This window comes from Medicago sativa, chromosome 5, assembly GCF_051527215.1.
Source record: "Medicago sativa cultivar Bolivia chromosome 5, Bolivia_mono, whole genome shotgun sequence".
NCBI classification, from domain to species: Eukaryota; Viridiplantae; Streptophyta; class Magnoliopsida; order Fabales; family Fabaceae; genus Medicago; species Medicago sativa.
The window spans coordinates 43,726,818-43,848,713 of record NC_140753.1 but is presented as its reverse complement, the minus strand read 5'-3'; the positions used below and the strand labels follow the sequence as shown (position 1 = coordinate 43,848,713).

General features: G+C 34.4%; 7 protein-coding genes and 4 long non-coding RNA genes across 16 annotated transcripts; 5 read left to right on the top strand and 6 right to left on the bottom strand.

Moving 5' to 3' along the window:
* Positions 1–535: 535 nt before the first annotated feature.
* LOC146922308 (protein PIN-LIKES 2-like) lies at positions 536–2,418 on the top strand. Its single transcript, XM_085715300.1, has 2 exons — positions 536–672; positions 863–2,418. The coding sequence occupies exon 2, from the start codon at positions 888–890 to the stop codon at positions 2,247–2,249; it is 1,362 nt and encodes a 453-aa protein (XP_085571426.1). The 5' UTR covers positions 536–672; positions 863–887; the 3' UTR covers positions 2,250–2,418.
* Positions 2,419–5,190: 2,772 nt separating this feature from the next.
* Positions 5,191–7,464, bottom strand: LOC146922307 (uncharacterized). Its single transcript, XR_015012413.1, has 2 exons — positions 6,511–7,464; positions 5,191–6,386 (listed from the first exon to the last, which is right to left on the bottom strand). It is a non-coding gene; the product is annotated as an uncharacterized LOC146922307 (long non-coding RNA).
* Positions 7,465–9,039: 1,575 nt separating this feature from the next.
* LOC146922306 (uncharacterized) lies at positions 9,040–9,757 on the top strand. Its single transcript, XR_015012412.1, has 2 exons — positions 9,040–9,195; positions 9,302–9,757. It is a non-coding gene; the product is annotated as an uncharacterized LOC146922306 (long non-coding RNA).
* A 1,770-nt stretch (positions 9,758–11,527) lies between these two features.
* Positions 11,528–12,895, top strand: LOC146922305 (uncharacterized). The gene is made up of 4 exons (XR_015010843.1): positions 11,528–11,656; positions 11,768–11,876; positions 12,010–12,108; positions 12,439–12,895. It is a non-coding gene; the product is annotated as an uncharacterized LOC146922305 (long non-coding RNA).
* A 5,449-nt stretch (positions 12,896–18,344) lies between these two features.
* Positions 18,345–22,487, top strand: LOC146922304 (uncharacterized). Its single transcript, XM_085715307.1, has 5 exons — positions 18,345–18,677; positions 19,890–19,983; positions 20,916–20,953; positions 21,051–21,186; positions 21,901–22,487. The coding sequence occupies exons 1-5, from the start codon at positions 18,363–18,365 to the stop codon at positions 22,311–22,313; spliced, it is 996 nt and encodes a 331-aa protein (XP_085571433.1). The 5' UTR covers positions 18,345–18,362; the 3' UTR covers positions 22,314–22,487.
* A 1,920-nt stretch (positions 22,488–24,407) lies between these two features.
* LOC146922303 (transcription factor TGA2.3-like) lies at positions 24,408–29,014 on the bottom strand. 2 transcript variants are annotated; one of them, XM_085715305.1, is made up of 11 exons: positions 28,770–29,014; positions 28,582–28,685; positions 28,409–28,488; positions 27,524–27,745; positions 26,486–26,545; positions 26,343–26,402; positions 26,134–26,211; positions 25,999–26,050; positions 25,607–25,878; positions 25,089–25,337; positions 24,408–24,836 (listed from the first exon to the last, which is right to left on the bottom strand). In XM_085715305.1, the coding sequence occupies exons 1-11, from the start codon at positions 28,832–28,834 to the stop codon at positions 24,690–24,692; spliced, it is 1,389 nt and encodes a 462-aa protein (XP_085571431.1). In that variant the 5' UTR covers positions 28,835–29,014; the 3' UTR covers positions 24,408–24,689. The 2 variants fall into 2 exon arrangements, with proteins under 2 accessions (XP_085571431.1, XP_085571432.1); XM_085715306.1 differs by having other exon boundaries at positions 26,146–26,211.
* A 20,710-nt stretch (positions 29,015–49,724) lies between these two features.
* Positions 49,725–54,163, bottom strand: LOC146922302 (uncharacterized). Its single transcript, XM_085715298.1, has 7 exons — positions 53,921–54,163; positions 53,371–53,831; positions 51,573–51,756; positions 51,225–51,449; positions 51,008–51,124; positions 50,632–50,865; positions 49,725–50,207 (listed from the first exon to the last, which is right to left on the bottom strand). Exons 1-7 carry the CDS (start codon positions 53,963–53,965, stop codon positions 49,998–50,000), a joined length of 1,476 nt encoding a protein of 491 aa, XP_085571424.1. The 5' UTR covers positions 53,966–54,163; the 3' UTR covers positions 49,725–49,997.
* Positions 54,164–55,748: 1,585 nt separating this feature from the next.
* Positions 55,749–59,722, bottom strand: LOC146922301 (ATP-dependent Clp protease adapter protein CLPS1, chloroplastic-like). Its single transcript, XM_085715299.1, has 3 exons — positions 59,619–59,722; positions 56,724–56,874; positions 55,749–56,200 (listed from the first exon to the last, which is right to left on the bottom strand). The coding sequence occupies exons 1-3, from the start codon at positions 59,674–59,676 to the stop codon at positions 55,939–55,941; spliced, it is 471 nt and encodes a 156-aa protein (XP_085571425.1). The 5' UTR covers positions 59,677–59,722; the 3' UTR covers positions 55,749–55,938.
* A 5,950-nt stretch (positions 59,723–65,672) lies between these two features.
* Positions 65,673–67,210, top strand: LOC146922300 (uncharacterized). Its single transcript, XR_015010842.1, has 2 exons — positions 65,673–65,794; positions 67,013–67,210. It is a non-coding gene; the product is annotated as an uncharacterized LOC146922300 (long non-coding RNA).
* A 9,547-nt stretch (positions 67,211–76,757) lies between these two features.
* On the bottom strand, positions 76,758–87,005 carry LOC146922299 (uncharacterized). 5 transcript variants are annotated; one of them, XM_085715297.1, is made up of 7 exons: positions 86,506–87,005; positions 84,507–85,852; positions 78,437–78,552; positions 77,866–78,141; positions 77,707–77,780; positions 77,393–77,580; positions 76,758–77,294 (listed from the first exon to the last, which is right to left on the bottom strand). In XM_085715297.1, the coding sequence occupies exons 2-5, from the start codon at positions 84,785–84,787 to the stop codon at positions 77,770–77,772; spliced, it is 684 nt and encodes a 227-aa protein (XP_085571423.1). In that variant the 5' UTR covers positions 84,788–85,852; positions 86,506–87,005; the 3' UTR covers positions 76,758–77,294; positions 77,393–77,580; positions 77,707–77,769. The 5 variants fall into 5 exon arrangements, with proteins under 5 accessions (XP_085571423.1, XP_085571422.1, XP_085571421.1 ...); XM_085715296.1 differs by lacking the exon at positions 86,506–87,005 and adding an exon at positions 86,062–86,412; XM_085715295.1 differs by lacking the exon at positions 86,506–87,005 and adding an exon at positions 85,975–86,411.
* Positions 87,006–90,596: 3,591 nt separating this feature from the next.
* On the bottom strand, positions 90,597–95,127 carry LOC146922298 (lysine histidine transporter-like 6). Its single transcript, XM_085715291.1, has 7 exons — positions 94,880–95,127; positions 94,573–94,712; positions 93,894–94,277; positions 91,424–91,923; positions 91,046–91,137; positions 90,865–90,933; positions 90,597–90,780 (listed from the first exon to the last, which is right to left on the bottom strand). The coding sequence occupies exons 1-7, from the start codon at positions 94,913–94,915 to the stop codon at positions 90,682–90,684; spliced, it is 1,320 nt and encodes a 439-aa protein (XP_085571417.1). The 5' UTR covers positions 94,916–95,127; the 3' UTR covers positions 90,597–90,681.
* Positions 95,128–121,896: the final 26,769 nt, after the last annotated feature.

The following is a 121,896-nucleotide window of genomic DNA, read 5'->3' as shown; positions in this document are numbered from 1 at the left end:
TTGATTTTTTTTTAGGGAAATAAAAAAAAATCAAGTTACTACTCCCTCCGTCCCATAATACTTGATACGGTTGACCTTATTACGCATGTCAATGCATAACTTTGAGCTTAAATATCTTGAATAATATATTAGAAAAAATTATGAAAATTTGATATTTTGAAAATACTCATCGAGACGAATCTAACGACATCTTATATGATATTATTTATCTTTGTATATTAAAAGAAAAATACGGTCAAAGTAAGTTAGGTCAAAATTGCATATTTTCAAATGGGTCGTCCGTTGCGGGACGGAGGGAGTATTTTATAGGTGAGAAATGATATTCTAACAACCATTTTGTGACAATCTATGTGACAACTTTATCTCTCATACTCACATTATCTTTTTACTTTCTCTTTCTATTGCTTTGGTTTCCGTGTCACTATCTACTTTTCCTTTGAAAATTGATGGTTGTCACAAAAGTTGTTGATTTTTGGTTGTTAGAATATCATTGCTCTTTATAGGTTGATATATTTCATTTCATTATCAAAATCCTGACGTCATTGTTAATTAATCAAAATTGTAATGATTTGAGCATCTTGGCTGACACTGATTAGTTTTTTCTTCCCAACTTGTCCAAACCAATTTAATTTCAATCTTATCATTTCATCCTCAATAATCCTCAAATCATTCGTAAGTTCCTCCTTCCTCTCCTCTTCACTGTTTCTTCTCATTCATAATTGGCTTCTGTTATATTTTATTTTCTCATATGGTGTTCCTTTACGCAATTGAAATTGGAATCTAAGTTTTGTCATTAGAATATTCTTTATATTATATATATTGGTGTTGAATTGAATTGAATTGAATCTGTGATTTATTACAGGAGAATTAAATCAAATCAACAAAACATGTCATCTAGTTTGTATGATATGAATTTGAGATCAGGTGGTGCAGATCTGGCCACTGCTATTGTACCTTTACTTAAACTCCTCTGCTTAACTGTCATTGGATTACTTCTTGCAAACCCTACAATGCAATTCATCCCAAAAGCTACCTTTAAACTCCTTAGTAAACTTGTCTTTGCTCTGTTTTTACCATGTCTTATTTTTACCGAACTCGGCGAAAGTATTACACTTGAAAATTTTGTGGATTGGTGGTTTATCCCGGTTAATGTGCTTGTCAGTACATCTCTTGGTTGTTTGCTCGGGTTCGTTGTGGTTGTCATATGCCGGCCGCCACCTCAGTTAACTCGATTTACTATTATTATGACAGGATTTGGTAATACTGGCAATCTTCCCCTTGCTGTTGTTGGATCTGTTTGTCATACGAAAGATAATCCGTTTGGGAAGCATTGTAACACGAGAGGTGTTGCTTATGTTTCGTTTGCTCAATGGGTTGCTGTTATTCTTGTTTATACTCTTGTTTATCATATGATGGAGCCTCCTATGGAGTATTATGAGATTGTTGAGGAAGGTGCTGTGACTGAGATTGAGGAACAACGACGCGCGCTTAATGATATTAGCAGGCCGCTTCTTGTTGAAGCTGAATGGCCTGGGATGGAGGATAAAGAGACTGAACATTCTAAGACACCTTTTATTGCTAGGGTTTTTAAGAGTATTTCTGGAATTTCATCGTCCGCGATTCCTGATCTTGAAATCACGGCTGAACGCGATGACGGTAATAACAGTCCAAGGTCTATTAGGTGTTTAGCGGAGCCTAAAGTTGTTAGGAGGATTAGAATTGTTGCTGAACAAACTCCGCTACAGCATATACTTCAACCACCAACAATTGCGTCTTTGTTGGCTATCATAATTGGCACAGTACCTCAATTGAAAGCTTTGTTCTTTGGATATGATGCTCCATTTTCGTTCATTACAGATAGTTTGGAGATTTTAGGTGGAGCAATGGTGCCTTCTGTGATGCTTATATTAGGGGGTATGCTTGCTGAAGGACCAAATGAGTCTAGACTTGGACTTAGAACTACAATTGGTATTGTTGTGGCAAGACTCTTGGTGCTACCTGTTCTTGGTATTGGGATTGTTGCTTTGTCGAATAAGCTAAATTTCTTGGTCGAAAATGATGCTATGTTTAGATTTGTGCTTTTGTTACAGTACACATCACCTAGTGCTATATTACTTGGAGCTATTGCAAGCTTGAGGGGTTATGCAGTTAGTGAAGCTTCAGCACTTCTCTTTTGGCAACATGTGTTTGCCCTTTTCTCTCTTTCATTCTACATTGTAATCTACTTCAGAATAATTGAATATATCTGAAGTTGCTTTCTACATATGCTTTACTACCTTGACATTGATTATGAGGTAGTATGTTAGAATATTGTTGTAGCCATTGTTTCATCGCCTTAGTTTTGTGTTGGAGGTAAGATTATAAAATTGTGAAATTTATTGGTTTGGTGTTGATAAAGGTTGCAAATAACGTTGTTCATGGTGTATGTGCTCAAACATATTTATCTTTTAAAATTTTCAGTCTTCAGATGGAACCTGGTGTAGTTTCTCCTAGGACTGGCAAAAACAGAAAATGTGAACTGAACCGCCGAATGGTACCAAACCAAAAATAACCAAACCATTGCATGAGTTTGCGAACCGAACAGTTAAGAACCAAACCACAAACAGTTATCTTATATGTGTTATATAATGTTGTACATGCACTCTAGTTTACAGATTTTTGTTATACTCCATTATTTTTAAGGTCCATACTGTACTGTACCAATACGAATGTGTATACTCGAATCCGAGCAACTTTCCATTAAATCATGTTCCCCCTGCTGTTGTAATTTGTAAGAGGCTGGCTAATATGACCATAGTAATTTATTGTCAATTTCTCATTAAGTTAATCTCTGCATCTTTTAATTTGGATCTCGATCTGAACAGTTTTCTCCTCCTTTTTTAGTACATTATAACATGAAATACAGTTCGGTTTGCAACAAATGAGAAACTACAATTTGCTTAAAGAAATTGTTTTAAATTCAGTTTGGTTCAGTTCAAAGACAACGAATTGATTCACCCAAAACCATAATTCACTGCGGTTCAACCTGAACTACAAACAGTTCGGTTTGGTTTTCCCAGACTATAAGCATGGTTCAGTTTGGTTTGGTTTAGTTTTCTTCATAAACCTAGCTACAAACAAGCCTAATCTCCACCTTTAGTGTAAGGGTAGGGAACCTCATGGTTCAGATAGTTGTATCAACTAGACTCTCATTTGATGATCAAGAAGCAGCACATTAAAAATTTATATAAAAAATATAATGAAATATCTTCATGTTATAATATACAAATTTATCATTTAGTGACTGATTTAGAGATCGCAAATAATTGTTCACCATAAAGATCAATTTAGAGACAAGAACCTTGTACTTTTTAACCGAATATAAATTTATATTTGGTGATATAACCCGATCCTTCTGGACCTAAGATGGTTGACTTGAGGGATGAGATATGTTGTGTAGAGGGATGAGATCTTTGTTCATCTACCGCGGTCCTCTGTGAGTCCTTTTGCACATGCTTCGAAGCTCAAGTCGGTGAGGATTTAAGGAGAGTGAGACAAATAATAGGGTAAATAATGAGGTATGTGACTCAATGTTGTGCATTAGTATTTATAGGGAATAAGTAGAGTTTTTGACTATGAAACCTTCACTTGGGCAGGTGTCCCTGAGGGACACTTGTAATGCACAAAGGAAAAAGGCATGGGGACATGCAGGGAATAAGTAGGGTTTTTTACTACAACACTCTCTTCACCATGGCCTTTCACATGGTGGGGAATTGACCTACTAGGACCCTTCCCCAAAGTAGTAGGATGTGTAAAATACCTGGTAGTAACCTTCGACTACTCGACTAAATGGATTGAGACAGAAGCCCTCACTGAAATCATCGTTAATAACGTTCTCTATTTCTTCAAGAGAAACATCCTTGCAAGATTTGGAGTACCAAAAATTATAGTCATTGATAATGGGACTCAACTCATTGATAAAAAAAATTCAGAGAATACCTAAGGAATTGGAATATCAAGCCCCACTTCACTTCTATCGAACATCCCCCATACAAATGGGTAAGCTGAATATGTTAATCACGTCATTCTCTGTATATTACGACGACGATTAAACAACACAAGGGAAACAAGGTCGAGGAGCTACACACAGTGTTATGGACTTATCACATCACTCCTCATTCGACCGCCAGAGAATCCTCATTCCGTCTTACTTATGGAACAAAATATGTCATCCCCATCGAACGTGACGAACTCAGTAAGCAAGTGACGACATCAACTGATTTCCAAATAAACAATGAAAATATAAGGGAGGAACTAGAAACCGTCGAGGAAATCAAAGGTGAAGCAGCCCTAAAGGAAGCGTCCATCAAACAAAAATCGTTGCTCGTCACAGCAAAAAAGTGGTAAAATGAGAATTCAAAGTAGGTGACCTCGTCCTCAGATGGAACCATAAGGACTCATAGAAAGGCAAGTTTGTTGCCAACTGGGAACAACCATATCATGTCTTTCATAAAACAGGGACATGAGCCTGCGACCTCGAAGATCTTACAAATGGACCAATCCCTCAAACATGGAACACCGAGAAACTCAAGAGGTAATATAGTTGAATAACTAATTCCATGTAAGTTCTCATTGTCACTCCTCGAGCATTTCCAAATTCTAAATCACATTTCTATATTTATAAGTATCACCATGCCTTATACATACATTATCGATCATTCTAGTCATATATTGAAATGCACTAATTCCAATACCAAACACTTGTTGAACAAAATTAATAAGGCTAGTCCAACACTAATCAACTTTTATTTAAACGAGCAACTACAACGAAAATAGATTTTTATGCTAGTCTATACATCCAAAACCTAAACTTTAAAGGACAAGGAAAATCTACTCGACATAATTACTTGACCCTCGGTATGTCTGCTGCCAACTGCTACATCACCTCCAACTGCTACATCACCTCCAAGCAAGCAAGGAAGAATCCCAACTCACAGGCAAGGAAGAAGAACTAAACTATGTTTTGTTCCTCCACTGTTACTGTTCGGATACACAACTTCAAACACATGCTAGGAATACTTTATTGTTAGACATGAAGGCTTCTAACATATGCTCAATGTAAGTTTAGAATGATCACACATCCATGCGTTAAATAAAACACAAAGTCTTCACTTCACTACCTAAAAAAATGACTTCATGGGAGGAATGACATCATAGAAATCTTATCTAATTAAGATTCAAAATACTTAAATCTTCGACCAAGTCGATGATCTTGTTCAATGCAACAAACGAAATATTTGTTGAAAATTACGAACATTTAAACAAACATAGGCATTATAAACATGCAAGACACAACGAGGATGATGCATATAAAAAGAAAAGAAAATTACAAGGTTATTTATTAAACTTGGCCTTCTTCTTGTTCAACTTCATCATCAACAAAACCATAAAGAGTAAAGACCTCGCCATCTTTCTCAAAAAAATGCATCCCCTTAGTATTCAGCTCGACTCCTGGATTCAGTACCTGCAAATGAGCCACAACATTGTTGAAACCATGAGGGGTGGCAGCCAACAAGCTACACGATCAGCTATGCATGCTTTAAACCAACAACCTCTTCGGGCACTTTCTCTCCCCAAGGATCCTTGTACTCAATGGCTTACTTTAGCGTAGAGGAAACATCTTCCATCTCCAGCTCGAGTTTAGCTATCTTATTCGTCAAATCCTCCACAGACCTGCGTGCAACAACTAAGTCTTCCACCTGCTTGGATGAGGCCTCATTATGCTCGATTAGAGTCTTGATTTCTTTATCTTTATTGACAAAGTTCTTGATCCAGACTCCCTGAATCTGGTACCTACCTTAGTCAGCTTGGCCTTCAAAGCTCACTTCTCATCAAAGAATCCCTCCGCCTTGGACTTATATTCAATTTCCTCACCACTAATGCCACAAAAGTACTAAGAGCCTTCATGGCCCCAATCAACCCTTACGTCACTGCTCGGCTCCTCCCAACTCGACGAGGTTGACTGACGATATAACCATCATAACTACTCAACATCAAAGTGAGGTTATTATTGAACACTTCAGGGCTCGACCAGATGTTTGGAATTGTTAACTTTTGACCATCGATGGTTTTGAGGACTTCTTCTTCGAAGAAAGTCATTTTCCCTCGAACCACCTATTCCACTCGGGCCCATTGCAGAGGCTCCTCCACATCAAAGGGTTGGCGACGGGAGGAAGCAACTTGGGTCAAAGAAATGGCCTCCATTACTAGGGAAATCCCCCCAAAAGTCGAGCCTGTAATCATGTCGGTGAGACTATGGGGATTCTTCTTGTTAGAAGTTGGGGGTTTGTTATCTCCCTTCGTTGCACGCTTCGTAAATTTCTCCTGCATGTTCGGCATAACATCTGCTAGAAAAGAAAGAACAAAGCAAAGTTAGTGACGAAGTAACAAACAATAATATAACAAGCAAAGGTAAAATATAATAAAAAAAGTATAACTAAGAGGTTCCCTGCCTCTAAGGAGGTCACATACCTAACTAATCTAAAGGTGTTGATGAGACGTGGCTCCCTATACAAGGATTTCCATTGGAGTCAAAAAGCATCTCTTTCTTACTGTCACCAAACGTATATGGAGACAGTCCACACACATAAGCCCAGAGCTTATCTTTTGGTCATGTTACAAAAATGGTCATTTGAACAGTAAAATGGGAACTGAGGGACCTCCTCCTCAAAAATCATCTCGTTGAATTGAACGCGACTCCTCGTTCGCAAAATATTGTTATGATCCCTCCTGTTCTTCGGCTTTATAACAAAGTACTTTTCCTTATACCCCCAAACAAAGTTGCTGAAGATGTTGAAAAACTTGTTTTTTTTTCAAAGACACCCAATTCTAAGTCATAAACCACCATCTAACACCAACAAAGGAGCATAACATAGAAAAAACCTAACAAGATTCGCTAACTTACACTTATTACTCATGAAAAACAACAACCTATGGGTGGAAACTACAATCAACAAAGGTGGTCACGACACCACCACCACCCACAATCCTAAAGCAAGCCTAAATGGCTTTAAACTCAAGGCACAAAGTAGCAAAAAAGCAACACAGTTAGAAAATCTACCAACCTGTTGAGAACCAAGGAGTCTAGATCAATCAATAATGACAGTGGAGATAAAATGGGGTAGATTCAATCTACAAACACAAAATAGAGTTATGTTGTCTTGATTTCTATCATACGTAAGGTATGGAGGCATACATAGGAGCATAAGAATACTCTGTCAGGTTATTATCCCTATTAAAATACAACAAGACAACCATACATTTTAACACAAATAGTCGGTACCAAAACTCTTAGTGCGAATTCGATCTATCGGTCTCGACACTCAGTGGAATTGTACGATACATGAAGGTTGGTACCTCCCATTTTTTTTAGAGGATTCAATTGGCGAGGACTCATAACCATTATAATACAGTATCCTTATCATCATTGATGCTCAGGGGTGGTGTACAATACTTATACCTCGGTACCCCATCGAAGGACACGTAGGACATGTACACATACTAGCTAAGCTTATGGGGAGAGGAGATCGTCTCCCGTGACTGCATCGTCCAGCGGAATCTAGTCCACTCATCTTTGTTTACTAATTGCATATTTAATAATTGAAAAGAAAAGAAACGACAGAGATTAACACTGGACACCCTCCATTGAAAACCTCACGGGTGCGAATCCCGCTCCGCTTATGGGACCTACATACTCCCTCCGTCCCGCAATAAATGACTCATTTGAAAATGTGTGATTTTGACCTAACTTAGTTTGATCATATTTTTCTACTAATATACAAAGATAAATAATATATGTCGTTAGATTTATCTTGATGAGTATTTTCAAAGTATCAAATTTTCATAATTTTTTTTAATATATTATTCAATATATTTAAGCTCAAAATTATACATTGGCATGCGTAATAGGATCGACTGTGTCAAGTATTATGGGACGGAGGGAGTACCAATTAGATAGGTCATCCAGTCTCCCTCCCTAGGTGACTTCCTGTCTAGAAAAGTCAAGTCACTCCCAATCATTGTCCTACATGGCAGAATATACCTTAGGACTTTCACCTCTTATGAATTTTGGCCAAGGAAATGAATAGGAAGGTCCTAATAAGAAGAACAAAACCCCTATAGCATATTCTATAAAAAAAAAAAGTGGTTTGAATCTTGATGTAGATGATCAAATTTCTACACACACACCCTAAACTACGCAGCAACCCATTTTCAAGGGCCAAACCCTAGGCTCGGGTTCTGGACACCAAAACATAATATTAATTAGGAAATTGCTAGTTATCACGAAATAACATCACGCGAGCATTTCACGACCGGTATATTTGCCAAATACTCCCTCCGTTTCAAAATATAAGCAAAATTCACTTTTTTAGGTTCATTCATTTAATGATGTATGTGGTTCATATGAACCACATACATCATTAAATTAATAAACCTAAAAAGTGAATTTTGCTTATATTTTGAAACGGAAGGAGTATAATTCTTTGATGATGTCATGACTTTCCTAGTTTTACGGCTTGAGTGAAATTTAATTGGTTAACAACCTTTTCGGGAACAGTTGAGGATAAAACCTATCGGGACAAATAGCAATGCTCTATTAATTATATATTTATTTGTAATGATCTTGTAGAATAATTAATAAAATTACAACATTTTATACACGTCATTTTTTATTCAATGATTTTATTAACAAAAAAATAATTCTACATTTTACTTTACTTGTGCATAAACATGTTCTCACTCTAGTGGCTCATTGCTTCATTATTCTAACAAAAAATTTCATTTAATATGATGAAAGGTTAAAAAAAGTAATGAAAAATGAATTAAAAAATAATTAATCGTATGATTAGTAAGTTTATTATGTGACCTCCTTACTCGGTGTGCTAAAAAGACATACACAACACAATTATATACTTAAAAGATATGTATGTCATAATTATTTATAATTTTATGAAGGGGTTTTACAACTTTATAAGTGCTGAAAACTATTCAACTCATTTTAGGATAGCATGAATTTTATAAACTATATAAAGATCAAATCATTTTTTTTATTTTGTACTTGCAAAAAGTAAACAAATATGATTAAAATTTTCGAACATATCTTTGCAATGATTCGATTTCTTTTCATATTTCTTGCTGCAACGGAAGTTGGTGGTGGTAAGCTTTTGTATTCTTCTATAAATTTCCTTATTTCATTTGTAGTTCATACCAAATCTTTTATCAGGTTTTAGTAACATTTTTTTATTATCGTTTTTCATTACAGCATATATTAAATGTGAAACTGATGCTGATTGTCCAGAACATTGGTCCAAGTTTTATGTTTACAAGTGCTTTCTAAACATATGTAAAAGCTTTGAAAAGAGTCTATAATAGTATGAGTACCACACCCAGCAGAACACAAAAACTCCCTACAGAGGATAATGAATTATTGTGCTGGCAAATAAATGTGTTATATATCTTATGGTAGAATATTTCATGAGATGTCATTTAGTAATTGTGTTGGCACCCAATAAATTCCTATTTCTCTTACTTTTTATTAATTTTTAACAAGGTCAGATACCTTTTGCGGAGCTAGAAGATATCAAAAACTTGAACTTCACTAAAAAAATTATAATTGGGAACTACAATAGTTGTAAAGAAATTAATTGTATATTTTGTATGGTCTAAAAAAAAATTACATTGATGTATGACTCACTCAACAAAGATTATTATTTTGTTATATCTAGTGTAGTAGTGTGTGTGTTTGATATATTTTTTTCATACTAATGAAATGACATGTGATTTAAAATGAACATAAATTAGTATGTGTTAAATAATTGTAATAAAGACTAAAAACCAAAATCTCAAGTACCAAACACAATTAAAAAAATGCCTCGTCGGAATTCTCTCTCCTTAACTGTACTTTTCTAGTGATCTAACTAATTTTTCTGGTACTTTTCTTCATTTCTTATCATATGAGATAAAATATTTATTCTTGGAATATTGATTATGGAATCAAGTTGTTAAAACAAACTTTTGTTGCTTTTATCACTGATTCAAGCTCTCTCGATCACTGTAATCATAAAATCCCAGAAAACGAAAAAAATTATTTTATTTTGGAATTAATTATGGAATCAATAATATTTGTTGCTTTTATCATTGGTTCATACTATTTGGGTTATTGAGATTTGTCCATTTTTTCGAAAGTTTGATGATGTGAATTTCGTATATGGATCCTTTTTCCAGATTTTTTTTTTCATATATGTTGTTTTTCTACAATTTGATGATGAGTAACCAAAACATTCTACTTTTGTCTAAAAAAAAAACCTCACATTCATGCATTGATAAAAAAAAATTTAAAAAAATTAAAACTCATGCATTCTTTAGTTAAAAAATATTAAAGATAAAAATTAAAAAAACTCATAGGATTCAATTTTTTTAACCGAAGAAAATGAATGAATTTTAATGGTGTTGTGAAACATAGTCCAAGAATATGGCATGTGTAATGGGACACGGTTATTATTTTGTGGATTGTTTATGAATATGTTGATGTGGAAATCATATCAGGAAACAACTCTGGAAAAAGAGCATTCTTGTGCATACTTAAATTAAAAACAAAAGTATCTACCAAAAAAAAAATTTAAAACAAAAGTGAGTTCAGGACTTCCTATTATCTTAAATAAGTCATACGGGTAGTAAGAGTTTATTTGTCCAAAGAAAAAGTATATCCATAATCCAAAAATATATATATTCTGTAAAAAAAAGAAAAAAGTAAACAAAAAAATTAATTGTGAAAAAAAGTAAAAAAAAAAATATAGTTTTTGTGTTTGCCAATAAATAATTTGAAGCTAGGAAATGGTGATACGGTCCAAGACACAAAAGACATTCCGAATTGAAGAACACTGGCAACCATAAAACTAGATAAAGATTTTTTTTGTTGATAAAATTAGATAGGTTCAAACTTGCATCGAGTAAGAGTGATTATTCTTAAAATGAATTATTTCGCTTTGTTACCTTTTTCCATTTTGCAAAATTAAAAGAAAAATTAAAAAAAAAATGATAAAACCATAAATTAAGGAAAGGGATAAAACCATAATCAAAAAATTCCCAAGGTCGGTCCTAGGGTTAAGCCACTCTCAAGCAAGAGTTTTAAGTCTCAAGATTTTGGGTTAAAATTGGCCTCAACATAAATCAATTTAGCTATAAATATATAATATGACATACTAATAATCAATATTTATCTAGCTTAGCTGACCAATTTCAAGGCCTCAAATCATTTTGGTCCTAAATTCAAATTTTAGATTCAACAAAACTTGATTTATTATGCTTTTAATAAGCATTGCATTTTTTTTTAATTTCAAAATGTCTCATTATAAAATTTGTTTTAGGCCTTTTAACATGTTGGGCCGGCCCTGATGATTCCGCGTCACTTCGTACAACTTTTCTATATATATCATCATCGCAAGGACCAATTTTGAAACCCTAGAACCCCAATTCAACCATCTATGTTGTTTAGACAACAAGATCTGCTCCTTTACCTTCCACAAAAATTTACATTCCTTCAGATCTCAACCATACTTGATCTGGTTCTGCAAATTCAACATAGAAAACGGCATCCGTGACCTTGGTTTAACTTCATGTATATCCCTGCAACCCACTTCCTTTATCATTCATTTGTTAAATATATCAACGTTATTTGTTTGTATTCTTTTAATTTCTTCTAATCTTGATTTGCAATTTCCATTGTTAGGGAACAACGTAAACCATGCAGCTTCAACACTGTAACTGTTGATGATTTGATCCTATGGTCGAGATGGAATATTTTTATTTCAACGAGTGTAATTTCCTTGATTAATCAGGTTCTAAAGTTTCTACCATAAATTTATTTTAATTTTATTTCATGTAATCAAACAAACGCACACCATGTGTGTATAGGACTGTGTTGTATTATGATTGTGTGTTTTATCTTTTTGCATGGTTATTTGTTTACAGGTGATAATGTTCATGGTAACAAAAATCCCTGAAGTGGTTCGGTCGATTGTTAGAATCCTTGTTTTTCAGATCTAAATAGATCTATTGGAGCAATTAAAGGTAAATTAGACCCAATATCATATTTAATTATTATGTAATAAAATGTCATTGATTTTGCTAAATTATTTGAACTTCAGTTTTCTATGGGTTAAAATGAAATATTATATGTTGTACAAAAAAAAAGTGAAATTTTAGATGCTTTTCTTTTGGTTAAAAATTGGAGGAAGATGATTTCTAGTAACAAACAATACTTTAGATGGTTCACAAATTCTCAAAACTAATCTTTGATTTATCATCAGAATTTTCTAATGTAAATGTTTGAAGACATACATGTTGCAGCTTCTAGTAATGCAAGTTGTCTTGATTTTTGAAGTTAGAATTTTTTTACAGCTCTTTCTTAATCATGATGGTGTTCGTGGTGTTGAAGTAAATCAGTTTCCCCCAAAAGCGGCCAAACTTGCATTCCAATTCTGATGCTCTTGGTAACAATGCTTGTTCTCTCCATCCTCAGACTCTGGCGGCGTCTCCCAAGACTTCTATGGTAACTACTTCGGTAGTCGTTCCATCTGTTGTCTCCTCCGCCCACTACTCTATCATTGGTGTCACCTTCCCGGCCCCTCATCCGTTGATCTCTTTCCCTCATGCTCAACCTCCCGTGCCGCACAAAAGAGTCGCTGCCTCCAATGGATTCTCCTTGGCCGGAACCTTTGATGTTGCCCTTGTCACGACCGCTATGACCTCTAAGTTGCTTACATAAATTTTTCAAAAAAAAAAAAAAAAGTTGCTTACATAAAATATTTGTAACGAAAAGAAACCATGTTTCTAATTAATTAAGACCTCCCATAAGATAGTTTAAAGTCATGTTTCTATTAATTTTAATAATCACAACTATAGTTGTTTTATCTTCGATTTTGAGTGATGTCCCAACTCTAAGGATAGTTTTAGATCATGTGTATTTTGTCCCTCTAAAATTAGAACACCTCACCTTCCACTAAGACTCTTTGGATGCATAAAATACTCATTGATTAATTTGTAGGTGTCTTGTGGTTTTCAACTCTTTTAAAAACCGTTTTACACATTTGAATCGACTCAAATATTCATAAGGAGTTCTAGTTCTATTTTTAATCGATTAAAAGTCATAATTGATGGTATGAATCGATTTGCAGAAAACAGGGGGTTCTTGTTCTATTTTGAATTGATTAGTTAGTCCTTGCACTAAAGGATTACTGAATCGATTCAATCTTCATGTAGTTCATCCAAATCGATTCAATCTTCATTTGAATTAATCAATTCAATATTCATACGTTGTTTAGATTCAAATCTAAATATCATCAAATTTTTATGCAGTACTCACACCTATATATAAATATAACATAACCTCATTTGTTTTACTTTGCACTTACACCTATAAATATAAATAACATCACGCAAAGTAAAATATTAAGGGAGTTGAACCTCCCTTAACATAGCTTACATAATATAATACATCGAACATTGCTTATAACTTAATTAATTCCATTATAACTTATCATAAATTTATAGTCTCTAATTCTCACGTAAAGTAAATATTAAGCTTATTAGCCATGTCATAAATTAATAGTCTCTAAAATTAAGATGTGCTTTAATCTCTTTATATAAAACGGGAACTATAACTGGGGTTTGCCGTCTGTATTGCTGTTTACAAATTCCAGTCTTCAGGTTCTTTAAAACAATCTACTTTATAATAGGTCAAGGCTCAATCTATCAACGGGTGGGCATGGTTACCTCAAGTCACTAGATCTTGAACGTACTACATAATGGCCATGCCTCAGTGATACACTCGAGCAGCGACGTTGATCCTATCGGATAGTTTGATATGAATCATATCATGATTTGTATACAACTATTCAGGGAGACAGTTATCCAAGTTGGGGTTTTGGGTTCCTAAAACCCTACTTCTTCCACTATAATGCTTGCATGTTGTGTTTCTATATGTATGTTGTTTTTAAATCTTGGTCATATGTTTTACCTTGTGAAAAGCTGTGTGTGGGTGCACCAGACATTCGTAGAGCCTTAGATGTGGAATTCGCAATGACAATGAACACGTGGTGTGGAGGTGACCTTGCTAGCGTATCGGAGGTAGTAAAGATCGATGTCATCGGTGGCTCTCGTACCTTGTCATCTCAATTTAGGGTTCAAGAACAGCTTAGATTTGGTTGTAGTGTCTTATATGCTTATTTTATGTACTTTATAATTTGTATTGTTGTAGATGATATTGCAATGAGGAATGAATATACTCATACATTATTTTTTGTTTTATGAAGTGTGTGATTTGATTGAAAAACTCATTGTATAAAAACGATTTATAAAATGTTGTATTTGATTCGATTTGATGTTTTCGAAAACGCTTTCGAAATAAAATTATTTACTTTGATATTATATTAAAGATGGTTGTAAATCCTTTAGTGCAAAACCCATGAGTTGTTTTAAAAAAATGCACATTCTTTATTAAAAATTGGGGTAATACAATTATGCAAGGTTCTTATGAATGGGGGTGTAACAGTTCTGTTTGGATCGATTTTTAGTTAAAAAAATGTCTGAACCAATGAGATCTTCATCGGTTTGGTTTGATTCGGTTTTTACTGTTTTAAAAAAGGAACCGAACCAAACTAGCCGATTTGTTTTGGTTTGGATCAGTTCGGTTGATCGGTTTGTTTGAAAATACAATTAAAAAAAACGTATATTCTCACAAATTTGTATTTCTTGCATACAGCATACTCAAATATTTCATGGAATTTTGTATTCTATATTTTGTTTTCCATGTTCTCTATTTTCAAACAACAACATATAACTAACATAAAAAATTAACCAAGTAAAGAACGATCTCAGCGGCAATGAGGAACGATGGGTTAGGTATTATTGGCGGCTAAAGTTTCTTTTTTAGTAAAAATGAAATAAAGTTTGGGTGATGAGATGAGATAATGATGGGAGAAAATGAATGGATTAAGGAGTATTTTATGTTGCACTTTAATTTTGGGCGTTGTGTGTGTGTGTGTGTGTGTGAGAGAGAGAGAGAGAGAGAGAGAGAGAGAGAGAGAGAGAGAGAGAGAGAGAGAGAGAGAGAGAGAGAGAGAGAGAGAACATGGATAATTTTAGTAAAGGAGTGGGGTCAGCACGACTTAGTTTATTGGTACTTTGGATCTCAAAATTAATAACCGAGAACCAAATCGAACTAGATCAGTTTAGGTTGGTTTGATTCAGTTTTAATTCGAGCTAAATAAGATCGAATACCTTTTCGGTTTGGTTCAGTTTGGATTTTCGGTTTCATTAGTTTTGTCTGAACCGCTTACACCACTACTCATGAACATCCTCACAAAACACATAAAGTAGTTTTTCCTTATATGGAACGTGACAACTAGTCATCCCATCGAAACACATTGGAGGATAAGATCATGCTCCTCGATAGAGATTTTACGCTCACACATGTTTTCACAAACTCTAACAAAGCTCACATCTATTTTATTTGTTCGATCTATTTAATTTAAGTCTTTTTATTCTGTTATTTTACGAGTCCTGTTTAATTTTATTATGCAGATTCTTAATGATTTCACCCGAAGTGAGGCGACCCTAAGATAACAGTAATTAAGGAAGTGATGTACCTAATGTTTAGTGAAAATCTACCTGAATCATGAAGTAACTAAGTTAACGATGTTAACCACCCGAATTAGGGAAAGTGTAATAACAACAGTAAATGAATCGAGGAACTAATATAATAATTTTACTCTTCTCACATCATTCGTAAGGTAGACGGGATATGGATTGCCCGTTTGTAGAACTACCGAGAGGGATATTATGTTGATGTACTTCTAAGATTCATAGATGAGGGGACCTTTAGGACCATTAAGAATTTAGGACCTCTAATTTAAATACATGCTTCAATTACTTATGAGAGAGTAAGAACCCCACATAAAATCTACGTAGGAAGGTGCATCCCCTATAGGATTGACGACCCTAAGCATTGACGCGCGTAGAAACTATGGTGTAATGGTTGTAATTCGACAGCTGGAGGGGAATAAAACGACATGAACTCATCACTTAAATGGGAATCATTTAACCAATCCTTGAATGACTTGACTGATACGTAATTTTAACAAATAAAATAGAGGGGATTCGAAGAATCCTCACCGCCGCTAACATTCTGCAATCAAAAACAAGTTACTTCTAAACTCTCGCTCTGAGCATACAAATTAAATTGCACAAACTCCCCCCATTTACTTTTATTTTATTGTTTTATTTATTTATTTTTTGTTCTAAATAAGTAACGTGAATTGCCAAGTTAAAACGACAATCTTCTTGGATACGATACTCAACTTACACTTTAGTACTTAATGATTTGTCCCTAATTGTGTGATACACTCCATGTTGTTTGTAATTGTCGCCCCTCTGTTTATTGTAACCATCATTCCTTACCATGTCGATTTTGTCCTGGTTCTTGTCGACCTATTCGAATCATATCTATCTTATCTTCATAGAATTGGTTGTCGTGCATTCTGACATCTCGATCTCACCACAATTTATGAATTCATTTCCCTGTGTATTTCGCTCACCTTGAAAACCCATATCATCGCGCTGCCTTAAAGCCGATGAAAAGGACTGACAATGCAGGCTCCCTTAATCATGCCTAGGGTTGCTACTCGCTATCGTTATTGTTATAACGACTATTTTCAAAATATCGTACTTCAAACTTTTTCTGGATTTTTTTCGCACTCAATGTTAAAAAGAACCGGTGGTTAATTTAATATTGTACTTGAGATTATGCTAAAAAGAACTTGTGGTTAATTCAATATAATCAATTGGCTTAAATGCACTTTTGGCCCCCTATGTTTCAAATAGTTGCGATTTTGGCCCCCTAAGAAAAAAAATGGATATTTTGGCCCCCTATGTTTTGTTTCTCTTTTGGTTTGCTGAAAAGTCAATAAAAAAATCGAAAAAATCAATTTTTAAATAAAATAAATGAAAAAAATAATAAAAAAATATTAAAAAATTCTGGAAAAATGAAAAATAATAAAAAAATATTAAAATTTTCTGGAAAAATGAAAAATAATAAAAAAATAAAAATTTTCCAGATTTTAAATTTAATAAATGAAAAAATTCCAGAAAATCAATTTTTAAATTAAATAAATGAAAAAAAGAATAATAAAAAAATACAAAATAATGAAAAAATTCGAAAAAAATAATGTCAAATTTTTCAGATTTTTTAAAAAATTCGAAAAAAATACGGAATTTTTTTTAAAAAATCTGGAAAATTTGACATTATTTTTTTCAGAATTTTTTTCAAATTTTTTCCAGAATTTTCTAATGTTGAAAATTTGACATTCTAAAGGTGCAAGGAAACGAAAAAAGTATACACAAAAACACCAACGAGAATACAACTTGGCCACAAATTTGGTACATATTTCTTCTTTAGGGAAATGAATGTTGTCCATGAATTTTTGTCAAAAATTTTTTCGTTTTTTTAATCATTTTTATTAATATTTTTATTTTTCAAGAATTTATTTCATTTTTTTGTAATATTTTTTCGTTTTTTAAATTTTTTTTATTTTTTCATTTTTCCAGAATTTATTTCATTTTTTTGTAATATTTTTTCGTTTTTTAAATTTTTTTTATTTTTTCATTTTTCCAGAATTTATTTCATTTTTTTGTAATATTTTTTCATTATTTTTTTCGTTTTTTAAAAAATCTGGAAAATTTGACATTATTTTTTTCGAATTTTTTCATTATTTTTTAATTTTTTATTATTCTTTTTTTCATTTATTTAATTTAAAAATTGATTTTCTGGATTTTTTTTCATTTATTTAATTTAAAATCTGGAAAATTTTTATTTTTTTATTATTTTTCATTTTTCCAGAATTTTTTAATATTTTTTTATTATTTTTTTCATTTATTTTATTTAAAAATTGATTTTTTCGATTTTTTTATTGACTTTTCAGCAAACCAAAAGAGAAACAAAACATAGGGGGCCAAAATATCCATTTTTTTTCTTAGGGGGCCAAAATCGCAACTATTTGAAACATAGGGGGCCAAAAGTGCATTTAAGCCTAATCAATTTTAGCTTTTTTTTTAAAAAAAAAATTTGTTATTTTATATGCAAAAACAATTTAAATATTTTCACCATGTCTATGGCAGATTTTATATGTTTTTAACAAAATTAATCTTTTTGCCGAATTTAGCCGTAATTAAAGTTAGAATTACAAAAATGGCATTGGACGTTGATCTACATTCTGTGGTTACATTACACTGAAGTAACTTTGAATCGCAATGACCAAACAATAACGATGACAACAACAGCGATGTCTCCAACATTGCTGTGTTCCTTCCATTCACCTTTGGCCTCAAAATCATCACTCTATCATCTCCAATGGCACATACCAAAACCTTTCAGCTCCATCAATTCACTCTCTTCTGCAAAACCACTCATTTTTTCCAATTCCAGAAGAACCCACTTGTGCTCAGCAGGTCGACGCAAATCCACAGAGTTAGCCACATCCGAGAAAGAGGGAGATGAGAATCTAAGGAGAGTTCTCCAAATTGGGTTGTGGGGTGCTGAGGTTGTATATATTTTGTGGCTCTTCTTGCTTCCTTATGCTCCTGTAGGTCCTCTTTCTTTTTTTGTTCTGTTTCATACTTTCATGTTGCTATTGTTATTTTTAGTTAGTGTTGAAATTGGTTGTGCTTTCTTGAATTAATTATATAGCTCATGTGGTTTCTTGTGTCTTGATATGTTGAAAATTCATATGCAAATGAACCAAAAGGACAAAAATGAAATGAAAAAAGATAAAGGACTAAACTGTTACATGAAATTAAGTTTAGGGGCTAAAACTGTAATTTTGCCAAAAAAATGTTTGGTCTGGCTTCTCCATTTAAGGAGAAGAGGAGGGAAAAAATGTCGGGTCAAACGCACCGTTATACTGCTTCAGAAAAACCATGACATAGTACCCTCTCTCTTCAACTCACTTCGGCGCCTTTTAACTAAAGATAAAAGTGTGAGGGTTCAACTTGACAATAACTCAAAAAGTGGTGCATACTTGAGGTCGAACATTGTTGCTAGAGGGAATGCCTCGGACATGCACGAGTGCTGACATACTCTTTAGGTCATAACCTAGACCATCGCTACTGTTGGGATATGCCAAAAAAGTACATTGCTTGAGAATTGAGGCTGATGATAGTTTATAAACACTCACTCTGCTCACCCCACTAAGGCACCTTTTAGTTAATGAAGAAATTGCAATGACTCGCATAAAACTCAACGTGGAAAATACCTCTTAAAAACATTACTACGTACGGACTGGAGGTTGGAACCGTTTCCATGAACTATGAGGTTAGAGTAATGCCTCTGATGCATTTGTGATAATGGTCTAGATAGCTGCTGAATCAATAGCAACACTGTCACGATCAATAATATGAAAAGGAGAAACCTAAGATCTCAGCAGGGGGATAGCAAGCACACCTAAACATCCTAAAAAAGGAGTAATAAGGTTTCTGATTTAATAAAGTATTTAGAGGAATGAAATTGTTGTAAGAGATAAAGGGTAATCTGTTAATGAGATAAATGGCTGTTTCGAAAGCTTGCATGCTCCTGAAACTGGGGTGGAAGATAAACTTGTGACAGTATAGAGAGGTTAACTTCAACCATATGATAATTGTTGCATTCAGCCATACCATTATGTAATTGGCCAGGGAACAAATTAATCTATGAGCAATGCCTTGATGAACTTGATGTTTTGAAAAAGGTTGAAATTCACCCCCGATAAATTTGCATAGCTTTGATTTTGATATATGATTTTTTTCTTGAATTTTGACAGGGAGATCCATTATGGGCTATCAGTTCAGAGACAGTCAACTCTCTTGTGGGTCTTTCTCTTAATTTCTTTTTCATCTTGCCATTCGTGAATCTTGGTATGTTGTCCTATTTCTCTTTACACCTAATCAATAATGTTTAAGTTGATTTCATTTGTTTCCAGCACAGAGCATTCAACTGTCAGCTAGGAATAACTGACATGCTCGTGATTTAACCTTTTCTTCCATTATTTTCATATTTGTCAATAGACTGTTTTTTTTTACCATGTTTCTATTTTTTATCCTCTTTCTTTTGGCAAAAATACCGAGAGCGGAATCGTATTTTAGAAATGTACCTCCGGTTTGTTTGATAGGATTCTTTTTCTTTGATTTCGTTAAGTGTTATGATAGAAGAGTAGGATAAAGGGGAACCTGTAAAGGTACGATTAAAGCAATTATACTGATTTGTAGTTCTGGAGACTCAATTTAGTAAACAGAGGGACATAGTATACCTGAATTACCCAAATAAAAGACTGAACTTGGTCCTTAATTGCTTGAGAAATTGGCTCTCAACCTTGTGAATTTATAATAATACGTGTACAATTTGAATTCATAGATGATTTGAATACCTTAATTTCTTGAGAAAGCAGACACAGAAAAAATTAAAAAAGAAGAAATGGAATTTAGATAGAGGGAATAAGAATAGTCTATACAAACAGAAATAAGGTAAGAAAAGTTTCCACACTCTTCGTTACATGTGTGCATATATATCAGACAAATGAGCGCACGCTGGTAAGAATCAGTGCTTGATATTCTACCTCTACATTGATCTAGGGACCATGTTCTGCGTCTTGCTCTCTATCATTTGGTCATCCAGCTAAATCCCTATTTGTATATGTGATAACCCAATTGATATAATCCTTTAACGTACTTATCAAACTTGTTATGATTTTTTTGAGAATTATGAGGAATATATACACTGTTCTGGTTTTTGAAGAAAATTTTTGCTTTGCAATTCAATGATTTCTGTTTTGACGGTTTTGGCAGAGTAGTTGGCATTCGTCTGATTGATGCCCCAGTTCTTCATCCTGTAAGTGTCACTGTACAAGTAACATATGATTTGGTACAACATACACTCCATTTGATGAAACAATTTCCCTGATGTTGGACAATTTTTCTTGCTTCAGATGTCAGAAGGACTATTCAACTTTGTGATTGGATGGACATTCATGTTTGCCCCTTTACTGTTCACAGATCGTAAGAGAGATAGATACAAGGGGTCTCTTGACGTACTATGGGGACTGCAAATGTTCCTCACAAATAGTATGTTTCGTATAACTCTTTTGATTGACTAGTCTTTTGATTACCTACATAGAAGAGTATATTTCTAGCATCAAAAAGGTCTATCGTCTATTAGTGCTTTAATCTCAGCTTACTTTTCCTTTATATTTTCTGTGTTGCCAAACAGCGATGCTATAGTATAACGGAATTTTAACGAATTGCTATTGTTCTGCAATACACAATTTAATGCAAAGTATTGTCAAATAGAAGCTATAGCCTATAGCAGTTCTATAGCATTGTATCCTCTGAAGCATTGGTACGCGTACAGTGCTTGTAGTACTCCTTTTCTTCATAATCCTATTTCAAATGAAATCTGTTGTTTTCTCATATATTAATATAATAAATATAATACTATTTACGTATTTAAGTTTCTTTGTTGTTGTAACTTAACAAAATTTCAATTTTTTAAACTTTTATAGTAATGTTTTGTTGTGAATTGAACAATTTGTCTCTCATGTTACATTATAGAATTTTTTTTTTTTTTTTTGAAAGAATGTTACATTATAGAATAAAACTCTAACTTTTCTAAAAATACCATATCTCGTGCCCGGTATTGTACCTGCATCATAGATTGTAGTATAGCGGAATTTGAGTAAAAGCTATTTTCTGTGATTCTCAATTGACAACATGATATATTTAATATTTATGATGCAATGTAATTATATCACATGTCATAACTTCCCTTTGTGATGACAGCATTTTTGATCCCATACATGGCTATCCGAATGAATAATGCCGACGATGACAATGCTCCAATCAAAAATTCAAAATTGGGTTCTGTTATGACAAACGGTGCTCCTCTTGTTGGACTTATTGGTGGGGGCATATGTCTTATATCTCTATTGTGGGCTCTTTTTGGTCGAATGGATGCAAATTTTGGTGGCATAGTAGACAGATGGGAGTACTTGGTTGGTTATCTTGGTTCAGAAAGGCTGGCTTACGCCTTCATATGGGATATATGTCTTTATACGATTTTTCAGCCTTGGTTGATTGGTGACAACCTACAGAATGTTCAGCAAAATAAGGTTGCAGTAGTGAAGTATCTTAGATATGTGCCGGTTGTTGGCTTAATGGCTTATCTTCTTTGCTTGGAGCCTAAAGAGGTATAACTTTGGGGTCAATTGATTACTTTACTTTGTAGTAATAACTGATCTCTCTGAACATATTTGAGAAACCAAACAGTTTCGTGTATCGATTTCTCGGTAGGGATAGTCGTGTTAAAGATTCGTCAAGAATCCCCGGATGAGGGATTTGTTTGGATAATTCATTTATTTTGTCTTAAATATTTGTCATTTATTATCTTAATAATAACTAAAAGATTTACCAGATTAAATGTATCATTCAAAGAGAAAGATTGTAGTTAAGTGCGTAGAGAATGTTGCTTAAAGCAACACAACCATGTTGTTTCTGCTGCCTTGAAGAACTCTGTTTTTATAAGTATGAAAGATGGCACTTAAGTCAAATACTAGTAAAACATCATGGTAGTCTTTACCAACATACGAGGATCATGTTTACTCAATGGACATTGTTTATTATTCAGTTCAAGTCAATCAAAGATTTCTGTCTATTGACACTCAAGTACTCATGAAACATTATGTTCTCTAAGCAGAATCACATCTTTACAAAAATGCTGTGACCTACCTACAATCCAAGTACTCTGGAACTGTAGAAGACAAGCCAAATGTAACACCCTTGTCCTGGATTTGCTGGTATTTAGGCCTTATTTGCGTCTGTGAATAGTGTGGCTGAGAGTTTCATTGTTTAGATAGAGTTTTAGATGCTTAAACTTTGGTCTAGAGATGCTTTCTCCTGACCTAATTGATTAGGTTATTAGTCCTAATCAGAAGTGAATGGGAAAAACATGTACAACCCATACCAAAACAACTGCTCCATCTAAAGAAATGAGCTGAAGAAACAGACAAAGTACACGCTAAAAACAACTTCCACACCATACCAGTTTATCTAACCTCTAGGACATATGGGATAGCTTCATATTTTAATCCTTTAGAAAACCTAGCCTAAAAATGAGTATGATTGTTCAATAAACCCCTCAAATTGCTCACAATTTCAGAAGAATAATCATTCAGAGGCTACAACCTGATTGGGTTTTACACACAAAAATGATCATCGGTAGTTACAACCTGGCCAATTGAGCAATTTAACAGGCTTATTGAACAAACTTCATAAATGATTTCAAAACAGTGGAAGTTCGTTCTCGTTTATAATCCTTGTCTTCCGCTATTTGGTGATTATTCCTTTCAAAATTAAGTAATCGGAGCAGCAGCAATGCACCTTCCTCTACTATTGTGATTCCAATTTTTTTTGGTGGGGCGCATCATACCAATGTAATAGTGCAACGCATAGACGACACACAAGAAGAAGAAGACATGTAGTAAGCTATTATAGTGAATTTAGATTAAGGATTAAGCTACTTACTAAATTATTTTATTGATGATTAATTGTTTAGCTGGAAATGTTTAATCAATTACACGTTTTTTTGTTTTGTTTTGCTGTTGAATCAATTACATGTTTGTTAGTTGTTTATGTTATATCTACAAGTTTTTTTTTGTTTTGCCGTTGAATCAGTACATATTTGTTAATTGTTTATGTTAATTTTAATTGATTAAATGCAACGCAGTATATGACTATGTTAATTAAATGACGAAAACGTAGCAATCTTAAATTCAGGTGACCGAATGTGTTTCACACTACTATGGAATCAAACCAAACATATTACATGCCAACTATAAGGCATGGATATGGACACAAATAGCAGACATGACACAGACACGCCGACACTCCTAATAATTTGAAAAAATCACATAATTCAATGGTTATGTATCCGTATCGTGTCGCTGTCAGATACAACACGTGTCCGACACTGGAACACACCTAATCTGAGTGTCTATGCTTTATAGCATACCAATAATAATATGTCATAACAGTTGAATTTTCTAGATCAAACAGAACTAGCAGTACATGAAGTCAAGGAGTAAACATTCATTCATGAAATTTCCAGAACACATTGTGAAATTGCGATATTATGGAAGTAATTAGTAAATTACTAGGAAGTATTGAAGCTGTGCAGATATGTAGTTGAAAAAAGAGTCATGTCTATTTTGCAAATTTACCTAATTGTTGTTGGTGAAGGAGTAAAATTGATGTTCATTTATGCTATGAACTTTGACAGAAAACACAAGAAGTAATTGGAACCCTAAACTTTCAATATAGCAGCTTGAATGTGCATTAATATACAAAATATCTCAACGGTTAAAAATATGTGCCACTAACCTATCTTCTAAGGAAAATTAGATCAGTAGCTACCAGTTATAAGGTTTCTTCTCAGTATAAGAGATTATAACAGATTATTAATGACTGAGTTTCTATTACAAAGTTAACATAAACAGCCAATTAATATGGAGGAAACATAGGAAATGCACCATAGCCTAGATCTTGATGATTATATTAATAATGCAAGTCCACCCCTACTCCCTTGGGCGTGCTAACCATAACGAACTAAGTGCTCGTAGTCTTGAAATGTAATCATTTCTGACAAGGAGAGCCCTTGCAGTCTGACGTGTCGTCAAAATTCTTTGCAGCTGTTGCAGAGTTTCTTGCTTCAAGAGGTCAGCCTAAAAACAAGCATGACAACAATACTTATAAACTTTTGAAAACGATAAAACCATGTATTTGAACTACTTGGCGGAGAAGGGAAGGGCATACTGGAGTAGGAATACGGTTAAACAAAAAATTCACATGAAGACGGTAACTTAGGGTTTGAACATCATATGTCTATTTTTCACATTCATCAAGGTTTAAGAGATTACGAGATAATAAAATTTAGATCCCTTAGCATAGAAAGATTAACTGCATATCTATTTTACCTTGTGAAGGAAATCCTCCAGGAGTGCAAGCTTGTTCATTGCAAATGCCATCTGGCCCATGTAATCAGATACATTTCCGGAACCTGTACCGGATACTGAGGGTGTGGAGGAAAGTATCTCTAAAAGAGATTGTTTCAATACTTCCATGCCGTGAGATAAAGCATCCTCAGCCTGCTGAGTAGACTGCTGAAGACTACAAATTCCCATCAACTGATTTTCAGTTAACGGCTCGAGGTGGTTCTTTACTATCTGAATTATAAACGAAACAAATATGAGAATCAACAAATTAAGAATAATTAATTATATGGTTCTACGCAAGTGATCAAGTTACTTGCAAATGAAGTACTGTTGAATTGACTATGAGGTGACAGCTCATCAATAAGAGCTTGACTTTATAACACAAGGGAAAAGGTCCAAAATTTCTCGAAACAGTTGTAAAATAATCGTTAATGTCAATTTAATTAATAATAATTTCCTCATTCTCCAATTAAAAAACGCACTATAAATTGTTCAGTCACCTTGAGAATTTCAGATGAACGGAATGCACCATGCCAAATAAAAAATCTTTCTACTGGTGTCTTCCATAACCCATAGAGCATGTGAAATACATCAGTCTTTGCCCCTATGCTCTTTAATCTAAATAACTCATTATGATGTGCCATAACACCATCGACAAGCAGATGCAATTCATTATCTCCCATTTGAGAATTTAACGCCGATCTTAGATCATTGAGCATACGTTGATGCTCGTCAACCCAATGGGCGTATTCCACGTCAAATGCTAGAGCACCTGAATGATCAATAAACATTATCACAACACGGTGGGCGTAATACAAGAATCATTTAGATGTACATTGATGTATATGTAAAAAATATATGCATCATGCTTTATTCACCCACAATTCATTACCGTTTCCAACAGAAGAATGACCTTGATCTCCAGGATTTGCAATACACATGCCCTGCATTAAAATTCACAACCATGAGGAAAAAAAAAATTGTACATAAACATCAACTGGAAATAGAAATCAACAACTTGATGCACCTGTTGACGTACTCGTTGAAGCTCTTGCTCTAATTGCATAAGCTTGACTCGACTGCTCTCGAGCTGTTGTACATATGCCTATTAAAACCAACATCCATATATATCATTAAAGCTTAACTATCCTTTGAATTCAGTAACCCCTTGGTCTACAACAAAAATATAGATACATATGCAAAAGGTAATCCCATATTTCCATCGAGACCATTTACCTTCTTCCGTAACCGGCTCTTCCTTGCCGCCTCGCGATTCTGAGCAAGTCTGCGAAGGGTCTAGAAAAAAGAGCATCCAAATCAGGAACTAGATCAAAAATGTTAATACATGTTATAGCAAAGAAATAATCAAGAACAAAAACCTTGTGATCTTCAGCTCTGAACTTGGTCTGATTATTAGAGTGACCGTTTCCTCTATTGGACTAACATAAAGTTAAAAAACCGCTATCAGATGTCAGCAAAACAGACACAACTCATCTAAAAGAAACATCTTCACAAAATATCAAAAAGATACTCGTGTATACACGAGTATTTAAAAATGAGGCAAATTTCTAACACAACAAAAGCATGAATAAAACAAAACTAAAATGTAAATTGAGTTATTGTATTGTTTGTATCGGTAATGTAATCTGTTAAAAGCAAAACATGTATGAGAAATGGAGAGGTAACTCCAGGGGCGCAGGGGCGCGGATCTGGACATAAAATATCAGTGGGACTAAATTTTTTTGTTCATAACTAAATAATACTAAATATATTAAAAATAGTTGTAACAATCAAAATTACAAAAAAAAAAAAAAAAAAAAAAAAACTATTATCCATTTGTTTAAACTAAAATTCATCATTACTAACTCCCTCAAAAAAAAATATATATATCGTTGCTAACTGTTCTAAGAGCAAATTTTTCTATAAATGTTACAAGACAGACATTTAATCATTGAATCACCTTTTTTTTAAGGAAGTCACCCATTTTCTTACTTATTGACTCTTGACATATTTTATAGCTGAGAAAACATGTGTGCAGTTGCCACCGTCAAAATCTGAACTAACTTCAAAGGTTTGTACACCACATCAAAGATCAAAGATAGTGTACTTGTTTGTTTCCGCAAGCTTTGCACAATGAAAGTTGATATTTCTTAGTGTCTTGACTATTCAATTTTTATTTTTAAGCCTTGACATTAAGCGTGCCTGTGACCTCGGGATAAATTTCAAATTATAAATTGACTACTATTTTGGGTGTTTAAATTAGAAAGGGGGATAAAGGGAAAACGTGAGTGTTTGGACTGGACCGGCTGTTTAGATCAATTTTTTTATAAAAAAATAAATAAAAAAAAACACTGGGCTGGGCTGGTGTGGCTATTGCCACACCCTGTCTCAAACAAGTCCGCCCCTGGGTAACTCACTTGGTGTTTATCATCGGTATCGATATCAATATCAGTGGAAGTATCATCAGTCTGTTGGCTATTATTATCAGCCACGCCAGAATCAGCCCAATTCTCAACATGACAATTTCCCAAAGGCAAGGAAGCTATTCCCTTGTTGTACATCAGCTGCTGCTGCTGCTGCTGCAGCCCTGCATCCGAACACCCTGCACCATTTGAAGCAATCTCTGCAGACCCAACATTCTATGAAAACACAAATAAAGCTTAATCAGACGCAAAACATAAGGATACACTATTACTCGCTAGGGTGACTAAAAATTGCGAAACCCAGTTTATTAAGTCTTTTTTTTTAATAAAATTAGGGAAGGATAAATTATTATTATTATTAATTAATAAAGTGGTATTGTATGATCATTTTACAACTATCTCCGAGAGGGATTTGAACATCGCTCCTTCAGCTTACAAGGCCAAGCTCTAATAACCGAGCTAACACCTCATGAAAATTACAGGGCAACCCGGTACACTAAAGCTCCTGCATACGCAGGGTCCAGGAAAGGGTCCCATCATTTAGTGTATTGTAAGCAGCTTACCCTATTTTTACACAAGTGGCTGTTTTTACACCTCATGAAAATTACAGAATCAAGATAAATTCTTCCTAGTGTTACACTAATAATCATTTTACAACCGTCTCAGAGGGAATTTGAATTTTGAACACTATACTTTGAGGTTACAATGTTAAACTCGTTTCACCGAGGTAGCACCTAAAGTGTAAGAGTTAATGATTCTAAAGGACAATTTGTGGACAATCCTTTCTCAGAAATTTAATTATGTTACATTTTTTCAAAGGGACTAAAATAAAATTATGTTAAGAACTAAAAAGCTAAGAGAGAAAAGAGGATGATGAACCATGTTAATTGTTGTCCCATACTGCATGTTACTACCACCAATAACAACATTGTTCGACTTTACACTACTAAACATGCAACCTGCAAAAAAAAAAAACAGTTTAAATTAGAAATAAATAAAATTATACTATATAGTTTTTCTATACAAACACATGTAAAAGAAGAGAAAGTTACTTGAAGTTAAATCAACAGCATCTTGTTGTGGAAAGAAAGGAGATGAATTATGAAAGTCTCCAATATCAGAAAAACGCATTGTGTTTCTGTTTATGTCTTCTCCTCTGTTTGTTTCATCAAAAACCAAAACAGCATGAACCATTTTTATCACAAGAGAATGCAAAAACAAAAACACAAGACAAACATACCTAAGCAAGAAGGGTTGGTGGCAATAGAGTTGAGAGTTTGATTGAGCTGTTTTGAAGCTTTGCATAACTATTGTATTGATAATGTGTGTTAAGAATGTTTTCTATACTAAAACATAACACACATAACGTAGAGAGAGAGAGAGGTTCTTGTTTCTGTCTTTACCAAAGAAACAGAAGCAGCAGCATAACCAAGAGAGAAGAATCAGAAGATTTATGAGAAGTGAAGGAAAATCTTAATGTATCTTTAAGAAGAGGATTGCGTATTGATTTGTATTAGTACTTTTCTTTTTTTAATAATATATTTTGAACCTAGATTTTTTTGTAACAGTTGCTAATACAAGGAATCAAGGATATATACGCCTAGGAAAAAGTGAGAAATATACCGGGAATAAAATAAGAATAAGAAGTGAAGTGATAGAATGATGTGATAATAATTGTTTAAAAATGACATGAATGAAAATATATACTACTACCTCCGTCCCGGTATAATTGACCTACTTTGGTTTTTCACACAGATTAAGAAAAGGGTATAAATAAAGGGGAAAGTGGAATATATTGTATTGGGAATGATAAAAGTAGTATTATTTAGTATTATATTGTATTGGAAATGATGAAAGTTGTATTGAAAATTGAAATGAGTCAGTTATTTTGGGACACTTTTTTTTTAGAAAATGGGTCAACTATTCCGGGACGGAGGGAGTACTATTAAACTTAACTTTTTAACAGGGTAATAATTATTTTGGTATGTGAATATGTAACGAGTAGTAACAATAGTTTTTCAATCAATCAAAATTTTAAAATAATCATTGATTATACATTTTGGTAGTCAAAATAATTCTTGATATTACAATGTTTTATTAATATTGTCATATCAGTCCTTCAATATACTTCTTTATTATTATTTCAATTTATATATGAAGAGTTATTATGAGTATTGGTAGATTATTTTAACATCATAAATTATTTTGACTAACAGGGTGCACAATCAAATATTATTTTAAAATTTTGATACATTAAATAATTATTGCGATTACTCATTACACTTCCCAAAATCAAAGTGATTATTACCCTTTTAATATTGTAATAAGCAAAGACATCCAAATATTCATTTATACCTTGAGATATAAAGAAAGAGTAGTGTGATAAGAGGTAGTCTTTGGGGCAGACCATTTAAACACACATATAAAAATGTGTTTTTTATTTAAATATGTTAATTATGTGATAAAAGAAAAGAGATGGAAGGAAAATATAGTATTAAATGAGTGTATGAAAAGTAGAAGTGTCTAAATATAATCATCTAACTTCTTTTAAAAAAAATTATCTAATAATAAGACTTGTACTATTCATTTTCTATTTTTGTCAACCATAATTTTGATTCTAAATTATAGATTATACTAACTAGTGACTTTGGAGTATTTATTAAGGAAGCTAAAAAGCTAGGTTTTGTATTAAAAAGAATACTTTTTACATTTTTAATAGGTTGATTATATAAGTTTTTTTTGACAAATGGTTGATTATATAAGTTGTAGGATACTTCTTAACAAATGTTTATGGTCCTCTCAAAAAATAAAAAATAAATATCCCATGAATACTTGTCAGCATTTTCATTTGTTAAAGTCTGAAATTTCAATATCTATTTTTTAAATTAAGCAATTCTAGTTAATTTGTCAAGGTATCATTTAACTTTTAGAGATTGTACTAACAAGTATCATAAGAGTGTCTTCAATAGAAGTATCTAAGTTTGATAAACCATTCTTTATTTTTATTTTTATCTTATGGGAGGAACCATGGTGTGACAATGTGGGTAGTAGAAAAATGATCAAAATAGCTTAAATAAATAATTGTCTCGTCAAATTAAAAGTTGAGTGCAAATAAAAAAAAACATTAAAAAGTGAGTTTCATAAAAGTTACTTAATTTTTCAATTATTTAAGCAAAATATGTTTGAATTGGATAAATTTTAGGTTTGAGGGAGTCAATTAATAGTGGTTTTTAAACTAAATTTAAACTTCTTATGATTGTAAATGATATATGACCATTAGTTAAATAAAATTAAAAATAGTAATTTTGGATTAAAAGAGACCATTTTTTTTAATACAATTCCTCAACACGATTTTTTTAACTTCTGTTTTATAAGCTCTTGTTAACATTTTTTTAATTTATAACTGTTCTGGATCAGTTAGAGTGTCAATCCCCTGAAGATATGTGGACTCAAAACCCTCGAAACAAGACACTGTGACTCGAGTGAGCACGCTAGTTCCGGTGCATACCATCGCACTGAAGCACGCCCCTGCGCTTCCTGCACTATACATGTGGCCTCAAACGGCTTCCTGATGAGGCGCCACATTTCACAGAAGTCGTTAGCGCCTCCTTCTCCTATATAAGGTTGTCTCCGCGTCATCCTAAGTTATAATTCATTTCCCACACTTTTTTACACATTAAACCTCATTTTCTACACTGACTTGAGTGTTGGAGTGCTAACGTGCCTCCAAACACCTTTTACTCCACCATAAATACTACATCGCCACCGTACCGGAACACCTCACGCCACTGATGCTTTCATTCGTTATTTACAAGACACATCAATAACAATGATCGATATCCATATCAGCACCATCCGTGCAAAATATGTTTGAATTGCGTAAGTCCGACTAACACACCTATTCACATAAGACGTCGGATTTTTTGTGTGTTCAAATAACATATTTACAATAATATATTAGAGGTAATGGGATTGGGAGGTGTTAAAATATAAGCATAATAATAACCATTATTGCTATCTGACTCGGGATTTTATTTTCCCAACATCATACAGATACAGTCACACACTGTTCAATAACCATCTCAATCTCTTCCCCAGAAGACGTCTCCTTCATCTTCTTTTTTCTGTTTTCTCCTCTTTATTCATATTCCTACTCCTAAACCCTAACCTACCTACACCATTTTGCTTTTATTTTCCATTTTCCATGTAATCAAAAGCATAAAGGTGCTGAATTTCCACTCAACAAAGTCGCATAACAATTTTGATATGTTATTTTATTAATTAAAAAAAAAAACTATCTAAAAAGAACCCATTCAGATTCATTGCTTCGTATCACTTGGTTTGATAAAACGGCCACATTCGAAAAACAAAAACATATACTTTGCTAAGCAAACACGTGAATTTCATTTACTTGATGATAAATTTTTGGGTTAAGACCCTTTTAGTCCCTGCAATATTGAGCAAATTCCGGTTTTAGCCCCTGTAAAAAAAAAAGTTTAGATTCTGTCCCTGTCATTTGAGATTCTTCCACTTTTGGTCCCTCACTTGAACCAGTCAGCAGAATCTGCTGACGTGGCAGGGTGACTGTGTAAATTTTTTTATTTTTTATTTTTTTATTGGGGTACACGTGGCATTTTCGATTTTTTTTTTAAAAAAATTAAAAAAAATTAAAAAAATCTGGAAAAATGAAAAAAAAATCCGAAAATTAATAAAAAAATTCTGGAAAAATGAAAAAATTGAAAAAAAATATTAAAAAAATCTGGAAAAATGGAAAATAATAAAAAAATCTGAAAATTAATAAAAAAATTCAGGAAAATTGAAAAATTAATAAAAATGAAAAAAATCTAGAAAAATAAATTTAAAAATTTTAAAACGAAAAAAATCTTAAAAAATAAAACAAAATCTAGAAAATTTATAAAAAAATCTTAAAAATTTATAAAAATCTTAAAAAATAAGGAAAAATAAAAAAATTCTGGAAAAATTTAAAAAATCTAGTAAAATTTCGATACAGATTTTTCAGAATTTCGATACATATTTTTCAGAAATTTCAGATTTTTGATACATATTTTTCGAGAATTTTTCAGAATTTCGATACATAATTTTCGAAAAATTTTCAGAATTTCAATCCATATTTTTCAGAATTTCGATACATATTTTTCAGAAATTTCAGAATTTCGATACATATTTTTCAAAAATTTTCAGAATTTCGATACATAATTTTCGAAAATTTCGATACATATTAACTTTTCCAGATTTTTTTTTTATTTTTTCATTATTTTTCATTTTACGAGATTTTTTAAATTTTTCCAGAATTTTTTTATTTTTCCTTAATTTTTTAGATTTTTCCAGATTTTTATAAATTTTTAAGAATTTTTAAATTTTTTCATTATTTTTTAAGATTTTTAAGATTTTTTATAAATTTTTTAAGATTTTTTTCGTTTTAAATTTTTTCATTATTTTTTAATTATTTTTTACGATTTTTTCAGAATTTTTTAAGATTTTTATAAATTTTTAAGATTTTCTATAAAAAATTTTAGATTTTTTTTCGTTTTAAATTTTTTAAGATTTTTTTCATAATTTTTTAATATTTTTCAGATTTTTTTCATAATTTTAAAAAAAAAAAATTCGTTTTTTTATTTTTTAAAAAAATCGAAAATGCCACGTGTACCCCATTAAAAAAATAAAAAATAAAAAAAATTACACAGTCACCCTGCCACGTCAGCAGATTCTGCTGACTGGTTCAAGTGAGGGACCAAAAGTGGAAGAATCTCAAATGACAGGGACAGAATCTAAACTTTTTTTTTTACAGGGACTAAAACCGGATTTCGCTCATATTGCAGGGACTAAAAGGGGTCTTTACCCTAAATTTTTTTAGGGGATTTACTTGGATCTCTCATTTTGCTCTATAGGATTTTTGTCTCATTATTTCTAATTTCAAAAATTTAAGGACTCATTTGGAATTGGAGTGGATTTGGTAGTCTTTTGAAATATATATATATATATATATATATATATATATATATATATATATATATATATATGTGTGTGTGTGTGTGTGTGTGTTTAGTTTCTGTTATGTATGAAGCACGAATACTTGATACGACACCGATATGTTGATACGAGAAAAGTTTTAAATTCAAGATACGATACGCCGGGATACTTTAATAAAAAATTAAATTTTAACGACAGTTTTTTTTGAAGAAGCAAAAATGGTGTGTGTATATATATATATATATATATATATATATATATATATATATATATATATATATATATTCACGCAAACAAAGACGTCTCTTTCGCACAAGGCATATCAAAGAGGACGCTTAAAATACAGAATGTCTGTCAAATAATTACAAAAACAAGTTGTTAGCTAATACCCAAACAAGACAACGAGTCCGACCACCACTGCTAATAACCATAAACAAAAGTGACATTATTAGCCCTCAACCACCAGTATGAATGAAATTCAAAAAAAAAAAAAAATAGACATAAAACCTAGATCAAACAGACATAGAACAACAATAAAGCACAACAATGAAATTGTCTTTACATGACAATCAATGTTTTCAACACAACCAAAATAGACAAAACAAATAATGAACAACAACAAAAAAATAATTATAATAATATTGATAATAATGAAAGTGACAATTAGTCAATTACATATATGATATATCCCAAAAAAAGAACAATACTACTTGGTTCATTACATATCCCGCACGTATCAATTTTTCACCGTCTATCCCTCGTGTATCTCTGATGTATTTGAAAAGTATCAAACAATTGTTTTTTTTTAATAAAATTTAATCTCCAGATACTCTTCTGATACGTATCAGAGCGTATCGGTCAGGTATCGATGAAAGATACGTATCAGATACCGGTACGTCATCCATTTTGAAGCATAGTTTTAAAACTCGGCTCAGTCATCGACTCGGCAGGTGTACTGGGTCATTGAGTCAATGGTCGAACCACTGGGTCATTGGTTGAACCGCATGACTGAACCGGATTAAACCGGGTAACTCGGGTAGATCACTCGGTCTTAAGGTTAAATTAGTACAAGTATTTAACTATATTAAATCGTATTGAATCGATGACTCGACAACTTAAAAACGACGTGTAATATAGATTTCAACATTTGTAGTTATATTTTGATGAGAGAAAGTAAATTTTGTTTTGCATATATGTTAATATTAATATTAATATAATATGTATATTTTCTAAAAAAGTTATTTGATTTTTTTTTGAATAAAAAAAAATTATTTGATTTGTATATTACTATTTGGACAAAATTTATATTATATTATATTATATTTAATAATGATGTGCTCTTATTCCTTTTAAAAAATTGATGTGCTCTTTTTGCAAAAAAGAATTATATGTTAATTTGAAGGAAGAAATGCGGATGTATAATATATATAGTTTGATTCATAACTTGATACCAACAGACAAGATGGTGCAGTGGTCAAGTTCCTTGTTATGTACCATGAAGTACATGGTTCAATTCCCACAAGCTGCAATTTTTTTCAAATTCTAGAATAAATATTTATAAAACCGGTTTGATTCGAAAACCGGCCGAGTCACCGGTTCTGTCCGGTTTTCAGCGAGTCTTACCGGTTTTCACCGGTCTAATTGCACAACCGATCCAAAATGCGACTCGACTCGGTATACCCACCGGTTCACGGTCGGACCGGTTCGACCGGCCGATCCGAGCTGAGTTTTAAAACTATGTTTTGAAGTATCCATGCTTTAGAGGACTTCTGAGTTTTGATTTGAATTTCATTTACAAGATAAGTTTTATTTTTTTGTTAAATTACTCTTATTATTTTGTGTCACGATCAAACTTAATATAGAAAAAATTAAATAATTAAACAAAAAAATTTACAACTAAAAACGCAAAAAAATAAAAATGAAACCGCATTCTTGCAAACGCCGTGTGAAAAAGGGGGTCATGTCAAAAAGAACGATGTGACTTTTGAGTATGTTAACACTAAGTGTCAATTTGCCAACATTTTTACAAAATCACTACCATCTGACTCTTTTCTCAAGATTCGTAGGGAGTTAGATATCTTAGATGAATAATTCTTAGGTGGACACAAAGATTTGAACCCTCTATTTGGTCACACACACAAAAAAGTGGACATGTTATAATCATTTAAAAAAGAATGATTATTTAATTATTATTTTTTCTACTTTTTCCTTTTTATATGTGTGTGACCAAATAGAGGGTGCAAATCCTTGTGTTCAGCCAAGAGTTTCTCATCTTAGATACCTCTTGCTTTAAATAAGCAAGACCAAATGTTATTTATTGCCTTCTAACCATGGATATTTTAGCAATTCATTGAAGTCCTTCAGGTGGTAAGAACTCTATTTCTCTATGTACTAATCACTCAATATAAGTTTTCTTCATTGGTTTGGGCTATATATTGCCATATTTATTGGTGTCGTTATTCATGCATATCTTCCTTTTGTACTTATCTTTGCATGCTTGCTTGTATTCAACTGTGATTGCATGCTTCTTTCTTTCCACCTTCCTTTATTTTATAAAATATTGTTTACCATCTCTTTCTTAAGTTGTCAAAGGGGGAGAGAACATGTTTATGAATGATGAACATCTTATTCCTAAGCTTTACCCTGCTCACACTTTGCACATAGCTATGTTTTCTTTGTTTGTTGCTTGCTTGGTTTCTTGTATGCTACGTTTCAGGGGGAACTAAGGCTAACATCATCAAAAATGGGTTGACATCATCAAAAAGGGGGAGAATGAAGTTTTCCTTAGTATAGTTCTTATTTTAATAATGTTTGATTAGGATGCTAGATAATTTGATGATGTTTATTGTTCCTTTTATATTGTTTAGCACATGTTGAATCACCTAGAAATCTATGCTCTTAGGGTTCTTCAAAGTGTCTTGTGTCTCAAGTTTCATTTTGTAGCAAAACCTTTATATCTGAGGCCTTGATTGTATTCAAATTAGCTTGAATCGTATTGATAGGGTAAATCCGCAAGTGCACGGTTTACCGATGTAGTAATAAAAGAGTATCGTTATGACAGGGAGTTATGAATTCAATTGACTTTTAACAATGATTAGAAGAGAGTTTGAGTTGAAAAGTTGGGATTTTTAACGGTTGAAAATAATAATAAAAAGCGCCTTGCGATTATTGGTTCGTCATGGTGACAAATCCTTCACAAGCCAAACCCTAAACCTAGAACTTTATGTTGGACATATTTTCTAAAGACAAGTTTCTCTTTAGCCTATCACATCTCCTTTCGGTCTCAGTGAGTGTGTTTCTTTAGCAACCACGCCTATTCTCATGGTTGATTGCTACTGAAATCCTTGAAGCACGAAACTTTATTGTCTCAAGGTTTGCTAGACTATTCTCATGTTTCGCAACCATTGTCTAATTTCACTTGTTCCAATATCAAAACTTCATCTTTCGATCCTTCGCTTGATATTTGTGATTAATCAATAACAACTATTAAACTTCATCTTTCGATCCTTCGATTAATATTTGTTATTGATTATAAAAATGGTGAATTAGATTAGAAAATAGATTTACATAAAATTAGGGTTTGAGGCTTGGTTTGATAGGATTAGGTCATTAGACCCATCCAACAATCTCAAGACAAGAAGAGTCTACTCACACATGTTCATTGTAGACATAGAAGAGAAGAAGAAGAACATAAAATAAAATAAAGGTTGAACTTTTTTTCAAAGAAACCAATTGTCACTTATTATTTCCAAGAACTAGAGATGATTCAATATGTTTGCAAGCTACTCTATTTATAGTCTACAACTACCTAAGCCCCAAGAAATACATCAATAGAATGCTCCACAAGAAACTATGGGCTTTAGGTCAGAAATAAACTAAATAGGTTGTCTGTCCGAGAAGCAAAAGCAGCAAAAGGGGATGCTGTGGTGGTGGCACAGCCGTGTGGCTGGAGGCACGAGCCGTGCCAACTCTCTGACTTGGCCAATGAGCTTCAAACTTTGATGGGGTGGCCGCACCGCTGTCGGCGCGGCCATGCTTGATATTTTTGCACAAAATCTTCATATTTATAGCCCGAATCAGCTCCAAATCTCCTTTCTTTTGCTCCAAGACTAAATCTTTAAAATATTTGTTCCTGAAATTAAATAACTTGGAATTGAAGTAAAATAGTTCTAAAAAGGAAATAAAAACACATAAAATCTAAATAAAATAGACTCAAATAAACTATTAAAAACACTAATTATTGATTCATCACATATCATTCTTATTCTATGGTGTACTTGTTAAGTCATGTCAATTTGATTCGATTCATAACTTCTTGATTCGTATCATGTCTGAATCGATTCACAACTGTTGAATCATATCAAGTTTTCTCTATGTTCTTGTATTTTGTCTTGTTGAATCGTATCATTGTTCTTAGATTCATATCAACCTTCATATATTGCTTTGATTCGATTTAAATAATGTTTGAATCAACCTTCATAGCTCCAGATATGACCATTTACACATGTCTGAATTGAATTACACTTTATCCGAATCGAATCATATCGTTGTTTTTACCTAAAATATTGCACTTATCACTCCTGAATATATATAGCTATACCCATACATCTTCCAACTCATTAAATAAAATTGCAAGTAACATTCTAGAGCCTTCAAACCTCTCTCTCCACTTGTTCTTAAGATTAAACCTTTTTCTAAGATTCTTTGTAGATTTTGAGTCATTGATTGCTAAAGTGTTATATGGATTGTACATTGGTTTCTTTCAAGGAACTTGGTTGAGGATCAAGGGTCCAAAGGTAAAGAAGGATTTCTTTCCACCTCTAAGGTGAATTGTGGGGGTCTTTCTAACTTCTCAAGTTCAAGGGGATCCAAGCTTCAGACACAGCAAAGAAGAATTCAAGATGAAGGAACTCCAAGCTTCGGACATAGCCCCTCCGCTAGTACGCCTTCTTGTTCGTCATACAGACCAACATCTTTAATTAATAAAATATATTATTCATTTCATACTTTTCTAACACTTGACATAACAAAACTATCCATGACAAATCCAGAGATAGCACATGCAATTTTAAGCAGCTTATTTTCGGTGAAAATTGGAGATAACTACGTTATTTTTTGGGTTAAATGAAGGTTATCCTCTATCATTTAGGCAAATTTTTGTTTACCTTTTTATAAACAAATTTTTGGACTCCAACCTTATAATTTAAAGAGTTTATAGTTTTAAATTTTATGACATCAAATTTCAAAATTTAAAATACTTTTGTCCTGTAAATATATAAAAAAAAAAAAGAGAGAAATGTCGGGCACTCTTAAAGAACTTTAAAAAGTAAATTTTTATGAAAATTCATGTAGTTAATGCATTGAAAATTATTTTTTTTTTGTTTTTTTAAGAAATATTTTCTTAATTAAGAATGCTTAAAAAGTATCTTAAACATTCGTTAATATGACAAAAAAAAAGTCATTTAACCCTTAGTCTAGGTCACATTTATAAACAACTTTTACTTTTTCAGTAAAATAAGTTATGTATCTGAACTATATTATATATGGAAGAAAAAAATGCTAATGAATACCCGATGCACTGTTTAAGAAAAAAATGTCTCTTAATATAGGATCTTTTTGCCAAAATCAGATGAATTAAGAAAGTTAGTAACAATATTAAATTTGTATATAATTACTATTGTTTTTTACAAATTTATCCTTAAGAGAGAGAGTTAATTTATGTTTCCAACATAGTATTTATTGTTGATTGAAGAAAAAATGCAAAATAAACAATAGTATGTTGGCAAAAGAAATAATTAATGTAATTGGAAATATTAAAGAGGCCTTATCAAAAATATTTTCAAAGGTTTTTTTTTTTTGTGTTGTTGTTCAAACCTTACATATACTATGTATTGTTTTTACCAACTGAGTTAATATTAAAAGAGTTTTTTTTTGTAGTGTTACAATGTAACGAGGCAAAAAGAAAAAGAAAAAAAAGAGAGAGAGACAAAAATTAAGTTCCAAGTTTATCTCTCAGGATGAGAGATTCCATACCAGGCGGAGGGCAGTTCCAGTGAGCAGAACACCTTTCATGTGATCCTTCCTTAGCCATAAAATCTGCACACATGTTTTGTTCCCTAAGAACATGCACCAATGTTGTATTTTCATTTTCATCTAAAACGTGTCTAATATGAAGGATGTCAGTAGCATAAGTGTGCAAGGTATGATCATGACCATCAATAATTAGGTCAACTGCTTCCAAACAATCACTCTCACAAATAATGTTGACATAACCTTTCTACTACAAAAATCAAGACCTGTCTGGATAGCACGTAACTCGGCTAATAATGCATCACCTCCAACTTCATAGTGGGAAAACCAGTTATCCAATCTCCATCGTGGTTGCGAACAACACCACCAACACCTAAACATCCAAAATTTTCTAGAAAGCTGCCATCAATATTGAGTTTGAGTGTACCTTCTGGAGGGGGTATCCAATGAGCTAAGAGGCGCGATGAGTGTGGGTCCAAACCAGGATTGGGATAGAAAGAGATGCATTCATCATGTAACAAAAAAGTCTTTCGCACCACATCTTGAGTACGCCAATGTTGACCCTAAAAAATAGCATTGTTTTTCCAACACCAATTATACCATACTCCTGTAACAAACAAAATAGAGGAGCTACCCTTTGTCATCTCATGAAGCCAAACCTTAACATCAAATTCAGAGAAAAAATTATTATAACTCCCCATATTCAAGCGGAGCCAAAGCTCTTTAGAATGTGGGCAATCACGTAAACAATGAAGAATATCCTCTATATGTGAAGAGCAACGGGTGCAGCTTGGAGAAGCTACCATGTTGCAATGATGCCGACGGGCATTAATAGGGAGAGCATTGTGAAAACAAAGCCATAGAAAGTGTTGAAGTTTTGCTAGTACTTTAAGGCGCCAAAGCCAAATCATGTTACAATTCACATTCCAATCTCTATTTTGTTGAAGAAGCCAATAATATCCACTTGAGCAAGTATATTCACCTTTCTTTGCATGCCTCCAAGTCCACGCATCTTGAAGTCGTACATCCAAGTTATTAGGAGCTGGAAGCTGATGAATATAGTGAACAATATCGGTTGGTATAATAGTGGCAAGATCTTGCAAGTTCCACCTACCATCCTCCCACACATCCTTCAAACACATAACTGAATCACTAATGTTAACAAATGGGACCAATTGGCAGAGGAAACTTAGTTATGTCCAGTCAATATTCCAAATCGATGAGTTTCCGGAGCCTACACGAAAGATATACCCTGCAGCAAAAGTTGTAATGGCATGTTGAATACCATGCCAAGTGATTGATGGTTTATTATGTTTCTTATTCATCCATAAATACATGTTGCCCATGTATTTATGGGAAAGGACTTTCACCCATAATTTATCTTTATTATGAAGCATGTTCCACACTAACTTACCAAGCAGAGCTAAATTAGTAAGTTTAGCTTCACGAATACCTAGGCCACCAAAGCGTTTAGGGGTTGTCACCATATTCCAATTAACATGATTCCAAGTTCGAGAGAGCCCATCACCCCCCAAAGGAAATTCCTTGACACCTTATCTAACCTGTTACAAACATAAGTAGGAAGATAGTGAAGTTGCATGGTATAAACGGGAATTGCTGTTGTGACTGACTTCACTAGGCAGGCTCGTCCTGCTTTATTCAAGATATTTTCTTTCCAAGTTGCTAGCCTTTTTGAAACTTTGTCAACAACATTATTATATACATCTCGAGAAACTCAACCCTTGACGAGAGGAAAACCGAGGTAATGACCCAAATCTGCCACAAATTTAATAGTTGAAATATCCTAGAGCTCACGCTTTCTTTCCCCTTGAACCATCCTAGAACACATAGCTTTGGATTTTAAAGTATTAATCCTTAATCCTGAAGCTGAAAAAAAAACTCCTCTAAGGTATCAATAACTACTTTGACATGTTCAGTACTAGCTTCACAAAACAACATAACGTCATCAGAAAAAGAATATGAGATAACGGTGGGCCACCCTTAGATACCTGTATAGGTTTCCATATTCCATTTAGGACTTTCTGTTGAATACTAAGAGATAGTTTCTCCATACAAAGAACAAACAAGTAAGGGGATAGAGGATCGCCTTGGCGTAGACCTCTAGATGGAGTAAAATGATCAGTTTTGGCACCATTCCAAAGAATGCTCAAATTGCTAGATCGAACACAACTCATGATGAAAGATATAGTTGCCGGAGGGAAACCAAAATCATGGAGAGTGAGTTCCAAGAAGTCCCAATTAAGCATATCATATGCCTTTTCAAGATCAATTTTGAACGCAATAGAGCCCTTTTGGCATGAGAATGATGTATGAAATGAACAACCTCCTGGGCCAAGATGACATTATCAGTAGTACCTCGACCCAGGATAAAGCTACTTTGAAGAGGGCTTATCAGGTCAGCAAGAAACGGTCGCAAGCGACTAACCAAAATTTTTGTGATTACCTTGAAGATGACATTACAAAGACTGATGGGTCTAAAATTCTTTAACCTTTGGGGATTACTCTCCTTGGGTATTAGGACAATTAATGTCTCTGCAATTGAAGCATTAATAGTACCCATATTGAAAGCCATATGTACGAGACGCCATATGTCATCACCAATTCTTTCCCAAAAATGCTTAAAAAATATGGGTTGGAAGCCATCAGGGCCAGGAGCTTTATATGACTTCATACTAAACACGGCGTTCCTCACCTCTTTCTTAAGGACCGGTGTTGTAAGAGAATCTCAGCATTGTTCATTTAAACGAGGCATATCATTAACCAATAGAGTATTTGGAGTAGTGGAGTGGTCTACCTCAAATAACTATTTAAAGTAATTTATGGCCTCTGCTTGGAGGATAACATCATCAGTACTCCATTGACCATTTTCAAGAAAGAGATCTTGGATCTTATTTCATTTTCTCCTCACTAGTGTCTGAGTTTGGAAAAAACTCGTGTTACGATCTCCCAGTTTCACCCATTTCTCCCTCGACTTTTGGTACCAAAGGATTTCATCCTGTCTAAAAACATCATTATATTCTTTTTGGAGTGATGCCTCTGTCATGGTGAGGTGGGTTGAATCAACCGTTTCTAACTTGTGTTGCACCTGCTTTAATTTCTCCACAAGAGTACTCTTCCTTTTATGAATGTCACCAAACACCTCTTTGTTGAATGTAGTCGCATCTAACCCAACATGATCAAGACTCGCGGGTACAATATGTTCACCTTTATCCCAAGCTTTGTAGACTACCTCTGGAAAATCTTTATGTGTTAGCCAGGCAGCTTGAAAGCGAAAAGGTCGCACACGTTTAGTTGGAACAAAACCGACACCCCTTAAGAGAATAGGGCGATGGTCGGAATAATTTCGTGTCAAGTTCTCTACATAAGCTTCTGGAAAAGTAGTACGCCACGCACAATCACCAAGGGCCCTGTCCAACCTTTTAGCAACCTTCAGAATCCATCGTTCCTTTCGAGTCCAAGTATAAGTACTACCCGTAGCTCCAAGGTCAATAAGATTACATTGCTCCATCATATTAGAGAACTTCTCAGCTTGTCTAGCTGTAAAGATGCCCCCCTTTATCTCAGAGGGATGGAGGACTTCGTTGAAATCTCCTATCAAAACCCAAGGACTCAAAATATCTTCGCGAATAGAAATAAGATAACTCCATAATTTTTCACGATTGACTAGTTGAGGGATACCATAAATAGCAGAGCAAAACCACATACAATCAGCCTTTTTAATGCAAATCGTGAATGCTTGAAAGTAGACATCTATCACAGTAATATCATAATCGCAACCTTTACTTTTCCAAGTAATATTAAAAGAGTTTTATAATTAAGGAAAGAGATAGTATATTTTTTATAAAAATATATATATTAAATACATTAAAATTTGAAGTATTTAAATAATAATTTCAAAATTTATGATCTTTAAACTGTGTCTCTGAAACTCTCGTTTGCAGGACTTAAAAAAAAGGGAAATGATATTTGTACGTCTACTTCATGACAACTTTCTTTCTTATACTCACATTATATTCTTAACCTCTCTCTTCATTTTTCTCTCTCTACTGTTTTAGATCAATATGAAAAGAGCAAATAAAAGTTGTCATCAAAATTGTCACATATGGTTGTACAAACTGGATATAAATGGAGAGAATCTTGACCCGTACAAATATCACTACTCTAAAAAAAATTAGAGGAATGATCTTCTCTCTCTTGATAGGGTCTCTCCCTGCCCATCTGTGCTCTGAGATGTTATGAATTCTGAGCTCTTTGATTTCTGAAGAGTTTTGGCAGAGCTGGATATACCATTGATCTCTCTCTTCCTCGAATTAATATTCATATTATATCACGAATATAGCTAGATACAGCTTCTAGGAAAGCGTGTAGAAGGGATGAAAAAAAAGACCAAAGCTAAAACACAATTTCTGTACAGTATCTTATAATTATCGTTTGAATGAATCAAGTTATTTCTGTTTGTTTTTACACATTCATTATTTTGTCTTTATATAACTTTTTTTGTTGTTATCCTCGTATGAAAATTTTGTCTACAAGGTCACAACTACCTCTCTAAATTCTAGTTTTTTAAAAGCAGTACTTCCTCCGTCCTGTAATAGATGATCCATTTGAAAATTTGCAATTTTGACTTAACTTACTTTGACTATGTTTTTCTACTAATATATAAAGATAAATAATATCATATAAGATGTCGTTAGATTCGTCTCGATGAGTATTTTCAAAATATCAAATTTTCATAATTTTTTCTAACATATTATTCAAGATATTTAAGCTCAAAATTATGCATTGACATGCATAATAGGGTCAACTGTATCATGTATTATGGGACAGATGGAGTAATATTTATACAACTATTTTGTGATAATAATTCTTTTTTATTAGTTAAAACTTAAAAACAACAGAGAGAATGAGAATAAGAAAGAAAGAGAATAAAAATATAACATGAGCATAAAAGATAGTTTTTTTTTTTGAATGGCGAGCATAAAAGAGAGTTGTCTAATGGTTATCACAACATGATTGTAAAATTATCATTTTTTTTTAATAAGAAACTCTTATCAAACATATGTCTTATCATCAAATACAATTAATATAGGGTTAATTATGTTTTTGGTCCCTACAAAATTGCGACCTTGTAAGTTTAGTCTTTACTTAATTTTAATATCATTTTTAATCCCTACAAAAAATTTCTGCACTCAATATTAGTCCTTACTCAATCTAAATTTGTTATTTATGCTTAAACTCTTAAGTTTTTCAACAAATTTTTTACAGGCGTGTTAAGAACGTTATTAAAAGGTCCTCCGAAAAAAATATCGCAAAAATTTGATTTCTACGTCCATATTTTTGTTACTTATATCTTAAACTTTTGTCGTTTTAAAAAATTCATATTTAATTTATTTCATATTCAAAAATTATAGATTTTAGTAAATGAACCTTTCATAGTGTTCTAAACTTGTATAAAAAGAATCGTTAAAAAATTTAAGAGTTTAAGGATAATTAAACAAAATTTATTTTAGCAGGGACTAAAATTATAAGTAATTTTTTTTTTTGTAGGGATTAAAAAAGCTATTAAAATTAAGTAAGGACTAAACTTAGAAGGTCGCCATTTTATAGGGACCAAAAACATATTTAACCCATTAATATATTACTATTTCAATATCATAAATAAATATTATCATTATTTTTAATGCACTTGTAATATTTTTTTTCTTTTTTAAATAGTTGAGGAAGGAGAAATTTGTTATTAAGGAAATAGTCTTACATAAGCGCAAAATTTAGGCGCACACACATAAATAAAAAAATTAAAATAAAATAGTCACACCAAACAATATCATTTTAATATTTTTTTTTAGTTTTTATTTTATTTTATATATGTATGCCTAACATGTACTCCCTCCGGTCCTTATTATAAGAAACAATTGACTTTTTTGGTTCATTGTGTAAGTGATGTATCTAGTCTATATTTACACTAAGATACATTAATTATTCTATGAACCTAAAAAGTCAACTTTTTCTTATAATAAGGACCGGAGGGAGTAGTAATATTTAAGAGTAATGATATATGAACAACCATTGGTGACAACTTTCAAGACAACTTCCATTTCCTCTATTTCTATTGGTAAAAAATAATAGAGAAAGAAAAAGGAATATTTCTATTGGTCAAAAATAATAGAGAGAGAAAAAGGAAGAAAGAGAGAATAAAAACATGATGTGAGTTTGAGAGAGAAAGTTATCAAAAAGTTGTTGCAAATTGGTTATACAAATATCATTTCTCAATATTTAATGTTGTGCCTAACCAAATATTTCTCATAAGTTAACATTTTCCAATGAATCTCATATTCTTACACATCTTGTGTGGAAAGACTTAGGTCTTTTCGTGATATATTCTATTTTAGTCTTTAAAAAAAGGCCAAATACATTTCCGGGTCCTTTAAGTTTCATGTTTGTTTCAGATAGATCCTTTAAGTTTCTAAGGTTTCATATAAGTCCTTTAAGTTTTGAGTTTGTTTCGGATAAGTCCTTTAAGTTTCTAAGGTTTCAGATATGTCCTTTAAGTTTGGAGTTTGTTTCAGATAGGTCCTTTCTATCAACCTCCGTTAAGCCAAAGTTGATCTGTCTGTTAAGCCAAACTCGAAACAAACTCGAAACTTAAAGGACCTATCTGAAACCTTAGAAACTTAAAGGATCTATCCGAAACAAACTCGAAACTTAAATGACATATGTGAAACAAACGTGAAACTTAAAGGACTCAGGGAGGTATTTGGCCTAAAAAAGATAAAAATATTAAATTTATTACTTAATTTTTTTTAATATATGTTAAGTTATCAAAATACTCCATCCGGTCACATTTATAAGTAAAAAACAACTTTTTAGATACATCCAATAATTCATGTATCTAAACCATAAATGTGATCAGATACATTAATTATTCAATGTACCTAAAAAGTTAATTTTTGTTTATAAATGTGATCGAAAGGAGTAATTTATAATAATTGAAAGAGTACTTGTCAAAAAAAATAATGAAGAATGCTAGCAACACTCTCTTTTGGACACTCTCTCTAATACTCTCTTTTATCAGATAAAATTAATATATGTCCCACCACTTTATGTGGGTTCCATTTTCAAAATGTATGACCCACATTGATTTAACCCAATGAGATAGTGAGTATTAGAGAGAGTGTCCAAAAGAGAGTGTTGCTAGCACTTCTCAAAAATAATAATTGAAAGAGTAAGTATTAATTTTTTTTTTGAGAGAAAAGAGTAAGCATTAATTAAAAGCTTAAAAATTCAAAATATATTTTGGTTTGTCAGATAATTTTTTATTCTTCTTTACAATTGATGTCGACTTAAAACTTTAAAATATACTTCTCTCAAATCTTATATTCAATTCTTCTCGATATTACACATTTCAAGATAGTTTTTCTCCATATATTTTACTCTTTTAAATAGTGATCTCGAACACCAATTAACATTTTCTAAACTAAAAATATTAGGATAATGAATGGAGAGTAAGAGTGTCAGAGTTAATTAAAAGCAAATCCTTTGCTTGAAAGAAACCTCAACCTCATAGCTTTTGCCTTGGTTGGGATACATGCCTAAAACCGCGCAGTGTAGTATAGTTTGTGTGTATTTTAGGGTTCTCTTTCATTAACTGCAACGTGTGTCAGAAACCTTGCATGTACGTTTTACGCTAATGCTAGCTACCCTCTGACTCTGACTCTCTAGGCTCGAATTGGAATGCGTTATGACGCATTTTATACTGCATTCGTACACTTGATGGCGTGTCAGGATCTCTTTTTAGAACCATGGATTGCTGAGTGTGACTTTGTGTACTTGTTCTATATCTTTGTTTTGTCACTAGTGCTTAAATGCTACACTTAACTAGTGAAACTGTTTCTATACACTTAACTAGTGAAACTGTTTCTATTTTTTCAAATGAAAGAAGGAGTAGTGTATAGTGTTTGAGCTTGTTTATAGGAGGAATTTTGACTTTATGATAAATTAGATTTCATTGATATAATAGATGTGACATGTGAAGATTAAAATGAATTGAACGTTGAGTTTAATATTAGTTGGAAATTAACTAAATAAGATGTTATTATAGACTTATGATCTTTAAAATTGTCATGTGCTCATAAAAAACGATAGAGTTGCAGCGATTTTGAGGGAGGATGTTCGACGGCACAAATGGTAATTTTTCAGAGGGAAAATGACCAAGAATGTATGAACATTGAATAGTTTAGTACTTTGAAGAAAAAAAATAAAACTAAAAAGTCTAAAATAAAATCAAATTTTTTAATCAAAATAATCCATTTGACAAAAAAATACAATAAAAACATCAATTTTTTTATCAAGTTCGTCCTTGTATACATGACATTTAATTGAGAATTCCACGCTTGACGTCACACGTCAACGCCTTTAACGCGAAACTTGATAGAGAGATTAAATTGATTTAACGGCAAATATCGTTAACGCCAAACCTCTTCTTTCTTGCTATTTCAATTGATTTAGAGGGAGAAATTGATTGATTTGGTGAATTTACTCTTTATTAGATCTCATGGATTGCTAGATCTTTCATTTCTTGTCAAAAAAAAATCTTTCATTTATTTTATCCAAATAATGTGCAACATTATAATATACTCCCTCCGTTTCAAAATGAGTGTCGTTTTAGGTGTTTACACACATATTAAGAAATGCAATGATTAAAAGAAAGAGAATGGTTATTTTACCAAATTATCCTTATTAACTATTGGTTAGTTTTAAAATTAATACTTTGGAAGTAGTGTGCAGAGTATTAATTGGAGGGTACAATTGAAAAGAAAAAGTTATTATTGCATTGAAAACTGAAAGTGACATTCATTTTGAAACAATTTTTTTTGGCTAAAGCGGCACTCATTTTGAAACGGAGGGAGTATATTACTACACATTGTTCAATGATGTTTTTGTACTCATTTGGTACTGTGGCTAAATGTATATAAAATTAGAACTGGAATGACACAACCATGAGTGAAAAGTTATTTTTCAGCTGGACTACTCGAACTGTCTCATGACTTGCAACATAAAAAAATGGGAAGCACATGGCCAATTTTAAAACATAAATACATTCCTCTCAAGGGTCTCAATATTTCTAAGAAGCTTTTTTCATAATACTCCTATAAGATAGCAAATAAAAGCAAAGGAGAATTTATGTAAAATTGGTGTACTTACACAAAATCTAACACAATGTGTTGCAGATTGTAATGGGATGAGACTCTGTCACATCCCTTCTTTGATTGCCATTTATATTTTAAAGTGTGACATGTAATTTTTAAGTGGCTTGAGATTAGCTCTGCATTGTATAATGAGGAAGTTGAGCATTTCAACCAATGTGCTTGTTTTTTAAGGACAAAGTGGGTGTTTAAAAATTAATAGACTACTATGTTTGTGGATTGCATGTATATGGGTCATTTGGAAAGCAAGAAACGCAGCGGAGTTTGGCAATAAATACGCAAGGATTGGTAACGTAGTGGAGTAAGTAATGATACTAGCTTGGAACTGTTGAAGATCAAAATTGATAGTCTAGATTACACAATTTCTAAATGGTGTTTGAGTCCTGGGGGAATGTCTTGGGTTGAACTAGTAATGTGGAATGAACATATACTTGAAAGCACAAGGAGTAAGTTGCTAATATGGATTGTATGTATTAATATTAATTAATTCATGAACTAATATGGATTATGTATCCAAGGTTTGTTCTCATAGTCCACAAAAAGCATGTCTTATGTTTTCTGGTACTAATCTAATAAAGGTTTGCTTAGTCAAAAAAGTAACATAACAGGTCTTGATGTGGTGCTGTAATGAAAAATTGGCCCAGGTGTTGAGGAATTTGAATCAGACGCAGTTACTCGTCGTAGCGTCCATATGAACTCAATGGTTGAGATTGTTTATAGCAGCTGATTTTGTTAGCGCGTAATGTAAACCTCCGATTTCCAATTTACAGCCGAGATGCAAAACTGCAGGCTTGCGTTTTTAACAGCAGACAAATCCAGGTCTAGTATTAAGCTAAACAAATGGCCTGCTGTGCTGGTGTTGGAAACAGAAAATGAGTTTAGTTACGCTTGGTGATATGAGTTTAGCTACGCTCGGTGATATGGCACATTCTTGTGTTAAGGCTATTTCATTCTTTGGAACTATTCAAGGCTTATATTCATTGTATCACTTTTCTTACATAAATGACCATATTTGATGCATCTTGTTAGCACACCCAATATAGCTCAAAGCTACTACCCTCAACATCAAACACATTTTCTTCTCCAACTTGTTGCAATATGAAAGTTACATACACTATAACACAGCACATAATGAAACTAAAAGATGTAAAGGGTTGACATATATATCGTGGATAATTTAAGTAAACAGTTCTTCTACAATACCATTAAGTGATTCCTCAAATTTAGGCGTTTTCTGGTATACGAGAATCAAGGTGATCGTGGGTTAAAACTTCCCTTGCACGCGAACTCCTATGTTGAAGTCGCTGGTGCAATGTTTCGGAAATCTGGTTGAAAAACTCATGGTCCCATCTCTGAATCAATAATGGGTCTTCCGCATAACAGATATATATGGATGTCACTGCACTTTCCACCACAACCATTGCCGCTCCAACCTAAAAATTCACATGTCATGCCTATGTTCGGATGCATATTCAGCAATGCGAGTTGGAATCATCTTCATATTAAATCAAGATATAACGCATACTTAATATGGATGATGAGCAAGACATGCACCTAAGATGTGATGGAAATGAACCTGAGATGTGATGTGTATATGGAATGTTGGGTTGAGCTTCTCTAAATTTAGATATTAGGACTTCAGAGAGGAAAGCAAGAATTTTACAAAAAAATTAGTTTAAATACCATGCACCTACAACGTAAAAATGTTTTACACATACATCAAACCATATCTCTCATTCTCACTGTAAAGGTTTTAGGAAGTCGAGTTTCCACCATCTTTTCTACAATAGGTGTTACCCCAAAATCTCTATTGTTAGGATCAAAAGTAATAAAAAATCAAGGAGGTTGTAAACTTACCAATATCATGCCCATGAGCATAGATGTAGATCCAATCATAAAAGCTCTATCACTCCATTTCATCCATGCCCAAACACCAGAGCAAGTTCCAGTTATCAGCCCACCTAAAATGGTTCCCATTAACAGCACAGCACCTGAACAATCATACGCCACAAGTGCTTCAACTCCCGTTGATTGAAATAACTCCCAGGCATCTCTAGCAGAACGGTTAAAGCTTTTACCATAAACACCAATCTTCAAGGGACATGGGAGTGAAACATGCTAGTGTAAGTTTTCTGATTTCAATTTCCAAGACAGTGTAAACTAATAGCTAGACTAAAATAATCAGCAGTATCTCAGAATTAAATATTGATTGTTGAGATGCACAATGGGCTACCTGGACATAAGCATACTTGTTAAAGAACCTGACAAGAGTCTCCACAAGATGGAAAAGGAAATCAACACAGCAAAGCAAGCACTCATTCTTGCCTATCTTTGACCGGATTCCTCTTATCTGACACGAATCAAAATTTTGACGTGTACATGAGAAATGAATACGTAAAGGAAATTAATAACTTCAAATAACTCACAAAAAAGAAAATTGTAGTTAATACCTCCCATCGCAGTGTCCTAATAGCAGCTGTGAATAATGAGCCATAACAAATGCTGCCAAAAGATGTCGTTAAAGCATACTGTAAAGATTTCATTATGGAGTTAGCCGGAACTGAAGCAGCCTCGCAACCACCATGGATACTAACACGGATCAGTGACCCAGACACTATGACATGTACTGTATTACAAAGCACAGCACCTGTCCAAAATAAGCTTACAGAGAGGACCTGCATACATGCAAAATAGCAATAACCAATGAGATAAGCATATGCTAACACAATCTGCATTCGTATGTAACCAACGAATCCAACAAGAACAGACAGAATGAAGAGCAAAACTTGCCAGCTCACCACAAGAAGCCACCAGCGTCCACCGTCACCCATGCTTGAAGCTACAACACCAGCAGCTCCAAATGACCACAATGCCATCCATAAGAGCATGACAGCCATAAACGCATATGCGACTCTCATAACCTCTGGAAGATTCCATACCATCTTAACAGCCTTTTGCAGAACCAACATTGTAAATGGAAGTCTGGAAAACAAAAAACGACCAAAGGCACCAGAAATTAACTTGATGACCGAAATAATTATATAAAGCAAATAGAAGGGAATGAAGGAAGTATACTATAATAAGAAGACAGCAGAAAGCTTCAAAAACATAGAAAAGTACAACACCGATCACCAATAAAATGAAAGTATCCATGTCGCGAATATTCTTAAAAGGTAAACAGCTGTTTCTGTGCATCTCCATGAAACGGAGACAGTTAGGGTCTGTCTGGGAGTTCAGGAGGAAGTGGAAGGAAAGGAGGGCTTTGGGAGGGACAGCCTTTGGGGAGTTTATTTTTCTTCATAATACAAAATCCCCCTAATTTGGGGGGACTCCAAATATATATTGTAGAATAATTTTGGAGGGCTTGGATAAATTCTTTGAATTCTTTCCATGTTGTTATTAGCTTAGTTGGTATGGACAATGCATAAAAATATGCAAGGTCCGGGGTTCAAATCCCGGCCATCACCAAAAAAAATAATACTCTAAAAATTAAACGATTTTTATTCATAAGCATTCTCTTATCATTCTCTACCGAATTACTCTATCAATAAGGTGGAAGATTTCTCTGTCTTTCCCTCTCAACAAAGTCCACCCCTTCCGTCCCCTCCAAACTAAACCTAAAGTTATTACCATAGACCTGATTGACGAACTGTGATATTTTAAATGAAACTTCTTACAGGACTAGTTTAGCAGACGTCGTAATTTATATCTAAGTACAATATTCATTCCATTAGCTAACAACATAAAATGACCTAGGTCCTCAGAGTAATTGAATCGCTGAAAATGAGAGTCATAATCCAGGCATTAAACTCAGGGAAACATTTAAGTTTCTCTCTGAAATTGAAAGGATTGTATTAGGAGGATATAGAATAGGATAAGTAGGTGGAGCTCTTAAAATATTGGAACATATTGACCCGATGATGAACATTACGTTTGTATATTTTTTTTAAGTAAACAATAGGATAAGTAGGTTAAATCAAGGAGAATGTGAAATTTACAAGAGAGATCAGCCCCTTAAAAACTCTACCTCTCATTAGATTAACTGTTTAACTTTCAAAGAAACTTCACTAATTAATCAATTTCATTTTCTATCAAGACAAAACACAATTTCATGTTCACACAAAAGGGTGATTTCACAGAAATTATCAAATTATAAAGAACAAGAAAGGTAATCAATCTCAGGACCTATTTGAATTGATTTATTTGAGCTTGTCTACTTATATACGTACTTTTGAGACTGTTTGGAAGAGGTTGGAGAAACAACTTATAACATATCCATAAGCTATTTCCAGTTAATTTCTATAAGCTATGCTTATACCTTATATGATCTTTCACGAGTTATGCTTAAAGCTTATACGAAAACAATTTGAATTTATCTTTTCTTAGATAAATAGAATATTCATAAGCACTTAAAAGATAAACATTTATGCAATAAGCGCTTAATTAAGTTGTTAATACAAACAGGTTCTCATAACTCTTAAGGTAGTTTCAACTATTAACTTCACCAATGCTTAAAATAACATCAATTAGCAACAAGAAAACAACATCAAATCAAAGGCAGCATAAAATGTAGTCTAAGAAAGGCTAACTACTCACCTATCTATGACAGATATAATATACAAAAACTGCAGAGCTGCTCCAATAGCAAAAGCAACACCCCAGAAAAACTGGTGAGCCCAGAAACACAACACACTGATCACAGCAAGATAAGTGGTAAGAATATGTACAGACACCTTCATCATCTGGATTGCGCGCGAACCCAACAGCAACAACCAACTCCATCCAAGAGCAGTCCCAACGCCGCCAGCGACAGCATAGAGTGGCCAGTAATCCTCTGTCAAACCGGCCTCATTCTCCATGAAACGGTACGTGTACTTATCAATGTCAAGCCTGTTCTTTTTCTTGAACCTGTTAACGCCAAGAATCACAAGGACAAAACCCACGCCAATCAACTGGATCACAAATAGTATTAACCAGAATACATCGTGCCAACGCCTTTTTTGCTCCATGTTCACCACTTCACTGATGTTGTTGTTGCCACTTTTTCTATACTTCTCCTGCATATTGTCAAAAATCCATATGATATACTCAGATCCTAAAAAAATTGTGGGTTTGTTTGTTTTGAAGTAATTAATTAACTTAGTACCTGATTGTTGGTGGCAGTGGAAGAATCCATGATGGTAATTGTCATAAGATGTGGAAAAGCATTGCAAAGCTTGTTGGAGAGAGATAGAGAGAGAGAGAGAGAGAGAGATGAAGTAGGAATAAAAAGGTTGTATTGTAGTTATTGAATGTGAGAAAAGAAAAAGGCCAAAAGCTGTAACGAATAATAGTAAAAACAAAGAGAGAGTGATTGAAGAAGAGAGTTGAATAGAAGGTAACTAAAAGTGTCAACAACTAAGAATGTTGAGAGTTTAAGCAGCAGAGAGAGATTCCTAAGTGGTGATGATTTGGCATTCAAGATACAGAGCCACGCGCCATGATTGTAACGTTGCCATGCGCCATCTTGGGTTGTGTTGTCATCAACTAACTTTAAAATGGGGTCATCATACTATCATTTCATCAACTACTAGTGTTATGACATGCTTAGTAGCAGTTCTACTAATAATTGTCGTGAACCATATCTAAAACTTTTGTCGGTGGATTCATCATATACCTTGCCAAAACAAATTCTAGTTGTATGTATGTGGTGGGTTCATGGTTAAATATTGTGACAAAATATAGTGAAATTAAGAACCGTTTTTGAAATTTTGGTGGCCTAGAACGAACCTATAATTTGGATCCTAACTAAAACTTGATACAAAAAATTAAGCAATTTATTTAGGGCATAATATACCCTTAAAAAAAACTTCGGGGACCAAATTTCGTACTTATTTTTTTAGGCCTAGGGCGATCGCCCTCTTCGCCCTGCCTCAAATACAGCCGTGGTGAAATGATAACGATGACTCATGTTGCTAGCTAAAAGTAAAAGTTAATGGTCATAATCCAGATGGTAATCTTTAAGGTGGATGAGATTCGGTTGATGCGATAACTTCTTTCTTTTACCATCATATTGATTGATATTGATGTCATACAGATTTTCTTGCACGTTTTACAGATTTCAGATTATATAATTTAAAGAACGTGAAACACTTTTGAAGACCCTCTAAAACATGTTAAACACCCTCGACAACATATCATTTTTCAGGTTGAAAGATTGAATAATAAATTTTCCTTCTGCAAATGTGAGGCCTCAAACAGAGATGTGATGAGTCCAACAAAACTAGGTCAAAAGAGTTACAAAATTATGCACCTGGCTTAAGGAGTTTCATAATACACGTTAGCACACTTTGTCATGTGTTAGGAACACTATATTTTATAAACTCTTTTTAGCATTCATTCTTTTATCAAAAGAAATATATGTGAAACTAATTTTTCAAATCAAATTTTAGAACCCACATGAATTTCAACCAATCAAAGAATAAACGTTAAAAAGAGAATGTTTTTAGCACTCTTACATAAAGAGAGGCAGAGAGCTATGAACACTCCTCTTGTCACAAGGTTGTAGATAAAGCTGATATTTTCATTCTATTAGAATATTATCTACGTTTGTTGTTGCTCATTCTCTAATGCACAAATGGTCGAAACCAAATAATAAAATCTCTCCATTGAAATTCTCTAACTTTTTCAATTATCACATCTCAACCATCAAATATGAAAGAGGGCATCTGTGCTTTTCAATGGTTGTGGTTATAATTATTAATTGAAGTTAATCCAATAGTCTGTGTACACCCTTGATGATCCAATTGGTATCAATTAGAGAGAAACAGAGGAAGCTGAATATAAGTTCCTTAAAACTCATTTCATTTGTTTCCCTTGGTAATGTGAAATTGATACCAACTAGGTCACCATCTCATTTATCAGAAGAGAGATGATCTTGTTCTTTCAAATGCAACATCAATCATCATCGTTATCATTTCAAATGACATATCAAATAACCAGCTATAAAAGTTTTATTATATGTTATTCATTATTCATAATCATAGGTTGTTGTCTTCATCATAAGATAATCAAGTTCTGCACAAGTTATGTCTGTTTTTCTTTGTTTTTTAAAGGGGAAATTATGTACACCCGATATTTTCTATCTCACCCTTCAATAGCATTAAAGCCATTGAAAAGGTATCATCAGCAACCATCACCTGCAGGTTCAATTGAACTGAGTAATCCATTGCCTCTAAGTTGCATACAATGATCTTCAGCATCAGCTTGGGCACATATAATCACCACTGACATTCCATTGTGGTGAGCTTCTTGCATGATGTTAACTGCATTATCAAGGGTCATTCCAGGGATCACCTTCATAAGTACTTGGACAACATACTCCCGTCTGTTGAAGTTGTCATTGTGCAATATTACACGATATGGCGGCGCTGTTTTCCGTGATTTCCTGCACATCTTAGAAATGCCAGAATCAAATACTTTCTTTTTTTCATTTTACTCTACAAAGACAGAAGTCATAAAAATTAACCAATCAGCACAACAGAACAACACGACAACTAAATCACTACAGTGGATCTCCAACTTCAATTTCATCGTTAAGTTCCACGCTTAAACATCCTATCATATTTTCTAAATGACTAACTAAATTATTTTGAAAAAAAAAAAGTTTCAAAAGTAAATCTATTATCATTTCTCTTCTTCCAAAACATCAAGTATTACTTGTTTTAGGCTGCCTTTTACTACATGCGATGACATACCTTAAGTTATCATCACTAATAACTGGATCCCATTGAAAATCATCATAAATTTCCCATTGCACAATAACAAGTATCTTCAAATGTCAATGGTTAATATACTTATTACTTAATGTAATAAGATTAAGAATCACCTAATCACATTCAGAAAAACAAATTTTCGTGATGTTTAGAAAATATTAAGTTGATTATCAGCAAACATAACTTTCTGCTTACTTCAAATCAAATTCAGATTCCCGGCCTGGGGTGGCTTTCTCAATAACTGGCTTTTCCAGGATTCCTCCTCCTTTACCAGATCCTTTTGTTAATACAGCCATGGGAACGCAAAGATTGGAACATGGGCCTTTACAAAAAGAATATCTGTCCCCTGTAATGCAAATGTTCAAGAAGTATACATACTAAAAACACTCGACCATATGCATAAGATGAGAGAAGGTCTTGTGGAGACCAAAAAACAAATTTCAATCACAAACATATATTGTGAAACAAATGCAATATAATAAACACAACCCAATATAACATTCATAGTAAGCATTAACAGGGAAGAGTTTTCCAAGTAATTAAGACAGTTAAGAACACGAGAACATAAAGTTTCATACACAAATGAAAATGAAGGTTCATGAAACACGTGAAGTGTACACAAGGATATTTTAGATATGCCAACTATCCTTTCAAATTTTGATAAATGTTGTGAAAGATCATTTTACCTAGACGTAGCCTTGTGAACAATTTGACATATGCCAATAGAGCCACAAGCTCAACATCAGCAGATCTAAAAATTTCTTTTGATCATATTATCACCAATGCACTTGTCATCCAAGTGAGTTTTTTTTATTTTGAAGTGATTAGTAACTAGTTTATTGCTAGTTTGTTAGCCTATATAAAAGCTTGATATAATCACTTTGAAATCACTTCACTCATTCTAATGCAATTTATATTTCCAGTTTTGTAATGTTCTCTATTCCATGATTTTGATCAAGATTTTTGCGCTTCTTCTCCTATCCCTATTGGGGTATGATGTGAACGCTAATAATAAGAAGGGTACTATAGGAATACCAAAGATATGGAGAGTTTATAAAAGAAAAGATAAGAAGACTAGTGGCTGAAGTTACTAGTGAGGAGCCTTAGTAAACTATAGGGTGTCTAAGTAGAAAATTTTTACAAGTATTATTTAACAATGATACTCTCTGAATAATATCTTCTAGAAAGATCTCATTTAGAGTTTATCCCTTAGAAGTAGGTTTATCTCTTTAGTAGTATTTACGTAGGAGTAATAGTCTTTTAGAGGGATGACAGATTGAGTTTTCTGTTCAGGGCCAGAGTAGGATTCCTCTCTGAGTTGTGTCGGAGCTTTGCTCTGGGAGTAGTTAGAGAATCTCTCTCTTCTACTATTTTACTATTTTCATTCATATCAATAAAGCACCCTATTTCATTCAATTCATACCTGCTCTCGCTCTTTATTTTCTCTTGTTACGGTTGGTTATCGTTCAGATCTATTGGTTTCTACCAATTTTTATTAGTGTTCCCATCAGGGTAAGTCATAAAGATTAATCGCAACCACTCAGGCACTGTTGCCCTACGTGAAATAAAAAAATAAATAAAAAGAGTACGAAGCTCCAACTTCAACTTCTTGTTCGCAAGATTTCAAGTCGGAATGGATATTCCAGAGCCATGTGATTCTTGAGGTTTGTGGTTGAGGTTTGCCCTATGTTGGTTTTTTGCCAGATTTGAGCTTGTTGGTTAACACAATGTGGCATGTGAGTTTCATGGCTTACAAAATGCTTCATTTCGGCTCAATCAGCTGTATGGGCTGTATATATGCTTTTATTTGAAAAAGCAAAAAGCTTGGATGTTTCAGCCACTTTCTATATCACTCATCTTTTCATCTGCATTGAGTACAGGGGTTGGTCCTCTTCTTTAATGTGGTCAGCATGAAAATTATCAGAATTGCCGAGACCTTTGTTAGTTGGTTAAGTTGGTTCGCATTTGTTAAGTAGTTAGAGATTGGTTAAGTTGGAAGTGTTGTGAACACCTTCCAGTTTGCGGGGTTCACATATATATATATAATTAGAGATTGGTCATTGGTTTACATGTTCAATCATTGTATTTTCTCTCTTACAAGACCTCTATCATCAAGTTTTGTCACACTTATTTATCATTTCTAACGATCACTTATTGATCAACAACAAAATGCTCAACCTGTTTTAGCGAAACTAGATAAAATTTCATTTGCCGCAAATTCTCAACATACTCAAAACTTCACTAAATAATTGACCATGGCAAAAATTGTGAGTGTGCGTGCGCGCAATTTATGGGTGCATTAAGCAAAACTTTGCTAAATAATCTTCCGAGCGAAACCTAACCGAAAACCAAAGAATTTTTAAACTCACTAATAACAGCTTAATGCTAAAACATCAATTTACAATGGGTAAATAGCTATGAAGCACGGACACTCCTCAGATAAGGTGTGTCCTCATGTCAGACACGTGTCGTGTCCGACACCGACACATATAATTACACTGAATTATGTGATTTTCTAAAAAATTAGCGGTGTCGGCGTGTCAGTATCCGTGTCGTGTCCGGTGTCAGTGTCCATATCTGTGCTTCATAGGTAAATAGTCATTTTGGTCCTTGAATATGCAAGACGCAGACGCTGTCATTATGGTTCCTAAATGTATACAATTACAAATAAATCCCCAAATGTCTCTTTAGTTTTTATTAAAAGGGACTAAAAAAAACACATTTGAGGACCAAAATGACTAACCCAAGACACACTCGAGGATTTGCTTGCACTTTCGATATATTCAAGGACTATAAATGACAACACCTCACACATTCAGGGACTAAAACAGTTCATCACAGCCATATATGATAAAATAGCACAACACTAATCTGGATTTGCTAAAACTACATGTGTAACTGGTTTTGCTAGTCTTTAACTGAAAATTAATCTGATCAATTAATTACACTTCCCTAAAGGTTTAAATTTAATCACTTGAACCAAATGTAAAATTAATTACAATAAAATAACCCACATAATAAACCATAAAGCACATGTAAAATTAATTTAAACAAGAGAGAAATCGAAATCAGAGAGAGAGAGAGAGAGACCTGCTATGAAGAGATGGTTGGGAGAGAGGCCCATACTCCCACAAATCGCACTCTTCATCTCAGCGCTCTTGTATCTTTGTATAATTGATTGGTGATTGATCTTTCTGCGTTTTTGTTTATTCACCTATAAATAAATAAATGAGAATGGAGCAAAACAAATATTGGAAATTAGTTCCTTCAAAAAAAAAAATTGGAAATTAGTTTTTTATTTTAAGAATATGCGAAATTGGCAAATTAGGATTGAAAATTAGTTTTATTCCTCTTAAAAAGTTATTATTTTTATTTTATTTACTGTAATGAGGACTGAAAATTGTAGTTTTTATCTTGTAAAAGAGTTCGTGCTTTCATACGGGCTCATGTAACATTGTGATAATTATATAAAAAATAATTAGATTGTTAATATTGTAGAATGTTTATATATATTTAATGAATTTTATGAGTATTAATAATGTAATGTTTCTATTGAATATTTTTCTTTTATATATACAAAAATTTGTTAATTAGTTAAGTCACACCATTTATGAATTTTATTTGCTTATATATGCGAAAACAAATTTTTACGTAGATATATGAGAAAGTTGATATGATAAAATTTTGAAAACTCCTTCAGCAACCTTAGCCTTAATCATAGTTTTAAAAACCGGCTCGGACCAGCCGGTCTGACCGGTCGAACCATGAACCGGAGGTATGACCGGTTCGATTTGCTTATTCGATCGGTAATGTAGTTGAACTGGACATAACCGGCATGACTCGTTAAAAACCGAAGGAAATCGATGACTCAGTCGCTTTAGTGAACCGGACCGGGTCAATAAAAAAACAAAAAAACAGTGAAAGAACAGAGGAGATGAAAGAGCAGAGGAGATCCGGCGGCGGAAGGATAGGAGATGTGAAACTAATGAACTCATATGTTATGTAAAGAGATGATGAAAGTTTTAGATCTGATATATGTTTTTTATTTGAGATCTATTTATTTTGATGAATGTAGATTTTGGTTCAGAGAGAATAAAAGATGAGAGAAAGGGAGGAGGCAGCTCTGTAACTTCTGTATATCTGTAGTATCAAAAGTAGGGTTATGCATTGGAAACTTCATTTAGCATTTAGGGTCTGTTTGTTTTGGGTGAAAGTAGTAGGGAAAGATTGAAGAAGGATAGAAAGGAGTAGGATTAACATTCTTTCCTTAGTTTTTAACCAACTTAAAAAGGGGAGGAAGGATAATGATGGTTGGGTCCCACACAGAAAATGTTTTTGCCCTATTGAGGACGGAAAGGATGGAGACTGCACTATTTTGAGCCAATTTACATAAAACCCCACTATTGCTAATGCTTTTCAACGTTATTAAAATATATTAAATTAAAATTAAAATTAAAGCAATGAAAGTACATTTTGATGGTCGTGTTATATCAAAATAAAAAGTCGTACGGTAGTTTTTTTATTATTAATAAAATTATAACTTTAAATTAGTTGTATACATATCACTTTCTTATAGGGATATTTTAGTCATTTTATTAAACATAAATCTTTCTTTCCTTTTACTATCACTCATACCAAACAACTAAAAAATTATCACACTTTCCACTCACTTTCTTTCTTATAACAATCATTCATTTCACTTTCTTTCCTCAAACTTTCTTTTACCATCCAAACAAAGCCTTAAGGTTCTCATTTAAGACTTAGCAAAATTTTATCATTCTTTCTTTTTTTTAAATATTTTTATCATTCTTTCTTTTTTTTAATCGTAAAAGTGAACATCCTGTACTCTCTTTATACATTTTTTCATCCTGTAATCTCTTTATACATTTTTTTAAGAAATCTTTATACAATTATTACTATTAGCTTAAAGGGCTTTACATTTTAAATAGTATACATCTATCTATATCTTATAAAATTATTATTCATAAAAAAATGAAACAAAAATAGAGAAAAGATAGAAAATATTTACCTATTTATGTTTTTGTAAATAGGTTTATATTTGAAAGAGTTTGTGAAATTATGTTAATTTTTCTAGTTATATATATATTTTTTATATTTGTATTGATGTCATGTGTTTTTTATATAATTTTTTACCGACCGAGTTATCTAGTTTGATCTAGTTTAATATACATATTTTTTTCTTATAATGATCGAGTTATACGATCGAGTCATCCGTTTAATTTGGTTCTGTTATGCGGTTCAACCAGCGACCCAGTGGTTCAACCAGTGACCCAGTAACCTCGCCGAGTTGATGACCGGTCCGGTTTTTGAAACTATGGCCTTAATTACTCCAACAAGCATCTTAGAAGGATTCTGCACATCATATTCTCATATTTCCTTGACCTTTCGTTGTACAACCTTGATCTTCTTTACCAAAGGCTCCTCAATTTCCTCTTCTTCATTCTCTTCTACAATTTTCAACTTCCTTAGTGTCCTTTTCTTGGCAGGCACATGAGCTTACAACTTAGAAGCTTTAGGTGAGGCTCCACTTCTGGTCTTAGAGACCTTTGGCACTACACTCTCTAAGAGCTCTTTAACTTCCTCTTGAGCTTTAGAGGCGACTTTCCTATTCCTGGGAGCTCTGTAATGATCAAAAGGTACATAGGAATGTCTGACATGGTGAGGTGAAGGGAATTTTAGAGTTCAAAATCTCATTAGTTTTCAGGACCTTCATGTGTCTCAAAGTTACAACAGACATAGTTTTTCCATACTCAACGTCAAACTCTCAAGTGGCACCAAAATCACACAGAGTCTGAATTAACCAACTTTGATAGAAGAGCTCAGACAACAATCTTCCATAAGGTATATTCTTGTTTTTGTGGTTTTGATAGAAAAGTTCAGAGCTAGAGTTTCTAGGTTACAGACACCCTAGGACTATCTGAAGCTTGTTTAGTTTACTTTATGTGTTTTCGATGATGTTCTTTAGTTAATCATTTTGATGTTTATCTTTCTTGCTATTTGTTCTCAAGCATATAGTCATGTTAAAGCACCTAGTGTACTTGCAGAAGTACGATTCTATAAAACTAGGGTTTAGTCTGTTTAGGTCATGGCTTGAGAGAGCTCCCAAGGTTAGTATTTATATTCAGCTATGGGCCTGCATTTCCGTTTATTTAGGCGCTGAGTTCACTAGGGTTAGGGTTTGGAAGCGTGTCCAACAAGTTCTAGATAGCTTCTAAAAGACTCTTAGACGGTTCCAGAAATAGGGGCGCGTATGGAGGCGTATTGGGTATGCTGGCCCTAACTAAGGGTGCTCCGTCCCTTATCCGGGTTTTCTCGGTCCACAAGCCCCTAAGCACAAGTCTTGGGACAAGGTGAAATGGTTTGATGCTAGATACGTTTGGAGGTGCGTGGTTTTTAGCCATGAGGTGGATACTTAGAGGCACTATTCTTGAAGGCGTATGGCTTCTTTCGGGTTTCCCCGGTCCACGAGCTCCCCAAGCATAAGGCTGGGGACAAGGAGAAATGATTTAGTTGGGTCCATGCATACTTCAGCGTCTTGAGAGGCGGGATTGTCTTTTATGGTGGGCGAGGTCGCCTATCTGACAGATCCAACAGTCATCTTGCGGTGGCTTTTCATTTTTTTATTTTTTAAAAATTGAGAAAGAAAGATTTTCTCTAAAGGCTACTTTTAGGTCACTACCTTAACCATATTATCCTCCTATTTCTTTTTCCTACGATTTCCCGCAATTAATTTTCCTAATTTATTTTTCTTATAAGGATTACTAATTTTAGGGTTATCAATAGTAGGATGCTCCTTCCTAATATGGCATGCATTAGTAGATTCATGCCTCCGACTCTCATTAGGGTTTCTCTTGGTATCATGTTCTTTAGTGCTAGAGAAGTCAAAATCGGCGTGAGCATTAATAGTCATAACCGAGAATGACCTTACAACAAAGTAAGGCTTATCCTTAACAGGTCAATTGGGATCGTTCTCATTATCGGTTACTTGGATGCTGTTATTGATAAGATTAATAGAATGCAGAGGATCTGAGTGCTCAGTTTGAAATGTTGTTAACTCGACTTCCTTGAGTTCGCTAGACTTGACACTTAACAAAGGGGTGTTCTGTCCGTGTTCAAGGAGTTCTTTGATGCAGATGAGAGTGTTACAAATCTCATTAGTCAAACAATCCATTTCCTCCAAGTTACTTTTATTTCTTTCCCTAATGGCATTTCCGAACTCCTCAATGCATTTATTGAATTCAGTATAGACAACTAGTATCTCTTCTTTCATTAACTTGTATGTGGCTTGTTTGCATTCCACTAAGGGATCAGGTTCATCCATATTGGTATTTTAGTAGTACTTATCCCATCTCATGTTAAAAAAAAAAAGCATAAGTAATTTAAATGGCTTAGTCGGAAATATCAACAATCCCCGACAAATACGCCAAAAACTGGATGGTCGGATATGGCAAGTGTACCAAATCGTTTACCAAGTTATAAAGTGATAAGTAGAGTATCGTATCCACATGGATTGTCGTTTTGTCCAAAAAACTCGCGTTACTTATTTTTGTAATTTGACGATATAAAAGATAAGGGTTAGAAAAGTTGCAAATTTTTATCTGTTAGCAACAAAGCAGTTTACCTGTTTTTGGTTGCAGAAAAGTAAGCAGCGGTTAGGATTTTTCGAATCCTCCCTTGTTTATATTGTTGGATAATAAGTAACAACAATTTCACATTTATTTATCGTAGGTAGAATATACAAGTGATGTAGGAGGGTTTTATTAGTAATTTAGTATTTATCATTTAGCCAAATCTTAGTAATTTTCTAGAACTCTCTATTATTATTACGTTTTATTTTATTTTGGCCCACGGGTTTGTTATTTCTTTCACTATATAAGCAGAACTTATGTAGCCTAAGAGGCACACTTTTTGATTCAATAAAATTATTCGAGATTTTCTCTCAATTCTGGTGGATTCCGGAAACCCTTATTTTGATAGGTTTGTCGCTTGCAACCCTATTTTCACAAGTTTGTCGCTTGCAAACTTGTTCTTTTCTATCTAGGTTTAGCGCTTGCTAACCCTACGCTTCCGTACTGCGTCAGTTGGCATCAGAGCAGGTTTCTCCTGTTCTTTTTCTAACCTGATCAGCCATGGGAGATCAACCGGTGACGAGGGCAGAATTTGACGGTTTACATAGGCCGCCAAAGCTCTGTTAGATCAGATGGTGGCATTAACAGCTAAGATCGGTAATATCAACAACAACAACCTCAACTACAACGACAAAAACAATCAGAACAGGAGATGTGGACCAATTAGGGTTCGTGGTAGAAACAATCAAATTATTGAGGATTCGATTTTTCAATGGTGGAGAAAACTAATTTCGAAGAGATAATGTCGAATCACTGGAAGAAGCTGTAGATTTTACGAGAACATGCCAATTCAGCTAAATCTATTGAAAAGGATCAGAAAGCATTAAAGGCTAAACTTGACGAGGATGAAGTCAAACGAGAAGGTGAAAATCTCCGGCAACACGGAGGTCTTTCAGCAAACATTGAAGCACCACAAGTTGAAAAACACAAAGAAGTTCAAGGAATTCCGGGAGAGTCAAGTCAATCTCCCATTTGTAAATCACGGATCGTAGATTCAACATCCATAATCACAAACCAGGAGAACCCCAAAGAACTAATTTCATCGCTTTATCCTTTGAATCCATGTTCTGAATCACCTTCCCTCACATATTCATCTTCTTTTTCCTTCAACCCTCTGATGTTTTGTGACGACAAAACAGAAAAATCACAAAGTGCAGACACTGTAACGCCCCATTTTTATTCTAATATTTTAGTAGATGTGTGAGTTTTTTTTATATGATTTTATTTGTTATATAGATGATTTTATGTGAAATATGTGTTTTGGGTAATTTTATGTGATATATGATGTGATGTTATTTTATTATATGATTTAGGGAATTGTATATTATTTAAATGAATATGGCCTTATTATTTGTGGAAATATTAGGAGAAATAAAAATAGGAGTAAAATATAAATATTTTGGTTAATGGGAGTTAATTAGTAATTATGTGAGTTTAAGGGAGTTAAGAAAAATAAAGGAGAGGTTATGTTTATTGGGAATTAGAATAGAGAGAAGTCAGAAATATTTTTCACGTACAAAAGAAAACATAAGTTTTTGGGAGAAGAAGAGAAAACCTAGAAGAGGCAAAGAGAAGAGGAGGAACAATTCTGTAAGCTTTTGATTCATCTAAACTAAGGTAAGGGTGGGATTCCTTTCAATAATCTTGATATGTAATTCTGAAAATTGGTGAATTGTTGTTCTTGAGGTTAGGGTTAGAGAAGTTATGATAATTGATGAATTATGATGAATTATGTTGTTGAATTGCATAATTGTATGTTGTTTTGCTCCCTATGTTGTATACTAAACCTGTAAACATGTTTGTAAACCAATTTGGGTGATTAAGGGATCAAAGCTAGGATTTTTGGGGTGAAACTATGTTGAAATCGCAATTTTTCTGAAACCTGAAGCAGGACGCGAAAGCGTCCTTTTGACGCGAAAGCGTCCTACCCATTTGCTGAGGACGCTAAAGCGTCCCATTAGCGTGCAGAAAGCGTCCTCATCCTGAGTTACGACATTTTGGACGCGAAAGCGTGCTTCGCTCGCGAAAGCGTCCTGCCCCTTTTTGTAGAGGACGCGAAAGCGTCCTTCTGTCGCGAAAGCGTCCCTGGTCCTGTACGGCCATTTTCTGAATTTTGTTTAGAGCACTAGGGGTCTATTCTAATTATTTTAATAGGTTCCCTTGATTTATTAAGCCATGTTTATGAAGTGAATATATTATTATTGAAGGTTGTATTATATGAAATGTATGTGTAAACACTTTTGTATAATAAAAGTTGTTGTTCCATTGTCGAAGTTGGGGAGTGTGTCATAATTGTTTTAGGCACATACGTTGTTGTTGTTGTTGTCGTTGTTGAAGTTGTATGTTGATATACACATGTTGAGTCCATTTGCATGCTCACATCTGTTGGGGGCTCATGCCCTGGAATGTTTATCATTCAACCGTTGGGGGCTTATGCCCTGGGATGCTTTAACCATCCAATTTGTTGGGGGCTTATGCCCTGGAATGCTTAGCATTCAACGCGCGTAGATTGGTACCACCTGTATGATGCATTAGTTGTTGTTGTCGTAGCATTGTTGGGTTGTTGTTGTCGTTGTAGCATTGTCGAGTTGTTGTCGTTGTCGAATTGTCGAGTTGTCGGTGTCGTTGTGGATAATGTTGTTGTTGTTGTTGTACCTCGTTGCTGAAAATAATTATGTTGTTGCTTATGTATTTATTTATATACATTATTAATGATGCCTGTTGTGATATGCTTTGTTGTTTTCATTAATTTGATGAATTATATATTATTATTATTGGATAAGTTTCTCACCCCTTCTGCTTGAAAACGTTGCCCTTCGTATGGGTAACTTGCAGGTAATGATGGCTTGTAGGTTTGGTCGGCTCAAGTGTCTAGGGCTCTGATACATATTAGGATGGGGATTCGTCGCGACTGTTTTCGTTTTCTTCATTTCTTTTATGTATCATATTTTTGGTAAAAGACTTAATAATGGAGTTTATCGTTGTCGAAAATAATGTTGAATATGTTGAGGCCTTTGTGCCAAGATTTTCATTGACGCTGGATTTTGTTGAAATTGTATTTTCTAAAGAATTATTCTGCTGCATGTTTTGGAGATATTTTAAATATTGGTTTAAATAAATAGCTATTTTCTATTTATGAAATTTTGATTAGCAGTGTGACACTCCGTTGTTGGTCTACTCTGATTAAATTAATTAATATTACGTTGTTGGGAGAACGGGGTGTTACAATTGGTATCAGAGCAAGTTGGTCCGTTCGGCCAATTAGTAGAGTCGTGTCGAGCCTAGTAGTGTTGTGTGACAATTTTGTATTGTCCTTGTTGTCCTGTTTGTTGTTTGTTGAGTAACCCTTAGTATGAACTGGTTGGAGTACAACCATATTCATATTAATTGTTTTAGAAAGACGGTGTACTTTTCTTCTGCTGAAGAAGAGAGTGGAGCAGAATTTTTATCTACCAAGCAGCTGAAGCAGTTAGAGCATGATGGAAACTTGATGTTTTCTTTAATGGCGTATTTGTCTGTAGAGAATCAGTCGGTAATTGATAGATTGCCCGTTGTGAATGAATTTCCTGAAGTTTTTCCTGATGAGATTCCAGAAGTACCACCAGAGAGGGAGGTTGAATTTTCAATTGATCTAGTGCCGGGTACAAAGCCTGTGTCGATGGCTCCTTACCGTATGTCCGCTTCAGAATTGGCAGAGTTGAAGAAGCAGTTAGAAGACTTTCTTGATAAGAAGTTTATAAGACCGAGTGTCTCACCTTGGGGAGCGCCTGTGTTGCTAGTTAAGAAGAAGGATGGTAGCATGAGATTGTGCATAGATTATCGTCAGCTGAATAAAGTGACGATAAAGAATAGGTATCCACTTCCAAGAATTGACGACTTGATGGATCAATTAGTGGGTGCTCGAGTGTTTAGCAAGATTGACTTGAGGTCAGGTTATCATCAGATTAAGGTGAAGGATGAAGATATGCAGAAGACGGCCTTTAGGACACGGTATGGACACTATGAATATAAAGTGATGCCTTTCGGTGTTACTAATGCGCCTGGAGTGTTCATGGAGTATATGAACAGAATTTTTCATGCTTTTCTGGATAAGTTTGTTGTTGTATTTATTGATGATATCTTGATTTATTCTAAGACTGAAGAGGAGCATGCAGAGCATTTGAAGATTGTTTTGCAGGTGCTGAAAGAAAAGAAGTTGTACGCAAAGTTGTCAAAGTGCGAGTTCTGGTTAAGGGAAGTAAGTTTCCTTGGCCATATTATTTCTGGAAGTGGTATTGCAGTTGACCCGTCGAAGGTTGAAGCGGTATCACAGTGGGAGACTCCTAAGTCAGTTACGGAGATTAGAAGTTTTCTTGGTTTGGCTGGGTATTACAGAAGATTTATCGAAGGATTTTCGAAGTTGGCACTTCCATTGACTCAGTTGACCTGTAAAGGTAAAGCTTTTGTGTGGGATGCTCAGTGTGAGAGTAATTTCAATGAGTTGAAGCGAAAATTGACGACGGCTCCAATTTTGATTTTACCAGAGCCAGATAAACCTTTTGTTGTATATTGTGATGCGTCCAAGTTGGGCTTAGGTGGTGTGCTTATGCAAGATGGCAAGGTAGTGGCTTATGCTTCGAGACAATTGAGAATACATGAGAAGAACTATCCTACACATGATTTAGAGTTGGCTGCTGTGGTTTTTGTGTTGAAAATTTGGAGACACTATTTGTACGGTTCCAAATTTGAAGTGTTTAGTGATCATAAAAGTCTGAAATATTTATTTGATCAAAAGGAGTTGAATATGAAGCAGAGAAGGTGGCTAGAGTTGTTGAAAGATTATGATTTTGGCTTAAATTACCATCCGGGTAAAGCTAATGTGGTTGCAGATGCCTTGAGTAGGAAATCGTTGCACATGTCGGCTATGATAGTGAAAGAATTTGAATTGCTGGAACAGTTTAGAGACTTAAGTCTTGTTTGTGAATTGGCACCTCAGAGTGTGCAGTTGGGTATGTTGAAAATTAATAATGATTTCTTGAAGAGTATCAAAGAAGCCCAGGAAGTTGATGTGAAATTTGTAGACTTGATGGCTGCTAGTAATCAGACTGCAGATGGTGATTTTCAAGTTGATGATCAAGGAGTGTTGATATTCTGAGGCAGGATTTGTATCCCTGATAATAATGAATTGAAAAAGTTGATTTTAGAAGAAAGTCACAGAAGTAGCATGATTATCCATTCGGGAGCTACAAAGATGTACCATGACTTGAATAAACTGTTTTGGTGGTCTGGGTTGAAGCGTGATGTCGCACAATTTGTTTATGCGTGTTTGACTTGTCAGAAATCGAAAGTTGAACATCAGAAGCCTGCTGGTTTGTTGACACCATTAGATGTGCCGGAATGGAAATGGGATAGCATCTCCATGGATTTTGTGACGAGTTTGCCAAACACTCAAAGAGGGCATGATGCCATTTGGGTCGTAGTCGATAGATTGACGAAGTCGGCATATTTTATTCCGATTAATATCACTTATTCAGTAGCTCAGTTGGCGGAGATTTATATTCATAATATTGTGAAGTTGCATGGTGTCCCGTCGAGTATTGTGTCGGATAGAGATCCGAGGTTCACTTCGAGATTTTGGAAAAGCTTGCAAGAAGCTTTGGGCTCTCAGTTGAAGTTGAGTTCAGCGTATCATCCGCAAACGGATGGTCAGTCGGAAAGAACGATTCAATCATTAGAAGACTTATTGAGGGTGTGTGTACTTGAGCAAGGTGGAGCTTGGGACAGTCACCTACCATTGATAGAGTTCACGTACAACAATAGTTACCATTCAAGTATTGGTATGGCACCTTTCGAAGCTTTATATGGTCGAAGGTGTAGGACTCCTTTATGTTGGTTTGAGTCGGGTGAAAGTATTGTGTTGGGACCTGAAATAGTTCAGCAGACTACGGAGAAGGTCAAGATGATAAGAGAGCATATGAAAGCGTCGCAGAGTCGACAGAAGAGCTATCATGACAAGCGTAGGAAGGACCTTGAGTTTCAAGAGGGTGACCATGTGTTCTTGAGAGTCACTCCTATGACCGGTGTGGGTCGTGCATTGAAGTCCAAGAAGTTGACTCCGAAGTTTATTGGTCCTTATCAAATATCTGAGAGAATTGGCACGGTGGCTTATAGAGTTGGTTTGCCACCACATCTTTCGAACTTGCATGATGTGTTTCATGTGTCGCAACTTCGGAAGTATGTAGCGGATCCTTCACATGTCATTCCTAGAGATGATGTGCAAGTTAGAGACAACCTTACGGTAGAAACTTTACCTTTGAGGATTGATGATCGCAAGGTGAAGACGTTGAGAGGCAAGGAGATACCTCTAGTGAGAGTTGTTTGGGGAGGAGCAGCTGGTGAAAGTCTTACTTGGGAGTTGGAGAGTAAGATGCAGGAGTCATATCCTGAGTTGTTTGCTTGAGGTAATATTTCGAGGACGAAATTCTATAAGTTGGGGAGAGTTGTAACGCCCCATTTTTATTCTAATATTTTAGTAGATGTGTGAGTTTTTTTTTATATGATTTTATTTGTTATATAGATGATTTTATGTGAAATATGTGTTTTGGGTGATTTTATGTGATATATGATGTGATGCTATTTTATTATATGATTTAGGGAATTGTATATTATTTAAATGAATATGGCCTTATTATTTGTGGAAATATTAGGAGAAATAAAAATAGGAGTAAAATATTAATATTTTGGTTAATGGGAGTTAATTAGTAATTATGTGAGTTTAAGGGAGTTAAGAAAAATAAAGGAGAGGTTATGTTTATTGGGAATTAGAATATAGAGAAGTCAGAAACATTTTTCACGTACAAAAGAAAACATAAGTTTTTGGGAGAAGAAGAGAAAACCTAGAAGAGGCAAAGAGAAGAGGAGGAACAATTCTGTAAGCTTTTGATTCATCTAAACTAAGGTAAGGGTGGGATTCCTTTCAATAATCTTGATATGTAATTCTGAAAATTGGTGAATTGTTGTTCTTGAGGTTAGGGTTAGAGAAGTTATGATAATTGATGAATTATGATGAATTATGTTGTTGAATTGCATAATTGTATGTTGTTTTGCTCCCTATGTTGTATACTAAACCTGTAAACATGTTTGTAAACCAATTTGGGTGATTAAGGGATCAAAGCTAGGATTTTTGGGGGGAAACTATGTTGAAATCGCAATTTTTCTGAAACCTGAAGCAGGACGCGAAAGCACCACAAGTTGAAAAACACAAAGAAGTTCAAGGAATTCCGGGAGAGTCAAGTCAATCTCCCATTTGTAAATCACGGATCGTAGATTCAACATCCATAATCACAAACCAGGAGAACCCCAAAGAACTAATTTCAACGCTTTATCCTTTGAATCCATGTTCTGAATCACCTTCCCTCACAAATTCATCTTCTTTTTCCTTCAACCCTTTGATGTTTTGTGACAAAACAGAAAAATCACAAAGTGCAGACACCATCGATGCAGATCCAATTTCAGAAATCAACATGGAGATAGTGAAACCCACACTGTTGAACAAACAAATTCCAACTAAAGCATTCTCGTCATACGATCTGCAACGCTTTGGTGAGGTAAAGTTCCAATCCCTCTCACATAACACAATCGGCGGAATCGCGCAATCAGTGCTTTTAAGCTTCGACAGTCTCCAATGTTACGATCCCGACGGGTTTCTAGTTGCGTTGAGTTCATGTTTTCAAAATCATACCTCTTCCTCCAATCTGCAATGCTTAAGTGAGGTAAAATTTAAACCATTCTCATCTAATCACCTGATTGCACTGCCACCGAAACCACCTGATGTCATTGGTTTGAGTGAAGAACTTCTCGCCGCTGCAAAGCAAGATCAAATATCCACTTTCGCCCAATCTCCAACAACAGGAAAGTTTCCATTTGTTTCAAACGGCAACATCTGCAACACAAAATTATCATTAGATGTTCAAGAAAAATCTAAACATAATGGCTTTACTGATATTTTTGCATCTTCTTTCGCTTTCAAACCTTTAGCAGATTCGGGCCCCTCTTTTTATCAAGGTTCTGGTAGAAATATAAATCCAACTACACTTTCTCAGGAATACTTTTTAGTTGATTAAGTTCACAAATCAGATGATAATAATTGTGTTATATCACAAGATGCTATAACATGCCTTGATACGACTTCGAGTGCAAAAGGTCCATTAAATGAAGGTAGGACAAGTGATCTTGATGCTCACAAATTGGCTGTTGCAGAAAATCAAATGAGTGTTCAAGACATAAATGTGATTTCTCAAAATAATACACTTGACTTTTATCATGTTCAAATTATGAATCCACTTGAAGTCCTCCCAATGGAGCCACTTGAAGTTGATAGCTTGAATTTACAAGTTTTCCTCACTCAATACCATGACCATTGCATACAGAGAGGAACTTGTATTGAGTCTCTTTGGATATTCAACTTTTGGCTACTAATAAAAATAATTGTGTTAATTGTTTCCTTTGAGCAATGGGATCCCGGAGGTCATTTGAATATGTTTACACCAGCTAGGTCCTACCAGTTGAAGAAAGGGATCCAGGAGGGTGGACTCTTATTCATTGGAGGAGTCAACATGCATGATAAGCTCTTTATCAAAATAAGAACTAAGGTCGAGTTCTTCAGAGGTGGAGGAGACTGATGTAGGAGGGTTTTATTAGTAATTTGTATTTATCATTTAGCCAAATCTTAGTAATTTTCTAGAACTCTCTATTATTATTACGTTTTATTTTATTTTGGCCCACATGTTTGTTATTTCTTTCACTATATAAGCAGAACTTATGTAGCCTAAGAGGCACACTTTTTGATTCAATAAAATTATTCGAGATTTTCTCTCAATTCTGGTGGATTTCGAAAACCCTTATTTTGATAGGTTTGTCGCTTGCAACCCTATTTTCACAAGTTTGTCGCTTGCAAACTTGTTCTCTTCTATCTAGGTTTAGCGCTTGCTAACCCTACGCTTCCGTACTGCGTCAACAAGTGATGAGGTCGTTGGGACGATACTAACCTAATTAGTTTATCCCTCTGATGGCTAACTGCCCCTGCTGATCGCACAGTGATCCTTACGTGCGGTGTCTTGCTAATTCAAAGGTAATTGAAACATAAACTTAAATTGGCGTTCCAGTGTTTCCCAAGGTAATGAAGGTCAAGGTTCCCTTAGGTCGGCCCATCTATGAATCCTAGGACACTCATAGCATACCCTCTCTCCGCTCTTAGTAGTTCTACAAACGGGCATCCCTAATCTATGTCTACCTTACTAAGGGTTTCAAGAGAATGGTTCGATAAAGTCTTATTCCCCGGAGACACTTGTTTCCCTAATTACTAACCAGTTACATCCTAGGTTCAGCAAAGTTACTACTTAGTCTTAGTAATGTCACCTCCTAAGTGCTTACTACTAGGGTCAACTCTGTTTCGGTATCTTTCGCTAGTTAATAATCACTTACTTCCTAGACATATAGTTACTAGTATAATGCTATAAATATCAAGATATAAGCAGCAACACAATAGTAAAAATGTTAGGCCCTCTCACAACCTAAGAATCTAATCTAGGGTTACGCTCCTTTGAAATTAATAACGAAATCAGGAACTTAATATCGAACAAAAGAATAAATAAAATAAACGACATTATATTAAATAAATATCCAACAAAAACAAACAGATGTTCATCTTAGAACTCTAACCTAAAAAGATATAGTTACACATGGTAACTAAAACCAAATTAGTAAAGATAAAAATACACCCTAGAAAATCAAGGAAAAGATATAAACTCTCCCGAAGATCCAAAGTTGCCTTCCTCTTGAACTGCCACAGTTCTGAACGAGAAATTCTGAATGAGGAAGGCTGGTATTTATAGTGAGAGGTTCTACTTGGGTTTGGGCTAAAAGTGCGAGCTTTACTAAAAATAAAAGCAGGAAAAGACGCTTGTTCCCCGCATTTTTAGATGCACGGAGCAAATGCTCAGCATGCCTAGCGCATGAGAGAGGAGCAAAATCCATGCCATAAGTGCATGGCATGCTATTCCATGTGTTAGGCGCATGGTGCTGTTTCTTGGGCCCAAATTCTCTGATTTTTCATCGTTTTAGGTCTTCGTCTTCAAAAACTTGCCTCAGAACTTGGGAACATGATTCCTCCCCGTTGTAAGTCTTCTGAGGCCTGTTGAATCTTTATTCTTTGTCTTCCTGAATCTTCACAATTCTTCAGATGTTCTTGATTTTCCGATTTGCATGATTTCTTCGTGAATTACTTCAAAACCCCTTAAATTGCTATGTTTCGGGAAAACTAGAATTTTAGACTCAAATATAGAAACATTACAAAAGTCCTGAAATCATAGACAATTGCTCTAATACTCCTACCTTTTTGCTGCTAAACCCTACTGAAAATAACTGAAAAACGTGCTAAGAATAACGTAAGATGACCTGTCATCAACCGTCTGCCTATTTGTATGAATGGGTAGACAGCTTGCAGGATTGGTTGCTTTGCTGTGAGTATGCTTGAGGCTAGCTTTGGAGCTACCTCGTCTCTTTTCTTTGGATTCGTAGTTTACAGCTCTGATTAGGGTTTGGTCGTTTGTCGTTTACCTTTCATGTTTTTATGAGATTGATACTCATTATGTTGAGATTTGGAGTTTACTTTTGGTGATGTATCATGATGTTATGTGACATGGCTATTTTGGAATTTACTTTATATTTGGTGATGAAATGTTATGATGAATATTCCACTGCGAGTTTTTGAAGAATTAATATGCATGTTTTGGATTTATTGAAGATGTAGCATCTAAATTCTTTGTATGATTGTTTCATTTGCGTGTGTTATCGCTTTAAGAGTTTAGGGTGTTACAAAATCCATCTCCTCTTTGCAAATGAGATTCACTCATATTGTTAACAAATTGTGAAACCTTAGTAAGGACATTTCAAACCAAGATTGTACTAACAAAATTTTAAGATGTATGATATTGAAAGAAAAAGAATAAAATCAAACCAAAGAATAGAAAATACATAATTTTTAATGACTTCAAACAATAAATCTTGTCCAAACGAAACTATAAATACAAATATATAGACCATCCAAATCAATTTAAAATAAATACAAATCAATCAATGAATGGGGAAACCAACCAACCAAGAAAGAACACAAAGTAGTAGAGGGCAACTAACCTTGTAGATCACCAGCATTAAAGAGATTTATATACAATGAATCAATGGGAATTGTTGAAGAAGGACCTGGAAAATAATCATAAACAGTTGAACAACTAAACAGGGCCACCAAAGATAAATAAACAATGGATAAATAAAATTCACAACCTAAGGAAACACCTTGCAATGCATCAACAACATGGAGTCTGGCCCTCTTAGCCTTCAATTTCTGGAATCTTTCCAAACGCCTCTTCTTGGCCTCAGAGGCAAATGAAGACAACACAAGGGGCACATTCTCTCCAAAAACCCGAAACAAAAAATAATAGGAAACGAGGCAATAGAAAATTAGCTAAAATCCAATTCATGGTGTGAATTGCATGCTACATTCAACGTACGCCAATGAAGCATGCAATTTATATGCAAATTTTCAGTTTCTAGACATGTAAGAGTTGAACTGACTATTCGGAGTAGCTGGAAGCTTCTACAAATGTAGCTGACACAAATTTACCTCGGCTAAGACATGAGAGATTAGGAAACTTTTAAAAAGGAAATTGGAAGGAAAAAATGGAAGAGGTCGATCTACTCTCTAACGTTAGACTACAAAATAAAGCAAAGCCAAATAAAACAAAAAGTAGCAGCCTACCATGCAGTCTTAAGATGATAAAAACAGAAAATTCACACTCTTCCTGACAAATACTTGAGGGACATTCACAAAGAAAAATAAAAAGACCTTTAAAAATATCAAATAATATAATAAAGGAATAAAACCAGGCAACAAAGATCTGGAAGGTAAATGGAATATTGAAATGGTAGAATAAAATATGCGCCAAGCAATGAGCAGGATATTTAACAGAGGAAGCAAAATTTAAATTTGGAAGATCTTTGGAGACAATCAAGAAAGGAAAGAATTTTATAAATTTTATGATCAACAATTTAAAAAAAATAGGCTTAATTGCATGTTTTGTCCCTTATGTTTATTTTAGTTTTTAAGTTGGTCCCTTACGTTTTGAAAGTTTCAAGTTGGTCCCTTACGTTTTAAAAGTTTTCAAGTTGGTCCCTTACGTTTTGAAAGTTTCAAGTTGGTCCCTTATGTTTATTTTAGTTTTCAAGTTGGTCCCTTATGTTTATTTTAGTTTTCAAGTCGGTCCAAAACATAAGGGGCCAACTTGAAAACTAAAATAAACATAAGGGACCAACTTGAAAACTAAAATAAACATAAGGGACCAACTTGAAACTTTCAAAACGTAAGAGACCAACTTGAAAACTAAAATAAACGTATGGGACCAACTTGAAACTTTCAAAACATAAGGGACCAACTTGAAAACTAAAATAAACATAAGGGACCAAACATGCAATTAAGCCAAAAAAATATATACCACAATAGAACCTACAAAGGTTACAAATGAATGCAACAAAGTCAAGAGGGACATAACACAAAATAAAACACATCAAATTACATTAACCATTAAATGTTGCATACAAAATAAATATTTGCATCCCATGTCAACATAACCAAGATAGACCAAATAGACATGGCTTGTTGGATACACAAATACATACCAACACAAACATAATACTAAAAAGAAATTACATGATACTAAACAACTCCAAAATACAATCCCCTTTAAGGGACTGATAATAGTCTACTAAAACTGAGATCAAATACAAATGAAGCACAACTACAAATAAGATACACTTATCATACAACACCAAACACAATGACCATAAACAAAACATTATATTGAAGGCCCTGCATCATCTCCAGCAGACCGAAGTTCATGAAAAACTTGAAGCAGATTCCTCTTAGGAGCATATGGTGGGCACTTGTAGTCGCTCCAGCCGAAAAATTTGCAACCAATCCACAGAGAGAAGAGCCAGATGAAGAAGACTCTCTAAACCTAGAGTTCATTTGAAGGATTGAGAGATTGACGGGAGAGAATCCATCAACATGTGGCTTGTAAACACACTGAAAATTGAAAAGATAACAACATCAGAATTCATTCAATTTTAACTGAAAATGACCACGTAAATTTTTAATAATCAATGGATATAAATCAATATAACCTTAGTTGGTGTGTAATCATTCCCAAGTAAGGTATAACACTTGATAATCTCATCATTGTTTGTCAAACGGACGACTTCAAATGGATAATCGGACAAATGAATGTAGTTATCCAATTTCTTCACTACAAAGAGAACATTTTGCTCTTGATTGCCTCTAAACTAGCGCTACTCAATGCATACTTTACACCCTAACAAACAATGAAACACTCAAACATTACCTCTAAAATAAAACAAAAAAATAACATAAGTTTAGACAAAGACTTAAAAATCAAGTAAACCACTCTCCAAGTCATTATAACTAAAAGATGCGATACCCTGCAACAAATAGTCAGCAAGCTCGAATGCAGCGGTGGCCTCACCGTCGTGAATAACAACCCTCAACATGGATCTAATAACAATGATACTCCCATCAACAAATAAAAATCAGAACATCAAAATAAAGACAAACATGACTAAATCATAGCCTTACTTACACTTCACAGCAAACACACTACGCCCACAAAGATCACACAAATACAGTCCATTGTGAACTTTCATGAAATTGCCACAATCACACAGCACATACCACCATTGGTCAACTTGAAAACACCCAACAATTCGAGCACAAACAACGGAAAGTCCAGACTCGGGCGATTTCACAAGCTCATAAATCGTTTTTGACGGATAGATACGATTGAACTTGAGTTGATCCGCAATAGCAACTCTCATCGAATTTTGATTAACACCCACACAAAGACGAACACTGGAGCCTACACAACGAATGAACAACACATATCTAACATATACATAACCTAAACCAAAAAGCAAGGAAACTACAAAGATCAAAAACCTTATGAAAAAGTTAAACAACCCTATTCTTAAACTGAACATACTCGGCAACAGAAGGATTAAACCACAACTTTGTGATATCATTAACAACCTCAAGATAAACTTAACCTAAAAATCAATCAATAAAAGCTTCAAAAATTAAAAAACAAAGAATCTAACAACATGAATACAAAAATTTAAGATACCTTAAATATAACTTAGAAAATTTAATCATACCTTCCTTCTTCACAACCCTTCCGAACTGGATGACAACAACAGACAAACCTTGGTTGGATCCCTTCAAAAGCTCTTTGAACTGGGCAACAAAAACACCCTTCAGCTCAACCTCAAGCCTTCCCTTACACAATCAAAAGTACACAACATGGAATTAACAAGGACCAATAAGCATCAGTAAATAACTCAAGTGGTAATAAACCATACCTTTCATCAGTTAACTCAACGTTAGCAATAGTAATCAAACCTTCAACATCATCAAGCACGCACTCATATTGCAAAGCAGTCAATAGCCCAACAAAACCAACCAACAAAACCAAATCACGTACCAAGCAAGCGAGGAGGTCAACCCGTACTTTTGAATGAGAAAGCTAACATCCATAACCACACTTGTACTCAAACGAAATGTGATCCTGTTTCTGTTACCAGTGGCAAAGGAACCACTTACACTCTCAATAACATGGACAGTGGTGATAATGTAGACTGAATGCTCGAAAAACAAAGGACCTAGACGACCTACACACTGTGATGGAATGGTTGCTTTCATCTTGTTGCCCTACAAACAAAAAAACCACAGTAGAATGAAACGAGAAAAAGCCTTAAAACAAATAGAAAATAATAATGTAACAAAAAGAAAAAACAATAAATAAAAAAAAATTGTTGCATGACATATCAACTCACACCTATGACAAGAAGAATGTGTTCAATACTACCAACTCTACCGCGGAAAAAACTACTCTCAACAGTCCATTTCCTAATCACCATAACTTTAACCCACCAATCCACCCTACCAGTTGTTAGAGAAGCCAAGCTAGTGAAAGGTATCAACATTTTAGTTAGGTCGAATATATTATCAAGTTTAGTTTAAGTTTTTTCGAAATAAAGAGAAAAGGTTCAAGTAGAAATAAGTTAATTTAAACATGTCAAAGGAAAAACGTTGGAAAACCCATAAGAGTTAATGAGAAAATAATTTTGTTTGCAGGGATGTATTATCTTCTAATAGATGAGTGGCGTGGTGTATATATAGGAAAAGAAAGAAAAGCAATGGCTCAACAGACCTAAAATGAAATTAAAGTCAAGAAAATAAACAAAAAAGTAAAAATTAAATACATTTAACGCAGATACTGTAGCATGGCAAGGGGAAGAAAGGAAACGACATAGATTGATACATATGTATCATGAACAAATCAAGATATTAATTAAACCACAAGTCCATTTAATTCATGTATGCTGATATAATTTTATAATTTAACACATTTAAAATTATATTATATACATCAAGAGGTCTACTTTTATCGTGACTTTTATTATACGTAAAAACACTGTCATGTACACTATAAGGAAAAAAAATTACAATATCGGCATAATTTTTATATATTAGCTGAATTTTCCTCTGTTCACACTGTCATTTATAATGATCCATTCAATTATATAAACAATTTTGATTAAATCTTAAACAATAAATGACCCGATAAAATACCCAATAAAATTAAATAATAATTGTAATCTTACACCAGAGAACCCAGTAACATATCGAAAAGGCAACGTAAAATTACAAATTAAAAAAGAAAAGATAAAAAACATTAGTATTTCATTTAAAAATCTAAAGAAATCATTACTAACCAATGCAACAAAAAATGAAATTTTGACACCAACCAGAAACGAAGAGTAAATAACGCAATTAACGGACCTATCAATTAAGTAGAATCCAAGCAAAGGACATGTTATTAAAATAGTTAGTTGAGATACAACGGTTATGACATATAACAATTAAAAGTGAGAAAGACAGACACCCGACCTAAAAAAAAATTAGAAATAAAATGGTAAACTGATCTTATCTTTTTGATGTTATGTAAAATCAACAAACACATTTAAGAACAATAAAAAAAAAATATTTGACACACTATCAAAGTAAACCAAAAGTAAAATTGAATTAAAAAAACAAAACGATAGGAAATTCAAGTTCAAAATTTCATATCTGTAGCAAAGAAAAAAATGAATCTTTTTTTTTAAACTATACAATTGCAAATAAATCACCAAACGTAAAGACACCACGGGATAATTTAAAATATCCAGCTGGCACACCAGAATGAAAAAAAAAATATTGCAACAAATTCCTTTCCTAAAATTAAAAAAAAATGTTAAGCAAAATAATGGTTAAATAGAATCAATAAGAATCATACATTTGAGAAATCCTTCCATTTGCAACAACAAAACATCTGATATTCAACCAATCAGGTAAACAACATAAACCAAGATACTGATTGAGGATACATAAATAATAACAAACACATAACTTGAATCCCATCAAAATACTGACAAATAACAATGCAAGATCCCAACATAAACCTTTTGAAGATTACACATTCCTAACCATTTCAACCTTTTCACTAACAACCAAACCTTGTTCGTCCACCTCAACGAATCCTTCAGGCAACTTTCTTTTATTACCGACTTCTAACTCCGAGGGAAAAACCCACATCAGATAACAAATGAGGCAGAAGTTCATCATCCCCGGCAAAAAAGAGACCATCTAGTCCAAAAAAATCTTTGAAATCAAAGTCTTAATCATAGTTCAAATTTGCAACAAAAGCATCAAAACCATTGTCATGCACATCACAACAAACCAACAAAAATTCAGATAAAAGGATGCGAAAGAAACAAAGAATAACTTTCAAATAATGACGACACACATCAGCTTTAACACATGGACTATAACGAAAGGGATCAAGGAACACATCGATCAAGGAATGGTGAGTAAAAAGACCCAAGACCTCATAAGACATAGGACCATCATAACAATCACTTGATATTTTTTCAACTTTGAAAAGCATGGGATCCGCAAACAGCAAATCCATCTCAGATGGATACAAAGACGATACAAACACATCGAAAAGCATGGGATCGTCTTTGATTCCATCTGAGATGGATTTTCTGTTTGCGGATCCCATGCTTTTCAAAGTTGAAAAAATATCAAGTGATTGTTATGATGGTCCTATGTCTTTTGAGGTACGGGGTCTTTATACTCACCATTCCTTGATCGATGTGTTCCTCAATCCCTTTCGTTATAGTCCATGTGTTAATGCTGAGGTGTGCCGTCATTATTTCAATGTTATTCTTTGTTTGTTTCGCATCCTTTTTTCAGAATTTTTGTTGGTTTGTTGTGATGTGCATGACAATAGTTTTGATGCTTTTGTTGCAAGTTTGTACTATGATTATGACTTTGATTTTAGAGATTTTTTTGGACTTGATGGTATCTTTTTTGCCGGGGATGATGAACTTCTGCCTCATTCATTGTTTGATGTGGGTTTTCCCCCGAAGTTAGAAGTCGGCAATAACAGAAAGTTGCATGAAGGATTCGTTGAGGTGGACGAACATGGTTTGGTTGTTAGTGAAAAGGTCGGAATGGTTAGGCATGTGTAATCTTCAAAGGGTTTATGTTCGAATCTTGCAATGTTATTTGTCAGTATTTTGATGGGATTCAAGTTATATGTTTGTTATTATTTATGTATCCTCAATCAGTATCTTGGTTTATTTTCATTGTAATGTGTATTAGTGTACGTTTATGTTGTTTACCTGATTGGTTGAATATCAGATGCTTTGTTGGTTGAATATCAGATGCTTTACCTGATTTTTCGCAATTTTATAGTTTTAAAAAAAGGATTCATTTTTTTTCTTTGCTTGAGATATGAAATTTTAAACTTGAATTTCCTATCGTTTTGTTTTTTTAGTTCAATTTTACTTTTGGTTTAGTTTGATAGTGTGTCAAATCTTTTTTGATTGTTCTTAAATGTGTTTGTTGATTTTATATGTCATCAAAAAGATAAGATCGGTTTACCATTTTATTTTTAGTTTTTTTTAAAGTCGGGTGTCTGTCTTTCTCACTTTTAATTGTTATATGTCATTACCGGTGTATCTCAATTAACTATTTTAATAACATGACCTTGACTTGGATTCTACTTATTTGATAGGTTTGTTAATTGTGTTATTTACTCTTTGTTTCTGGTGGGTGTCAAAATTTCATTTTCGGTTGCGTTGGTTAGTAAAGATCTCTTTAGATTTTTAAATGAAATATTAATGTTTTTTTTTTTTATCTTTTTTCATTGTAATTTGTAATTTTACGTTGGCTTTTGGATATGTTACTGGGCTCTTTGGTGTAAGATTACAATTATTATTTGATTGTATTGGGTGTTTTATCAGATCATTTATTGTTTAAGATTTAATCGAAATTGTTTATGTCATTGAAGGGCTAATTATAAATGACATTGTGAACAGAGGAATATCAGCTAATATATAAAATTTACGCCAATATTATAATGTTTTTCCTTACAGTGTACAAAGCAATGTTTTTACGTATAAGAAAAGTCACGTTAAAAGTAGACCTTTTGATGTATATAATATAATTTTAAATGTGTTAAATTATAAAATTATATCAGCATACATGAATTAAATGGACTTGTGATTTATTTAATATCTTGATTTGTTCAGGATACATATCTATAAATTTCAATCAATCTATATCATTTCCTTTCTTCCCCTTGCTATGCTACAGTATCTACATTAAATGCGTTTAATTTTTACTTTTTTGTTTATTTTCTTGACTTTAATTTCTTTTTAGGTCCGTTGAATCACTACTTTCCTTTCTTTTCCTATATATACACCACGCCACTCATCTATTAGAAGATAACACATCTCTGCAATCATCATTATTTTCTTATTAAGTCTGATAGGTTTTCCAACGTTATTTCCTTTGTCAGGTTTACATTTACTGATTTCTACTTGCACCTTTTCTCTTTATTTCGAAAAAATTTAAACTAAACTTGATAATATTCTTCAACCTAACGAAAATGTTGATACCTTTCACTAGCTTGGCTTCTCTAACAACTTGTAGGGTGGATTGGCGGGTTAAAGTTAGGGTGATTAGAAAATGGCCTGTTGACAGTAGTTTTTTCCGCGGTAAAGTTCGTAGTATTGAACTCATTCTTCTTGACATAAATGTGAGTTGATATGCATTGCTGCAACTTTTTTTTTTGATTTATTGTTTTCTATTTGTTTTAGGGCTTTTCTCTTTTGATTCTACCGTGGTTTTTTTTATTTGTTGGGGAACAAGATGCAAGAAACCATTCCATCAGAGTATGTAGGCCGTCTAGGTCCTTTGTTCTTCGAGCATTCAGTCTATATTATAACTACTTTCCATGTTATTGAGAGTGTGAGTGGTTCCTTTGCCTCTGGTAACAAAAACAAGATCACATTTCATTTGAGTACAAGTGTTGTTATGGATGATAGCTTTCTGATTCATGAGTATGGGTTAACCTTGCTTAAGACTGGTGAGATCAAAAGGCCACGTCTTGATTCTACTCGCTTGGTTGGTACGTAATTTGGTTTTGTTGCTTGGTTTATTTTATGTCATTATATTTTTATATGTTATGTTGTTTTGATCCCATTTTATTTTTGTTTTGGAATATTTTGTTGGGCTATTGACTGCTTTGCACTATGAGTGTGTGCTTGATGATGTTGAAGGTTTGATTACTGTTGCTAACATTGAGTTAACTGATGAAAAGTATGGTTTATTACCACCTAGGTTATTTACTGATGCTTGTAGGTCTTTGTTAGTTTTTTTTCCTATTGTGTTTTTGACGGTGTAGGGGAAGGCTTGAGGTTGAGATGAAGGGTGTTTTTGTTGCCCAGTTCAAAGAGCTTTTGAAGGGATCCAACCAAGGTTTGCCTGTTGTTGTCATCCAGTTCGGAAGGGTTGTGAAGAAGGAATGTATGATTAAATTTTCTAAGTTATATTTAAGGTATCTTAAATTTATGTGGTCATGTTAAGATACCTTAAATATAACTTAGAGAATTTAATCATACCTTCCTTCTTCACAACCCTGCCGAACTGGATGACAAAAACATGCAAACCTTGGTAGGATCCCTCCAAAAACTTTTTGAACTGGGCAACCAAAACACCCTTCAGCTCAACCTCAAGCCTTCCCCTACACCATCAAAAACACTTACCAGGGAATTTTTTTTTAACAAAGACCAATAAGCATCAGTAAATAACCCATGTGGTAATAAACCATACCTTTCATCAGTTAACTCAACGTTAGCAACAGTAATCAAACCTTCAACATCATCAAGCACACACTCATAGTGCAAAGCAGTCAATATCCCATCAAAATCTTCCAAAACAAAAATAAAATGGGAACAAAACAAGATAACATATAAAAAAATAATGACATAAAATAAACCAAGCAACAAAACCAAATCACGTACCAACCAAGCGAGTAGAATCAAGACGTGACCTTTTGATCTCATCAGTCTTAAGCAAGACCAACCCATACTTATGAATGAGAAAGCTATCATCCATAACAACCCTTGTACTCAAACGAAATGTGATCCTGTTTCTGTTACCAGTGGAAAAGGAACCACTCACACTCTCAATAACATGGAAAGTGCTGATAATATAGACTCAATGCTCAAAAAACAAAGGACCTAGTCGGCCTAAACTAGAGCTGTCAAAATGGGCCGGGCCAGCCCGAAAGCCCGAATAAAATGTAGGGCCTGGGCCGAATAATTGCAGCTCGAATTTTTTCAAGGCTTTTTAGCCCGGCCCGAAAAAGCCCGTAGCCCGTTCGGGCTTCGGGCGGCCCGCCAGCCCGCCAAAAATTACCATTTTTTTTTGTGGTCTGTGTATGATGAATAATTGATATGGAAGAGAAAAACAGCATAATCGAAAGGAGAGAGAAAAGTATCTTCTTCAACTGTCATTGTTGTTCTCTTGAGTTTTTTTACAGTACAAGAATGATGATTTCAGTCACCCAAAATACAAATTAATTTGAATCAATCATTACAACTTTCAGACAAAACGTGGAACCAACATTTGAACCATTTTTTCTTCAACAAAAGTAGTAAGGTAAATCGAACAAGAGAGGAGAAACAAGCTGACCCATTTTTCCGAAGCTTTTCACATGCAAAAAATGGTGAGCATTTTTTCCAAAGCTTTTCATATGCAATAAATGAAGAATTGGTTTTTTAGGTGTTATACTTTTCTACTCAAAATGAATATTTTAAGTACAGGAAATCAATCCTACTAAAACCCAGCTATTAATTCTACATGATAGGTGGCTTTGTGATTCTGCTTTCTAACAATGATCTTAACATCAGTAAAAAAAGGCAAAAAAAAAGATGAAAAAATGAAGAGAAAAAAAAAAAGAGATACTTGCGGGCTCGGGCTGGCCCGTTAGCCCGGGAGCCCGTATAGGGCTGGGCTCGGGCTCAATTATTCCAGCCCATATTTAAATCGGGCTTTTCAGCCCGGCCCTAAAAAGCCCGTTACCTGGACGGGCTGGGCCTAAACGGGCCGGGCCGCCCGTTTTGACAGCTCTAGCCTAAACACTGTGATGGAATGGTTGCTTGCATCTTGTTGCCCTACAAACAAAAACACTACGGTAGAATCAAAAGAGAAAAAGCTGTAAAACAATTAGAAAATAGTAAGGTAACAAAAAGAAAAAACAATAAATAAAAAATTGATGCATGGCATATTAACTCACATCTATGTCAAGAAGAATGAGTTCAATACTACCAACTATATCGCAGAAAAAACTACTCTAAACAGTCCATTTCCTAATCACACTAACCTTAACTCACCAATCAACACTACTATTTGTTAGAGAAGCCAAGCTAGTGAAAGGGATCAACATTTTAGTTAGGTTGAAGAATATTATCAAGTTTAGTTTAATTTTTTTTCGAAATAAAGAGAAAAAGGTTCAAGTAGAAATCAGTAAATGTAAACATGACAAAGGAAAAACGTTGGAAAACCCATCAAAGTTAATAAGAAAATAATGTTGATTGCAAGGATGTGTTATCTTCTAATAGATGAGTGGCATGATGTATATATAGGAAAAGAAAGAAAAGCAATGACTCAATGGAGCTAAAAAGAAATTAAAGATATTAATTAAATCAGAACAAATCAAGATATTAATTAAATCACAAGTCCATTTAATTCATGTATGCTGATATAATTTTATAATTTAACACATTTAAAATTATATTATATAGATCGAGGTCTACTTTTATCGTACCTTTTCGTATATGTAAAAACATTACAATATTGGCGTAAATTTTATATATTAGCTGAATTTTCCTCTGTTCACACTATCATTTACACCGATCCCTTCAATTACATAAACAATTTCGATTAAATCTTAAACAATAAATGACCCGATAAAACACCCAATAAAATTAAATAATAATTGTAAACTTACACCAGAGAGCCCAGTAACATATCCAAAAGCCAACGTAAAATTACAAATTAAAAAGAAAAAAGATTAAAAAAGATTAAGATTTCATTAAAAAATCTAAAGAAATCTTTACTAACCAACGCAACAAAAAATGAATTTTTGACACCAACTAGAACAAAGAGTAAATAATGCAATTAACGAACCTATCAAATTAGAATCCAAGACAAGGCCATGTTATTAAAATAGTTAATTGGGATACAACGGTATTGACATATACCAATTAAAAGTGAGAAAGACAGACACTTGACCTAAAAAAAAAATGGTAACCTGATCTTATCTTTTTGATGTCATATAAAATCAACAAACACATTTAAGAACAATCAAAAAAGATTTGACACACTATCAAACTAAACCAAAAGTAAAATTGAATTAAAAAAACAAACCGATAGGAAATTCAAGTTCAAAATTTCATATCTGTAGCAAAGAAAAAAAAATGAATCATTTTTTTTAAACTATAAAATTGTAAAATGCGAACATATCACCAAACGAAAAGACCCCACGCGAAAATTTAAAATATCCAGCCGGCACACCAGAATGAAAAAAAATTGCAACGAATTCCTTTGATAAAATAAAAAAAAATGTTGAGCAAAATAATGGTCAAATAGAATCAATAAGAATCATACATTTGAGAAATCCTTCCATTTGCAACAACAAAGCATCGAATATTCAACCAATCAGGTAAACAACATAAACGTAGCCTAATACACATTACAATGAAGTTAAACCAAGATACTGATTGAGGATACATAAATAAAAACAAACACATAACTTGAATCCAATCAAAATACCGACAAATAACAATGCAAGATCCCAACATAAACCTTTTGAAGATTACACATTCCTAACCATTTCAACCTTTTCACTAACAACCAAACCTTGTTCGTCCACCTCAACGAATCCTTCATGCAACTTTCTTTTATTACTGACTTCTAACTTCAAGGGAAAAACCATATCAGACAATGAATGAGGCAGAAGTTCATCATCCCCGGCAAAAAAGAGACCATTCGGTCCAAAAAAATCTCCGAAATCAAAGTCAGAATCATAGTACAAACTTGCAACAAAAGCATCAAAACCATTGTCCTGCACATCATAAAAACCAACAAAAATTCAAATAAAAGGATGTGAAACAAACAAATAACATTCAAATAATGACGACACACCTCAACATTAACACATGGACTATAATGAAAGGGATTGAGGAACACATCGATCAAGGAATGGTGAGTAAAAAGACCCCAGACCTCATAAGACATAGAGCCATCAGAACAATCACTTGATATTTTTTCAACTTTGAAAAGCATGGGATTTGCAAACAGCAAATACATCTCAGATGGATACAAAGACGATGCATCAGGCTACAATTTTTTTTTTAACTATAAACATGATGGCACAAATAGAATAGCAAATAAACCAATAAACAAAAATAAGCAAAAGAAAAGCACCATCTCAACCAACAACTTGCAGGTGCAAGGAGCAAGACGTTCGACAATCTGGTTGCGAATAACGAAAGGGGCCTCAGAATCAAAATCACCTACACTAACACGTAGCCCAAACCTATAACAAAAATTTATCAATCGTTAACAATGAACCAAAAAAATATCCTGCAGAAAATACACACATTGAGAGTCTAAATATATTTAACATAATCTAATCATTCTCCCCCTAGACGTACCCATATCGGATACGTACCCACAGAGTATCGAAATTAATTATTTTAATTATTCTTTTATTGATGCATTTGTTGATATCTTAACATATGAATAAAAATAGAATATGATTTATACGAAAATTTACATTGTTCATTTTGATTATATATATATATATATATATATATATATATATATATATATATATATATATATATATGTATGTGTGTGTGTGTGTGTGTGTGTGTGTGTGTATATATATATATATATATTTTAAATTGTGTCTTTTATGATTATATAGTATTGAAGAGTGAATTAATGTTTATTTTTTTTCCAATTATTTTACATGCATATATATCTTACTGTAAATATTTTGTTAACGTATCTTAGACGTATCGTATCATAAATTTTAAAATTATCGTATATCCGCGTATTCGCATGGTATCGTACCCGCATCCATACTACGTATTCGGACTTCATAGAATACTATTGATGGCATCGATGAATGATTCAAATGTATCGAGTCTTTTAAAATCTATGTGCCTTGATTTCCAGCAGCAAAATGGAAATGGCAGCACCAACATATTTCTTCCTCAAATTTTCGCCAAAATGCTCGATTCTGAATATTTCTGCGGGAAAGTTTCTGTTTAACTTCTCTCTTCAATTGTCTTCATATATTTTCCCTTTTTTTTTTTTTTTATAGATTTCGATCTTTCTGCGCGGGAAAAAGTTCAGAATTATATATTCATAGGAAATTAGATTTAATTCATAGTATTGATAGAAAAAACGTTTAATATTGAATTTCATGAATATGGTTTTAAAAAAATTACTAATAATTGGTTTTAAAAGAAACACACTTTAAACCGGTTTTAAAACTATAAACCAATCTTGAACCAATTCTAAACTGACTTGATTTGAGAAATTAATCGGTTTTTATTAAAGTGGTATTTAAGAACTGAACTCCCCTCCCTCTCCAACAAACCGGCCCTAGTTTTTTTTTTCTCTCTCTCTCTCTAGGTTTTCTCTTCTAGTTTCTTCATTGAGGGATGGTTTTGGGTCAATTTTTGACCTGAAATCACCCCCTCTTCATCCTTTTCTCTCTATTTCAATCTAAATAAGTGATTTTCACATAGATCTAGGTTTTTCTTTGTGATTTCATCATCTAAGTGTGGTGGTTTGTTGTTCGTCGTCTTGTGCGGCGCTGTTTGATTTCCCGTCTTCTTGCGGTGTTCATTTAATTCATCTTGAAAGATCGATTGTTCAATAAAAAATTTGGGCGTCAACGTTGCTGATCCGGAGACCATGAATATTCCGGTCACTTTAATTTTATCATATATTTTTGTAGGCATTATGTCGTTATATGCTATTAACTTGGATGCTGTGAGTTTGTTCGCAGATTCATCTTTTACGTTTTTAGCAGTGTTGAATGATGTAATCTCTCGATTTGAATGAATGAATATCATTTTGTTTTCGTAAAAAAAAAGACTAAACTAAACCATTAATGTGGTTCAATTGAGTTTAATTTATAAACTAGGAAAACTAATTCCATTTAAGAATGAAATTTTCTATTATCTTAATCTAATTTGCTGAAATCCATAAAATTTGGGGCACTCTTGCTTACTACTCCCCCGTCTCTAAATTATAGTCGTTTAAGGTTTGTGCACGGTTATTAAGGACATGATTAGTTAGGTTGATTTTGATAGTAAAATTAGTGTCATTTACTAAAACACCCTTATTAATTGTAGTTAGTGGAGTAGTTAAGTTGGATGAAATTCAATAAATAAGGGTATATTAATGGAAAAAAATAATAAATGCCTGCATTGGTATTCTAAAGTGACAATTATTTTTAGAAAAAGAAAAAATGGTAAAGTGACAATTATTGTGAGACGGAGGGAGTAATAAAATATTTGGCTGTCAAAAGCAATATTTCAAATTTTATAATTTTGAACCCTGAAAGCTGTCTCTCACAAATTGTTGAGGAATTCATTCTTGTCCCTATCTATTTTTCTTTCCCACTACCATTTCTTCTCCTCTTCTATCACCTTTTTTTCTTTCACCTATTATCCAATCTTTTTATATACTACTTTCTCTTTCCATCATAACATTCTTCTTTCTTAATAAAGATTGGAAGAAGATAGCCATTGGTAGCTTCACCATTTTACAGTGCCATTTATCAAGGATTTAGCTAGTTTCACTAATACTTATCTTAGACATCCCTGCTATATGTATTCATAATTTAATTTATTAATTGCAGGTGGCACACACATATATTATAAGTTATAGATAGAATATTGCAATAACACAATATAGTTTAGGTGTAGAAACTATATGTTGAGGAATCAGCAATGATATTCCTGAAGCCACCAACAGTGGATGCCAGCATAATGCACACACCAATGTATATTGCAGCCTGAAATTAAAACACAAATTAGTTGTGTATATATATATATATATATATATGGGTATGTACGTGAATTAATTTCCAAATTCTTACCCAATTTATGAACCAGTTGATGCTAAATCTCTTTGGTTTCTTGATTATTAGCCACATTATACTAGGAAGCTGAAACAATTGATGCCCAGATTAGTTATTGATTGATCTTCTATGTTTTGAAAAAAATTACATTCTTGATATATTTGGTACATTAATTAATTCTTGTATGAAAGAGGCTTACAAAATATGAAGTGGGAGCAAAACCAAATCCACCAAAGAACCCAAGGAGATCGCCAAAGAAAGGGAATGTAACCCCAATAAAAAGTGTAAAAGCTGCAACAATTTAACAAGATGTTGTTCACCATAAAAAATTGAGTTAAACACATTTTTAATGTTTATAAAATCTTTTATCAAGTTCAGCCCCGACAAATATTTTTGTCGATGCTAAGACGATAATATGATATGCTTAGACCATCAAATATTTTTGTTGGGAAAAATATTCCTTATGCTCTTTTCAAAGTCCGTAGCATGTTTGATGTCTCGAATCAAACATGCTATTGACATCAAGCACTTTATTTACAAATCATTAAAAATATAAATATATATGTGTGACTCTCACCTACAAAAGAAGATCTAGCAACAAGTCTGAGAGGCAATCCAGGAGGAAAATTCCATTTTTTGATCATCATCCTCTCAATCAAATCAAAAACAGGCATAGCATAAACTTGATAACTTCCAACAACATGAATGAATACCATCAAGTTAGCAGAGGCAATGAGCCAAGCTGGTCTTTCAAGTGACATAAGCACATTATCTTCAACATCTCTTCCAAATGCCCAATATCCAATAAGTGCAACTGGGAAATAACATATTGCATTTATGACATAGGCACCAATAGCACCTTTCCACATTGGTATTTTTGATGGTTTCTCAGGTGTTGATGGAATTGTTGCCTGAATTTCAAGTGCTACTGCATGGCCAGCAAATGCAAATGAAATTTGACCAAGTGCATTGAAGATTCGGAATATTAAGTCACTTGTGCTTGTTCCTTTGTATGAATAGCTCACATTCTCAACCCTACCTTTGGCTAAGCAAGCTACCCAGGCTATAGTTGAATAGCTGTAGTGACAATAGCGTAATAAGTTAGGGTTTATAAGGTAATATATCACTATAATTAAAACCATGCATGCACCGCCACTTCAGGTTGAATGTGAGTCTGATACGTCTCGTTGTCAAATACTCGTGCGACATGCGTAAAACACTTATTCAAATATCAAAATGCTTTTAAGGATCTAATATGACATGGCTTGGAAACGAGTCAGAGTGCTAGCAACACATCCAATATGGCTAGACATAAAAAGGTACACCATTGGTACCAACATTTATCAATTTTTTTATTATTGATGATGATCAAGTATGGGTGATGGATCTTAAATTGATCATATTATTTTCTGCTTTTTTAATATCAGATGGATGAATTAAAAATAAAAATATTGTTCCATATTTCATCATCTTGTCTTAGAATTATTTTTCATAAAAAAATGTGTTAAAATTGTATAACTCTTGGGATTTATATTTCATACTTTTGTGTGCTTGTGTGCGAGACATTTTTTTGACAATGAGGTGTGTGTAATTTTTTTTTTGACATGTGTGTCATTTTTTTGAGAGGACATGTGAGTGTCATGGTGATCTATACTCTATACATGCGTATTTATCTAGCGACTAATTTCATATGCACAATAAAAATATTTTTTTTACATATATGCATCTCTTTTTCATGTCTATTTGTTATGTTTATCCATAAAATATTTATAGAAAAATTTACATGTTACTCTCTTCAGTCTTTTTTATAAAAGAAAAATGTGTCAACAAAAGTTGTTAACTTCGATTTATAAAATGGACTAAATAAATCAACTTTTTATTGACTTATGTGTCAACAATGATGTATGTGTAAAATTTTTTTGACATGTGTTCATATTTTTGTTTTTAACTGTGTGTATGACAAATTTTTTTTTGACAATGATGTGTGTGTGTCATTTTTTTGACATGTGTGTGTGTCAAATTTTTTTAAAGGACATGTGTGCGTCATTTTTGTTTGAGAGGACATGTGTGTCATGTACATACATGCGTATTTGTGTCATGGCGATCTTATTCTATAGATATATTTCTTTTTAAATATTTGGATTTCTTCTTTATGTCTATTTGTTATATTCATCCATAAAATATTTATGTAAATATTTACATGTTACTCTTCCCGTCGTTTTCATAAAAGAAAAATATGTCGCTAAAAGTTGTTCTATTTGGTTTATAAGATGGACTAAATACATTAACTTTTATTGATCCATTTATCTCTTAAAAAAAGATTGGAAGGAGTACTATACAATTTCTAATTTATGTATAGAATTTTTACACTAACCCTGCGTTACTAATTAAACCATTTATCAAGCAAAATCATACGTTATTAGCAAACATGTTATATCAGCAGCTTGTTCAACTATGTTAGGATCAATTTATTCACAAATAAAAGGAGCATCATATGATATATCTATTTTATTTTACTTTAATTGATTCGACCCATCAACTACAAAGTACAACTTTTTCCTACACCAACCGAGTTTCAAGGCTTAATAGTGTGACTCTGCTTCAACACATGTAGAAGCATAACAATAAGGGTAAATTTATTTATACCTTTTAACCTAAAGTTAGTGGCTTTACAAAATTATGAGTTCATGGGTCACATGAGTAAGTTCTTTTAGGAAGAATCCAAACAATACTTTTTCCAGGAATCAACTTTTTGTGGATCTAAAAAGTGAAGCTATCTAAAGAAGCTCACATTTCAAATTAAATGCAATATTGCAATCAAAGTAAGCATCATTCTTTATTAAAATTTCAAAGTGTATTTTTGGCCAAAATTATACCAAATTAACAAAATTAAATAGCATCCTTAATTTATTAAACTTTGAAAGTGATTTTGTTTGTCAAAATTAATGTAACAAAACATAATTTGATAAATTTGACAAATTTGTCAAAATTTCTGTCAATCCAAACTTGTTCTAAATATAGTAGTTTTGTAAAAGAATTAATTATACCTTAGTGACATCACAGCTGCTGCTAAAGAAACTGAAGCAACAGAGTTGAAATTGGGAAGCTGAGACAGAAAGAAATGAATGGCACCAAAAATCAAAATCCAGTAAGATTGTTTGAGTTGTGTGCAATTGGTGCATGCAATCTCCATGAATTTCTTGAGACATTTCCCTCCAATGACCATGTACACAATATTACACCCAATTTGAACTATTAGTTGCTGTGGTAGCACAATCCAGGGTCCAAGTTTTGGTCCAAAAGCATGTTTACCGAGATCAACATAACGATCAAATCGAGTACCAGGAACACACTCATGGAGCTGAATCATTTGCCACATTGTGTTTAAGGTCAGGCTCCATGATAGCAACAACATTAAAGTCCCCGGAATCCTGCAAAAAATAAAGTAAACTTTCGACTTCAAGTGAATTCGTCACTTTTTTAAAAATCAGACCGGAGATCGAACCTTTGAAACCCCGGATCATGGTTCAATCGGTCCAACCAGTGTACCAGATAACAAAACTTAAAAACCGGTTGAAAATACTGCGGTATAATACGGATTAAACCTAGCAGAGAACATGTCATTTCCCGATTCAATCGGTTAAATAGACATGTTCGATAAAAAAATTTAAACATTGAGATAGATAGAAACCATAGTATGTTATTTTTTCATTTTATTTGAATTACCATCCTAGATATGCCATGGCATAGGGAAGGCTGAGAACACCTGCACCTATCATGGCTGTCACAGTATGGAAAGTTGAGTACCACCATTTCGCATTGCGAGAATTCCCATTGTCCATCCATTTTTGCTCCAACTCTACTTCCTGCAAGTGTACAAAAGCAAGAATCCAGTTTTTTATTGATCTATCACAAAGTTTAGTGACAAATTTTATTTATTTTCTTCACTAAACTAAATTCTTTTAGTAGTGAAAAAATATACTTAAATAATTTAAAGATGTAAAGTGAACATAAACTTGATTGAAAGCCTTACCTCCTTAGAAGGGGGAGAAGAAGTAGCTGAAACCATTTTCTATAATAACTTAGAAACAGAAGCAGAGCAGAGAAAGAAGAACCAGTTGAGTTTTAAAGCTATAGTAAAAAAGGTTTAATGTATTAATTAATGATGAAGATATAATAATAGTTTGGTTACCACTTTTGTACTTGTCATTTTCTGCTCAAGAGGATAGGAGCCTAACTAACAACCCAACATGCAACAACTATTTGTGTGTGTGTGTGTGTGTTTGTACCTAGTTCAAATTAAGACCACTTACATTATAAGAAAATAATAATAACAAGTAATGTTCTACTTTATGGGATTACTTTTGTTAAAAGAAAATAACTTGGAGAATCATTTCATGATGGAACATCATTTAATAATTACTCTATTGAACATTGAAACACGTACGGAGTGCTCCAATTAATTTACATCTCATATTCCCATATGATATCGTATTTGGCCTTTATATGTGGGGTAGTATGAAACTTACTACTTTTTTCTGGTGGGTAGGTTAATTGATTTGTTGAGGACTCAGGGGATTACATGTAAGCCTCATGTAACAAATGATATCATAAAAAAGCTCTCGAGGGTTGGCAGGTTGGAAGTGTTGAAGTAAGCCCTAATAGACGAATTGTATCATGATATTTATATTTGACATCTATTTATTAATTTTGTTTTGTTTTAAAATAATAAAGTCGCTAGAATAGTTAGTCTGTTTAATGGAACATTAAGAATAACTTAATCGTGAGACCTCATTAAACATATGGACATTATTCTTAAAGTATATGTAATCAAACTTTATTGTGAAGTGAGATAACATTAAAACATAGAGACTATTATGTGGATAGACTAATGATCACGTCTCACAGATCATGGATAAAGAGTTATCAAGTCTTAACATAGATATTAGGAGTAATATTTATATTGAATTGACCCACCATGAGAATACTACATAGAAAGTTATGTAAATATGGTAAGTTATATTCGTAATGAAGATAGGGAGGGCTTTCGACATTCATGATGGTCCTTTTGCAATCGGCCGGTTGTTTTCGATTGAAAAGATCCCTGAAGATAGGGAGGACCTCATCCATCGAGAAACCACCTTTGACAATACTTTAAGCATTAGCGAGAAGTACTTGGCCCCCATCAGACCCATGAGCTAATCTCCTCGAGGATGAGCTTTATCTCTTCCAAGTTGGGGCATTCTTCTTAAAGCATCTGGGCTGCCACCACGTAGTATGCTTCATGCCCACTACGAGAAATCTGCTGCATGAACTTTTGTTTTCCTGCACATGGCCAGTAGTCATAAATGTACCATAAACAGTCTCTTGGTAGAGCCCGGAGCACTGCTTTCTTGCTGGCAAGCTTTTGATGATAAGTGGAAGTAACTTGGAACCTGAAAAGATCCTGAGTTCCAAAGGCTGCCATTTTATTGACAATAATGAGCAAAACGTCTTCTGGAAGGCGTTTCATTGTTGCAGAAATTTTTCTTTCTTTCACGGGAAGAAGAAAAGTGCGAGTTTTTTCAGAAGTAAAAGATGGATTAAGGAATGAACACAAAACTGGGTTTTATAAGCAATGAAAGTAGTTGAAACAAAACCTTTTATTCTCCCTTGTCGGTAACCGCCACGTGGTTCAAGAGAAATGGCAGTTTGTGGAGTTAGTGGGAAGTTGAAATCTCGAGGGAACCAAATCGACAAAATCTTCAAATAAGAGGTGCTATAATTATGAGAAATGAGGAAATGCGAAGGAGTTGAAGATGATAGGGTAACAAGCGACACTTGGCACCTTAGGGTAAATGGAAAGGCCCCACTAAATTTTCAACTGCAAAGTAGTGGCCTACTCAATCTTGAAAGTGTGCAGCAAAAGGAAAGTTGAAAAGACCACTCTTGAAAGCAATAATTAGCATGACATCAGTTTCCAAAGGATACTTAGAGTTTTTCAAAAACGCCAATTTTCTCCTTTATGTGTTTTCCAGGCGAAAAATGACATTTTAGGGGGGCAATTTGTTAGCCTGTAATTTCGACAGGCTCAATTAATGCAGTCAACATGTGTTGACTTTTGTTTTTTCAGGAATTAAAGTCATTATCCTCAGCATAGAGTTTTCGACAGAGTCTGGACTTAGCATTTGGAAGAGTTTAAAAGCTTTGAAGTTTGACAAGATTTGATCTAGAGAAGAGTTTGGTCGAAGCCAAGTAGTTGCTGTCGAAGAAGGAAGAATTCAAATTTAAAAGCAGTGGTTTCCTTAGTGAAGACGTGGGGTACAAGCAGTTTTCAACTGAAGGAGTGTTGTTCGTGGCAGTTAACTTTTTCCAATTATTTTTACTATGTATAAATAGTAGTTTTTCATATGAAAAATAGGTCGCAAATCACTTATAGAAATTCTAGCATTTGAAGTATCGGCGTCTAGAGAAAAGAGTCATACATAATGTATGTAATCTGATTTGTCGAACCACCTTTACATTAATGCAATGCAATTTACCTTTTCTTTAAGTGTATGCGTTTTAAACTTTTAAGTCTTCTACTTTTACCTGCATTTACTGAGTTTTTCCCTGTCGAGAGACAATTATTTTCTTGCAAAACTTCATCATGTTCATAAAGCAACCTATGAACTTGGTGAACATTCATACATTTTCTGGAAAAAGATTACACAACATGTCCTAGGATTTCTAGTTTGATCTTGCTTGTAATAATCAAAGCTAGACTTGTAGTTTACCAAAAACACCTGTAAACAACTGTCGTATTTAGCCAAAGATCTGTCAGTTTCATCAAAGCTTGAAAGTTGCCTTAGCTTAACATTTTGTGCTGACAAACTTTGATTTTGGTGTCTCAAAAGTTTTGACTCTTATGATAACAAATTAAATTGTTTTTTGTAAATCCTTTAAGGATCTTGATTTGTTCAGATAAAGTCTCACAAGCCTTTTGATAGAAGGAATATATACGTTATAGAGTTGTTTAGAGATTACCTCACAATCTTCATCAGATTATGAAGTCGGTTCTTCACCAGAAGATGTAGTAACTACCAGACCCATATTAGCTTCATCCTTGTTGTCTTCAAAGTTTGTCTCTTCTTCAAGCATCTCTCAGGTTGCCAAGAAGATTTCCTTAAGCTTTCTCCTGTAGGTGTCCTTTTTGGAGATTCCCTTTCCTGATTTTCCCTTTTGTGCCTCAGGGAAATCAGCTATAAAGTGACCACTCTTTCCACAGTTGAAGCACCCTTTCTGACTGTCTTTTATATCCTTGAAGATGTATGTTTTGGAGTCACTGCTTCTACTAGGAAATCTTCTTTTCTTAGTCAGGTATTGGAACTTCTTGGTTAAGTAAGTTGTAACACCCATACTAGACGTATCTAGAAAGTCTAGCAAGTGTGTTAGTTTAGTATTGGATACATTAAATTTTACAACATAAAATACATACGAATGAATATTTACTCAACAACTTGCGTTCGTACATAAATATACAACTCAACTTTTCTAAAGCATAATGGATGCATCCTTAATTTTCCATATCGTCATGCAGCGGTACGAACGAACACTTGTCGCAACATCCATTCGGCTACTAGCTTGCTAAACCATCCTGATATCTGAAACAAATAAGGATTGGGATGAGACATAATGTCTCAGTGAGTTCCACTTAATCCTAGGCTATAGGCAACCACGAGGGAAACCTACGGTTGCCACGTGTCTACAATACAACCTGCCGGTTGATTATACGTGTGTGGGGACTTGCTTTCTTAGACGACTGTGCTTGCTAGGGCCGTTTTAATACTCTTAACTTGTTATGGGCTTCTCTTCCTATACGTGTCATGGCGGCCAAGGAGATCCTAACATCGCAATGCCAAAAATACACTATATGCATCAAGGCTCTCATAAACTTCTATCATGATACGATTCTAACCGGACGATTAGGGGAAACCTAAGACCGTCATCGGCATAACTTTCTTTACTTGCTTCTACTTGCTTAATATGATGTATCTGACAACATATCATCTCTTATCACTAAAGTGATACTTGCTAACTTACTACTTCTTGACGAACTACGCCAAGTCTCTATGACATAACATAAACATGTATAATAGATATGCATAGTTAGCTTCATTGATTATGTTAGCGTGTAACAAACAACTTATCTGAATTCATTTTATGGATTAGTCCCGAGTGGAGCAACCCCGGAAGTTAATCCCTTACTACCGGTGAAATGCTTAGCAAAAGCGCACCGGACTCCCTTAGTGAACGTGCGGGTCCCTTACGGCTTACCCCGTTCCCCTTGGAGAACCTTTTATATCCAACCTTGGATGGAATACAAAAGACACGGCACCTAAACTTAGTGAAATGCGGCTCCCTTTCGGCTTAACCATTCCCCTTGGGGAACCCCTTGAATCCAACCTTGGAAGGAATTCAAGAGACATAACACTCTTCCTAAAACTTAGTCTTATGCATGAATGAAGGTTATACCTACTCATACTAACTCTTTTACCTCGGATCCCTAGACGATCCCACTAGAGGTAACTACATGCTTGCTTATCTTACTTTGTGAATGGATATGAATCGATTCACGTCTTACCATACTCGTATGGCACTTAACTTCTATGCAAAGATAATAATCTATATCACCTCACAAGCATAACACTAATGCATAGCATTCTAATTCTTCACTAACTATTCTAGTTCTCGATAACTATACCGAGGCTCTAGTTCTTCCCTTTCCTTAAAGATTGACTTGCTACCCGATCATAAAACCATTACTTCGCTCATGTGTCATGCTTTACTACACAAAGTAAATACTTGCTTTACTTTCAAGAAAACCTTTTTATAACCTATGCCTTGGAATCATGTTTGAGGGATTATCGTTTTAAAAGATTGCTTAGAAAGAACCGCTCGCGAAACGCCAGAACCACCCAGAAGCGAACAAACAATGAGCTGCCCCACTGTTTGCTCGCCATGGCGAGTGATTGTGTGTGGGAGGCGAGCACCTGCTCGCCATTGCGAGTAGGAGGCGAGTGGACACCCCCATTCGGCCTTCAAGCTCGCCTCGCGAGCCATTTGCTCGCCATGGCGAGCTGTGACAGTCCAGAACTGTCAAAAATGGTATTTTTCACTCAAAAATCTCAATTCCAAGCATTCCAAGGCATATCATGGCACTAGAGTTCATATACAACTTGTAAAACAACCACTGAGCAAGTATTCACATGTGTAAAGTTACATGACATGAAAGGGGCAACTTTTCTATGTGTAAACCCTAGAAAATGCATAGTTATCTTACAAGAGAAAACACATAAACCAAGGGTGGTAGTCTAACTAAGGAACTCACCTAAACAAGATTTGCACATATGACCCAAGCTTCAAGCATCAATTCATTTCTTGCCTCAAAACCCTAGCTTTTGATCCTTTTTCTTCCTTTGATCAAACCACCTCAACCTTGTTGTTTTCTTGCAATCCAAAGTATCATCATCCTTGCTAGCTCATCTCTATTCCAAGCCAAAGCTTCTTTCACCAAAACCTAATTCTCCATGTGCTTCTCTTGAGGAGGAAAAATAATGAGAACAACCCATTTAATACCTTCTTATCACTTCTTTGATCAAGATGACACCATAACATGTTCTTGCTCAAGCTCCTAACATCATCTTCACTCAAACCATCCAAACCCTAATTCCTTGAATCCATTCTTGAGAGGAGAGAAAGTGAAATCAAACAAAATCCAAGCTTACTTGAGTTTAAGAGATCAAGAGGGAACAAAGTCTAAAAGCTTAGCATGAAAGGAAGAAGTTTTGGAAAGGATTGGTGGAGAGGAGACAAGAAGAGGATGTGGGAGTAGAGAGAAGGGAGAGCAAGAACCAACTTCAAAAGCTTAGAGAGAGAAAGTGAAAAGATTGTGAAGATATTTTGGCCCCAAATCAAATAAATATCCCTCAATCGTGAAATTACTAAAATGCCCTTGCCACATGCGTCCTTAAAACGACTCTGGTACTTTTCCCGTATTAAACTGGCATCTCATAAATATTAACCTTTAACTTAATTTCCACGAATTAATTCCTCTGTCTCTATTAACGGGTAATATACCGATACGGACAGGCGGGATATTACACTCTACCCCCCTTAAATAAATTTCGTCCTCGAAATTTAGAATTCCTCTACCAAACTCTGAGATTAAACTCGTCTTCTTCAATTTCAGTTAAACAAAATCTATTCCTACTCACTCCAAAGGGTTCGAAGCATATAACTCATCCTCTTTCCTCATTCGCCTAACGAACATGATTTCCTCAATCTTAATATCTTTCTCAAATCACAGAACTATCTTAGAATACAGTGATTGAACTTACCTCTGCTACATGATAATTGGTTGTCTCGGATTTAAAACTTGTCCACTTATATAAGTAACATTTCTATTAACTAGAACACTCAGGGTTTGCCTTTTAACTGGAGTCCTAATGGAATCCAGGTTTGCCCTGCAGTGCTCGCTTGCATCTAAACAATCTTATCATGCATAGAAAATCTTTCTTACCGCACTTGCGATTTGTGTTTCTTACTTATGTTACTTATTCTGGCTATTATACAAATCCCTTTCTAGAGTCTTAAGAAACCTTTCTGTCTCTTCACAATCTCCTTGCACCCGAATCCATGGGTAACTCGTCTATCTTGGCATAAAGAAGCAAAATCATTATACAGTTTCATCTGACAATCTATTATCTAGTCTTGAGGATCACGTACTCATAAAACTTTCTGCTAAGTCCATTTGCACTTGCATTGAACACTTTTGTACACAGTCGCACATCCCGTATGATATTGATATCACACGAACATTGTCATTTCCTCTTAAATCTTTATCTCCATAATATTTGCATACCTTCTAATATCGTTTCTTGTTAGATAATAACGATACTCTTTCTAGTACTTTACTTCAAGAGATTTCTAAACTTTGGTACATAGGTTCTTGGAACGAATATTCACTTGAATAAAGAAAATATCATTTTGAAACCAAGTTTGTAATGGTACCTCAGAACCATAGGACGAGTCTCTAAATTTTTATTAAAAAGGTTTTACAACTCGCCTCAAACTTGTCTATATCAAGTTGGTTCTGAACGCAACTCCTCGGTTTCATCAGTGTTTACAATCACATTTTTAAAACAACTTCGTTCCCAAGTCCCTTGATACCAATCTTAACTTTAAGAAAGTTATACTCATAGCTTGACACTATTCTAACAGGTATCGTTATCATTTAACAAGTTTGATATAGGGGAGTATGTACTTCTGTAATATCTCATGAACATCATTTCTTTATCTCGGCACATATTCTTCCTGACTAGCTCAGAACTCTTCTACGCATTCGACACCACCAATTAAATAATCCGTTTACTTCTACTGTGGTAACTCTAGTCTTCCTTGTCTTATTAAAGTGGAGATACGTCCTTTTTACTTTTACCTTGAGCATCAATGATTGTATAAGCGTCAACACTTACCTATTATACCGAAACTCCTTGCTTGTCTCATAATACTTCTCATTAGAACTCCATTACAATTCTGAACTTTCTTCACGACGATTCTTACTCCCAGTTTCCTTGTTCCATGGTTACTGTCCACAACTTTACTGATTAACTTCTGTTGCGCTACTCTGATTCCCACCGGTTGGCTTTAACCAATATTCTAACCCGTTGATACGAATAAACTTCACACTTCTTCTATCGCTTCATTAATATCTTCTTGAACCCTTATAAAAACTTTCTATGTTACAACCACGTCACAACTTTACACTTGAACTTACATTCCTCAAACATCTAACTTGTACCTTAGTATCCTCTCATATTATATTATGCTTAATCATTCCTATACTTGCTCGTTGGTTTTTTTTTTTTTAAAGAAAACTTCATAAATTAGCACACGGGTCATTGACGTTGATGATTTCCCACTATAAAAATTATATTGAACCTAGGCCCCATTCGTTACTCTAAAATCACCGAACGAGTCGATAACACATATGTGCCATCAAATCTTAATTCTAGTGAGTTTAGCCCACTCTACGTGAGTCGTAACAGATCGGTACCTACAAATCTTTCATTTTAAAATTCCATTGAAATTCCAAGAATATCAACTTCAATCACCCATATGCGTATGTCTTTCTAATATCTTGTAAACTTTATGATTTATCCTCATAACGAGCCTTAACAGGTTAATTAAGCAAATCATAGGTTTGAGAGATACTTCTAGCTCCACGCGAAACCGAGAACCTTATGATTTTACAAAACTCTTCTTCACTTAGCTTCTTGCTTCATGACTTCACATCCATGATGTCCATTCTAAATACTGAAACCTTAAAACTCTTGGTCTAGGCTCCTTCTTATCTCTTGTCACATTAACTTCCTAAATTACTTTAAACTGAGTCGATTTCATGGATGATTGTCCATGCCTTTTTCCTTTGAAAACTTTAGGACGTGATATGCATTTGCCACTTGATAGTATGAAGGTTTTCGTCTCATAAAAGATGGTGAAGACAACTCCCCAATAGTCACTGCAGACCCTAGAGACGAATTGTCAGTTTTTGGAAAAACAGAAAATTTCGCCCCCAGGTTCGCTATTGGTGAGTTTCTTCAGCTCAATGTTTTTTCAAAACATACTTTACATAAAATTCTTATTTCTCAAGTAACCCAATGCACACCATTCATTCCTAACATCGTAATTATTCTATAACATATGCACGACAAGCATCAACCTAATTCGATTCAATTCTCGGCACATCAGAAACCAATGCCTTAGTCCATAATAACATCAAACTTCCACTACGTGTAGCTTACCTCAAACACCGCCGCGTAACACAACTTTCCGAGCACTAGAATCTTGTCCGCTCTGAACATACAAGTCCATAACTTTAATCACATAATGCTATTCCTGGAAGTCTACTAATCCCGTAAACCCACGTCGACTTCTTCTTATCTTGTAGCCTTGTACTTACGTCCCAGAATTTCATTCCTTTCTATACCATTCCTTCTATTCTCCAAACCTGTTCCAACAACAACTCTTACTGAAGTTTTAGGTTATACTTAGATATTTCCAACTTCCCCACTTACGGATACATGAAGTATCATTGACATCTTACCCATCGATGCCGGAACGTCCCTTCTTAACATTACCTTACATTCCCGGAGGATTCATACTTCTACTTGCTAAGTTCACCAGCCACCTTCTGGCACAACCAACTCTTACTAATACTCATCCTGAGTTCTTACTTCCAGTGCATCTTCATCTCATACTTCGTTCCTCCAGGGTTCCATTCAGCTCTCAGGCATTCATTCTAATCGTCGAATGCTAAATTGAGCTGATCAGGCTCAACTAACAACAACAACTAGAACATTTACCCGGAACCCAATGGTCCCACTACCTTGGTTGTAACTTAATGACCCAAGGCACGGTCTGAATCGACCTGCTCTGATACCAAATGTAACACCCATACTAGACGTATCTAGAAAGTCTAGCAAGTGTGTTAGTTTAGTATTGGATACATTAAATTTTACAACATAAAATACATACGAATGAATATTTACTCAACAACTTGCGTTCGTACATAAATATACAACTCAACTTTTCTAAAGCATAATGGATGCATCCTTAATTTTCCATATCGTCATGCAGCGGTACGAACGAACACTTGTCGCAACATCCATTCGGCTACTAGCTTGCTAAACCATCCTGATATCTGAAACAAATAAGGATTGGGATGAGACATAATGTCTCAGTGAGTTCCACTTAATCCTAGGCTATAGGCAACCACGGGGGAAACCTACGGTTGCCACATGTCTACAATACAACCTGCCGGTTGATTATACGTGTGTGGGGACTTGCTTTCTTAGACGGCTGTGCTTGCTAGGGCCGTCTTAATACTCTTAACTTGTTATGGGCTTCTCTTCCTATACGTGTCATGGTGGTCAAGGGGATCCTAACACCGCAATGCCAAGAATACACTATATGCATCAAGGCTCTCATAAACTTCTATCATGATATGATTCTAACCGGACGATTAGGGGAAACCTAAGACCGTCATCGGCATAACTTTCTTTACTTGCTTCTACTTGCTTAATATGATGTATCTGACAACATATCATCTCTTATCACTAAAGTGATACTTGCTAACTTACTACTTCTTGACGAACTACGCCAAGTCTCTATGACATAACATAAACATGTATAATAGATATGCATAGTTAGCTTCATTGATTATGTTAGCGTGTAACAAACAACTTATCTGAATTCATTTTATGGATTAGTCCCGAGTGGAGCAACCCCGGAAGTTAATCCCTTACTACCGGTGAAATGCTTAGCAAAAGCGCACCGGACTCCCTTAGTGAACGTACGGGTCCCTTACAGCTTACCCCGTTCCCCTTGGAGAACCTTTTATATCCAACCTTGGATGGAATACAAAAGACACGGCACCTAAACTTAGTGAAATGCGGCTCCCTTTCGGCTTAACCATTCCCCTTGGGGAACCCCTTGAATCCAACCTTGGAAGGAATTCAAGAGACATAACACTCTTCCTAAAACTTAGTCTTATGCATGAATGAAGGTTATACCTACTCATACTAACTCTTTTACCTCGGATCCCTAGACGATCCCACTAGAGGTAACTACATGCTTGCTTATCTTACTTTGTGAATGGATATGAATCGATTCACGTCTTACCATACTCGTATGGCACTAAACTTCTATGCGAAGATAATAATCTATATCACCTCACAAGCATAACACTAATGCATAGCATTCTAATTCTTCACTAACTATTCTAGTTCTCGATAACTATACCGAGACTCTAGTTCTTCCCTTTCCTTAAAGATTGACTTGCTACCCGATCATAAAACCATTACTTCGCTCATGTGTCATGCTTTACTACACAAAGTAAATACTTGCTTTACTTTCAAGAAAACCTTTTTATAACCTATGCCTTGGAATCATGTTTGAGGGATTATTGTTTTAAAAGATTGCTTAGAAAGAACCACTCGCGAAACGCCAGAACCACCCGGAAGCGAACAAACACTGAGCTGCCCCACTGTTTGCTCGCCATGGCGAGTGATTGTGTGTGGGAGGCGAGCACCTACTCGCCATTGCGAGTAGGAGGCGAGTGGACACCCCCATTCGGCCTTCAAGCTTGCCTCGCGAGCCATTTGCTCGCCAAGGCGAGCTGTGACAGTCCAGAACTGTCAAAAATGGTATTTTTCACTCAAAAACCTCAATTCCAAGCATTCCAAGGCATATCATGGCACTAGAGTTCATATACAACTTGTAAAACAACCACTGAGCAAGTATTCACATGTGTAAAGTTACATGACATGAAAGGGGCAACTTTTCTATGTGTAAACCCTAGAAAATGCATAGTTATCTTACAAGAGAAAACACATAAACCAAGGGTGGTAGTCTAACTAAGGAACTCACCTAAACAAGATTTGCACATGTGACCCAAGCTTCAAGCATCAATTCATTTCTTTCCTCAAAACCCTAGCTTTTGATCCTTTTTCTTCCTTTGATCAAACCACCTCAACCTTGTTGTTTTCTTGCAATCCAAAGTATCATCATCCTTGCTAGCTCATCTCTATTCCAAGCCAAAGCTTCTTTCACCAAAACCTAATTCTCCATGTGCTTCTCTTGAGGAGGAAAAATAATGAGAACAACCCATTTAATACCTTCTTATCACTTCTTTGATCAAGATGACACCATAACATGTTCTTGCTCAAGCTCCTAACATCATCTTCACTCAAACCATCCAAACCCTAATTCCTTGAATCCATTCTTGAGAGGAGAGAAAGTGAAATCAAACAAAATCCAAGCTTACTTGAGTTTAAGCGATCAAGAGGGAACAAAGTCTAAAAGCTTAGCATGAAAGGAAGAAGTTTTGGAAAGGATTGGTGGAGAGGAGACAAGAAGAGGATGTGGGAGTAGAGAGAAGGGAGAGCAAGAACCAACTTCAAAAGCTTAGAGAGAGAAAGTGAAAAGATTGTGAAGATATTTTGGCCCCAATTCAAATAAATATCCCTCAATCGTGAAATTACTAAAATGCCCTTGCCACATGCGTCCTTAAAACGACTCTGGTACTTTTCCCGTATTAAATTGGCATCTCATAAATATTAACCTTTAACTTACTTTCCACGAATTAATTCCTCTGTCTCTATTAACGGGTAATATACCGATACGGACAGGCGGGATATTACGTAAGTCATCTCTTTATAATCTGCATCATCATCAGATCCATCATACGAATCCTTTTCTACCGATTTAACAGTTTGAGAAGATTTGGTTGTCTTTTCCTTAGAGGTCAAGGCAACAGACTTAGAATATTTTTTTGGTTCATCACCTTCAAGTTCAATCTCATGACTTTTGAGAGAACTTATCAAGTTCTCCAAACTTAGTTTGTCCAAGTCATATGTCTCTTGTATGGCAGTGACCTTTGGCCTAAACCATGCAGAAAGACCTCTAAGAATCTTCTTTACATGGTCTGGTACAATATAACTTTTCTTTAGAACTTGAAGTCAAGACGCAAGAGTTTGAAACCTTGAAAACATGGTTTTAATATCTTCATCTTCATCCATCTTGAAAAGCTCATACTGGTGAACCAGTTGGTTTGCCTTAGCTTCTTTTAGCTGCTGATTTCCTTCATAGGCATATCACAGTGATTTGAAGATGGATTTTGAAGTAGATTTGTTCCAAATCTTCATATATTCAGCATGAGGTAAAGCTTCCACCAGAATCCCTCTCACTCTGTTGTGTTTTTTTTTATAGATCTTCTTCTGAGTGGCTGTCAGCTTCTTTCTGTCTGCCACCATTCCTTCTTCTTCAACCTCAAAGCCAATTCCATCTTCAATAATATCCAAAAGTTCATCATCAATCCCTATGATGTAACTATACATTTTTCTCTTCCATCAAGAGAACTGTGTAGCATCTCCATTGAAAAATGGAGGTTTGACAGAGTAACTGTTTTTCACAGAGGTGGAGAAGTTGTTAACATCATGAGTGGATGTTTCAAAGGCGAAAGACATGTTTTTCTCACTGGATCTTTTTATGTGGTATAATTAAGTGACAGAGCACAAACCGTGCTTTGATACCAACTGAAGGTGTGAAAAACACACAAGAAGGGGAGTTGAATTGTGTTGTAGATTCTGACTCGATGTTTGAATGCAGCGACAAAATAGAATACAAAGATAAAGAGTTAGAGAGAGAGAGAGAGAGAGAGAGAGAGAGAGAGAGAGAAAGCAGACATAAATCAATTATATAATGGAGTCTAGTCCCCTTGCACTTCCAAGGGATTTCACTATAATCACTCTAGATTACAAATTGCTCAAGGACTCTTCCAAGAGACTTCTCAATGCTAAAGCACAACTGCAAGAGACTTTTATGCTTAAGCACAACATCTTAAGACTTCCTGCTCTATGACACTACCTAAAGTTTTCTTGTTGAAGGAAAACTCAGAGAGACTTCCCTTTGCTTAAGAACAACTGCTTAAGACTTTCCCTTGCTCAAGGGCAACTCCAATAGACTTCCTAGGTGCTCAAGGTTTCACCAAAAGACTTATGTTCTCAAGCACGCAGGTGAGAGACTTTTTAATTGTTTATACAATTGTAAACAAGTTAATTTGTTCTTACTCTAGATTTCACAAAAGTAGTGTGAACGGAACTAATGAACAGACTATTTAGGACTTTGATGACAGTCCGTCATTCCATATTTTCATTAGTTTAATATTTTATTTAGAATCATTCTGAATAAATTGTCGTTTTTAATTTATTGAGTCAAATAGTAAAAGATTGAGATTACTTATTCATTATTGGTAAAGTTAGTAGCCACATGACCAACCAAAAGAATAAAATGTTTGTCACACATGAATATGTGGTGAGCCAAACAAGAGGTGTAAGGAATAACATTTGAAGGGAACAATAGAGTGGGCCTTAGAACAAAAGAAAGTCTCACGTATTATAAGGAGAATTTTGCTCTTCACCCAGCACATTTCGCTCGCGCCCTGCAGCCATTCCTAATATGCCCTTGCGTTAGTTAAGTCACGCAGCGTGACTTAACTAACGCACCTTATAAGCTCTGCGTGACTTAAGTCACGCACCACTGGCCTATGCGCGAGTTAACTCACGCACGTTGGCCGGTGGTCAGAGCTGATGAACAAACGTTTTTTGGTCTGTGGTCAGTTTTTCAACATTCAATCCACATGTTTTTTACACTATTTTACACGTTTTTTGACCACATTAATGGTTTTTACAACCTATACTACCATTCTCACCTATAAATACCCCTCCATACTTCCCTAATTCCTCACACCATATCACTTTCTCCCCCTCCTCACTCTCTCCCTCTCTTTCTCTTCTTTCTTTTTTTTTTTTCAGTATTCTCTTTGGGGGAAAAACTGATCAAACTTTGTCGGGGTAAAATAGTGAGTAGCCGACTTGGGGAAGTGATCGTTCCTTGGGATAATTTTAAATATGCTTTTTTTAACCGCATAAACTTTTTACCGTGGGTAAAAAGAACTTCTTGGGGTAAAAAAAAACCAGATTTAAATTTAGCCCAAGGGTTGATGATGTATTTTTCCCAAGAAGGCTGCTCACTATTTTACCCCACGAAGATTGTTCACTTTTTACCCCAAAAAGGAGAAAATAAGTAGATTTAGTGAATTAGTTCAAAATTATTCTATGAATAATTGTAACGTATGAATTATTAATAAAATGAGATATTGTTATATGCCTCAATTTTGTTCATTCCTTTTTATTTTATATTTGCTTTTATTTTCTAATGTTGTAAATAAAATATCGAATCAATATTGTATTGTATGAATAATATCGAATCAATATTTATTTTAAGTGCATAAATAAATTTGAATATAGTAAATAAAATAATTTAGATTAATGTAAATAAAATAATTTAGATTATAGTAAATAAAATAATTTAGAATATAGTAACCCTAATAAAACCAATAAAACAATGTAGTGTGACTTTAAGACGGTGCGTGAGTTAACTAACGCTGCGCTAGTTAACTCACGCAGCGTTAGTTAAGCAACACAGTGTTTAACACATGCGTTAGTTAACTAATGCAAGGGCATTTTCGAAATGCCTGCAGGGCGCGAGTGAAAAGTGCAGGGTGAAGAGCAGGATTCTTATAAGGAAGCCATCCATCACGCAAAAAGAAATTCACAATACGGCACAGGAGAAGGTTTTGGAAGAGAAAGAGAGTTCGCGCATCACGAGAGAAAAAGGCATGGAGGCATCAGGTTTAACTTCATAGGGAGAAAATAAGGAGATAAAGGAAGCATAATCCTAACGGTGCATGAGTTTTCTTCGGTTAATTTTCTTTACTATGTGTTTATTTATTTGATCATGTCTAGCTAATTTCTTTTGATTAGGTCTGAGATGATTCTGTGTAACCCTAATTTGAAACATGTTGCTGTGAAACTCTATCTATTGTGAATGATAATCTAGTCTTTATTCAATTCAATTGTTCTTAATGCTTTTTATATCCTGATCAAATATAAACATGAGTTCGTGAGAATGAATGACTACTGACCCTAGCTTTCAACTTAGACCTAATTGAATTGTTCAAATAAACATGGTTAGTTTAGGAATGGATAATCGTTTATTTGTGATATTAAGTTAACGTTCTTAAAACCTTCAAAGAATATTAGACCACCTAAGAAATTAGGGGCTGTACTCTGAGAAGAGGGTCCTAAGTCAAGGGATTGATTAGGGCTATTTTATTAACCAGAGAATCATTCGTAAGAAATAGGTGCAGTATACCAATTAGGGGAACTCAGACGATTCGAAAGACCTGATTTCATCTCTCTTTTTATCTTTTCCAAAACTGTCTTTATTGTCTTTTATTTAATTATATGCAATCAAATCTACTGCCTCGGGCACTAAAATAATTTACACATCCTAGATAGTAACCTTATTGCTAAATTGAGATTAACACAGTCCCTGTGGATACGAACTTATAAATTTTATTACTTCGATTCATTTTTAGTACACTTGCTAAAAGTATATCAGACTTCTAAGATACGAACTTCAAAGCTAAAATACTAAGTGTTTTGCGCTATTTGATTTGACAGAATAATGGCACGAAAAATAGTAGAGTCTTGTTACTTCTTTTTCAGGTCTTCATCTCTTTATATAGGTAGTGTAATGAGAGACATTGGAGAAGAGTGTCAGTGCAAATAGAGTTGTTGAGAAGCTTCAATCAAGAACGTTGGCCCTTTTCCTGATATGATAATTTCGTTGGAAAGTCCTTTGAATTTCCTTTGCTGAAAGAAGAATTATTTGTTGCATTCTCTTTGTTCTTGAGATCCTTTGTCTGTTTACACACGTAGACAGAAGAAGACAAAAGAACTTCTCTATCAGATACTATGATAATAACAACTCACAGAATAAGACAAAAGCTTACGTGGATTTCAGGTCCCTCAGATCCGAGTATATATTCCAGTCAACTTCTGAGTATGATGTCCTACACAAAATCTGTTGAGGTAACTCCCCAGCTTCTGTGAGGCATCCTTCTTCTAAGGACGTTGACTTCTAGTTGACCTTCTTTTAGATCTTCTACCAAAGTCTTCTAAGCTTCTCTTGTTCCTTCCGATGCTCTTCATATGTTCATTCTTCATGATAGACTCATTCTTAGATTCTGCACACTTGAACATATGTTATAATTCCAATTGTTCTTCAATACTTTGTTTTCATCAAAACCCTAGAGGACTTGTATGAACCATTCATGTTCTAAAATAGCTTTGTTTCTTCTAATCCAAGGTATTTACTTCTGGTTAACCTTTCTTCTTATCTTCTATCATACTCTTTTAGCTTCTTTTTGTGCTTCTAATGCTCTTATACATGTTCAGACCTTTTTAATTTTTTTTTATGGTTCTGCACACTTGAACATATATTAGCATATCCAATTGTTCTTTAATACTTTGTTATCATCAAAACTATAAGGCTTTGTTTGGGGGTTTGGAGGGAAAGGGAAGGGAAGGCTTTGAGGGGTGGAAAATATGTGGAAAAATAGAGAAATCTTTAAAATAAAAATCTAAAAGAGAGATTTTTTAGAGAATGATAAATTAATTCATATGATTGCTATATTTTTAATTTTAAAAATATTATATCAACATAAGTTAAATTTGAAGAATTCATATAAACCCCCCAATACCTTCCTCAAATACAATTTTTTAGTTCCCCAAATGAGGAGGGTTTTGTGTTATGAAGAAAATTTAACCCCCCAAAGCCCTCCCCTCCCATTTTCCTCTATTTATTCCACTTACTCATTCATTTTTTCCCAAGCCTTCCCCTCCTTTGCCCTCCAAACTCGCAAACAAAGTCTAAAGGAATTGTACAAATCATTTTGTTCTAACTTAATCTTGAGTTATTATAGTAGAAATCCCTCTACACTAGTATAATTTTGTTGTGTTGTCTCTCTCTCTGACTCTGATCCCTCTTCGATTATCTTTTTGTTGTGTTTTATTTTAAGCACTTAAAAAGATTTTGAGAAAAAACCAACACAATTCACCTAATTAGAAACTATGAGAGTAAATCAAGAAATTTTAAAGTCTTGCAAAAACAATATAGGTTACTTCTTATTAAAGCTTAAGTTATGGACATAGAAATTGAGAAGCTCAAAATGCGTAATCAAATTCTGGAGGAAGCTTAATCCTCTGATGACCAAAGACACGTTGATAAGCATGAAATTGCACTTCAAGAGTTTCTCATTATTGGCACTGAGAGAAGTATGATGGCTTTAATGATTTATGAAGGTGAAAAAACACAAGAAAGGGGGGGTTGAATTGTGTTGCCTTTTCTGAGTGTGTTGAAAACTGTGTGAGTACAAATTCTGATACATAATCTGAGTGCAGCGGAAGTACAGAACCCAAAGATATATATATATATATATATATATATATATATATATATATATATATATATATACTCCTGTTTTATCTTGGTTTTCGGGTGTCAAACATTGATTACGTTTGAACCTTTTTAACCGTTGATATCTCATTTTTTCTTGGGAAGGGAAAAATAAGCCAAACCCTTGAGAATCGAGGTCCGGGAGTTGTTTTCGCTACGGGAAGGTATTAGGCACCCATAACGACTATAGTAACCTATAGGAACCGTCTTTACTTTCTACGCGCGCGCTTTATTTTTAAATGCTATTTGAAAGTGATATTTACACCTAAGAGTTTTCTAAGTGAAGAGTTGGAGGGAGAAGAAAGATGTTTGAATTTTTATTTTAGTTGAATTGAAGGAATTTTGATTCCTTGCCTACGTACCCGTTTAAGGGATCAAATCCACCGTAGTTCTCTTCCAAAAAATGTTTTTTGTTTTTGTTGGTTGATTTTAAGTTTGAAAATTGGAATTTTGAAGAATGGAGATTGAGAGGCTTCATGAGCATTGAGATTGTAAAATTGTGAGGTTTGATTAGTGATTTTGGAAAAAGGGTCAAGTATGATTAATTTCCATTGAAATTTGATTAAGAAAATAAAGAGAAAATACAATGGGATTTTGATCCCAAGGTTTATTTAGAAAATGATTTGGGTGATATTATTCATGTTTATTTGAAAAATGATTTTTCTCTAAGTGTAAATCCTAGGCATTCATCTAAACATTCAATCCTAAGCATTCATCTAAACATGCATATCCTAGCCATACATCTAAAAATATCTATGTGATGTGTGTGCATGTGTCGGTGCTTGTGTCGGTGTACATTATTAGAGTCCATTGTCCTTTACATCATTGGTCTAGATACATTCTATGGTCTTGCAAGAAATTAAAATTGCATAAAAGTAAAGTACAAGAATCCCTAGGTCATTACATCCTAAGCCTTTGTGTAAAAATTAAAGTGTATGAAAATAAGGACTAGGAATATAGGATGGAGGATGAAATGCTTATGGAATGTGTGAAGTATGAAATGAAATGGTTAGTAGTATGAGGTGTAATATGGTAAAGATAAAGCATGAACAATATTATAGCAAGAGCATAGGAATTGACACAAGACATAGCCAAAATAATGCAAGGTATAGCTACAATTCAACCACAAAAATGCAAGAATCATATGGCCTATAATTCTCACAATTCAACCTATTTTTCAAAGGTCATAAACTCTGGTTTCAAAATGAGGATCAAGGCAATATGATGGACTTGACATTTTAAGGTGAATTTAGACATATTTGCATCATTTACTCGCAAACATAACTTGCAAATCAAGCAATTGAGCAAAATTCACACACATGCAGCAAAAGCACATACAAGCAGTAGCTAAAATTTCACAAAAATCATATGGTATAAGTCACAAACATTTTTCAAGGAATTGGAATTAGAATCAAGCAATTTTCACAAGTTTTTAACCCAAAAACATCACACAATAGCAAGAAAATCAACACATTATTTTTTATCAATTTTTAATATGCAAAAATCATCACAAAAACACTACAAAATTATCAAGAAATGTATATGAAAATTTTTAGAATTTTTAAAGGATTTTTGGACTTAAAAATGTACAAGAAAATCACAAATTTGAACAAAAATAGCAAACAAATTAAAAAAATGCTACACATATTTTCATCAAGATTCAACACATAAAAGTATCACAAAAAGGTTAAGAAAAATATCAAAAAACATATGGAAAAATTTATGGAATTTTTATGAGAATTTTAGGCAAGGCAGGGGGTGTAAACATCAACACACAGTGTCAAAATAGCAAGAAACATGAAGGAGAACGAAATCCAGTAAAACAACAGGCCCAACCCACACACACATGGATCCTGGATCCTCAGGGAGCTTCAGGGGCCGTTGGATTGATCCAGATGGATCAACCCTAGATCCAACGGCCAGGGGAACGAACCAACTGAACCAGACCGGTCCAAAGGCTTATATAAATGCCCGGAGACCGGTCCAGTTCATTCTTCACTTTCCTTTCTCTCTCTTCTCTCTTTCTAGTGAGAGAAGCTCTCACTTCTCTCTTCCTCTCCGTCGTCTTCTCCGACGAACACAACGGAGGAGGTGCGGTGGCTCGCCGGTGGCGCCGCCGCACCTGAACTCTTTTCTGAAAAACTTTACACCATTGTGTTCGTCTTTGCTTCCTCTCCATGATTTTGACACTCGTTTTTTGAAACAATGCTTAGATTTGAACAGATCTACGCTTGAATCTTACGTTCCTAGGGTTTCAAATCTTTTTCTAATCTTCTTGGAACTAACCCTAACTTGACCTATTTTCTATGCTGATTATGGATTCGAACTCTAATTTAAAAAATAAACGGTGAATCTTCATGATTTTACGTTTTAGGGTTTCGGTTTCGATTTTTTCCAAATCTTTTCAAGGTTTTCACTTCGATTCACCGTTTATTTTTCAACTACGAACCTTCGATGATGATTATAAGTGAAAACGAGAAGGTTTTTATGTGTTTACCCGAATTTGTTTGGAGATTCGAACGAATAGATCCTTGCGAAGGCTTCTGGTGAGTCCTTGAACTGAAAATAAATCAGTTATTCTCTTCTTCCTCTTCACCGGTCTGATTCTGCTTCGATCTCTCTTCTTCTCACTTCTCCATCTCTGTGATCGTTTGAGTTTGTCACTTTTGTGATGAATTCAAGCTTGAATTGCAGAGATTTGGATTCCATGATGATGATTTCTCAAGAAATCTCTGAGAATCAACACTAATTTGTTGAGTTTTTTGTTCAATTGATACGGTTAGGGTTTATGTGTTCTTGAGTTTCTGGAGAATTGGGGAAAACAGTTACGATTTGATCTTTGGAAAAGAGAGAGAGAAAGTTGAACTGTGTTTGTGGTGATTTGGCACGTTGTGATTGATTCTATTGCTGCACATTGATGAGTTGGCTATTTATAGGCTGACATGTGGATTTGTGGACCTGTGAAATTGTGACACCTGGACTGGACTGTAACTAACTCGTCCTTGGCTGGAAATTGGCCTGAGGACCATTCTGCAATTTTTTGAAAGTTTGGGACCAATCTGGAAATTAAAAAAAAAGACTATTCTGCAATTCTGGAAAATTTAAAAGGACTAACCTGCAAAAAATGAAAAAACTAAAAATAAAATTGGACAAAATATGGACTGTTCTGCAACTATTAAAAGAAAAGGACTTAAAAATAAATTCGAAACAAAGGAGGACTTGGATGCAATTATTAAAAATTTGAGGACTTTGAAAAAATTAAAAATAAAATTGGACTAAAAAAAATTGGTAAACTTGACTAAACGTAAAGTGGAACGATTAAAAATAACAAAACGGACTAAAACGAACCAATTACTTAAATGAGGTACTTTAAAGTAACCTCTCTCTGTCGAAATTTCGTGTGAAAAGACCAAAATGCCCCTAGGGACCAAAACGACTTAAAATGACTCAGATGCAATTTTAAAATGATTTTTAACAAGGAATTTAGGCAAAAATCTATACAAGCACATTGAAAAGACCCAGAGACAATTTTTTTGGAAATTAAGCAGAGTTTTAACACATGAAAAGACTAAAATGCCCCTAGGGGCTACACTGACTCAAAATGACTTTAAATGCAATTTTTGAAATGGATTTTGACATGAGATTGAAACAAGGACTTATTCAAACCAATTGAAAAGACTCAAACAATTTTCAAGGACTAAAATGAGTTTGAATGCAAGAAATGACTTAAATACCCTTTTTATGGATTTTGCAAGTAACATTGAAATAAGATGCAGAGGAAAATGCAATTGATCAAGGACAAATCAAGTGATTTGAAATACAAGAAAAGAAGAATTGAGCTAGTATTTTTAGGTCCAAAATTAGGGTATAACAGCTGCCCCTATTTAAGTTTCTTTGTCCGGAGGGTCAAGAGACGAAGTCTTTGATTTGACGGGACGAAGATACTTAAATATTAACATTTGCACTGTTTTTGGAAATAAAAATACGCTCTCAGATTTTCAAAATATGAATGACGTGCAATGTTTTGATTATGAATGCAAGGCACGAACTGGAGTCTACAGAGCATGTCATATCACTGGGGATTTAGGCAGACATCGACAGGGTAGACAAACCAGGGGCCAAAAGATAGGTACAAGCTGTTCTTTGGATCGAACTCGCCACTTGACCGGGAGATACAAACAAGAGATGGGTACAAGCTGTTCTTTGGATCGAACTTGCTACTTGACTGGGAATAGAAGTACACAAGACAGGTACAACCGGAAACATAGACATATAGAAAGATACAAGCTGTTCTTTGGATCAAACTTGTCGCTTGATTGAAAACACAAACAGATAGGCAGGTACAAACTGTTCTCTGGATCGAACTTGCTGTTTGACCTGGAAATATAGACAAAAGACTGATACAAGCTGTCCTTTGGATCGAACTTGCGGCTTGATCAGTATCACAACATGTAAGTTGGTGCAAACTGTTCTTTGGATCGAACTCGACGTTTGACCGGAAACATAGGCATATAAGCAGGTACAAGCTGTTCTTTGGATCGAACTAGCCACTTGACCAATAACAAGATACAAATTGGAAGTTTGATTTGGAAGGATGCAAATTGAGAGTAAGTTGATATTGATTTGATTTGAAGATAGGCATGACCATTATTGTTGGCCCAAAAGCAAATTGAGAGTGGGTTAACATTGACAAAGACATTGAATTGAAAGTTTGAAAGAGGGATTGAAAAGTGAGATTAATCAGAGATATAGACGTAGACATTGAATTGAGAGTTGAAATTGAATTGAATTGGAGATTGGGATTGAGTTAAATTGAAAATTGAAATTGAGTTGAATTGGAGATTGAAATTGAATTGAGTTAAATTGACATTGAGATTGGATTGAAAGTTGAGATTGAATTGAATTTGACAGCGGAGCTTGGAAATGTAGCATGTATGTATGGTATAACAAGATTATTAAATGTATGAGCACATAAAATGCATGATTATGCATGTATGAATGCTTGAAAATGCATGATTGGTTTGTAATTTGACAGAGAAGTTTCACGGAGACGGACGAAACATTGGAAGATTGGGGCACGTAGTGGCTCGTGCTATAACATATCCACATGGAAATCCTCTTTGGAGAGACCGTCGTTGAAAGACGTATCAAAACCATGGCTGAGGGCAGTAAAACTTGTAGAGGAGGGACCCTTGGAAGATTCTTGGATACAGGTCGCCGTTGTTAGGCGTGTCAGTGCTGGGTAAACATTGGATGTTCGCATCTGTGGTCAATGCTTTTCATTCTTTCACTTTTCATTTTTCAATGTTTCATTTTCCAATCCCATTTTTGCCTGAACCGCCCTTTCGGGTTTTCGATTCACCGGGAATAGATTCTTTTCATTGCCCCATTTTTGCCTGAATTGTCTTCATAGGTTGTCAATCAGCGGGGTGCTCATTTTTGCCTAAGCCGCCCTTTCGGGTTTTCAACTTAGCGAGCTTTCATTTTCATTTTCATTTCATTCATTTTTTTTACTTTCATTCTGTTTTTCATTCTTGCCATTGACCACGGATCATCCTGGGGTAACCTGCTTGTAACCGTATTGGAATAGACATTGACACATATTTATTCATGCATGTTTCATTGAAATGTACCCTATTGCTCAGGTTTGCTTTCAAAATGGACATGAAAAGATTTTTCAATTTTCAAAAATATTTGTTTCATACATTGGCATTATCAAATAGAAAGAGAATATTTTGTATATAGCATTGAAAGTAGAAAGAAAAATAGAATTTCAAACAAAATCACAGGCTCAAATTGATGTAGAAGAGTGAAAATCAGCCAAAGGCATAACTTCACGGATTTACAAAGCTTGGATCATGGTAATTTTACTGGTTGGTGGTACATTGAACACGATGACCGCTACATTTCATAGAAATTTTGAATTCACAAGTACAGAAGCTTCTGATGAAGACAATCATTGACAGTTGCAGATGCCCCAAGGGGTGATGGTGATTTGCCAGATATAGTTACTTGTCTTTTATTGTCAACCTCTTTTTTGCATGAACCGCCCTTTCGGGTTTTCGGCTCATCGAGGCGCTCATTCTTGCCTGAGTTGCGTACAATCTCAGCGAGCTTTTTCATATATTTTTTTTTGTCCCTAACTTTTGCCTGAATCGTCTTTTCGGGTTTTCGATCCACCGGGAAGCGTATTTTTGCCTAGGACGCCCTTTCGGGTTTTCGACCTACCACGCTGTTCTTTTCTTTCTAGACAAAGTATTTCTTGACTATATCGGCATTAACAGGATTTGGGAGTTCAACACCATCCATGTGTGTGAGAATCAAAGCACCACCAGAGAAAGCCTTCTTGACAACATAAGAACCTTCATAGTTAGGTGTCCACTTGCCCCTTGGGTCGGGTTGCTGGCTTATCCTTCTTTTCAATACAAGTTCGCCTTCCTTGAATTCTCGAGGTCGGACTTTCTTGTCAAAAGCATTCTTCATTCGTACTTGATACAACTGTCCATGAGCCATAGCATCCATACGCTTCTCTTCAATCAAGTTCAACTGATCGTACCGACTTTGACACCATTCAGCCTCCGTTAATTTTGCTTCCATGATCACTCGAAGAGATGGGATCTCCACTTCCAGAGGGAGAACTACTTCCATACCATATACCAGAGAAAAGGCGTTGCCCCGGTTGAACTACGCACTGTAGTACGGTAACCATGCAAGGCAAAGGGTAGCATCTCATGCCAATCTTTGTAAGTAGTGACCATCTTCTGAACAATCTTCTTGATATTTTTCTAAGCGGCCTCAACTGCACCATTCATCTGAGGTCTATAAGGAGAAGAGTTGTGATGTTCAATCTTGAATTCTTCACATAAAGCTTGCATCATGCTATTGTTCATATTGGAACCATTGTCAGTGATGATCTTGTTGGGAACACCATATCGACAGATGATGTTATTCTTGATAAACTTGACAACCACTTGCTTGGTCACATTTGCATAGGAGGCAGCTTCAACCCACTTGGTGAAATAGTCAATTGCCACTAGAATGAAACGATGTCCATTGGAAGCTTTTGGTTCAATTCTCCCGATCATGTCAATGCCCCACATAGAGAAAGGCCATGGGGAAGAGATAACATTGAGGGCATGTGGAGGTACATGAATCCTGTCAGCATAGATTTGGCATTTGTGGCATCTCTTAGCATGTTTGTGGCAGTCACGTTCCATGGTTATCCAGTAATAGCCGGCTCTTAACAGTTTTCTTGACATGGTGTGACCCGTAGCATGGGTCCCAAAGGTGCCGTCATGTACATCATGCATCAATTTCTCAGCTTCTTGTTTGTCAACACATCTCAACAAGACCATGTCATAGTTCCTTTTGTATAGGATTTCTCCGTCCAGAAGGAACCTACTAGCCCATCTTCTCAAGGTCTTTTTATCCCTGTTGGAAGCACCAGGTGGATATTCATGATTCTGCAAGAACTGTTTGATGTTATAATACCAAGGTTTTCTATCATTCACACCTTCATCAGCTGGATCTGGCATATTTTCAATAGTAAACACATGAGCGGGTCTATCGAGACGTTGTATTTTGATTACGGGCACGTCATTCCAGTGATTCACACAAAACATGGAAGACAAAGTAGCAAGGGCATCGGCCATCTGATTTTCATCCCGAGGGATATGGTGCAGCTCAACCTTGGTAAAGCATGTCAACAGACGTCTTGCATAGTCACGGTAAGGGATCAGCTTCTCATGATGAGTCTCCCATTCACCTTTTATCTGATTAATAACAAGTGCAGAATCTCCATAGACATCAAGGTGCTTAATTCTCATATCAATGGCTTCTTCAATGCCCAAGATGCATGCTTCATATTCAACTATGTTATTCGTGCATTCAAAAGTTATTCATGCGGTGAAAGGAATGTGGTGTCCTTGCGGAGTTACAATGATGGCCCCAATTCCTTTACCATAAGCATTGACAGCACCATCAAACACCAATCCCCATTTGCTGTTGGGATCTGGCCCTTCATTAATCAGTGGTTCTTCACAGTCCTTTGCTTTCAAATACATAATCTCTTCATCAGGGAAATCAAACTTAATCGGCTGGTAATCATCAAGAGGTTGATAAGCTAGATGCTCAGCAAGGATGCTTCCTTTGATTGCTTTCTGAGCTTTGTACACAATATCATATTCAGACAACAACATTTGCCAACGTGAAATCTTTCCAGTAACAGCAGGCTTTTCAAAGATGTACTTGATTGAATCCATTCGGGATATCAACCAAGTTGTATGATTCACCATATAATGACGCAGGCGTTTGGCAGCCCAAGCTAAAGCACAACAAGTCTTTTCAAGCATTGTATACCGAGTCTCACAGTCAGTGAACTTCTTGCTCAGATAGTAGATAGCATGTTCTTTCTTTCCAGTCTCGTCTTGTTGACCGAGAACACAACCCACAGAATCATCTAACACTGACAGATACATAATCAAAGGCCTTCCTTCCACTGGTGGGACAAGGATAGGTGGTTCCAACAAGTATTCTTTAATGCTATCAAAAGCTTCCTGGCATTCATCATTCCATACAACAGGCTGATTCTTTCTAAGCAGTTTGAAAATTGGTCCACAGGTAGTGGTCATGTGAGATATAAATCTTGAAATGTAATTCAGACGTCCGAGGAAACCTCTGACTTGTTTTTCAGTTTGAGGGGCCGGCATCTCTCTGATGGCTCAGACTTTATCAGGATCAACTTCAATGCCTCTTTGACTGACAATGAAGCCTAGCAACTTTCCAGATCTTACACCAAATGTGCACTTGTTAGGATTCAACCGCAGCTTGTACTTTCTTAGTCTTTCAAACATCTTTTTCAAATACACAACATGCTGCTCTTCATCACTTAATTTCACAATCATATCATCAACATATACCTCAACCTCTTTGTGAATCATATCATGAAACAGAGTTGTCATACCTCTTTGATAGGTAGCACCAGCGTTTATCAAGCCAAACGGCATCACTTTATAGCAGAATGTTCCCCATGGAGTGATGAAGGACGTCTTTTCTCTATCTTCAGGTGACATTCGTATCTGGTTATAGCCAGAGAAACCATCCATA

Bases quoted from the DNA above. Each gene is read 5' to 3' on its own strand.
- LOC146922308 (XM_085715300.1), top strand. From the start codon at position 888: ATGTCATCTAGTTTGTATGATATGAATTTGAGATCAGGTGGTGCAGAT.
- LOC146922304 (XM_085715307.1), top strand. From the start codon at position 18,363: ATGACAACAACAGCGATGTCTCCAACATTGCTGTGTTCCTTCCATTCA. The intron at 18,678-19,889 runs GTAGGTCCTCTT...GAATTTTGACAG, and splicing joins TCTTGCTTCCTTATGCTCCT to GGAGATCCATTATGGGCTAT. The intron at 21,187-21,900 runs GTATGTTTCGTA...TTGTGATGACAG, and splicing joins GCAAATGTTCCTCACAAATA to CATTTTTGATCCCATACATG.
- LOC146922303 (XM_085715305.1), bottom strand. From the start codon at position 28,834: ATGCAAAGCTTCAAAACAGCTCAATCAAACTCTCAACTCTATTGCCAC. The intron at 28,489-28,581 runs GTAACTTTCTCT...TTTTTTTTGCAG, and splicing joins TGCTGTTGATTTAACTTCAA to GTTGCATGTTTAGTAGTGTA. The intron at 27,746-28,408 runs GTTCATCATCCT...GTGTTTTCATAG, and splicing joins ATGGGACAACAATTAACATG to AATGTTGGGTCTGCAGAGAT.
- LOC146922302 (XM_085715298.1), bottom strand. From the start codon at position 53,965: ATGACAATTACCATCATGGATTCTTCCACTGCCACCAACAATCAG. The intron at 53,832-53,920 runs GTACTAAGTTAA...GACAATATGCAG, and splicing joins CCACTGCCACCAACAATCAG to GAGAAGTATAGAAAAAGTGG. The intron at 51,757-53,370 runs GTGAGTAGTTAG...TTTGTTTTCCAG, and splicing joins ATTATATCTGTCATAGATAG to ACTTCCATTTACAATGTTGG.
- LOC146922301 (XM_085715299.1), bottom strand. From the start codon at position 59,676: ATGAAGAGTGCGATTTGTGGGAGTATGGGCCTCTCTCCCAACCATCTC. The intron at 56,875-59,618 runs GTCTCTCTCTCT...TTTGCATTACAG, and splicing joins CAACCATCTCTTCATAGCAG to GGGACAGATATTCTTTTTGT. The intron at 56,201-56,723 runs GTAAGCAGAAAG...TAAGATGTGCAG, and splicing joins GAATCTGAATTTGATTTGAA to GAAATCACGGAAAACAGCGC.
- LOC146922299 (XM_085715292.1), bottom strand. From the start codon at position 79,264: ATGTTGATACCTTTCACTAGCTTGGCTTCTCTAACAACTGGTAGGGTG. The intron at 78,990-79,114 runs GTGAGTTGATAT...TTTTGTTTGTAG, and splicing joins ACATTCTTCTTGTCATAGGT to GGCAACAAGATGAAAGCAAC. The intron at 78,553-78,762 runs GTACGTGATTTG...GTGTAAGGGAAG, and splicing joins TTGACCTCCTCGCTTGCTTG to GCTTGAGGTTGAGCTGAAGG.
- LOC146922298 (XM_085715291.1), bottom strand. From the start codon at position 94,915: ATGGTTTCAGCTACTTCTTCTCCCCCTTCTAAGGAG. The intron at 94,278-94,572 runs GTAATTCAAATA...TATTTTTTGCAG, and splicing joins GCCATGGCATATCTAGGATG to GATTCCGGGGACTTTAATGT. The intron at 91,138-91,423 runs GTGAGAGTCACA...AAATTGTTGCAG, and splicing joins TGCTAGATCTTCTTTTGTAG to CTTTTACACTTTTTATTGGG.